Source organism: Eumetopias jubatus, unplaced genomic scaffold, assembly GCF_037043125.1.
Source record: "Eumetopias jubatus isolate StellerSeaLion01/CBP00866 unplaced genomic scaffold, mEumJub1_p1.0 scaffold_10, whole genome shotgun sequence".
Taxonomy (NCBI): domain Eukaryota; kingdom Metazoa; phylum Chordata; class Mammalia; order Carnivora; family Otariidae; genus Eumetopias; species Eumetopias jubatus.
Genome location: NW_028274816.1, coordinates 99,675,721 through 99,797,616, shown reverse-complemented (window position 1 = coordinate 99,797,616; position 121,896 = coordinate 99,675,721). Strand labels below are relative to the sequence as shown.

At 52.8% G+C, this 121,896-nt stretch overlaps 4 protein-coding genes and 1 long non-coding RNA gene across 13 annotated transcripts; 1 reads left to right on the top strand and 4 right to left on the bottom strand.

Annotated features, from left to right (window-relative positions):
* Positions 1 to 14,695: 14,695 nt before the first annotated feature.
* Positions 14,696 to 22,305, bottom strand: LOC114200605 (uncharacterized). 5 transcript variants are annotated; one of them, XR_003607483.2, is made up of 4 exons: positions 21,684 to 22,305; positions 21,066 to 21,135; positions 18,114 to 18,236; positions 14,696 to 14,856 (listed from the first exon to the last, which is right to left on the bottom strand). It is a non-coding gene; the product is annotated as an uncharacterized LOC114200605 (long non-coding RNA). The 5 variants fall into 5 exon arrangements; XR_003607484.2 differs by lacking the exon at positions 14,696 to 14,856 and adding an exon at positions 14,867 to 15,526; XR_015769325.1 differs by lacking the exon at positions 18,114 to 18,236.
* A 610-nt stretch (positions 22,306 to 22,915) lies between these two features.
* FMNL1 (formin like 1) lies at positions 22,916 to 47,654 on the top strand. Of its 4 annotated transcripts, none has more exons than XM_028092819.2 (26): positions 22,916 to 23,141; positions 31,567 to 31,650; positions 32,803 to 32,886; positions 33,834 to 33,907; positions 34,314 to 34,397; positions 34,778 to 34,915; positions 36,556 to 36,664; positions 37,291 to 37,367; positions 37,581 to 37,674; positions 38,592 to 38,666; positions 38,987 to 39,097; positions 40,182 to 40,331; positions 40,863 to 40,964; positions 41,153 to 41,411; positions 41,647 to 41,928; positions 42,112 to 42,236; positions 43,114 to 43,316; positions 43,795 to 44,029; positions 44,274 to 44,342; positions 45,167 to 45,247; positions 45,332 to 45,461; positions 45,619 to 45,782; positions 45,963 to 46,064; positions 46,204 to 46,299; positions 46,568 to 46,676; positions 46,835 to 47,173. In XM_028092819.2, exons 1-26 carry the CDS (start codon positions 23,013 to 23,015, stop codon positions 46,924 to 46,926), a joined length of 3,258 nt encoding a protein of 1,085 aa, XP_027948620.1. In that variant the 5' UTR covers positions 22,916 to 23,012; the 3' UTR covers positions 46,927 to 47,173. The 4 variants fall into 4 exon arrangements, with proteins under 4 accessions (XP_027948620.1, XP_027948618.1, XP_027948617.1 ...); XM_028092817.2 differs by having other exon boundaries at positions 32,803 to 32,916; XM_028092816.2 differs by lacking the exon at positions 46,835 to 47,173 and adding an exon at positions 47,187 to 47,654 and having other exon boundaries at positions 22,917 to 23,141; positions 32,803 to 32,916.
* Positions 47,655 to 47,714: 60 nt separating this feature from the next.
* On the bottom strand, positions 47,715 to 51,017 carry LOC114200571 (spermatogenesis-associated protein 21-like; the record flags this gene model as incomplete). Its single annotated transcript, XM_088027100.1, is given in 9 exon segments — positions 47,715 to 47,842; positions 48,160 to 48,318; positions 48,435 to 48,613; positions 48,794 to 48,914; positions 48,998 to 49,069; positions 49,436 to 49,579; positions 50,347 to 50,396; positions 50,507 to 50,731; positions 50,959 to 51,017. Coding segments are annotated over 9 exon segments (1,137 nt in total), but the record flags the coding sequence as incomplete, so codon positions are not given.
* Positions 51,018 to 52,685: 1,668 nt separating this feature from the next.
* On the bottom strand, positions 52,686 to 62,512 carry SPATA32 (spermatogenesis associated 32). Its single transcript, XM_088028233.1, has 5 exons — positions 62,320 to 62,512; positions 55,412 to 55,466; positions 54,537 to 54,585; positions 53,384 to 54,246; positions 52,686 to 52,770 (listed from the first exon to the last, which is right to left on the bottom strand). The coding sequence occupies exons 1-5, from the start codon at positions 62,330 to 62,332 to the stop codon at positions 52,686 to 52,688; spliced, it is 1,065 nt and encodes a 354-aa protein (XP_087884359.1). The 5' UTR covers positions 62,333 to 62,512.
* A 781-nt stretch (positions 62,513 to 63,293) lies between these two features.
* Positions 63,294 to 105,734, bottom strand: MAP3K14 (mitogen-activated protein kinase kinase kinase 14). 2 transcript variants are annotated; one of them, XM_028092841.2, is made up of 16 exons: positions 105,644 to 105,734; positions 82,802 to 83,077; positions 81,633 to 81,702; positions 79,640 to 79,850; positions 78,894 to 79,511; positions 77,803 to 77,940; positions 72,065 to 72,194; positions 71,698 to 71,829; positions 71,112 to 71,216; positions 69,615 to 69,778; positions 68,975 to 69,125; positions 66,907 to 67,281; positions 66,706 to 66,812; positions 66,180 to 66,324; positions 65,234 to 65,334; positions 63,294 to 64,971 (listed from the first exon to the last, which is right to left on the bottom strand). In XM_028092841.2, the coding sequence occupies exons 2-16, from the start codon at positions 83,055 to 83,057 to the stop codon at positions 64,807 to 64,809; spliced, it is 2,868 nt and encodes a 955-aa protein (XP_027948642.1). In that variant the 5' UTR covers positions 83,058 to 83,077; positions 105,644 to 105,734; the 3' UTR covers positions 63,294 to 64,806. The 2 variants fall into 2 exon arrangements, with proteins under 2 accessions (XP_027948642.1, XP_027948643.1); XM_028092842.2 differs by lacking the exon at positions 105,644 to 105,734 and adding an exon at positions 87,981 to 88,358.
* Positions 105,735 to 121,896: the final 16,162 nt, after the last annotated feature.

Sequence of the window (121,896 nt, the reverse complement as noted above, 5' to 3'; positions counted from 1 at the left end):
ACCATCTGAGCCACCCAGGCGCCCCTCCCCCCCTTATTTTTTAAAGTAGGCTCCACACCCAGTGTGGGGCTTGAACTCACAACCCAGAGATCAAGAGTCCTGTGCGGGTGTGCCTGGGTGGCTCATTCGGTTAAGCATCTGCCTTTGGCTCGGGTCATGATCCCAGGGTCCTGGGATCGAGTCCTGCATCGGGCAGGGAGCCTGCTTCTTCCTCTTCCTCTGCCTGCCGTTCCCCCTGCTTGTTCTCACTCTTTCTCTCTCTCTCACCAGCTCTCTCTCTCTGTGTCAAATAAATAAATAAAATCTAAAAAAAGTCCTGTGCGTTACACCGAGCCAGCTGGGTGATCTCCCCACCTATAGCTTCTTATTTAATTCTAACTCTTAAAAAAAAAAAAAAGATGTATTTATTTATTTATTTATTTGAGAGAGAGAGAGAGAGAGAGCAGGGGGAGGGGCAGAGGGAGAGAGAATTTCCAGCAGACTCCCAGCTGAGCATGGAGCCCCACACGGGGCTGGATCCCACCACCCTGAGATCATGACTGGAGCAGAAATCGAGTCGGACCCTTAACTGACTGAGTCACCTAGGCGCCCCTTAATTCTAACTCTTGTTCACAAAGCACTCTGGAGTGTTCAAGCCACTTCCTTTCACATGAGTTTATTTGGGCGACATCATGAGATTCCCATTTCATGGATGGGAAGACCAAGTCTTGGAGAACTGAGGTGACTTGTTCAGGGTCACACAACTAACAAGTAATAACACAGGTTAACAATCAAATTCAGCCCTCGCTGGATACCAACCAGTGTGACCTCACACACTTCATCTCATTTGATCCCCACAAACATTTTTCAGGATGAGGGAATTGAAGTAAGTTGCCAATGCCGTGAGGCTAGTAAGAGATTGTCCTGGGATTTGAACCTAGATGGTCCAGCTTCTGCTTCCATGCTCTCCGCCACCACCATATGGTTCTCTACAGTGAGACATGGCCTCATACCTTTTTTGCGCCTCTCTGCTCTCTGCCAGCAAGTCAAGCCCGATTGCTCGTGTGCCCTTCACGCCTATAGCAGAGAGCCACCTCTTTGCTCTTCATTATCTAACTCCTGTGAAGTTCCTTCTCTCTTCCCCTTCCCTCCTGTTCCCTCGCACTCTGGACAAAGTTGCTTTTTCAAATGTTTTATTTGTTACATACAATATTTAATTGAATTTATTTTTTTTGAAGATTGTATTTATTCATTTGACAGAGAGACACGGCGAGAGCAGGAACACAAGCAGGGGGAGTGGGAGAGGGAGAAGCAGGCTTCCCAAGGAACAGGGAGCCTGATGTGGGGCTCGATCCCAGGATCCCGGGATCATGACCTGAGCTGAAGGCAGACACTCAACGAACTGAGCCACCCAGGCGCCCCTACCTACAATATTTTAGACATAAAACAAACACCCATGTACCCACCACCCGGTTTAAGAAATAGCGACATTACTATTACTGTTGAAACCCTAGCGTCTTACCACTCCTCAATTGCATTCTGCCCCCTGGGGGCGTGCACCCAGGATCATAGATTGGTGACAATCATTTCCATGCATCTTTAGAAACACAGAGTTGCTTTTGACTGACAGTAAGGAATTTCTGAGCTTGATTCTTGACAAGGAAACGTACCAGGAGGTGGGGATTAAAGGTGGAGGTGTAGCTTGAACTGGGTCTCTTTTGCAAGTAAATTATGCCGAAATAATTCAGACACAGAAAGGCATATAGAATGAGAGAAGGAACCCCTGCCCTGCTCAGGAAATGCAACATTAAAAATGATCCCTAGGGGGGCGCCTGGGTGGCTCAGTCGTTAAGTGTCTGCCTTCAGCTCGGGTCATGATCCCGGGGTCCTGGGATCGAGTCCCGCATCGGGCTCCCCGCTTCAGCGGGAAGCCTGCTTCTCCCTCTCCCACTCCCCCTGCTTGTGTTCCCTCTCTCGCTGTCTCTCTCTGTTGAAAAATAAATAAAATCTTAAAAAAAAAAAAATGATCCCTAGGTTTTTCCTCCCTGATGGAATTCTTCCAGATGAAACACCCACCTGAATTTGGAGCTTATCCCTTGGAGCTGAATCTTGGGGTAGAAATCAGGGGCTAGAGTCAGCTGTGGGTGGGAAAGGACATCAGTAGCAGAGAGAACAGCAGGGCAGGGGCTCAGAGGAATGAGTTCAGGAAGTGGATGTTGGGCCTGGCTGGCAAGTTGGGGAGGAGGGTTGGGGAGCTTGGGGAGGTAGATAAGCAGCCATCCCTGCCCTCCTTGGGGACCTCCGTTTTGAATTTCCCTCTATCATTGCCCTAATCACACGGAATCCTAATTATTTGTTAGCATGACTCTGAGATCCTAAGGGTAGGGACCCTATTAATCATCTTTGCCACCCCAGCATCTGACACAATGGCTGGCACAAATTTTTTTTTTATCAAGTATTAAATTGGTTAAATGAGTGAATGAATAGCTGTTGAATTGATTTCATCCTGCCTTGTGGGGGTGGGGAGCTGCGGGTGGCAAGAAGACAGTCGGAATGGGAATGTTTTTGAAGAGAATCATCATTTTCCTACGTAAAGTGCAGGATGCCACTGCCTTCATCCATGCTGGCAAGCAGAGACCTCGCTTCTTAATGCCGATCAGTAAAGGTGAAGATCTCCTGTGTGGACAGGTGTGTGATGATGCCACGGATGACCAGATGGGCTTCTGGCAGCTTCAGCCACATCAGTGTCATTTGAAACCCTTTAAACTATTCGCTCTGGTTGGAGGGAAGTGAATAATCAGCCTCCCGTAGGATTGGACCTATTTCTCTTCCTTAAAAACAACCCTCCAAGCCTTCAAGCCCCTGCCCGTGTGCTTGCTATGCTGTTAAGTCTGCTTACTGCTACCCTGGCAGCCCATCGTTTTGCATTCCTAGAAGCCCCTCTCGGGGCTGGGCATGCTTGGGTGGGTTTTGAGTGGTGAGAAGTGCTGTTGTTGGAGGCTGCATTCCACACAGGGCCTAACAAACAGAGAGACTGCCTCTGCAATTAGTAGCATCTCTTTGCTTGCAAAGAATTCATGTGCTGAAGGCTGTTTGTTTATTCTCTTGCCCCAGCCAGATGTGCTCCACAATCCTGTTTTAACCAAACCTTACAAAGCCCCCTTTTCTGTCCCACGGAGAGGACAAGTGTGCTAATATAAAAAAAGACGAAAGCATCAAGCAATCATACAGATACGTCTTAAAAGGTTTCAGGTAAAGAGCAGGTTATGAACAGATTTTGGCAGGGTGATTCATAGAAATTTAGGCTACCGGATTCTGAATTTGCACAGCGCTGATTAATGAAGTCGTTTTGTGCCTTGCTTCTCTGTTCCCTGTAATTCAGTTCAGATACACAGAGTGCTGAGTAAGGCTGGGGGCTCCTCTGTTGCTGCCCCTCCACAGGTGCCCCCCAACTTGTGGCAGGGTGGGGAGGGGTGGGGTGGGGCGGGCCCTGGGCTTGGGATTTGGTGTGGGAAGACTTGACATGAACCCTGGTTCTGAGGCTTTTACAGGCCCAGTGACCTTCACCAAACATTTATTGAGCACCAAGGCTCACCAAGGCTGGCGCTGGAAAGACAAAGATAAATCAGACATAATTTCTTCCTTTTCCTGCTTTTTTTTTTTTAAACACTGAGGAGTATTTTTGTTTTTTATTATTTTTTATTTATTTTTTAGAGAGAGAGAGAGGGAGAGAATCCTATGTAGGTTCCACGCTCAGCGTGGAGCCCGACGCGGGGCTCGGCGTCATTACCCTGAGGTTGTGACCTGAGCTGAAATCAAGAGTTGGATGCTTAACTGACTCAGCCACCCAGGTGCCCTGAGAAGTATTTTTAACTATAAATATGTCAGGCAATCAGAAAAGTATAAAGTAATAAGAATAATAAAATGAATAGCTGTGATAAGAACCACCTGGTTTAAGAAAACTAGAAAAACATGTGATGTCCCTCGTACTTATTTCAAACCCCTCTCTCCCACTAAAATGGTACCTCTGTTCTGCATTTGGTATTTATCATCCCCCTGTATGTCTGCTCTTTGTACTCCCTAGGGATGTATGCTTAAATAATATGTAGTGGTTAAGTAGTTTTGTTTGGTAAGTTTATTTATTTATTTTTTTTAGTAACCTCTACACCCAATGTGGGGCTCGAACTCACAACCTTGAGATCAAGAGTTGCATGCTGTACAGACTGAGTCAGCCAGGCACCCCTGTAGTGGTAGGCACTTTTTAAAATTTCTGTGGGGGCACCTAGCTGGCTTAGTCGGTGGAGTGTATGACTCTTGATCTTGGGGTCGTGAATTTGAACCCCATGTTGGGCATAAGGATAACCTAAAAACATTTGTTTATTTTTTAAAAAAGGTTTTATTTGTTTATTTGAGAGAGAGAGAGAATGAGAGAGAGAGCACGAGCACTGGGGGGGGAAGGGGCAGAGGGAGAGGGAGAAGCAGACCCCTGCTGAGCAGGGGGCCCAGCTCAGGGCTCCATCCCAGGACCCTAAGATCATGACCTGAGCTGAAGGAGACACTTAACCAATTGAGACACCCAGGCACCCCCCTAAAAACATTTAAAAAGTAAATAAATAAAATTTCTATGAATCATACAACCCAAATATTTTAATCACTTGCTTTTTGTCAAAAACACTTTAAGATTTATGTGATACAAGTCATTCAATTCATTTGTCTTTTTTTACATTAGTGTAAACCTTTTATTGAAGTATAACATTTAATACAAGTGCATAAATCATAAGTGTACAGCCTAATAAATTTTTACAAAGTCGAAACATCTGTGTAACCACACCCAAGAAAGAACCAGAACACTATCAGGGCACCTGGGTGGCTCAGTTGGTTGAGCGACTGCTTTCGGCTCAGGTCATGATCCTGGGGTCCCGGGATCGAGTCCCGTGTCAGGCTCCCTGCTCAGCAGGGAGTCTGCTTCTCCCTCTGACCCTCCCCCCTCTCATGTGCTCTCTCTCTCTCTCAAATAAATAAAATCATTAAAAAAATAAAAAAAAAAAAAAGAACCAGAACACTATCAGCTTCCAGAACTCCCTAAACCTCATTTTTAATCACCAAGAGTACCCTCTATCCCGACTTCTAACATAGATCAGTTGGCTGGTTGGCACTTTGTATGAAAATAAAGGTGCTATGTGTACCTCTCTTTTGCTTGATTTCTTTCCCTCAATATTGTGTCTCTGAGGTATATCTGTGTTGTTATGAGTAGGAGTAGCTCATTATTTTCCATCGCTGTATAGTATTCCATTGCATGCATTTACTAAAGTGTATTAATTCATTCTGCTGTTGCTACTGGACATTTGGGTTGTTTCCAGTTTGGGGTTATCATGATTAGTGCTGCTATGAAAATTATTTTCCGTGTCTTTTGATGTACACATGCACAAGTTCCTCTTGGTCGTATATCTAGGAGTGAAACTGTCAGGTGGTACTGAATGCATATATTCAGCTGTAACAGGAACTGCTAAACTTTTCTACCAATTGCCTATAAGAGTTCCTTTGCTCCACATCCATCATCCATTCTGGTGGGGATGGGCTTTCTTTCTTTCTTTCTTTCTTCTTTCTTTCTTCCTTCCTTCCTTCCTTCCTTCCTTCCTTCCTTCCTTCCTTTCTTTCTTTCTTAAGGTTTATTTATTTATCATTTGACGGAGAGAGAGAGTGCAGTGGGGGGCAGAGGGAGGGGGAGAGAGAGAATCTCAAGCAGACTCCCTGCTGAGCACAGAGCCTGATGTTGGGCTCGATCCCATGACCCTGAGATCATGACCTGAGCTGAAATCAAGAGTCAGATGCTCAACCGAATGGGCCACCCATGTGCCCCAGGGCTTCTCTTTTTAAAGTTAAACCTCTACTAGGCACTTTATAGATCTCTTCTTATTTTCCCATCAGATCCCACCCATGAGGAAGGTATTGCCATTAACTCTGTTTTACAAATTAGAAAACTGATCTTGAAGAAGTTAAGAAACTTCCTCAAGGCTGCCCAGCGAAGGCTAGAGCAGGGCCCCCAGGCTTCACTGTCTCCAGCCGCTGTGGTCTGGAGTCCTGTCTGGTAGGGGTGGGGGGGACCCACAAAAACACATCCCTGGAAGCTGGTGAGGCGCATGCTATAACTACACTGTGCGAGGTACAGTGGTGGCCCCAGAGCTAAAGGAGGTCGGTCCCACTGGGTGAGTCAGAAGGAGCCACAGCGGAGCACTGCATTGAACTGGATCATTGGACAAGTCAGCTTAGACGAACAGTGCCCATCTCCAGGGGTCCTAGTGAGGATTTAAGGTGTGGCATCAGGGAAAGCTCCTGGTACCTTGCACAAAGCTGGTGTTCAGTGGAGGGTTGTTGAAGAAGTTAGTGAACATGGAGGATTGGGAGAGTTTCACACAGTTATGGTCCTTCCTGGAACCAGGGGGATGGACAAAATGACTCTGTAGGCCCCTTTCATCCTGAGTCTGGGAAGGCCAGGAGAGAACTGGAGTAAAGGGCCAGCTCCACCATCCCAGGCAGGGAAGACTCCCCCCAACCCCACCTCCCCAGCGCATCCCATTCTACTGTAGGGGGGCTGTGTGAGAGCAACTCCCTCTCTCCCTCCCTCCCTCCCTCCCTCCCTCCCTTCCTCCCTCCCTCCCTCCCTTCCTTCCTTCCTTCCTCCCTCCCTCCTTCCCTCTCTTTCTTCCTTGTTTTAAAATTTATTTTAGTAATCTCTACATCCCATGTGGGGCTCCAACTTAAGACCCTGAGATCAAGAGTCACAGTCTCCTCCAACTGAGCCAGCCAGGCAGCGGGAGAGCAACTCCTTTCTACCCAGGAAGAAAAATCACCACAGGGCCTCTCCCTACCCTCCTCAGCACCCTGTTGCCCCCTCCCTAGCTATCTCCATCCAGATTCCCCGACCTGCAGAAGGAACTGGAGTCTAGCAGCAACTACTTCTTGAGAAAGGCCCAGGCAAGCTGGGGATGGGTCAGGGAGGGGTGTGTTTGTTTTGAAAGCCTGGGGCTGCTCCAGAGTGGGAGGAGGGGGAGGAGGAAGAGGGGGAGGAGGGGGAGGAGGGGGAGGAGGAGGGGGAGGAGGGGGAGGAGGAGGGGGAGGAGGAGGGGGAGGAGGGGGAGGAGGAGGAGGGAGTGAACGGGTGGGGGAGGGGTAGAAAGAAGAAAGGATGGGGCAGAGAAGAGGGAAGATGAATTTGCTACTCAGACTCTAGGGCCAAGGACTGAAGCCTCTTCCTCCTTAGCCCCTCCCTTCCTCCACCAGGCGTCATCCTAGGGAGTCGTTTTGGGGCATCCACGGTGGCGGAGGGGGTGCGGGGAAGCTGAAGCCTGGGAGTGGGAAATTAGACCCCGGCAAGGACGAGCGAGGCTGCTTACAGACCCCGGTGGGCCGAGCTCTGGAAGACACCCCGTGGGCTCACCATCTCCGGGGCCCGGCTGAGCCTCTGCAGGGTCTGCCGGAGCTGGCTCAACAGCGGCACCTGCTGGCCGGGGCCCTCCGCGCGGGGCGGGGCTCCCCCTCCGCCCCGGGAGCCCAGCGGGTGAGTCACTCGGGCTTGGGGCCTCGGCTGCCTCAGCTGTCAGGTCAGAAAATGTCGGGGGCGAGGAATGTCCCCAAGCGGCGGCCTCGGCTCTTCCAGTCACCACCTGTGCCCCTAATTCTGCCCTGTAGACCCAGGACCCCGACCGAGGGTCTGCCCTGGGCCAATCCAGGGCCAGCGCTGGGGAAGAGCAGGATAAATGTCCCTAACTTCAGAGCGCCTGGTCTGGGTAGAGGTTTTCTTTTTCTTTTTTTTTTTTTTTGTGTGTGTGTGTGTGTGTGTGTGTGTGTTTAACTTTTTATTTGGAAAAATTTCAAGCTTACAGGAGAGTTGCAAGAACTATACAAAGATCCTCCACATACCACTTACCCAGTTGCTAAAATATACCATATACCAAAATATCCATATACCATCACCAGTTGTTAAAATTTCGTCCTATTTTCTTCCTCTGTCACTCTGTGTGTGTGTGTGTATTTTTTTTCCCTCCTGAACTGAGAGTGGCCACCATTATGCTCATTTGCTCATAAGTACTTCAGCCGCTATTTCCTAAGAACAAGGGCATTCTCTTGCACAACCACAGTAGACTTTTCAATTTTGGGAAATTTAACATTGATATATACTTGTAACTAATCTACTGTTCATATTCCAATGTGATCAATTGATTCAATAAGGGTCCCTTAGAGCATTTAGTGTAGGATCCAGACTAGGATCACATATTACATTTCTTTAAACTTCTTCAGTCTGGAGAAATTCCTTATTTTTTTTCCATCTTTCACAATTTTTCAGAGTAGAGCTCCCCCCCCCCCCCGCCGCCCCGTTTCTTTTAATTGAGTGCTCCTCAGTTTGGGTTTGTCTGGTGTTTCCTTATGTGTAGATTCAGGCCACATGTCCTTGTTGGAAATACTACATAAGCAATATTATGTTCTTGGGGATGAGGGTCTCCACCTTAAGGGGTTTATGGAACTCCTGAATCTCTAAGGACTAACCCCTGGAGTTATCTGTAAAAACTCCAATCAGATTCTCAACACAGGTTAAGAATGACACTATTAATTATATGTGTGTTTTCTTTCTGTTGATGATAGGCTTAGGCTCTGCCTCTTTTTCTCCCCTTCTCTCCCTCCTGCCTCCAAACTTCGCCTTTGAAATTCAGCAGCTCCTGTTGAAAGCATTATTCTTTTTGAAGGCCACTAGGAACATCCTACTTGTCCAACATCTTATTGTCCTTACCCTCTTGACTGCCTCACAGGGCCTGGGACTCACTCTCCTTCCTCCCTGAAACTTCCCGGAGCTGAGCTTCCTCAGTCTCCACCCAGCCTCCCTTACCAGCAAATGACAGAATGCTAGCTGGTGCCTGCTGGGTGCTCTGGGAGTCGGCTCTGCAGAAGGCAGTTTATCTGGGGAAATCTGCAGGTCCTGGTTTTTCTTGTGGCCTACTGAAACCTCAGGGGAGGCACCCTCCCAGTTGTGACCCACAGATGGGTCTCCAGACTTGTTTACCTCCGTGGGAGAGCTCAGCCTTCTTCTTCTTCTTTTTTTAAAAGTAGACTCCACACCCAGCGTGGAGGGGCTTGAACTCACGACCCTGAGATCAAGACCTGAGCTGAGATCAAGAGTCAGACGCCTAACCCACTAAGCCACCCAGGTGCCCCAGAGCTCAGCCTTCTAGTGGCTTCCACATCCATTTTTTTCTTCACCCACTTAGTAGTGCAGCCCTGAATCTCCACTCTCCTGTCTGGACTGGCCCTGTGGATGCCTTTCAGCTTCTAAGAATCCCAAATGGAACTGTTTACTTCTCTTCTAATCTATAACATTGTCCCTGTGCCCTATTGTGACTCACCTGCTCTCTGTCACCTGCGCTCCAAGCATGAGCTATTTTTCACCCTTACATCAAAGCCATATCTTTCCTCTAAAAGATATCTCCCTTCCCTCTCCTCTGCTTCTCTCTCCTGGTCTGTTGTTTTGTTTTTAAGGCTGCAACTGGTCTTCAGTTTTACCATCTCTTTCTGATGTGCCCAGCTGGTCCTGTCTCTCCGGCTCCACCTGATCCCATCAACTACCAGGCTTGAGTCTCATAACATTAGCTTGGCCCCCGCACCTTGAGAGGCTTGGCGGTGGATCCTTCCAGACTCCCATCCTCCCCCTTCCAGGTCCACGCCCTGCATTCCAGTCATACCCAATCTGTTGTGTTTCTCCCAACAGATCATTGCCACTGGACTTTTGCACATGCTTTCTCTCTCTGGATGGCCATTCACCACCCTTTTTCTATCCCCTCCCACTACTTTGGTCCAATGCTCTAATGTCACTCTCTCTGTGAAGACTTCCCTCTCTTGCTGTGTCTCTCTCTGTCAAATAAATAAATAAAATCTTTAAAAAATTATTTATTTATTTGTCAGAGAGAGAGGGAGAGCACAAGCAGGGGGAGTGGCAGGCAGAGGGAGAAGCAGGCGCCCCGCTGAGCAGGGAGCCCGATGTGGGACTCGATCCCAGGACCCTGGGTATCATGACCTGAGCCGAAGGCAGACACCCAACTGACTGAGCCACCCAGGCGTCCCAGAACTGACTTTTAAAATTTTATTTATTTTTTTTAAAGATTTTATTTCTTTATTTGACGGAGAGAGACACAGCGAGAGAGGGAACACAAGCAGGGGGAGTGGGAGAGGGAGAAGCAGGCTTCCCGCTGAGCAGAGGGGCCAGTGTGGGGCTCGATCCCAGGACCCCGGGATCATGACCTGAGCTGAAGGCAGACACTTAACAACTGAGCCACCCAGGCGCCTCTAAAATTTTATTTAATTTTAAATAATTTAAATAAAAATTTAAGTAGTTGTATGTGGCTAGAGGCTACCATTTTGAGAGAGCACAGAACTTGACCATGCCTTATGTACCTGGGGTCTTGGGGTTCCCTGCCCAGAGTGCCCCAAGCCCTGTTTGCAGGGCTTGCACAGGCTATGTCCCAGGTTTATTCTTCTAAGGGCAGACCATACAGTTGGTGTGTATAGGTGGGTAAGGGCTCTGTTTAAGGGGGTGTGGGTGGGGCTTGATATGTGGCCCTGTGGGTGCGCGTGCGCGCGCGTGACTAGCTCTTCTTCATGCAGGACAGAGCCTGGGGTGGGAAGGGAAGGGGGCACTCTCCCTGAACTGTCACGTTCCAGTGCATAGTCCTAGAATGTTTTTTTTTTTTAAAGTAGGCCCCATCCCCAACACAGGACTCGAACTCGTGACCCCTAGATCAAGAGTCGCATGCTCCACTGACTGAGCCAGCCAGGAGCCCCAGTCCTAGAATTTTTTATTTGAACCTGGGTTTTCGGGTCCTCGGGTATATTCTTCTTACTAGAGTAAGAAGATAAGATTTATTGGGGCACCTGGGTGGCTCAGTCGTTACGCATCTGCCTTCGGCTCAGGACATGGTCCCAAGGTCCTGGGATCGAGGCCCGCATCTGACTCCCTGCTCCACAGGAAGCCTGCTTCCCCCTCTCCCACTCCCCCTGCTTGTGTTCCCTCTCTCGCTGTGTCTCTCTCTCTGTCAAAATAAATAAATAAATAAATAAAATCTTAAAAAAAAAAGAAGATAAGATTTATTTATTTGTTGTGTTGGCTTGGTTTATAACTTTTAAATATTTAGATGAATTAGATAACCTGGAAGAAATGGGTGCATTCCTAGAGATGTATCAACTACCAAAATTGAACCGGGAAGAAATAGAAAACCTGAACAGACCTATAACCACTAAGGAAATTGAAGCAGTCATCAAAAATCTCCCAACAAACAAAACCCCAGGGCCAGATGGCTTCCCGGGGGAATTCTATCAGACATTTAAAGAAGAATTAATACCCATTCTCCTGAAACTGTTCCAAAAATAGAAATGGAAGGAAAACTTCCAAACTCATTTTATGAGGCCACTATTACCTTGATCCCAAAACCAGACAAAGACCCCATCAAAAAGGAGAACTACAGACGAATATCCTTGATGAACATGGATGAAAAATTCTCACCAAAATACTAGCCAATAGGGTCCAACAGTACATTAAAAGGATTATTCACCATGACCAAGTGGGATTTATCCCTGGGCTGCAAGGCTGGTTCAACATCCGCAAATCAATCAACATGATACAATACGTTAACAAAAGAAAGAGCAAGAATCATATGATCCTCTCAATAGATGCAGAAAAAGCATTTGACAAAGTACAGCATCCTTTCTTGATCAAAACTCTTCAGAGTATAGGGACAGAGGGTACATACCTCAATATCATAAAAGCCATCTATGAAAAACCTACAGCCAATATCATTCTCAATGGGGAAAAACTGAGAGCTTTTCCCCTAAGGTCAGGAACACGGCAGGGATGTCCACTATCACCACTGCTATTCAACATGGTATTAGAAGTCCTAGCCAAGGGCGCCTGGGTGGCTCAGATGGTTAAGCGTCTACCTTCGGCTCAGGTCATGATCCCAGAATCCTGGGATCGAGTCCCACATTGGGCTCCCTGCTGCTTGGGAGCCTGCTTCTCCCTCTGCCTCTCTCTGTCTCTCATGAATAAATAAATAAAATCTTAAAAAAAAAAAAAGAAGTCCTAGCCACAGCAATCAGACAACAAAAAGAAATCAAAGGCATCCAAATCGGCAAAGAGGAAGTCAAACTCTCACTCTTTGCAGATGATATGATACTTTATGTGGAAAACCCAAAAGACTCCACCCCAAAGCTGCTAGAACTCATACAGGAATTCAGTCAAGTAGCAGGATATAAAATCAATGCACAGAAATCAGTGGCATTCCTATACACCAACAACAAGACAGAAGAGAGAGAAATTAAGGAGTCTATCCCATTTACAATTGCACCCAAAACCATAAGATACCTAGGAATAAATTTAACCAAAGAGGCAAAGGATCTGTACTCAGAAAACTATAAAATACTCATGAAAGAAATTGAAGAAGACACAAAGAAATGGAAAAACGTTCCATGCTCATGGATTGGAAGAACCAACATTGTGAAGATGTCAATGCTACCTAGAGCAATCTACACATTCAATGCAATCCCCATCAAAATACCATCCACTTTTTTCAAAGAAATGGAACAAATCATCCTAAAATTTGTATGGAACCAGAAGAGACCCCGAATAGCCAGAGGAATATTGAAAAAGAAAAGCAAAGCTGGCGGCATCACAATTCCGGACTTCCAGCTCTATTACAAAGCTGTCATCATCAAGACAGTATGGTACTGGCACAAAAACAGACACATAGATCAATGGAACAGAATTGAGAGCCCAGAAATGGACCCTCAACTCTATGGTCAACTTATCTTTGACAAAGCAGGAAAGAATGTCCAGTGGAAAAAAGAAAGTCTCTTCAACAAATGGTGTTGGGAAAATTGGACAGCCACATGTAGAAGAATGAAACTGGACCATTTCCTTACACCACACACAAAAACAGACTCCAAATGGTTGAGAGACCTAAACGTGAGACAGGAGTCCATCCAAATCCTAAAGGAGAACACAGGTAGCAACCTCTTCGACCTCAGCCGCAGCAACTTCTTCCTAGAAACATCACCAAAGGCACAGGAAGCCAGGGCAAAAATGAACTATTGGGATTTCATCAAGATAAAAAGCTTTTGCACAGCAAAAGAAACAGTCCACAAAACCAAAAGACAACCGACAGAATGGGAGAAAATATTTGCAAATGACATATCAGATAAAGGGCTAGTATCCAAAACCTATAAAGAACTTATCAAACTCAACACCCAAAGAACAAATAATCCAATCAAGAAATGGGCAGAAGACATGAACAGACATTTTTCCAAAGAAGACATCCAAATGGCCAACAGACACATGAAAAAGTGCTCAACATCGCTCAGCATCAGGGAAATCCAAATCAAAACCTCCATGAGATACCACCTCACACCCGTCAGAATGGCTAAAATGAACAAGTCAGGAAACAACAGATGTTGGTGGGGATGTGGAGAAAGGGGAACCCTCCTACACTGTTGGTGGGAATGCAAGCTGGTGCAGCCACTCTGGAAAACAGTATGGAGGTTCCTCAAACAGTTGAAAATAGAGCTACCATACGATCCAGCAATTGCACTACTGGGTATTTACCCCAAAGATACAAATGTAGGGATCCGAAGGGGTACGTGCACCCCAACGTTCATAGCAGCAATGTCCACAAGAGCCAAACTGTGGAAAGAGCCAAGATGTCCATCGACAGATGAGTGGATAAAGAAGAAGTGGTATATATACACACAATGGAATATTATGCAGCCATCAAAAGGAATGAGATCTTGCCATTTGCAACGACGTGGATGGAACTGGAGGGTGTTATGCTGAGTGAAATAAGTCAATCAGAGAAAGACATGTATCATATGACCTCACTGATATGAGGAATTCTTAATCTCAGGAAACAAACTGAGTGTTGCTGAGTGGTGGGGGGTGGGAGGGATGGGGTGGCTGGGTGATAGACATTGGGGAGGGTATGTGCTATGGTGAGCGCTGTGAATTGTGCAAGACTGTTGAATCACAGATCTGTACTTCTGAAACAAATAATGCAACATATGTTAAGAAAAAAGAAAAAGAAGAAGATAGCAGGAGGGGAAGAATGAAGGGGAGTAAGTCGGAGGGGGAGACGAACCATGAGAGATGATGGACTCTGAAAAACAAACTGAGGTTTCTAGAGGGGAGGGGGGTGGGGGGATGGGTTAGCCCGGTGATGGGTATTAAGGAGGGCACGTTCTGCGTGGAGCACTGGGTGTTATGCACAAACAATGAATCATGGAACACTACATCAAGAACTAATGATGTCATGTATGGTGATTAACATAACAATAAAAAATTAAAAAAAACATTTAGATGAATTGTAAGTGGGCTCTAGTTGATTTCTGGCCCTTGACCCACAAATTTCAGGAGTGGGTTTTTTTTTTTTGTTTGTTTGTTTTTTAAGATTTATTTATTTATTGGGGCACCTGGGTGGCCCAGTTCATTAAGTGTCTGCCTTCAGCTCAGGTCATGATCTTAGGGTCCTGGGATAGAGCCCCGCATTGGGCTCCCTGCTGAGCAGGGAGTCTGCTTCTCCTTCCCCACTGCTCCTCCCCCTGCTCGTGCTCTCTCTCTTTCACATAAATGAGTAAGTAAATCTTTATTTTTTATTTTTTTAAAGATTTTATTTATTTATTTGAGAGAGAGAATGAGAAAGAGAGCACATGAGAGAGGGGAGGGTCAGAGGGAGAAGCAGACTCCCCGCCGAGCAGGGAGCCCGACGTGGGACTCGATTCCGGGACTCCAGGATCATGACCCGAGCCGAAGGCAGTCGCTTAACCAACTGAGCCACCCAGGCGCCCAATCTTTAAAAAAAAAAAAAAAAAAAGATTTATTTATTTATTTTAGAGAGAGAAAGCGTGTGCATGGGGGCGGTGGGAGGGGCAGAGTGAGAGGGAGAAGCATACTCCCGCCTGAGCAGGGAGCCTGATGCGGGACTTGTGGGCCTTAAGGAGGGGGGCCTCCATCCCACGACCTTGAGATCATGACCCTGAGATCATGAATGGAGCGGAAATCAAGAGTCGGATGCTTAACCAACTGAGCCACCCAGACGCCCCTCAGAAGTGGGTTTAAGGTTAGTTTCTTCACTAACTAACCCTCTGGCACACAGAACCTCCCCTCACGCCCCCCACTGTAGGCTGTCAGCTCTTCCCAGGCAGGCCTGGCTCTAATTCCAATGTAATCGAATTAGAGAATTCTATTCTACCAATTCTGGTGCCTGGTACACTGTTGGCCCACCATAAATCATCATTGGATAATGAGTAAAGAGATTTCGCAGCTTGCCCAAGGTCTTGGCTTTCATTACAGTGGCCGGTGGGTCAGCTGGCTGGCCAGGAGGGGGTCTTCGAGAGCTAGCTGTCTCTGCTACAGGGAAAACGGCCAGGGGAGCTAGGCCCCCAGACGTGGGGTTCCTTTCTCTGCTCTGACATTTTCTTGACCTTGGATGAGTCACTCTCTGAGCCCGGGTCTCCCCCTCTGTTAAAAAAAAAAAAAAAAAGCGTCTAATAACACCAACCACAGTGTGTTACCATGACGATCAAAGTAGAGGAGACCCTCCCACAGGCCCAATGCCTGGTATTCATCAGGTCTTCCATGAATGCCCCTTTAGTCAGCACTTACTGTGTGCCAGGTCCAGGCTCCATTCCCCATTGTAGGTGCCCCCTGATGGGCCTGGGTGCTCCCAGTGGCTCCCTCACCCCCCCTCCCCCTTAGCTCAGCAGCTCTGGGCCCTGGTGCACCACCTTCCACATGGCGGGTGGCTGGCTGGGGCCTCGTCTGCCCTAGTTTGTGCGGGCTTCAAAAACGAAAGACCACATTTTTCACTTTGGTGGGCTAGCAGAGCTGGCTGAGACAGACAGACCGCCTGACCCGTGAAGGTGACAACCGTGGTTTGTGGCCTCTCAGATCAGACAGACACTCTAAAGCTTGAGAGGGGACCCAATACCTTCTTGGCAGACCGTTCGATGTTCACCAAAAGGCTCGTCCCCACCTCCCTCCCTCAGGGGCAGCAGGAAAAGTGAGAGGGCCAACGTGGGTTTAAATCCTGGCTGTGCCACTTTCTAACTGAATGATGTGAGTTGTCCCACCGGTGGTAGCCTCAGGGGCCTCATTAGGGAAATAGGACCAGAATAATCCTTCACTCACAGGGTTGTTGTTTGTAACTCATCCTTTGGGTTTCCTCTTCCCAGACTCAGTGTTTACCTCCAAGTCCTTCAATCTTCACCCCTCCTTTGACCTCAGAACTAACTACTGCCACGTTTCTCTCATTAGACACCTCTCACTCCACATAATACTGTTGCGTCTTTATCATCATTCTCCTGCCATTTTTAGGGACCTCTGTGCCAAGGATCTTCTACATAATATTTTTGATATTCTATTCCAAATACGTCCTAATTTCAACTCATGAATTATTCAGAAGTGCATTTTGACATTTTGAAATGCACGCGGTTGTCTTTTCTTTTCGTGCTGTCTTTTGATTATTGATTTCTTTTTTTTTAAGATTTTATTTTTAAGTAATCTCTACACCCAACGTGGGGCTCAGACTCACAACCCTTGAGATCAAGAGTTGCATGCTCTTCCAACTGAGCCAGCCAGGCGCCCCTTGATTATTGATTTCTAATTTAATTATATTGCTGTCAGATAATGAGGTCTGTTTGATTGTTTTGAATTGGTCAGGACTTGCCTTGTGATCTAATATGTGGTCACTTTTGTAAATGTGTGCCTGAAAGCAAAAGTGTGTTTGCCGGTTGCTGACTGGAGAAATCAAAGTATTCAATTAAATTAAGCTTGTCAGTTGTATTGTTCAAATCTTCTACACACTTACTGATTTTTTTTAAAGATTTTATTTATTTATTTGACAGAGAGATACACAGCGGGAGAGGGAACACAAGCAGGGGGAGTGGGAGAGGGAGAAGCAGGCTTCCCGCGGAGCAGGGAGCCCGATGCGGGGCTCGATCCCAGGACCCTGGGATCATGACCTGAGCCGAAGGCAGACGCTTAACGACTGAGCCACCCAGGCGCCCTGATTTTTTTTTTTTTTTTTTTTTTTTGTCGGCTTAAACTACCAGTTCCAGAGGGAGGGGATTTAAATCTTCCTTTATATTGGTGGACTTGTCTATGTTTCCCACTATTTCTGTTTATGATTTTGAAGCTATGTTATTAGGTGCGTATAACTGTAGAATGGTTATACATTCTTGATAAATTGAGGCAGGCAAGTATCCTAGTGTCTCTCTCAGCATGGTGGGTTTATTTCTTTCATGTTTGTCCAAGGATGTTACCTTTTGGGCACCCTTAACTTCTGAGAGGGGTGGATTGTGTCTGCTCCAACCTCCGACCTTACGAGGCCCCAGCTTTTACCTTGCTCCATTTTGGATTTGTGCCTTTGGGGATTTTCTTTTCTTGCAAGCTTGGCCTTGCATTGAAAACATCACATGTGTGCGCGCACACACACACTTTATGTTTTATCTAGCATTTCTAGTTGTTTCGTACCAGAAGGTACCTATAGTCCACCGTATTGCTGGAAATGAAAGTCTCTGTTAGCTCTTAACTTGAAATTTTATTTACTATTTAAAACAATTCTATGAGGGGCGGCTGGGTGGCTCAGTTGGTTAAGCATCTGCCTTTGGCTCAGGTCATGATCCCGGGGTCCTCCCATCGACAGAGCCCCACATCAGACTTCCTGCTCCATGGGAAGCCTGCTTCTCCCCCTCCCTCTGCCCGCTACTCGCCCTGCTTGTGTGAGCTCTCTCTCTCTGTCAAATAAATCAATCAAATCTTAAAAAAATAAAATAAAACAATTCTATGAAATCCTATCACCATTTTTTCATAATGAGAAAACTGAGGCTCAGGGGTTTTAGGACTGGATTCAGATCCTAGCTCTGACATTTACCAGCTGGGCGGCCTTGGATAAATCAGTCATTTCAGAGGACACCGAGCTCGGAGGGCACGGCAATAGGGCCTGCCTTGCAGGGCTGCCATCCAGCTCCGAATGACACACAGAAAGTCCCTGCTATGGTGTCCTTGATGCTCGGAAGACATCTGGGACCATTTCACCTGTGATCACCTGGCTTCTTTCCAGTCTTTAGGCCTGGCTGTCTATAGGGCAGGGCCGAGTGTCTGGTACCAGGGGCTTGTCCTCTCTTCTCTGGGAGACGTTGACAAGGATAGTTCAGTGCTGGAGAGTTACCTGGCGGACCATAAAAGGCACATCTGCTGAGATTCTGATTCTGATGCACTCCTGGGTGTGGGCATGTGAGTCCCACGTGGGACTCTGCACGTGGGTACGGCCCGTGAAGGGTTGCCCCTCCCCCTCCCCTGGGCTGTCCTCTGGTAGGTCACCTAGACAGGACAGTAGGGTTGCTTCATCCACCACAAGGTGCCAACAAGAGGGATAGAGTGGCTCTCCTTGGTTAGCAAGCAAATTGCCTTTATTTTACCTTCACTTTCTGAATAGGGAATAAATACATATGGTTCAAAAATCAAAACAGTTTAGAAAGAAATGCATTCGAGAAATCTTGCTTCCACCTCTGCCTTGTCCACCCTGTTTCCCCACACCTTATAGGCGACTTCTTTTGTTACCTTGCTGACATAAATTCAAGCAAATACATTTATTCCTATATCCACCTCCCTTTCTTACATAAAAGGTAACATAACATATATACTGTTTTGCACAGCATTTTTGCTTCCAAATATATCCTGGAGATCTTTCCATATCAAAATCTGACAGGTTCTTTTTTGTTTTTTTACAGCTGCATATTTTTTCATTGTGGAGATGTACTATAGTTTATTTAACCTTTCAATGTCCAGTATAGTAGCCACATGTGGCTATTTACATTGAAATTAATTACAATCAAGTCAAATTTGAAATTCATTTCCTCGGTGGCACTAGCCACATTTCAAGAGCTCGGTATAGCTACCTGTGGCCAGTGGCTATCATGTTGGACAGCACCAACAGAATGGAACATTTCTATCATTGCAGAAAGTTCTATCGGATTGCTGGTTTCACGAATCCCCTAAAGCTGGACACCTGGCTCATTTCCAGTCTCAAGGCGGTTCAGTGATGATACCACCCATGGGGTATCAGGGATGCAGGGATGCAGGAGAGCTAAGTGAGAGCTGCTTTGGGAATGCTGGGCCTTCAACCTCAGATCTCAAAATGTGGGAGGCTCCTGGAAGAGAAGGTCTATTGGGTTTGGGGCAGGGGCTTGACCAGGGCCTGGAAAAGAGAGTAGCCCTAAGGACAGGCTTCCTGCTTTGCTCTAACCCTCCACCCCCTCCCTCCATCCCCGCCAAAATGCAAGCCGGTTTCCTTTCATTCACGATTTAAGTCCTGCACTGCTGATATAGGGACAGAAGAGATACAGTTTCTTCCTTGGAGAAAGAGACAGATTGTTACTTGCCTTGTGACAAAGACTTTCAAATAGGCCTCACCAAACATCAAAAGGCCTTACAATACCTTTAATATAACAGAGTGAGGAGGTGGGAAAACAGGCATCAATTTAGAGGGGTTGCAAACTTTTTGAGGGCAATTCCAAATCTATCCAAATTCCCAAAAATCTATCCCAAAGTGCATAACCTTTGACTCAGCACTGTCATATTTATTTATAAATTTGTCTTATGGATACACACATAAATACCGACAAGTTTATGTACCCAGATATTTCCTGCAGGCACCACTGTCTGTTGCAACAAAAGACTGACACAACGTAAATACCCACTAGGAGGAGAGTAGTGAAAGAGACTGTGACACATCCATATGATGGAGGACTATGTAGATTTTGTAGAGGCAGATACATTATTAAGTGAAAATAGCAAGGTGCTAAATTGTGGAACGCGTGCTACCATTTGTGTTAAACACACACACACACACACTGCTTGTATATGCGCAAAACATCTCTGGAAAGATGTATTAAAACTGTTGTTCTTTTAAACCGAGCACATGTATGTATTACCTTTAAAAAACAATTTTTTAAATTTTTTTATTTTTAAGAGGTACCCACTGAGTAATGGTGAGCAGGCAGAGGGAGGGAGATTCTTGGGGAGACCTGCTCAGTCACCTGAGCTCTGAGTGTCCCCAGTGACTGCACAATTCCTCCATACGAGGTGACAAGGCCACAACAGTCCAGAAATGTCACCCACACTGTGACTCCATCTCCATCACCTCTGGAGGCCTCGCCCTGCTTTGGCTGTCATACCGCCTGCGCCCAGCAGGGGGAAGCACAGACCCACTAAAGCATTGGTTCCAAACTTCACCAAGCATCCCTTCTAGGATTTCCTCCTCTGTGGACACTGATTGGAAAGACACTTCCTGCCAAGCCGACCAAATTTATTAGGTAATAATTGATTAAATTCTCTCCCTTATTTTGTGCCTCCCATTTCTCGTCAGGGTGCACGCGACAGAGTGTAGGCTCGCTAAGCTCGTCATTTTCCACATAAGAGGTTCTACTTAGCCCAACCTTGTTTCCACCAGGCCTTGGGTGGCGGTGGTTGGCCAGAGCATCCCCAGGGGTTGAGGGCTCAGGCTGGCAACTGCTTCATTAGGGGCTCCCCACCCTGCTCAGATTTTCAGCCGCGGGACACAACTCTCACCCTTCTCCTACCCAAAGAAGTAGTTCTGGGCGAGAGGAAGCATGAAAACCTGGCACCAGTCTGACTGGTGGCAGTCACTCCCCCAGATGTGTTTGGAGTCTGTCCCTTGCTAGGGGTGAGCAGCCTATTAATGGGGACTCTTTTCATCAGCCACAGATTCTCCAGGAGTGAGTGCAGTGCTGGGCATACAGCTGGTGTAAATTAAAGGTTTGTTGTTGTTGTTAAATGGAAAGAGACAACCATCGAGGGGACCGGGGACTAAATTCTTTAAAAAGCAAAAAAAAAAAAAAAAAGGAGGGCCTAGTTAATCTCAAGGGCAAGAACCCACTGCCCACTGACAAGACTGGACCATCTTCAGCTGAAGGGTCGTAGGCACAGAATGGATCACCTTCTTAGCATTCCCAAGGAAAATCCTGCTTTGTCTTACCTTATGGGTCCCTGGCTGGGACATGAAATCAGGAACCACATCTCTCTCACCCACCAGAGGTGCTGGTGACCTTGGCGGAAGAAATGCTTAAATCAGGTCGGTCTGGGGGAAGGGACTGTTTCATCCTAGGGCCTTCCTTAAAATTAGATAAATTTCCCAGCTCCTGCTTAACTCCTGTCAGTGGTTCTGGATGTGTGTGTGTGGGGGGGGGGCGCGCGCAGAGGGAAGAGAGGGCTCTAAGGGGAAGGGATACTTATGGCCTCTGGCCTGACCTGGAGGAAATCCAGGGCTCCTTTAGTGGGCCCTCCCTCCTCAATGTCTTAGAAGTGCAGGGAGGGGCAATTGGGGATCTCTACAAATTAAACGGGGAACAAAAGGAGCAACTGAGAGGTTGGAGATTATGTCTCAGACCTGGGGATCTACAGCCCTCCCAATACTCGCTCACCTTTCTGGACCACCCTGGATGAGGGGGGCAGTGGGGGCTCGGACAGCAGCCCCAACGCAGTGTGGATTTTGAGAGTCCTCTCTGCCCCTTATTAGTTGTGTGCCCTTGGGCAAGTCACTTAACCACAGTGAGCCTCAGTTTTCCCATCTCTAAATGAAGATATCAACACCTACCTTTCCTGGTCATTGTCGCGGGATGAATGAAAGAAGACCTCTGGAAGCATTTCTGTAATTGCTAGACTTCAGGGATTATTATTCGCCAAGGTGAGAGGCCACCCTAGGTCCCTGGAGGTGACAGCGTCAAGGAGATAATTTTTTTTTTCCTCCTCTGCGGTGCCTGCTCCTTTCTCAGCCTGGATATGCTGGCTTTAATCCTCTGTTCCCCAACCCCCGTGCTTCTCCTTGAGACCGCCTTGGTGGTCTCCAGATTCTGGCACCTTGGCCTTTTCCCATAGGCGCTCCCATTCTACGACCCTGAGGATGTCGGCATGCGCGCAGAGTTGGTCCAGGTTGGGACAGGTCGTGGGGCTCTCCGCTGGCCTGAATGTGCGCCCCCCGCCCTGCTTTGGGGTTCTCATTTGCAGATGGTTCCCTCTGGTCCTCAGCTCCTCTCTGGACTAAACAGAGGAGGACAGAAACAAGGGGTGGGGGGCCTGGAAGGGGGTTCCCACCTTCTCAGTCGGGAATCCGAGAGGGGAGCCCAGCCTTTGCGCCCCAACGCCGCACCGTCAGGGGTCTCCAAGCCGCGCTCGCAGTTGCTGGCAATCCTCGACAAGGAGGTTTCCCCCTCCCGACTCCCAGGCGGTGACACCGCCGCCCCCCCCCCCCCCCCGGCCTTCCCCACTTCCCCTCACCCAGACCCCGCCGATCCCCGGCTCCGAGCGAGAGCGGGAGCATGCGGTTTTAGGACCCGGAGGCGCCGCCGCGCGCGCCGCCGCCTCTGCCTCGCCTCCGTCGCCTCCCGCTCCGGCAGGTGAAGCGGCGCCCGCCGCCCCCTCTGCGGCAGGTGAAGCGGGTCGGCCGCCCCCTCCCCGCCGCGCCATGGCAGCGGCGGACCCCCGGCCCGCGCCCCGCGCCCGCCCTCTCCCTCCAGCCCGCCCCCCGGGGGCCGGGTGCGTAGCGGCGGCGGCGAAATGCGGTTTGCGCGCTCGGGGAGCGACAGCAGAAGTTAGAAAATCGCCGAGGGGGGAGCCCGCGCCGCAGCTTCCTGCCCCCGGCCCAGCCCTCTGGCCCCGGCGGCCTGCAGCCTGACTTCCTCCCCCCACCCCGCAGCTCGCCGCCCGGCTCCTCGGACGGGGCCGCCCCGATGGGACGCCGCGCCCCGGCCCTCGCGCGCCGCTGAGCCGAGCGCCGCCGAGCCGAGCCCGCGCCGCCGCCGCCCGCCGCTGCCCTGCTCGCCCCCCCGCCCCGCAATCCCCCCCAGGCCCGGAGCCGCGTCCCCGGTCCCCCGGAAAGCTGGATTTCCGAGGCTGGAGGCGCCTGGCCGACTGGGTGGGGACCACCATGGGCAACGCGGCCGGCAGCGCGGAGCAGCCCGCGGGCCCCGCCGCACCGGCCCCCAAGCAGCCCGCGGCGCCCAAGCAGCCGATGCCCGCGGCCCGAGAGCTGGAGGAGAGGTTTAACCGGGTTCTGGTGAGTGTGACCCGCCGCGCGCTGGGCGCGGGCGGGGGGCGCCAGGGGCTCGGCACGCGTCCCCGCCCCCGGGGGCTCAGGTACCGCTTGGAGATACCCGGCCCAGTGGCTGCCCCTACAGAGAGGGTGGGAGTGACAGTGGCTTCTTTCAGAGTGACTTAGCACTCTCCCCCCCAAAACTTTCTTCTGCAGTCGCCCAGTCTGCCTCCCCAAGACACCCCTTTCCCCGGCGCTCCTGGGTCTACAGGTCTAAACAAAAATGTCCTGCGAGGAAGTTGGGAGCCCGGCACTCAAGGGGGCCCTGGGGCATCCCCTTCCACACTGCACGCAGGCCCAGCCATGGGGCGCAGGTCTGGAGCATCTGCTTGTGTCTCAGGGCCAAAGATGGAAGGGTTACATTTTAACGTCCTGGGAGCTGGAGACCGAGTTCAGGTGTTTGGTCCTGATTCGTTCGTGCCTGGGCTGCTGGGAGCTGGGTCCTCAGACCATGCCGAGGGGGTGTCTGTGCAGGAGAGATTGCCTGTGGGTCCTTATCTTGGACATTTCCTCCAGCTCACTGAAGGGATTAAGGTTAGGAGGGGTGGGGTCAGGATGGGTTGGTCTCTCTGGCTTGGGGTGGTGCAGAATTCTGGAACCCCCCCCACTATCACCTGCTGGAGGAATTGGGGGGCTTGGAGACTAGGCCCCTGGGGAGAGAGCCATCAGCTCAGGCTGAGTCTGGAAGCAGTCAGGATGTGTTTGGGGAGGGGCTCCCGGAGCAAAATCAGGGCTCCCTAAGACCTGGTGGGAGGCAGAAGTAGGGAGGGGGAAGGGCCACTCATTCTCACTTCCCTCTTCCTACCTCAGCCCTGTCCCAGGCTTCCTTCTCTAACTAATTGCCTGGTGGCCTGTGTGCTGTCAGCTCCCTTGCTGGACTCTGAGTGACAGGCGAGTGAGGCCGTGCTTTTTCTCAGGGGCACTTTGTAGCCTAAGCAGGCAGGCCCTGCAGGTCTGAGGGAGGGGGCCCAGGGGAGGTGCAGGCAGGCGAGCAATGCTGGCCCGCGGCAGTGCTCAGTCCGGTGTCCCCTCCATCTCCTTGACATCATTTCCCCTCCCTTGGCCAGTCATTGGGCAGTACTTGCCAGATCCTCTGCATGGCCCCTCATAAAAGTTCCTAGAAATCTTGGCTGCCCCCTCCCAGAAGGAAGGCTAGGAGGGGTTTGGAGGAGCCATCGGGTGGGGTGGGTCTATCCTTGTGAAGGCACCTTGCTTGATTAGGGGAGAGGGAGGGACTCTGAGAGACGCCTCACATGGGGCCAGGCCCTGATTACTCCATCTCTCCACCTGCTTTCCTTTCCCCAAACCCATGGCCTGGTAAAGCTGAGCTGAGCTGAGCAGATGGGGGAGGGGGGGAGAATGAGGAGAGACAGTCTCTGGGGGACCATCTGGGGAGCCTGAGTTGGTGGTGGATCCTTGGACCCCTGCCAACCTGATGTGGGGGGAGGATATGGGTCTGTCTGTGTTTCCCCCCAAGTGTGTGTCTGTGGACAGGGGTGGGACAGGCCATCAGGGTGAGGTGCGGGCCCCAGTCTGCTCTCTGTTATACACACACTAGTGGGGAGGAGCGGTATGAATAACTCAGACCAGTGGGAAATCCAAAAGTCAAATGGTGAGGTTCAGATGCATGTGTAGTTCTTGATCGCCCTGCTTGTGTTTTGGCCTTAGCTCTGATTGGCTGAGACTGGCGCTAAGCGCCATGGGGAGTCCCTGAGTACCAGGGCGTGGAGGGCGGAGGCCCAGAGCCGGGTCTTAGAGGGTGTCTTGGTGGAGAAAGCAGCGGTAGCTGGGTAGGAATCTAGGGTTGGCAGCACCCACTGGGGCTCAGCTTCCCCCCCCAGCCCACAGGAACCCCAGTGTGTTTATACTTGGCCTTCTTTCTGGGGAGGGATCAGCCTGTCCCTTGTCCTGTGTGAGCAGAACACACCCCACCCAAGGTTGCTTGGCTAAGAACCTGGCTCCCCTCACTCCCCACCAACAGGGGCATGAGCCCCACCCTGGGGTGACAGCCTCGCCCCCGCCTGCAGCTGCCTGGGCTAAGTATTTGGCTAACCCCACAGGCCTGGCAAGCAATATCGCAGGGCGCGTCTCCATCAGAGCCTGCCTCCATGGCCAGAGCGGAGTCCTGTCCATAGTGAATGTCTACGTGGAGAAGAGCCTCCGACTGCTGAGAGTGATGGGCCCACCACCCGCCAGGAATCCCCGAGTCTTGATGGCAAAAGCATAGCCCCTTCGGATATGGTCACATGGCCCCAGGGGAGCTCTTCCTTTTGCTTAATAGCAGCCATTTGGTCCCTGGTGGGGGGTAGGACCCTGAGACCCCAAATCACTCCTTGGCTCCTGGCTGCGGGACCCGTCTTGTGGGTGAAGGGCGCCCCCACCAAGGCCTACCCCCAGACAGGAGATGGAGCTTGCTCTCCCTTTCCCTGCCGTGACCTTTCTCCCATGCAGGGGTGGGTGGCAGGGGGCTAATTTTCTAAGGAGGCTGTGAGAGAGAGGGGTGCCCCTGCTTAAAATGGGGGTGGGGAGAAAGAGCAGGTTGAGCCGGGGTTTCCTGCTGCTGCCTTAGCAACAGTGGAGGAGCGATGGCTGCCCAGAGACACGGGCCTGCTGTGATGGTGGGAAAACCAGCCCGCCAGACTCCACGCTCTCGCCTCTCCTGTGCCGTGCCCAAGGCTCGTGTCTTCCCAGACCTTCCCCTGGAAGGGTCGGGGTTTGGGATGACAAGGCACTCTTTCCAGGCCTTCCAGAAGTTCCATGCTTACGGCCAGGCATAGGACACCCCTGATCTGTCTGGTCAGGGAGGAGCCTGTGACCTTGGGACCAAGGGACCAAGGGAAGGTGTCCTGGATGTTGTGCTCGAGGCCGAGGGTGATGCTGATCCATCCACATGGTTCCGAGGCCGAACCATTCGGAAAGGCGTTTGCCTGCTGGGGCCTAGCCGCCTGGGCTGCCCTTAGCATGTGCCCAGGGACATAGACATTTGGGGAGGCTGTGGGGGGAGGTGAGGACAGCCTCACGCAGGGTGTGGATCCTGGAAGTCCTGCTTTCAGCTGGACCCCTTCCCCGAACAGCAGAGGTAGACTCCATTGTGTTGGCCAGAGCCCTTCTCTGGGGCGAGGCAGATGAAGTTCGGGGAGGTGTAGCTGTAGGGGTGTTTAGGCCCTGGACCTCTCATCTCTGGGGTGTCTTACATGGAGGATCCCAATGGGGCTGGGGCCGTGTGGGCAGATGATGGCCTGGACAGGTGCTGTGGGGTGAGATTCTTAGCAGGCAGGGCTGGCGCACGCTGACCCTGGAAACCCAGGGATGTGGTAGGCATGATTCACAGGGACATCTGGGGCCAGTTGGCAAAGAGCTGGGTAAGATGGGCAGGAGCAGGTGGGGTTGCTCTGGGGGCTACCTCTGCACTTTTCCTGGGAGCCTGGGGCCCTGGGAGGTGGCTCAGGCCTCCCCGCCTCTGAGGAGGACAAGGGTTACTCGCGGGAAAAGCAGACTAGCTTCCTGAGCTCTGAGGTCATTACGCTGGGGGGTTGGATTTTGTCTTTGCCACTTATTACCTGGGTGACCTTGAGCAAGTTACTTGACCTTTCTTTCTTTCTTTCTTTTTTTTTTTTTTTAAGATTTCATTCATTTGACAGAGAGACAGCGAGAGAGGGAACACAAGCAGGGGGAGTGGGAGAGGGAGAAGCAGGCCTCCCGCCGAGCAGGGAGCCCGATGCGGGGCTCGATCCCAGGACCCTGAGATCATGACCTGAGCTGAAGGCAGTCGCTTAACCAACTGAGCCACCCAGGCGCCCCCCGTTACTTGACCTTTCTGAACTTCAATTTTCCCCATGGGTAGAAAGAGAATGCTACTGGCCTAGGCTGGCCTCCTAGGATTGTTGAAAGATTAAGTAGAGTTTGCCTGACCCAGAGCAAGTGCTCCAGAAACTCTTCCCAACCATGAGGAAAGGGATGACATCGGAGCACATAGGGTCCTCTCCATATTGGAGGCCTTCTAGGCCCCTCTGGACTGTGCCTTTCCCCTCTTCCCACCTCCATTACCGAGACCCACAAAGGTTGCCAGCGTCAGCCATCACAGGCCAGGCTGCCCTCGCTGCCATCATGCAGGTCAGCCACAGCGGGGCCTAGACCGAAAACTGCCTGGTGGCCGGAAACCACGGGAGGGAGGGCCCACCTCTCGTGGAGGGTGGGGCAGTGGTGGTGTTAACGGTAGCTGTGTGCTCATGGGGAGGGGGTGGGGAGGCCTCCACTTCCCTCTGAGAGACGGTGTGCTGGGGGGGGGGTTCCCCAGTGAGTAAGAGCTCAGTGTGGGCAACAACAGGAAGCGTAGGGTGCTGGGTGGCAGGAAATGGGGCTGGCTGTTCCTGGTTCCTCAGACGGGGGACCGGGCCCAGGCTGTCTGCAGAAGACCCCTGGGGGTTCGGGACCCACATTTCTCACTGCCCTCAGTGAGAAGGAAACTGAGTCTTCTTACCAGCTTGCCAGCCAGGTCAGCTTGGGCAAGCGACTTAATCACTCTCTGCCTCAGTTTCCCATTTGTGAACTGGAGATCATCATACTATTTCCTGTGTAAGCTTCTTTTTGAGGTTTAAATGAGTCAGTAGATAGAAACCACCTGGAATGGCACTCAGCACAGAGTGGACGTTTGGGGGAATGTGTATTGTCAGTGCTGTAATTCTCCCACCGGCTTAGATCAGCTTGGGCAGCCCCTGCTGTCCTGGCTCTCTCACCTGGCTTGCCCCTTGTCCCTGCCATGGGGACGCTTTAAACCCTGATGGGAGAAGCTGTGAGCTTTTTGGGGGTTCTCAGCACCTAATCCTGGGCCAATAACTCCAGAGCCCTCCTCTAAGTCTGGGATTGCCTAGAACTGCCGCAGAAAATCTATATACTGGGACTTTAAAACGTGAACAAAATGGATTGTGTTTGGAGATGCACTGAGAGCTCTAAAACCAAGGTTGAGGCCATGGAGAGGTGGGCGGAGGGGAGATGGATGGGGAAGTGGGGGCTGGGGGGACACTTCCTGGCTTCTGGGCCCATCAGGCTGTGGAGGCCCTGTAGGGCTGGTCTGAGACTGGGCTTGGTACCCAAGTTCAAGGGCATTCTGGGACTCAAAGGGCCAGACGTCATGAGGAGAAGGTGGGCAGGTGGGTTGGGACATAGTCTGAGCTCAAGCTGAAAGTGAAACCAGAGGGTGTGTCTGTGTCCAGATGCAGACGGAGCCCGTCAGTCTCCAGGGAGACCTCTCCAGATGTCAGCACTTGGGGGAGAGTGGGTCAAGGCAGTGCTTGCAAGGGGCTGGTCTTGGGGGAGTGAGGTTGGAGGCCCCTCTTGCCCCTGGAGAGGGAGGGACGGGAGAGGGGAGAATGATCCCCACACATTCTAGCAGGAAAGTTCGGAAATCAGCTCCTTTTCTCTGCCACGCCCTCAAAGATGGATCTTTTCTCTCTCTTCCCCTGACTCAAAGCCTCAAGGGCAACAGGGAAAGGGGGGCTGGAGGGTCAGTTCACTTTTGGCCAAGCCTCAGAGACAGGTCTGTTGGCTCTGGACGTTTTCACAAACTTCTGCTCATCCCACCGGCCCTCACCTCGGGGTCTCCAGTGGACTCCTCCCACCCCCCAATCTGTGAAACGCCTCTGCACAGTGTGCATCACTGGAGAGTATTATTACATCAAAACACAGCTTCTCACTGGGCATTTCCAGGAGCTCTGGGAGCCGCGAGGCAGAAGGGAAGTGTGCCTATTTTCCGGAGGAGGAGGCTGAGGCTCAAGGAGACAGAGGAGTCATCAGGCTGGGTGGGCCCAAAAGCTGGATGTCCTTGAATCCAGCCCGGGCTCTTCCTCCCCCCACGTCCCCTCACGGGAGGCAAGTGTTTCTCCCCCCCCCCACCCCACACCTGGACTTCCCTGTCCTTTCCTGTCCCACGTGAGCGCTGTCCGCCAACCTTCGACTTGTCTCTCAGCCCCCGGCCCCGTGGTACCGCCTCCTCGCCGAGGGCCCTGGGTCTGGGGTCTGCAGCCGTTTCCCAGGAGGGTTTCACTCCACCCTGAGTGAGTGGCATCTTCTGGCTCCTCTCGCGCTCCTTAGGGTACCCGTCTCCCCGGTGGGCACAGCCGAGGAGCAGCTGCTAATTAGTGCTCAGCGCTGTCAGAGCTATTTCTGATTTCCGAGCCTAAATTTAGCCCGTCTGGCAGGCTGGCACGTAGCCCCCGGGGCTTGAGCACACCCAGGTGGGGAAGGGGCAAAGGAGTGGCCTGCCCTCCACCACTGTCGGGGCAGGTGGGCCCCACAGCAGAGGCCTCCCCCTCCCTGGGAGTAACCACTGGGCGGCCCTGGGGGAGTGGGCCAGGGCGCTGGTTCGGAGTCAGCTCTGGGCTCAAAGCCAGCCTGGCTCCCCGCTTCCTGGCTTTGTAACCTTGGGCAGGTCATTAAACTCATCAGTCCTTGCACCCGTAAGATGGGACGGGTGGTGCCGACGGTGGTGGTGAGGGTGTCCCCCCGCGGGGAGGGCTCAGAGCAGAGCATTAGTTAGCATTAGTTGCTGCCTCTAGAAGTGCCACTGGGCCCAGTCCAGGAACCAGATGGGTCCCTGGGGTGGGTGAGGGCCTGGAAAGACCCGTGTTGGGAAGCAGCTGTCCCCTGTAAGGCTCAGTGGCTGGGGCTCAGCCACCCCCCTCACTCCTCCTCACCGCCCTTCCCCGCCACCCGCTCTCTCCTCTGAGTCGGCCACAGCTCCAAGTTTCCCTGACATTGGCTGCCTCCCAGCCTCCCCCTTCCCCCTGCGCCTCGCCCCACTTTGCCCTGCCCCACCCTGGATCTCTATGGAGATCCAGGAGAGAGAGAAACAGGGATGGAGAAGGGTCTGGGGGAGGCCTTGCCCTCAGCTCCAAGGCCCTTCCTGGGCGATCGGTCAGTGGTGGCAGGAGCCGTTCTGGCTACTGGCGTCTTGGAGGAGGGCAGCAGATGAGACAGCAGCGGTTTCCTCAATCCAGGGGCTCACTTTCGCAATGGGGAGAAGCATGACGTACCCCCATCCCCAGCTGGCCTGCGGGGGGGGGCGGTGGGTAGGCCGTTTCACCTCTCAAGTGGGGCCCCCGCCGGAAAGCTTGGGCAATGGGGGCTCAGAGCAGCCAGCTTCCTGTTGTCTGGGACTGACCTAAGGCAGTGATTTTGGGGGGTGAGGTCTGGCCAGAGCCCCAGAACTAGGCCCAGCGCCCCGGAGAGGAAGCTGGCTGCAGAGCCTCGGGTGGGTGTGGCCCCCTCTGGGCTCCAGCTCTGGCCTCCTCTCAGGCCCTTGTGACTGAGGCTGTGTGGTGAGCCACCAGAGCTGGTGACAGGGGCTTTCTGACTCTGGGCTGGGGATCCCTGGGGACTCCCACATCCCCAGTGGGATGGAACTCCTTGAGGGCAAGAACTCTTTTGGGGCCTGACGCCTAGGAGACCGTCTTTTAGCCTGGGGTTTACTGAATTGGGGTAGACTGGCGTCATCTTCTGTGTCTATTAGGAAGACACGCCAAGTTCCAGGGGGCCAGGGATCCCCTGGTGCTGGCAGCACCGGGCAGGACCCTACACCCGCCCTGTAAGGGAGAAGCTAGATGGGCACGGCTGTGGCTGGGGGAGGAGGACCAGGCAGAGCACTGCTGACCTTTCTTAGCTCCTGAGGAGAGTCCCAGCCTGGGCCACCAGCACCACAGACCCAGCATGCTGGCTGCCGGCCCCAGTTCCTGTGGCTGGGTGACCTTCCCCAGGAATCCCCCCCCGCCGCCCTTCCAGCCGTGATGCGCCTGCTTGGAGTTCCCTGCGTGTCTGACAAGCTCCCTTGGCTTGTCTCGGTCTCCTCCTTCTAGAAGTGATCAGGAGGGAGGGCGCTGGAGAGGGGCGAGGAGGAGACAGCTGTTTCCACCCTGGCAAGAGGTTTCCTGGTGTTTGTGAGACATTGGTGCCCTGGGCTGGGGCCGCATGTAGTCCCCGTGGTGTGTGGTGGCACGCAGGAGTGGGGCATAGTGGGGCCTGGCTGGAGATGGATCCCGCCCAAATGCAAGAAGAGATGGTACCCTCTTATTGCACGTGGGGAAGTGAGTCCAGAAGTGCCGGAGGCCCCAAGAAGTTAGGCTGAGAACCCGTGCTCTTACCATCCCGGCCGTCGTGCGGGGAGGTGGTGTACGGACGACAGAGCCCAGGCCCTGGGGTCAGGCAGCCTCAGGGTCAAATCCCAGTGTCCCTTTCTAGCTTTGGTCCTCGGTTTTCTCATCGGCTAATCTGCTTATCTCCCGGGGAGAGAGGGTGATGGGGATTCACGAGGATGACAGATCTCCTAGGGAGCTGACCCCATGCCTTGCCCCTCACACGGGGGCCCCAGGCTCAGGGTCCTTACCTTGTCCTCCAGAACTGCATGAACTTGCCCCCGGACAAAGTGCTGCTGCTGAGCCAGTATGACAACGAGAAGAAGTGGGAGCTCATTTGTGACCAGGTGGGTCCCAGCCCCTTCCGGCATCAGGGTGCCCTGCCCTGGCCAGGCTGGGGCTGGCAGGAGGGGGGCACTGCCGCGCCCCCGCCCGGAGGGTCAAGACCCTGCCCAGAGGCCCGTGTAGCATCTGCAGAGGGTGCTGGGGGTGTCTTCAAGACTCTAGAGTCTCCTTCTCTTGGACATGGGCCTCTCCAAGGACCTTATGAGTCCCTAGCAGGGCTGGGTCTGCCCTCTGGGGAGCTGGCAGGGGCTAGTGCGGGGCGCTGGCCAATCCAGCCGGGCCACGTCACCGTCCTCCTTGCTGGGCTTCTTGGGACAGCCTCTTTTGACCCTCCAGCTCTGGGCTGGGGAGGAGAGGGTGCAGCCCCAGGGTTGGGCCTCTTTGACCCCATGGGAGGTGAGGAGGAAGGGGCAGGACCCTTGTCCTTCTTTTCCTTGGGCCCAGAGGAGCTAGTGTCAACCAAGCAACAACCCAAAGGTAACCAGTTCCCAAGTGGCAGAGCAAGAACTAGAAGCGCTGTCTCCTGGTGCTCGGTCCCGCACCTGGGTTTGCACCTTTGTGGCTCACCGGGTGCCCCTGCCTCTCCGGCTTCTAGGGCTGCTGTCTGTGGTAGCAGGGAAGACCCCTCTCGCGCTGCTGGGCCAGGGTGGGGCCTGGCTGCCGCAGTGGTTCAGTGAGGGAGGGAGGCTGGGGGTGGGGAGGTGGGGAGCAAGGAGCCTCCCCTGGGAGCCAGGGCTGGGCCTTCGGCTCCTGCTAATGGACTGGAATGGGATGAGCAGCCTGTACAGGAGTCTGGGGCGTAAGGGCTGGGCCCTGGCGGCAGGGTGAGGAGCTGCTTCCAGGGGCTTTGGGGCTGGGGTAGCGGCCCCTGCCCACCCCCCGCCACCAGGGCGGGGTGTGTAACAGTAGTGGCACCTCCAAACCCCACCTCAGGACCGCACTAGGGCTGTGGCTTGTGAGGCCAGTGTGGGAAGCGAAGGTCCGAGACTGGGGTCTTTTAAAGTGGCCTGGTGGGTGGTTTGTTTAGATCTTTAGTATTTCAGAGGGGTCTTCAGATAGCCTGGGACCTGGGGTCAGAGCTGAGGATGGGATTCTGGGACAAGAGCTGGGGTAACTCTAGCTGTTTCACTGTTCACCCCATTCCGTCTTCCCAGGAGCGGTTTCAAGTCAAGAACCCTCCCACCGCCTATATCCAGAAGCTGAAGAGCTACCTGGATACTGGTGGGGTCAGCCGCAAGGTAGCGACGGACTGGATGTCTAACCTGGGGGTATATGTCTCCCCCTTTTTCTCTGTCCCTTTCCCCGCCTGCACCTTCCAAGCTCTGGGCAGTTGGAGTAACTGTGTGAATAAACTTTTTGGTGGCCTTTGTGGGTATGTGTATGAATGTGTTTGTATACTTTTAGGGGACTGAGGGGGCCCTGGGCAGGCTCCTTTGCCTGTAGCTGCAGATGCTTACATGGGTCCACTCATGTGCACTATGCAGCGTGTGTGCTTGTATGCATGGTGTGGCCATGTGTGGACGTGTGCGTACTATGTGTGTGCTTTTGTGTCCACATATGGTTGTGAGTGTGTACCCTTGGGTCCATGTGTAGATGTGCGTGTGCGCGTGTGCGTGTACCCCAGGTGTCCATGTATGGATGTGTGTGAGCGTACGTGTACCCTTGGGTCCATGTATGGATGTGCGTGTGCATGCGCGTGTGTGCGTGTACCCCAGGTGTCCATGTATGGATGTGTGTGTGTGTGCGTGTACCCTTGGGTCCATGTACGGATGTGTGTGTGTGTGCATGTGTGTGCATGTACCCCAGGTGTCCATGTATGGATGTGCATGCGTACGTGCCCCAGGTGTCCATGTATGGATGTGTGTGCACGTGCACGCGTGTGCGTGTACACCAGGTGTCCATGTATGGATGTACGGGTGTCATGTATGTGTACCCAGGGTGCTTGTATATGGATGTGTGTGTGTGTGTGTGCGTGCATGCCGCACGTCTGTGTGTGGAGGTATGTGTGTGCACCCTCGTCTGCGTGTGGGGCTCATCGTTGTGTGGGGCTATGTGTAGCCCGAGATGCTTATTCTGCCAGGCAGGTGTGTGGAGGTGGTGGGGGAGGCGGAGCGTGAAAGGCCAGCCGTGGGGTGGGGGGGGGCTCAGGCTTCACCCACCAGACTCTCCTGTTCTTGGTCCCCAGTTTAAGAGGCGAGTTCAGGAGTCCACACAGGTGCTGCGGGAGCTGGAGATCTCCCTGAGGACAAACCACATTGGGTGAGCAAGGGCTCAGATTTCCCTCTTGGGGGCCTGGGAGAGCTCTGTCCCCAGGGAGCTCCTGGGGCTTCCCTTTGCTACTCCCCCGTCACCCCCCAACACCCCCCCACCCCCGCATAGGCCATGTCTGTGGGGCCCCTCTGGGTTGGGGTGTCCAGTACAGCTTCCCTGCCTCTTCTCCTGCCCACCCTCTGTTCACCCCTTGAGGCATGGCAGGGCCTTGGGTCCCACCTGAGCCCCCTAGCACCCTCTAGCCTCACTGGGTCTTCTGAGGTTGGGGCTGGCTGGTGTCTCAGGGGTGGGGTGGGGGATGAGCAGCCCCGGGGCCCTGGCTGTGCCTGTTCCGTGCCCAGTCCGGGCAGGACCTCCCTCCTGGCTGGAACTCAGGGAGCCCTGTGCCCTGCAGGTGGGTGGAGGAGTTCCTCAACGAGGAGAACCGTGGCCTGGATGTACTCCTCGAGTACCTGGCCTTTGCCCAGTGCTCCGTCACGTAAGCCCCCCGCCCCGGCCTCACGCTGCTTCTCAGAGCCCTGGTCTGTGCTTCCCTGTACCTCATCCACGCCTCTGGCCACGTCCATGCAGTGCCGCCCCAGCCCACCCTGGGCTCACGCACACCGCACCCGCGCGGTGGGTGATGTCCCTTCCTCAGGGCCTGCATGGACAGGGAGGGATGTGGCCTGGGGTGGCCAGCTGGGACCTGGGCGGCTTACTCTTCTGTTCCATCATTCCCTGGCCCCCTCCTCTGCCCAGCACAGCACCGAGCACAGCCCCTGATCTCCCCTGCACATACCTCTCTCCCCTCAGCGCCCCCCGCCCTGCCCTCAAGGGCCCCTGCAGGGTGGGCTTTCAGCCCCACTCTAACCCCTGCAGGTATGACATGGAGAGTGCAGACAACGGGGTCCCCAGCTCAGAGAAGAGCAAGCCCCTGGAGCAGTCCGTGGAAGATCTCAGCAAGGGGCCGCCCTCGTCCTTGCCTCCCCAGCCCAAGAGCCGCCACCTGACCATCAAGTACGTGGGTCCCCTTGCAGGGTGGCAAGGGTAATAGAAGATTCACCCCTAGACCGTTGCACCCTGCCAGCCCCGCCCCAGGCCCTTCGGGGTGGTGGGAGGGGTAGCCTGGCATTGGGGGTCACAGTAAGAGCCTCGAGCAGGGCTTGAGAGATGGGTGTGTTAAGAAGCCTTCCAGGGATGGGCACCTAGGAACTGGAATCTGGGTGGGTCTGGTTTAAGGAAGGTGTTTCTGGGTTGGTGAGACCTCCCTTGGTCCTCTCTAACCCACTCTTCTTTCCTGTGCGGCCTCCAGGTGCCCCCCCTCTCCCCGGTACGTAGCCACCTGGGGGCAGGTGCATGCCTGGTTGGCTCCCTGGGTGGGGGTGGGGTTCGGTGGGGTGTTCAGCTGACACCCCTGGGTTCACCTGCTGTGGATAGGCCACCCCAGCCCAATGCAGGACATCCTGCTGGGAGGCGGGGAGAGGGAAGAAGGCAGCCCTGGGGCCTCATGTGGCCCCCCAGCTTCCATCCTTCCAACTTTGGTCTTAGGGACCTACTTCATATTAAGCCCCAAACTCTCACAATATGTTCCTTTGTTTGCTCATTCATTCACTCATTTAACAAATATTTTTTTAGCATTTCCTATGTATCAGGCATGGTAGCAGGTGCTCAGGAGAGAGAGAGATCACCCTGCCTTTGGGAGCCCTTGGTCTAGAAGGGGACAGTGTTTGAGAGGCTATCGTGGAGGTGTGACTGGGAGCTCTGAGAGGGGAGGTGGCTACTTCCCGGGGCATCAGGAAGGTCTTCCAGAAAAGAGAGCGCTGGAACTATGTCTCGCAGATGGATACGGGCTTTACAGGCAGTGATGGGGACATTCCAGGTGGAAGGAACAGCATGAGCAAAGACTTAGGCACCTCTGAGCAATGATGGGAGAAGGACGATGTGGCAGATGGGGGGAGGGGGGAGGGCTTCCCAGTGTTGGAAACGTGATAGAATTGTCAAGAGGCACTGATGTGGAAGTCATGATGGGCAGTTCTGCAACAAGGAAAAAAAAAAATCATGTTTTTTGGCAAAGAATTATCAAGGACACTCTTGGCACTTACTATGTATCAGGCACTGTTCTAAGCTCACTTCATAGTCCCAAAAACCCTATCAGGAAGGTACTGTTATTACCATTCCTGTTTTACAAATGAGGAAACTGAGGCACGGGGTGATTAAGTAAACTTGCCTAGTAAGTGGTGGCCAGGGATTTGAACCCAGGCTGTCTGAATTCAGAGTTGGCCTTTCAAGATGGCCGATAAGCCCATGAGGCTGGGAGCGCCACCTTGTGGAGAGCATTCCCATGGTGATTTCCAAGCTTTGGCTGTCTTCCCTCTATAGGCTGTCTACCCCCACAACACAGCAACCCTTTTTGATGCCAAGTTGCTGTTAAGGGTCTTTGCCTTCCTGGAGCCCCTCCATACCCCCACATCTAGATGCAGCATGCCAGGCCCAAGGCCTCGGGACCAAGGAAGCCTTCCTGCCTTCCGCTGGCCTCTTTGGTTGGGTGGGTGGGAATCAATTGCCTAATGTTCCAGATGTGCCTTGTCGGGGGGAGGGGTTGTGGGAAGCCAGGTGTAGGACTCTGAGCCCTGCTGCCTCCCCCCTGCTCCACCCAGGCTGACCCCTGCCCACAGCAGGAAGGCCCTGCGGAATTCTCGCATCGTTAGCCAGAAGGATGACGTCCACGTGTGCATCATGTGCTTGCGCGCCATCATGAACTACCAGGTTGGTCAGCGAGCGTGAGGCACTGGGGGGCCCGGGGGAGCTGAGCCTGTTCTCACCGGGGGCTGCCTAAGCCGCTGGGGTTCAGGGACCCACTGTCCCCCCCGCCCCGACCCTGTTCCCCACTGGAGAACCCTGGGGATGGGGGCTGTTGAGGGTCTTGAGGCTGATGAGGCTTGAGGGGAAGCCCAGATTTCTGCCCCTTCCTGGTCAGGTCCCCTGGAGTACCCTGGACATGACTGGGGGCATGGACATGCCTCCTGTGGGGACCTAGGCACCCTCACCAGGGAAGGCTGAACACAGCGCCCTCAGGGACAGCTGCTCTGGGTGATTCTGTTTGGAGGAGTGGCTGGTGCGGCCAGTCCTCCTTCACTTAGCCGGCCGTTGAGGGCTCGCTGTGTCCGAGGTGCTGAATCCTGACACTGGCTTTCGAACCAAGTTATTTAAAAAGAGGGGCCAGGCTCTGGCTGCCACAGAAAAGGCTGTGGTTGGCTCTGAAGAACTTCCCAAGCCTGAGGCCAGTGGGAGACCAGGAGGCAATGGCCCTGCCAGTGCCTGAGGTGTTGGGCAGGCCAGTCTGGCAGTCCTGGGGGTCTGCCTGGAGGAGCTGACCTTTCCTCTCTCGCCAGTCTGGCTTCAGCCTCGTCATGACCCACCCAGCCTGTGTCAATGAGATTGCTCTGAGCCTCAACAACAAGAACCCCAGGTGAGGTCCGGGCCCCTCACCTTTTTCCACATCTAGATTCTCCTGCCCCTTCACCCCTGGCTACTCTGCTCTCCCATTCCCAGGACTGCTGACCAGGCTCATCCCACCCCTACTCCCCATCAGCTGCCCTCCCTGCCCTCCCCCAGCCAGGCCCACCCGCAGCCTTGCTGTGGGGCCTGCTTTCAAGGGGTAAATTGGCCCTCCTGTCCCCAGAACCAAGGCTCTGGTGCTGGAGCTGCTGGCAGCCGTGTGCCTGGTTCGAGGAGGGCATGACATCATCCTGGCGGCCTTTGACAACTTCAAGGAGGTACTGAAGCCCCCCCTCCCAACAGGTGCTTGCTCTCTGGTGCTGCTTGGAGTCCTGTGGCTTGTAGTTGTGGCCTCCGCTGGGGGCAGCTGGGAGTGTTGGGTAGGCATTTGGGGAGCACAGGGTAGGGATAATCTGGGATGGGGAAGCTTTAAAGGGCAGGTGCCAGGTCATGTGGGGCACTGCCTGGGGCGACAGGGACAACTACAGGGATCTGCTGAGCCTCTGCCCCTCAGCCTGGCCAGAGCCAAACTGGGCTTGGTCCATGCACCTCGGGGTTGCACACATACACCTCTGCCGTGACTCTGGCTGAGTGGGTGCATGAGAATGTGACGCACAAGGTGGGGTATGGTCATTCCTTCCCTTAATGACGATTTGTTGAGTGCCTACTATGTGTCAGGCACAGAGTGGGCACTTGGGATGCATCAGTGAGCAAAAGAAACAAAGAAGGCAGGGGAGGACAGATAGTAAACAGTATGCTAAGTGAGCAGATTATATAATGTGTCTGAAAACGGTGGACACTCTGCGGAACAAGAGCAGGCTGCCAGAGGGGCAGGAGGAACGGGTCGCAGGGTGGACAGGGAGGCCTCACAGAGATGGTGAAGCTTGAGCAAAGCTGTGAGGGAAGTGAGAGGCTTGGTGTGGTGGCGGTCTCGAGTAAGAGCACACTAGGCACACGGAACTGCAGGTGCAAAGGCCCTGAGGTGGGAAAGTGCCAGGACACCAGTGTGGCCAGGGCAGTAAGTGAAGGGAGGGCTGGGGGAGAGGGAGAGGGAGGGGAGGTTTTGAGCAGAAGAGTGACGTGGCCTGACTTCGATTTAGCTGGGAGGAGCCCGTAGAAGCACAAGGGTGGTGGCTGGAAATGGCTTGGGAGGTGTGTCACTGGGGCCCTCATGACAGCCATTCTCCCCACCCAGGTGTGTGGGGAGCAGCACCGCTTCGAAAAGCTGATGGAATATTTCCAGAAAGAGGACAGCAACATCGACTTCATGGTGAGCTCGGGAGCCCAGGCTGGGCCTGGCCGTCCTGGCCACCCTCGGTGTAAGGAGCAGCCCGGGGGCCGGGGTCTCCAGCTTCTGGGCTCTGCTCCTGCGAAGTATGAGGACTGAGTGGCTGGTGGGGGAGGGGTGGATGTCAGAGACAGGGAAGCTGGAGGGAGGGAACCTGGGGAAAAAATACGGGTAGGGCCAAAGCTGGGTTAGCTGAGTGAGAAATGGGGAAAAGGAGAGACTTGGGAGTAAATGGGGGACAGAAGGCACTGAGCACCCCCACCCAGAGGGTCACAGACCTGCTTGTGGGCTCTGCTTCCCAGGTGGCCTGCATGCAGTTCATCAACATCGTGGTACACTCCGTGGAGAACATGAACTTCCGTGTCTTCCTGCAATATGAGTTCACACACCTGGGCCTGGACTTGTACTTGGAGGTGAGCCCTGCGTCCCCCGCTGGGACTTAACCACTCACCAGCTGCAGAGTGTGGCTCTGTGCTTAGCAGCATGGGTGTTGAGGTCAGGCAGATCTGGTTCAAATCCCGACTCTGCCCCTTCCAAGCCCATGTGACTTTGGATAGGTTTCTTCTTCTGAGTCTCATCTGTAAAACAAGAGAATCATAAAGGTAATAATGACTCTAAATAGAATGAGGCAGAACGTTTTCTGCCACCTTATAGGCACGTGGTCCATGGAGCTGTTATCACAGGCACCGGAACAGGCTCTGGGTGGCTCTGGGTCTGTCTGGCTCTGGGAGCATCAGCCTCAGACAGCTCTGACTCAAGCGCATAATGGGGAGCACGGAGATATTGGGCCAAAGTGGGAGCTGGCTTATGTTGGATGGGTCCAGGTCCTAGAGGCATTCCTTGCCCTGGGGAAGGTAGGCAGAGGGGCTTGGCACTTCCTGGTCCAGCCTTTGCAGAGAAGCTGCAGGTTCCCCGATTCCTTTGGGAGGCTTCTTGGAGGAGCAGGGCCTTTGGGATTGGATTTCTGAAAGCCAAAAGGTGAAAAGCTGGTGGGGGTGATATATCCATACAGGGGAATATTATTCAGCCATATAAGGGAATGAAGTACTGACACATGCTACCACATGGAGGAACCTTAAAACCATTATGCTAAGTGAAAGAAGCCAGACACAAAAGCCCAAATACTGTTATGATTCCTTTATATGAATGTCCAGAAGAGATAAGTCCACAGGGGCAGAAGGTCGATGGGCAGTTGCCAGCGGTCAGGGGAGGAGTGTATAGGGACTGACTGCTAACAGGTACAGGGGTTCTTCTGGGGTGATGAAAATGTTCTGGAACTAGACAGTGGTGATGATTGCACAACCCTGTGAATATACGAAAAACTACTGAATTATATGCTTTAAAATAATGAATTTTATGGTCTGTCAATTATATCTCAATAAAAACAAAGCAGGCTAGGGCTCAGGCCCCTCCCTCTAGACCCTAGGGGTGATGGGGGGGGTCCTCAAAAGACCCCTCGCCTCGGGCCTCACCCTGCTCTTTCTGTCTGGGGGACAGAGGCTCCGGCACACGGAGAGTGACAAGCTGCTCGTGCAGATTCAAGCATACTTGGACAATGTTTTTGATGTGGGTGCGCTGCTGGAGGACACTGAGACCAAGAACGCTGTGCTGGAGCACATGGAGGAGCTGCAGGAGCAGGTGGCCCTGGTGAGAGCCGCTCCCGAACTCGGCCCAGCACATAAGAGGCCCCCAGGGCCTCACACTGGCATCAGGCATTGGTTTTAGGTGTGAGTAGCGGGTGGCTGTCTGCCTGGCCCCTGACTTGGACCTGAATCCGAATCTCGCATCCTGTGCCTTCTTTCTCAATGAGCGTTCACTGGGTTCCTACCCTGCGGGACCTCTGAGGAAGGCAGGCCGCTCCTCTCCCCGAGCTCGGAGCCCACACCCTGGCTTGGGTGGAACTGGGTGCCTGGCGCCCGTCCTGGCCCAGTCTCTCTCCACCCATCTCCCTCCTCAGGGGTGCCTTGGTTTCTCCTCCCGAGAGAACGGTAGTACCCTCAGGATCTCACCTACTTGGGTTCAAGTGCCAGGCTCAGCCCACCCGCCAGGCACCGGGCCCTACGCACGTCCGGAAGCCTCCCCCAGCCCTGCAGGCAGGCGTGCCTGCTGCCGCCCCCTCAGCGGCGGCGGCGCCAGTGCCCAGCGGCGGGTGGGGACTCACCATGAGCTGTGCCACAGCTGACAGAGAAGCTTCGGGACGCGGAGAACGAATCCATGGCCAAGATTGCCGAGCTGGAAAAGCAGCTAAGCCAGGCTCGAAAGGAGTTGGAGACCCTGCGGGTGAGGTTGGGGGCGGAGGGGGCCGGGCAAGGGGCGGGCTGGGCTCCCAAGAACTGGCCCCGTGGGGCTTCTGGGCTTGGCACTTCCTCTACCCGGGCAAGAGGGTGGGGGTTCTGTGCCAGGCCTGCTGGGAGGCACTGACCTCTCCACACCCCCCCGGCCCCCCCCCCCCCCCCCCGGGCTCACAGGAGCGCTTCAGCGAGTCGACCTCCATGGGCGCCTCCAGGCGTCCTCCTGAGCCTGAGAAAGTGCCTACCTCCGTCCCGGCGGCGCGGCCCTCGGCCCTAGAGCTGAAGGTGGAGGAGCTGGAGGAGAAGGGGTTAATCCGTATCGTACGGGGGCCCGGGGATGCTGTCTCCATCGAGATCCTTCCGGTCGCTGTGGCAACTCCGAGCGGCAGTGACGCCCCGACTCCTCCGGGAGTGCTCACCGACTCACCCAGCGCAGGTGCGCAGGAGCTTCGGGCTGGGTGGGGTGGGCGTGGGGGAACCGGGGTCTGGAAGGAGAGTGGGGAGACGTAGGTTCGGGGTTGTGGGCGTGGCTCAGGTGGTTGCGGGAGGGTAGACGGGGACCCAGTGCGCATGCGTAGGGAGGGGAGGCAGAGGCCAGAGCGCCTAGGTCCAGAACTTGATACTCCCCCTCCTTCTGCCCATCTTGGGTTCTCGGTTCTGTCTCGGCTCAGATCTCCCACCTGCGGCAGAGCCTGCTCCCGGAGCAGCACCCCCACCGTCGCCTCCACCACCCCCACTTCCCGGCCTCCCCGACCAGCAGGAAGCCCCGCCCCCGGCACCCCCACTGTCCTCACCCCTCCCTGGCAGCTCAGTGCCCCCGCCCCCACCGCCGCTGCCTGGAGACTTGCCGCCCCCACCCCCGCCCCCACCGCTGCCTCCCGGCACAGATGGACCCGTGCCTCCACCGCCTCCAGGAGGTCCCTCTGGAGGGTCCGGCCCTGAGATGGGCCCAGGTGAGTGGACCGCCCAGGGCTGGGGGGAGATACGGAGGTGCCCCCTCAGTGTCCTCCAGGACCCTGTGTTATGGGGGCCTCCCATTTCCTTCTGCCTGTCCTGTCAGGCCTCTCTGGGCCCTGGGTCCCGCCAACGACCCCACCCTCACCTCCCCAGTGCTCACCACTCTCTCCCTGTCCCAGGAGTGAAGGCCAAGAAACCCATACAGACCAAGTTCAGAATGCCACTCTTAAACTGGGTGGCCCTGAAACCCAACCAGATCACTGGCACTGTCTTCACTGAGCTCAATGACGAGAAGGTGCTGCAGGTGAGTGTGGCCCTGCCTTGCTTCCAGTGTGGGCACCAGGGGAGAGGGCACTTGCCTGGATCATGCTAGGGCATCTCCTCCACCCCATTGTACGGATGAGGGCATGGAGGCCCAGGGATGGGTGTTAAGCTACATGGATTGTTAAGATACATTTTATTAGTGTATCTGATAGGCAGTATGTCCGGACTCCCCTGGAGGCTTTCCCCTCACTCATTGTAGAGGGCACATCTAGCCTCCTGTCTGGCCTCTCTCTCCTTCTTTTAAGCTTCTTTTCCACCACCCCCACAGGCAACCAGGGTTTCAACTCTCTTTTTTTTTTTTTTTTTTTTTTAAGGGAGAGCAGGGTGAAGTGCAGGGTGGAGTGCAGGGGTGGGGCAGAGGGAGAGGGAGAGAGAGAGTCCCAAGCCGACTCCAAGCTCAGCGAGGAGCCCAGTGTGCGGTTCAGTCTCACAACCATGAGATCATGACCTGAGCCAAAATCAAGAGTCAGATGCTCAACCAACGGAGACACCCAGGCACCTCTAGCCCTTCTAATTCTACTTTTAGTTTTCCAAAAGAGATGTGTTCTCTTGCCTCCAGGCCATTGCTCATGCTGTTCCTTCTGCCTGGAATGCCCTTTCCCCTTTTTACCCCCAGCCAATTCAGCTTTGCCTTCAAGCTGTAAGGGCTTGGAGTCTGGGTCCCCAGTGTTGGGTACTGCTCTTCCTCCTCGACGCTGTCTGCACTTCCCCTGTATCCCCCATCAGGGCTTGTGGTCAAGCCAGGTTACTGGTTTCTCTCTCTGCTGGTGGTGTGGTCAGAGCTGGATAGCTGGTTCAGCCAGGAATACATCAGACCCCAGCCCGCCCAGCCCCACCTCCTCTCCCTGTGCCCTCAGGAGCTAGACATGAGTGACTTTGAGGAGCAGTTCAAGACTAAGTCCCAAGGTCCCAGCCTGGACCTCAGTGCTCTCAAGGGTAAGGCAGCCCAGAAGGCCCCCAGCAAGGCCACCCTCATCGAGGCCAACCGGGCCAAGAACCTGGCGATCACCTTGCGCAAGGGCAACCTGGGTGCTGACCGCATCTGCCAGGCCATTGAAACGTGAGTACCTCTGCCCTGCACTTGTCAGTAGCCCAGCCCTTCTACTAGGCCCAGGGTCATCAGGCATCTGGTAAAAGAGTCCCAGCTATGGGGCAGAGCCCATCAAGCTTCATGCTAACTCTGGTCAGGGAGTAGGGCTGGGAACCTTGTTCCCATTTTCAGGCCAAGAAAATGAGGCCATAGTGTGAGTCCACACCCAGACTGAGACATTCCCGTTTCCTCCCTGCCTCCTTGCCCAGCTGTGAGCACTCAGGCCCAGGCATTTACAGCTGGGCCTCTGGCACTGATGTATGTATGATAGGGACCTCTGGCTTCCCAGCTCCCAACGTCCCTGACTCCTACCTCTTGGTCCCTGAAGCTATTGGCAAAGAACAAATACTGAAGTTCATTTATTCAGTCGAGGTAGTGGGGTGGGGGGTATAGTCCTGCCCTCAAGAACTGGTGGGTATAGAGCGATAACTACTCCACCTTCCACCAGGTACGACCTACAGGCCCTTGGCCTGGACTTCCTGGAGCTGCTGACCCGCTTCCTGCCCACGGAGTACGAGCGTAGCCTGATCGCCCGCTTCGAGCAGGAGCAGCGACCCATGGAGGAGCTGTCGGAGGAGGACCGCTTCATGCTACGCTTCAGCCGCATCCCGCGCCTGCCCGAGCGCATGGCCACGCTCACCTTCCTGGGCAACTTTCCGGATACTGTCCAGCTGCTCATGCCGGTGTGGGCGGGGCAGGCAGAGCGGTGTGGGCGGGGCAGGGCGGTGTGGGCGGGGCAGGCAGAGCGGTGTGGGCGGGGCAGGGCGGTGTGGGCGGGGCAGGCAGGGCGCTGTGTTCTGGGTTGGGGATGCGAGGAGGCAGCTAGCAGCCTCCGCGGGGAGAGGGCATGTAGGAGTACTTGAGCCTCCCATGGGCTTGCCCGCCACCCTGCCCCAACTTATCTTGCCTCTCCAATTGCACCCCCAGCAACTGAATGCCGTAATTGCAGCCTCAATGTCCATCAAGTCCTCTGACAAACTCCGCCAGATCCTGGAGGTGAGAGCCCAGGGCAAGGCCTGGGAAGTGGGGCCCGCTCATGACTCCTCGCCTGTTCTGGGTCATGTGAGGGGGAGACCCTGGCCTTGCCCTGCACTCCTGGGATGCAACAGATATGTTCCCAACTCTCACATAGAAAGACAAAGCTAAGGCAGGGGTGGAGGTTATGTCTACAACAGTGCACCTTAGACTCTTCCTGAGGGCTGAGCCCCCTCTGGGGATCACTATGTGATTAGCAGAGCGCCCACACCTGCTCAGTGGAGTCTAGGGGAGGTCCCGGGAGCCGGTAGAAATGGCTGTTAGATAGACCGTGACATCACGGCCGAGGGGATGTCAGCCGCGCAGTTCTGGGTGGGAGCAGCAGAGGACAACACTGGGTATGCTAAGGGGCACCTGGCTGGCTCAGTTGATTGAGTATTATGAGACTTTCTTTTTTTTAAGTTTATAATTATTTATTTAAGAAATCCCTACACCGAATGTGGGACTCGAACTCATGACCCTAAGATCAAGAGTCACATGTTCCTCCAACTGAGCCAGCCAGGCGCCCCAAGCATGTGACTCTTGATCTCGGGGTTGTGGGTTCGAGCCCCATGTTGGGTGTGGAGATTACTTAAAAATAAAATCTTAAAGACATTGGGGAGACCAGGCACATATGTCAGCTACACATGCGTGTACATGGGTCATGGACCTGAGGGGCCCGTGCAGGAGTCAGGTGCGGGCTGAGTGTGTGGGGCTTGCTTTTCACCACATTTTCTTGTGCAGTTTATACTTGAGGGGGTTCCCTCAGCCCCAGCACCCTGCTGAGCACCCCCCTTCCCCCCCAGATTGTCCTGGCCTTTGGCAACTACATGAACAGCAGCAAGCGTGGGGCAGCCTATGGCTTCCGGCTCCAGAGCCTGGATGTGGTGAGGGGCACAAGGAGGGGGTTCCCTGGCCTGGGGGATGGGGGACAGCCGGTGGCCTGTGGCTGACAACAGGCCTGCATGCAGCTGCTGGAGATGAAGTCGACTGACCGCAAGCAGACGCTGTTGCACTACCTGGTGAAGGTCATTGCCGAGAAGTACCCACAGCTCACAGGCTTCCACAGCGACCTGCACTTCTTGGACAAGGCGGGCTCAGGTATGGGGTGCAGGTACCACCTCCTGGGCGGGGGGAGGGGCTCCGCCCTGGGGACTGATAGGGGTTGAGAAAAAAGTGAGGGGACCACAGGGTGTCATTGGATGGGAATGCCACCTCTCTGATTCCCTGCCTCTGTGCTGCCCCACTCCCCACTCAGTGTCCTTGGACAGCGTCCTAGGGGATGTGCGCTCCCTGCAGCGAGGCCTGGAGTTGACCCAGCGAGAGTTTGTGCGGCAGGACAACTGCATGGTGCTCAAGGAGTTCCTGAGGTCCAACTCGCCCACCATGGATAAGCTGCTGGCAGACAGCAAGACCGCTCAGGTGGGCCAGGGCTGGCCAGGCCCTGGAGGTGGGGAGGTGGGGAGGTGGGGGGGGGATGAAGTGGGAGAGGGGGCAGGGGGCCCACCTGCCTGGAGGAGCAGAGATGAAGTGGCCAGTGTCTTAAAGGCATATGGAGCTCCTAGGGGTCGTGCTGGTGGGGCTGACAGGCTGTGCCCACAGGAGGCCTACGAGTCCGTGGTGGAGTACTTCGGAGAGAACCCCAAGACCACGTCCCCCGCCATGTTCTTTTCCCTCTTTAGCCGCTTCATCAAGGCCTACAAGGTATGTGTGTGTGGTGGGCCGGCTGGGACCCCTGCGGGGCATTTTGGCCTCTCCACCTGGGCAGTGCAGAGGGTAGGGGACGCTTCTGTCTGGGGGTGGGATAAGACTCCCCTCACAGGGACCCACCTTGGCCCCTCAGAAAGCTGAGCAGGAGGTGGAACAGTGGAAGAAGGAGGCAGTAGCCCAGGAGGCAGGTGCTGACGCCCCTGGCAAAGAAGAAGCCCCAGCACCCAAGGTAGGCAGCTGTGCCTGAGCTTGGCACTTTGCAGGGATCCTCACCCCAAAGATCTGGTCCTCTTCCGTACCCTCATTTCTGTGAACAGACCCTGCCCAAGGTGAGGATGGTGCCCCAGCAGCCTGGGATGGGAAGGGCTTCCTCCTGCTCCAGCCTGCTGTGGGGGACTGGGCACACAGATGTTCTAGGGTTTGGTGGCCTGGGGAGAGGGGATCCTGGAGTTGGAGCTACTCACCTTCCATGCCCCACCCTCCCATCACCACCCAAGGCCCGGCGGCAGCAGATGGACCTCATCTCTGAGCTGAAGCGGAAGCAGCAGAAGGAGCCACTTATCTACGAGAGTGACCGCGACGGGGCCATTGAAGATATCATCACAGGTGAGGCTTTGGCTGGGCCTCTCCTAGCCTCTAGCCATCCTTCTAATGCTGTCCTCCCCCCTCTCCCCACCCTAGGGGTCTGGCTGCCTCACCGCTTCTTGCTACTTTTTTCTGTCTGTTTTTCCTTTCTCTCCCCCCTCCTCCCTCCCAACCCTCAGTGCTCAAGACGGTGCCCTTCACGGCCCGCACTGGCAAGCGGACGTCCAGGCTCCTCTGTGAGGCCAGCCTGGGAGAAGAGATCCCTCTCTAGCCCCCAGGTACCTGGCTAGCCTGGCCTGGGATCCCAGAAGCTGCCCATAACCCTGGGGGCCCCTCAGGGGACTGGATCATGCTGCCCTCCCTTGGGCCACGCGTGGCTGGGGCGTGCTTGAGCGGGGTCTGGTAAACATAGGTCCCTTCCCACATGCACACCACCTGGGTCCCTACAGTGGGGAGGCCTGGACCCTGGAGCTGTGGTCCTAGCCCCGGGGCCGACTTTGGAAGGTAAGTGTCTCTCCTCTTGGCTGCCAGATCTGCGGAACCAGCCCTACATCCGTGCAGACACAGGCCGAAGAAGTGCTCGTCGGCGCCCCCCGGGACCCCACATGCAGGTCACCTCGGACCTCTCGCTGTAACGGCTCTTTCTGCAGAAGGACTCAGTGGGGAATGGGGAGGGGGTGGCAAGGCGGGGCTCAGGGGCTCAAGGAAGGTGTCTTCAGCTCGGCTGGGCCGGGCAGCCCCCTCTGCTGCTGCCGCCATTCTCCGAGATGGTCCCACCTCAAGTGGTCGGGCGCGGGGGCGTGGGGGGGGCGGGAACAGCATCGCCGGCCCCTCCCCCAAATGCTGCTTGCAGCACCCCTCTCCCCCTAATAGCCATACTTAGCCTCAGCCGGAGCCTGGCCTGTAACTTATAAAGTGCAACCTCGCGCTCCACCCCCAGCTCCGGGAACTCTCCATGGACCTTATTTTTATACAAGATTAATAAAGATGTTTGCAAAAGATCCGCGTCCGCTCTGTGCCCGCCCCACCACACGCAGCCTGTTTTGCTCCGCAAACGCTTTACTTTTTCATAGCAGGTTTCTGCAAACAGGCTGGCGAAGGGGAGAAGGGCTGCTTCTGCACTAGAGTTGGGGGGGAGGGAGTCATCTTCGCGGGGCGCAGATAGTCTAGTGGCTGGCCCACGAACTCTGTGGGAGGGCAGAGGGGGCGTGCGGAGGATCAAGCTGGCAGCTCCCCTTTAGAGACTCTGGATTGGCCCCACCTCAGTCCTCCTTTCTACCCGCCCCGCCCCATTTCCGCCTCCTGTCTGGGTACCCTGCCCCTTTTTCTTAGGCTCCGTCCTAGCCTTGGTCAAGCCCCTGCATGATCCCAGACTACTTCGCCGTCCTCCCTCCCGGTTTCCTGGAGTCCGGCTCCCGCTCTTCGCCGGTCCCTCCCCGTCTGCCCCGCCCCCAGCCCCGCCCCCAGCCCCGCCCCCAGCCCCGCCCTCTCCCTCCGCTCTCACCCGGGCTGAGAGACCTCCGCGTGGGCGCGAGCTTGTGGCGGCTGGAGTGGCAGGACTTGGGAAGTCGGACGTCGGGGCGCGGGGCTCGGGGCCGCATCCGGTCTTCTGCGGGTGTCCGCCCGGCCAAGTTAGGTATCTGAGAGTAGGGGCTGTGCGCACCTGGCCCGGGGAAGCCGGGGGTGGGGAGGGGAGGAAAAGGAGAGGCTAGTCCTGACAGCAGGTCCCCAGGGAGGGTCCGCCCCCTCCGGCGGGTCCCCGCTTGGCCCGGGGCGCACCCGCTTTGTGCAGTCTGTGCAGCGAGCGCTCCAGCTCGGCGCTGGAGAGGCCGCTGAGGCGCGCGGCCTGGCAGAAGAAGGTGAGGCCGGCGTGAGTGCGCACGGTGTCACTGTGGCCGCGGGACCGGCCCCTCCAGCCGGGGTTCAGCCGCAGAGCCCGCTGCTTCTTGGTGTAGTAGCTTGAGGGGACAGGTGGGGGGCGGCCTCATCAGACACCGCCAGTCCTCTCCATCTCACAGGACAGGAAGCCACAGGAAACTGCCCCAGAATTCAGGGATCCCATCTCCCTCAGGGGACCCCTGCACAGGGCAGCATCTGCTCCCCCATCCTGGGTCCTGAAACTGGGGACATGGGCCTACCTCATCACTTCCTGCACCACCTTGTGGGACAAGAAGCCTTGGCTCATCAGCTTGAACAGCATCTCTAAGAACAGGGTTTGCAGGCCCTGGGGGTCACAGGACCGGCTGTTCCTCACCTGGCCTGGGAGCAGAGATCATGGGGGAGTGTGAGGAGGAGCCTCCCTCAGTCCTGGCCGTTCCCACCCCGCCAGCCTTGCCCCTCACCCAGGCACTGAGCCAGGCGGTGGCTGTCAGTAAGGACACCCAGGAAGTCTTTGAAGCTTACAGTTCCGTCACCTGGGAAGAGAGAGAGGAAGGGGTGCTGTGGGGGCCTCCCCTGCAGAAGGCCCACCCTGCATATGCTTTAGGGGTGTATTTGCATCTCCTTCCAGACATTAGAGAATCCAGTCCCACCTCCAGCCAAATGTCAACCCCAGTGGAATGGGGGAGAAATAGCCCTTGCCCTCGGGGATCCCCAAATCAGGGTGAGGATTAACACAGCAGAAATGTTTAGGGGTTATGGGATAGGTGTGTTGATCAGAGCAGGCTTCCTGGAAGAGGGAACTTTAAAATGGGACCAGGCCGGGGATTCTGTGGGCAAAGGAGACATCGTCTGGGGCTAGAAGTGAGGGAGGACAAGAGGCCAGGGATGGGGGCACCCACCATCCAAGTCGGCCTGCTGCAGAGCCTCACACATCTCCTGTGGGCTCAGCTGGATGCCCACATTGCGCAGGGCGGCTTTCATGCTGCACATGTCCACAGTGCCTGTCGGGCTGGAGCTGAACAGTTTGAAGATCTCCTGGAAGGCTGCGGGCAGGGAGGGAGGCAGGCAGCAAGGTGAACCACACACAGGGGCCCGGAGGTCCGCCCACTCTAGCTCAGAACGGTCCTGAAGACTTGGGTGACTCCCACTGCTGCGGCATTATAGCATTGAAAGAACACCAGTGACTACCGTGTATTGGCACTTGTCAAGTCCCCATTCAGGTTTCATGTTTGGACATGTTTGTATGAAAAGACATTCAACACTTCATGTCCAAGGTCCCACCATCAGTAGACTGAGCAGTGCTGGGCTCTGGAGCTGCAGTGCTCTGAGGCTCCCGGAGCCCTGCTGGCACCTGGTGGGGAGCAGGCCCTGAAGATTACTGGTGGTGAGTGAAATGGCTGCTTTGAGGGGCCCCTGCCAGGGGTACCGTGGCTTTGGGGCCCTCAAATATAGACCCCACAGCCCCAGATTCCAGGGGGGTTGGGGAACTCAGATTATTTTTCCCCATCCTCCCTCCCAATTTCCTTCCTCCCTTCCTCTTTCATCTTTCACGTGTTCTGTCCATCCATCCATCCATCCAACCATCCATCCATCTCTCTCTCTCACACACACACACACACACACACACACACACACACACACGCATGCGCACATATTAGTGAGCCCTGGAACTGTAAAGATTAGCCAGTTAGACTGGCATTGGGGACAGTTACAATATGATCACCAACTTCTCACAATGATCCCAGTCTCTGGGGAGGTGGCCCCGTGCTGGTCCTCTCCTCCTCCCCCGCTCCCAGCCCAGGGCCCTCACCCGCCAGCAGCCGGGCTGTCAGGGGCAGCAGGTTCTCGTCCGCAGAGCTGCTTCAGGAGGAAAAGGGTGGAAAGGACTTTGCACCTGCTGCACAGAGATGCCAGGGCCAGGCAGGCCTTACCCCAAACCCCGCACCTCAGGCCTGGTCTCTTGTTCCTGCCCTTACCTCTGAGACCCGGAGCCTGACTGCACTGAGCTGGCAGCTGCAAGGCGCTTGAACTCCCTGGGCCTGCGGGAGCCCTGCTCAGCTCCTACGGCCTTGACGGATGCTGGCTCCCTCTGGGTCAGCGGGGCAGTGGGCTGCTGAGGCCTCCCCTTCTGCATCTGGCAGCACCGCTGCTCTCCTGGGTCCTGTGTGGGCAGTCTTCCAGGCTGCGGTGGAGGCCTTGGAGGCAGGGAGAAGACAGGGCTGGGGGCCCCGCCCAGCAGAGTGCTCAGACTCTCCAGGGTGAGGGTGGGGGGCGGGGAGGCTGAGACCAGGCCCTGTGGAGGAACAGGCTCAGCTCTACCTTCTCCCAGGACCCCCCCACCAGCCTGCACGTATGGTCCCCAATCCAGGGGATTCTGCGGGCAGTAGCTTGTCCCAGCAGACCCTTCACTAGCCCTGGTTACCTGAACATCCCCTGTGCCGACGATGGGGATCTCTTGGTCTTCTGCCTTCGGCTGCCTGAAAGGCAGAGTCACAGGCTCTGAGGCTGGCTTTGGGGTGGACTTTAGCAGCTTTTGGCAGGGGGGCACTCTGTCCCTCACCACAGGCCTACTTCTCTTTGTGGGGGGCGGGGGGGGACCTGCGGCTTTACTCTTTTGAGTTTCTGCTCCCCTTAAGGCATCCGAATGTGTGACTCCACTCCAGAGGCTCACACAGGCTGGCAGAGGCCCAGGGAGAAGCAGGTCTTGGAGTCCCGAAGTCAGGGCGTGGGAAGGAGGGGTCCAGCCCAAGGTGGGGCTGTGGCCGCCCCCCCCCCCGCCTTCCCCCAGGTCCCCTGGGAGGGAAGGATCTCCTCTTCCAAACCATGCAAACTTGCAAACCACAGTTCACAAAATACTCCAGGAAGATGCATCCCGACACCCCAGCGCCTCCCCAGATACTCACCTCTGCATCTCCTCCTTCCTCTTTCCAGTCTTCTGTCCTCCATTTCCCTCTGCCAGCCCCCCCCCCCACGCCCCCGGCCCTGGCCCATTCCCAAGTGTTCACCCCTTCCTAATCCCACCCTCCTAGGCCCTGGGCACTTCCCTCCTCGGCCCCCTCTCAAGGCAGGGCAGGCTCCTGAGGACCTGCAAGGCTGGGCTTTCACCTGACGGGGAGCCTTGGTGCTGGTGGGTCTGGAAGCTGACCAGGGCCCAAGCGATGGCTCTGCCTCTCGCCTCCCTTTCTCCCCGGCTTCCCTTTTCCCCGCCCGTGTTCTTCCCACATTCCGAACTCCCTTCCCTCCTTTGCTGCGAGCTCTCCTCTTCCAGAGCTTTCCCACATTGCCCAACGTCGTGGGGAGGCTTGTGCATTCGTGTGCATGTTTAGTGCACGTGTCCGGCTTGCCCGCCTGCGTGTGGATGTGTGCTTGTGCACACGGCCCGCGTGGAGCTGTCTGTGGGTGGACGTGTGTCTGTGCATGCCTGTGTGCGGTACGAGTCAGCGGATGGTGTGTGTGCACGCGTGTGTGAGTGTGTCTGGGTTGCTCGAGGAAGTACACCATTACATACTCGCCCCTACATTTTGAGCTACTTCCAGCTCAAGGCTGTGGCCCCTGGAGGGGCAGTCCTTTGGCTTCCTTCTTCCCCTCCTTTGAGCCCCTGGACACCGTCCCTTCCCCATGCCAGGCCCTTGCTGTGGACAGAAGCGGGAAGAATTCCTTTCAGCCTTGCCTCCTCACCTGGCCAGCCCACCCCCAGGAGGTCCTCTCCTAAGAAGATCCCAACATGTCCCTGGCTTCAGGCCAAGAGGAAGCCCCACTTCGTGCCCTAAGACACCCGAAGCCTCAGAGAGGGCACCAAGGCCTCCCCGAGACGGCTCACGAGTCTCTGCCGCCGGCTGAGAGGTCTGGAAGGTGGGAGCGAAGTGGAAGGACCCCTGGGGAGCGAGGAGGGGCCAAATAGGGCTGGCAGAGCCCCCTGGGGACAGGCTGGGGCAGCTCAAAAATGGGGGTGGGTGGAAACGAATACGACACGATGTGTTAACTAACTAGAATTTAAATAAAGTCTTGAAAGAAAAAAACCATGGGGCTGACATCCCTAAAAAAGCGAGACCGGGACTCCACAGCCAGGTGAGCTCGTTGGTCCGGGAGCATTTGCACAAAAAGTCTGAGTCAGGGGCCAGCACTGGAGGCTTTACTGGTTTTGTCTAGTCATTTCTCTGGGGAGGTGGGGGACGACACCTTAAAATGGATTTTCAGCAATAATGGACTCCCTTTCCTGGTTCTCGGCACCGAGCTGCAACGCAAAAGAGAGAGTGTCACTTGGGCCCCCGTGGCAGGGACGGGGAGAGGGGTGAGCCCAGAGGCCTCTGTGGGGAGGGCTCCCCGGGGGGGGGGGAAGAGGGCCTCTTCCTGCTGCATGCTGATGGGCAGCTGGCCCTCTGTTGTGTCCATTCGTCGCCAGGAAGCAAGGGGTGCTGCTCCCTCACATTCGGCTCCATGGAAGTGTCCTGGGCCCAGGGCCATCAAATTCTCAGCGGGGCAGATGCGAGGCTGAGCTTTTCCCATGAGGGTGAGGCCATCTGCCCTCTGGGTGACCGAGCGTCCTAATGCTAGAATGGCCCTTCCCATGTCGAACCCAGGTCCTTGCCGGGGCCCGGAAGTGCTCACCCTCCATGGTCCCCAGGCCTCCTCCAGCCCTGGCCTTGGCACTGTGCCTCAGTGCACCGGAACCTTGTTTCCAGCAGCCCTTATGAGGTCACTGAGGTTGAGACATCACAGCCCACCCCATCCCCTACCCAGCCCCTCATTCCATTTCCCCACCCCTACCCAGCTGTGTGAGCAGTGGGCCTACCCACACATCCTAAGCACACCCCCTCTTCGGGAAGCTGTAGGCCAGCCTCACTTACCCTTTTACGGCTCCTTTAGGCGGAGGGGACCAGGTCTGTTGCTGGAGAAGCTTCACTTCTCCTTCAATGGTGGCCCTCTTGATCCCCGGCTTGCTGAAGCCGAGGTAAGGGTGGAAGAAGTTCTTGTCTTCCTGCTTCCGAGCTTTCTGTGACTCCTCGGCTTTAAGTGGTTTCTCTAGCAAGTCCTTAATGAGCTTTTTCTTCTCTTGCTGGTCCATGGACAGTTGGATATCGGGATCTGTAGAAGGTGCCTCGACCTTCTGAGGTGGAGCTTTGACAATATGCTCCAAGTTGGGCAAGTCCATCTTGCTGGAGGAGGCCACGGCGGCCAAGGAGGAGGCAAAGTTGACCAGATCGGCCAAGCCGATGCCTGGCGAGAGACTGGAGGAGGACGGGTGGGGGTTTGGTGGCTGCTGGGAGCTGGTGGTGGGTGGAGCTGGCTGGGCCCTGGGGTCCTGGAGCTGCTTCTTGGAGCACGTGGTGGCCTTGGGGCCGGACTGCTGGTCCTGACAGCCAGCGGTCTTACCTGCGTTCTTGCCATGCTGCATGTTGATCACCCGCTCCAGGCTGTGTTCTGAGGCCTGGATGTGTTTGTCTGCCCAGAAGAGGTGCTTAGAGGTCTGCACGCGGATAGAGCGTTGGTTGGTGGACGCCTGGTCCTCCCCTACTGAACTCAGGTAGCTAGAATTTGACCTCACACTCCACCGGCTGACGTCCTGCTGCGTGGGGGGCTGGAGGGACTCTGTCCTAGACTCCCGTTGCTCAGGGTCCTTGGGCTTGGACTCCATCTCCAGCTCCAGTTCTGGCTCTAGGTCCAGGTCCACTTTGTGTGGGGGCTCCAGTTCCAGCAATTCTTTCTTCAGCTGGAAAGTTTCAACTGACGCTGAGGAGACCCCTGGCCCCTGAGGTCCTTCTGGGACCAATTCTCCAGCCCACTTTCCTGCCTTTGTCCCCTCCCCCTGCCTCTTGGCAGAGACCTGCCTGTGGCCGGGAGGCAGTGTGCGGCGGGGGTGAGCATGGGTGTGCATGAGCATGCCAGCACTGGCCGGGTGCGGGCTCCCAGGATTGTCAAGGATTTAGGGAAGACGGACCTTAAGGAATCCTGCCCCTTACCTACCACCTCCCCCGAAGAGGTGCCCCTGCCCACTGTTACCTCGACCTCATCTTCCTCTGGTACCAGCTGGTGTTGGCTTAGGCCACTCCTACGACAGAAGGGGACAGAATGGATGACAGGCCTCCAGGGAGTGGGTGGGGTGGCCTTCGGGGGAATGGAGGTCTCTGGGGCCCTCAAGATTCCCTCCCTTGTACAGGGGCCGGCAAGACGCCCCCAGCTCATCCACTCCCCTCGCTGTCCCTGCATCCACCAAGAATTCTGGAGCAGCATTTTCAATCTTTAGTGAGTTTAGGAGGTGCCTGGAGAGCTTGCCAAGTTGCTCCCTACCCCAAAGAGGGATCCAGTTAGTTGGAGGTAAGGCCCAGGATTCTTCATTCTAATCAATGAGCCAATGCAGCTCACTTGGAGAACCAGTGCCCAGAAGTTGGCTCCCCACAGAGGGAGAAGCCCAGGGCAAAATCCCTCCTCCTGACCTGCCCAACCCCAGCTTGGCAGATCTGAAAGGCAGGGGTGTGTGTGGAGGGTCCCCTCAGTTCTTGTTGGCACTTTGCTGCCATCTGGGCCCTTACCCTCAGTGCTCAGCCACTGAGACTCCCTGTCCTTCCTCAGGCATCTGCCCCCCGCCCCCACCTCGGGTCGCTCTGTGCCAGAGCAAGGCAGCTAGAAGGGCTCAGTTCCCATTCATGTCTCTGAGTGTACCCCGCCACCCCTCAGTCCTTCACTAATGTCAGGGGCTGGAGGCAGAAGCAGAAGGCAGGTGGTAGGACTCCTCCCCGCCCCAACACCGCCCTTGGGGAGATTTTGGAAGGAAGCAAGATGGAGGGAGATCCCGGGTTGGGGGGTGTATGAGAACTTGGCAGTGGTGGCAGGTGGTAAGGGTTGGTGGTCCTGGACGATGGGGAACTGGCTCTCACTGTGTCTCCACAATGTCCACTGACTCCTTGCCACAGCAGGGAAATCCACTGGCACCTGGCAGGAAGAAGGCGGTGAGGGCAAGGGAGCTGCAGGTGGGGACATCCCTGGGGGGTTCTGGAGCCCCGGCAGGTGGTGCTGCTCCAGCTACCTCCCTCCTTCCTCCCTGTCCTGCATCTCAGCTCATCCATCCTCCCCTCCCCCGTCCTGCCCCTCGGCTCCCTCCTCTCTCCAGTGTCACCAGGTCTGCGCTCCATATCTGCTTCCCTCCATGCTCGAATTTGCCTTTCCTTTGGCTCTCCCCAATCCATCACCATCCTCCACGAGGATGGATGTTAACAGGCTTCACTGCAATTTACTGAGTGCTACTAGGCTAGGCATCGTATTGGGTGCTTTCTGTGCTTTATCTCATTGATTCAACACAAAAAAATGAGAAAAGGTTCATTGGCCCAAGGTCCCTCAGCTGGTGGTTGCCGACATCAGGAACCGAATGCAGGTTTGACTAAAGAAAAACCCTTAACTCCCCTGTCCTGCATGCTATCCTACCTAGGGGTCTGTAACTGTGTCGGGACACCTAGAGAACCTTCCATTCCTGCTCCTCTGCCGCCTTTCTCCACTCTTCTCTGGCCAGGCTTCAGATCTGGCACTTACCCTAATCCTGGCCCCTCCTGCCCTGAAGCCCCTCCTCTCCTCCAGGCTTCTCACTCCCTCACGTCCGGGGTCACCCACCCAGGCATTTGATCTGCGGGGATGCTGACAGCAGAGTTCCCATCACCTTCTGCAGAAGGGCCTGAGCAATGCCTTGGGGAAGATTTCCCCGCCCCAGTCACCTCCCTGGAAGCTTGTATCTTTTACTGAAGAAGCCTCTTTTTCATCCTCTGGGCGGTAGGGGCACCAGACTGTCCCATTCTCTGCTCCCCAGGGTGGTAGATGGGGATTGATGGTGGAGCCGTCATGGCAGTGGGAAAGCCAGATCCCCCTGAACCTAGAGTGTGGCAGGAAATAATGGCCTTGGCTCTGGCTAAGAATTGCTCCCAGGATTATATCCAAAGGATCGGAGTGTGCCATGGCCTCTTTCTAGAGATGTAGAGGCTGTTTCTGCATTTGGGATTTGGGCACATCCATGTTCCTCTTGGGCCTGGGCATCTTGGATCAGCCACATGGCCGGGCTAGGAGTGCGCTACCAGGGACAGGCTCCCAAGAGCTAGCTCGGTGGTCTCTGGAATCTTCCACCAACTTCACTGCCATGTTCCGTTGGCTTCCTTCATGTCTCTCTTCATTTGCAACTCCAGCTACTCCCAGTGCTGCTTTTATCCAGGCCCCTTGCCTCAGAGCCTTCCTTTGCACGCTTTGCAAAATTTCCCTAGACAATCTAATCAACACCCATAGCCTAAACCCTTCCATGAACAGCAACAGTGTGTGGATGGGAAGAGAAAGTGTTATGGTGTGAACCTCATAGCGGCACTGGGGGTTGGAAGCAAAAGTCTGAGGTTGACTCAACTTGGGACCTCTGTGCCCAACTTGGGAATGTTCTAGTAGGGATTCAGGTGACATTCTATAATATGTGAAATAATTACAATTTCCAGCCGCTGGTTGCTAGTGTATAGAAATGTATGTCCTGTAACCATCCTAAAATCCTATCAATTCTAGTTTTTTGTTTTGTTTTGTTTTGTTTGTAGATTCCGTAAGGTTCTCTACATAAACAACGATGGTGTGACTAGGGGCGCCTGGATGACTCAATCGGTAGAGCACGAGACTCTTGATCTCGGGGTTGTGGGGTTCAAGTCCCATGCTGGGTGTAGAGCTTACTTACAGTATTTTAAAAAAGTATGTGTGTGACTCAAGACAGTTTTACTTCTTCCTTATCAAACTGGATGTCTCTTATTTCCTTTTTCTGCTTTACTGAGAACAATGTTTAATACAATGCTGAATAGAATTGAGACATCCTTGCTTTGTTCCTGACCTTAGGGAGGAAGCATTCAGTATTTCACCATTAAGTATGATGTTAGCTGTAGTTTTTCCTCATAGATGACCTTTATCACGTTGAGCAAAGTTACCTTCTATTTCTAGTTCACTCAGTTTTTACAGATTATTTTTTAGAGAGAGAGCACATGTATGTGCAAAAGATGGGGGAGGGACAGGAGGGAGAGAATCCTAAGCCGACTCCACGCTCAGTGCGGAGCCCAATATGGTGCTCGATCCCACAACCCTGAGATCATAACCGGAGCTGAAATCGAGTCAGAAACTTAACCAACTGAGCCACCCAGGTGCCCCTCAGTTCACTTAGTTTTTAGTTAGGAAGAGATGTTAGATTCTGTCTGATGCTTTTTCTGCATTTGTTGAGATGATTATATGGTTTTTCTTTTGTATTCTTTTGTGTTTTAGTAATCTCTACACCCAACGTGGGGCTACAACTCATGACCCTGAGATCAAGAGTCATATGTTCTTCTGACTGAGCCAGCCAGGTGCCCTTGTTTTTCTTTTATATTCTGTTAATATATTGTATGTTATGTATAACATGAACAATGTTATATATTATTCTGTTAACAATTCTCTTATATTCTGTTTATGGTGAAATAAATTAATTTTTGAATGTTAAAAATCAATCTTACATCCCTGAGATAAATCTCATCTGGTCATAATGTATTATCATTTTACACATTGTTGAATTTGATTTGCTAACTTTTTGAAAGAAATCTCACATGAGGTTCATAAAGTATATTGGTGTATAATTTTCTTACATTGTCTTCATCAGGTTTTGATATTAGAATAATGTTGGCCTCATAGAATGAGTTGGGAAGTATTCTCTCTTCAGTTTCCTGAGTTTGCATAAAATTGGCATAATTTCTTCCTTATGTTTGGCAGAATTCACAGGTGAAGTGTGTGAACCTCAGCCTGTAGTTTCCTTGTCCATTTTATCTAAGTTGGCAAATTTATTGGCATAAGGTGTTCATAATATTCTTTATTATCCTTTTCATATCTGTAGATTCTGTAGTGATGCCACCTCTTCCATTTCTCATATTGGTAATTTTTGTCTTCTTTTTGTCCTGTTCAGTTTGGCTAGAGATTTGTCAATTTTGTTCATCTTCTTGAACCAGACAGAGATATGTCTGTTTCCTGCCTCATCATCCTAAAGTGACATCTGCCAGGGAATCAGTCCTGCAGTCACAGATTCCCAGTCAGCTTTTTATGATTTCACTCTTGAACATGAATAGCCTAGCATGACTAGACATTTGAGGAAACTACCCACCTGCAGTTTACAGACCAAGAGAAAAGATGACTCTAGAATACCAGAGGTTATTTGGGAAACAGAAAGGAGCTTTAAAAATACTCTAAAATCTTGAGATTCTGAGATGTAGATATTCAACTATATATTGCATCCAAAAAGCAAGAACAGGATGCTTTTTGAAAAATTAAGAAAAGAAAGAACTTTTGGCAAAAAGGCTTGGAAAATAAAAGAAAATCTTCCCAGAAAGTAGAACCAAAATATCAAGACAATGTGAGAGAAAATGATCAAAAGGCAGTCCAGTTCTGGGTTACAGAAAGGGGATCTAGAAAGAATAGAGAACATGGAAAAGGAACGAGAACAGTTTTCATGAGCTGAATGATGATGTCATTGGCTTAAAAGTGTTCACCGAAAGCCCCGCACTATAGATGTCAAAATATCCTTGCTGTAAAAGTTCACTGCACCAGGAACAAAGAATTCTTAAATGCTTCTAAAGTGGAAAAACCAGTCACCTACAAGGGGAGGGGAATTGATTATACTGGCAGCAGTGTTAGCAACAATGGCTGCCTTTAAAATTCTGAGGAAAATTTTTTTAACCTGTAGGTTTATATCCAGCCAAACTATCATTTCAGACATGGAAGGACTCAGGAAATTTACTTCCTCTTTTTTGAAGGAAGTTATTTGAGGATGTTCTAAAACAAAATAAAGGTGTAAAACAAGAGAGCCAGAAAGGAAAGAGTGGTCCACCTCAGGAAAGCAGCTAAGTCCCAGGATTTTAACTGTGTAGAGGCAAGAAGATGAAGGGTTCTGGACAGTGGATTTCTGAAATAAAGAAAATCTGATAGGATAGTTGATTAGATGTAGAGGTTGATGAAAACTAAGACTATGATAAAACCAAAGAATATAAGGGAAAGGCAACTAGAAACTCCGGGAAAAACAAAAAGCTCTATGAGAAAGAAAAGGTAACTGTGGTACATTTCTTGGTTCTGCAGTGAACAGTAGTTATGAATCACAATAATGTTAAGTCCAGTTTTCAACTTTCAGAATCAACATATAAATAAAAATTGGAAAATATATTTGTTGTTATAGGACAATGTGAATGTTACCAACCTTGATATTTAAAAAATAAAAATACAAGTTAGCATTGTTGGGAGGTGGGAGGGAGGGAAGAAAGCTGAAGGGAAGAGTAGGGGCACTAAAAACTTCATCTTACTATGTGTGGTATCAAAAGATATTATCTAAAGTGATGAAAAATAAAGACATAAATATATTAAACTTACAAAGGCATCAGCAGATCTAAAAATGATGTTGGGAGGATGGCTCCATTAGAGCAGGAAGGTGATAATGTCTAAAACTGATAAACCAAGAAAGAGTCCGTGGGCTTGTAGAAAGATAAGAAGGTAATTAGGCAGAAAAATAGTTCTAATGGAACAATGTGGCTGCTCTGAGGAGTGAGACTGGGGGTGTTCTATGGGAGACACTTGCTTTTCATCACTGAATCAGCTCGTCAGAGCTATTTAATCATATGCATATATTTCTTTGATAAAATTAAATGTTGAACCCCTAAGGGCCAGGCATTGTTCTAGGGGACACAGTGACGAACACACGGTTTCTGCCTTCTTGGGGTTTCCAAGCCTGTGGCTGGGACCACAGAAGATCCTCTAATCTCTATTTCTTATTCCCACTTCTCCTGAGGTCTAGACTCAAACTCCAGTCACTGATTGCCCATTTCTCCCTAAGGGGATCTCTCCCTTGTCAGAGCCTTTGATGTCTCCTATCTCTGAAATGTCCTTGTTTTCTATTGTGATGATGCTCAGTGCTCACTTCTTCCTGGAGATCTTCGGGATTCTACCCTGTGGCATCTCCTCCAGTTGCCCCAGCCCAGTCCCTGCAGACCTCTGAGCACAGGACTCTTGCTGACCCTTAATGCAAGGTGGGCAGACTGTGTGGGCTTCCCACTTTGAATCTCTGATCCCCTGCACACAGAGTCTGCAAGGTGGATGCTCAGCAAAAGTCTGCGCAAAGAAATGAACACCCCACCAAACCACACGGCTCGTCCTCCATCTTTCACCTCAAGTTCACACCCTCCATGTCTAGACTCTAGTGTAGCCAACAGAGTTTGCATGTCTGATCCATCGTCCTTCCTAATCACTCATGTCTTGATCACCCCCTCTGCCCTGGAATCTCCCCCTCTCTGATAATCCTCCATTCTATCACCCAAATTGAAACCTGGGTTACTTGTGACCCCTTCTCAGTTCCCCAGCTTCTGACCTCCCTACCTCTGATGTTGACCTTGTGCAGGTCCCTTTCTCCACCCCCACTACTTCTCATCTCCCAACACCAAAATCAGTACAAACCTAGGACTGATCACCTGCCGGCACTCCACGCTGAGTGCTTCCCATTACATCCTCTTCACCACCCAATGCCCAAGTGGTCATGACTCTGCTCTCACAGACGAGGAAACTGCACAGGTCACACATCCGTTAAGAGAAGTGCCATGACTGGAACCCAGGACTGACTGGCTCCAAACCCCAAGATGCTAACTGCTGGGTTGTTTGAAATCTCTTTAGGCATCTAGCTGGACCACTACAACCAAATTTCCCTCCAACTTGGGCTACGTAATGACCCCAGAGTGAGCCTGTTGCATCACACCCGCCTCTGGTCACATCCAGACTGGAGAGTGGCTTCTGCTCTCTTGTTGCATCTCCTGGTATCTAGCTCCCTCCTTGCTCCAAGCAAGGTCTGACCTCTGCCCTCTTGTTGCATCTCCTGGTATCTAGCTCCCTCTTTGCTCCAAGCCCAAGCTCCCCCGGAGCACAGGAGGCCCTTTTGTGCCTCAGTCCCTTTGCACTTGCTATTTCAGATACCCAGGCAGTCTTTCTTCCGGCAAAATCCTACTCATCCCTGATAGGCCAGCCCACCTCTCCAGTGTCATCTTCTCTGTGACACACTTAGCTGTCCTATCCACATTTTAATTTTTTGTTAACTCATTAGACTCAGGGCCTAGCACAAGAGTTAAGAGCTGAAGGGGGTACAACAAAGGTCACAGGAGTGATTTAAGGTATCTGCATCAGTTTGTTACCCCACGAGTTTCGGAAAGGGAAAAGCTGTTCTCTGGTTGTTGGTTCTTGGCATATTTTTAATGCTGGCCCACGTCCTCCTGGGAGAGAAGATCCCGAGAAGAAAGCCCCTATTTCAGTGGAAACCTAAGGGGCAAACAGCTTTGCCCATTGCTACAGAGCAGAGGGCAAAGGACAAAGGAGGCGCTCAGGCAGTATTTGTGGAAGCCGACCGCTTCTCTCTGCAAAGGCTCTAATCATCAACCAGGAATAACTGAAGGGGATTTTGGGGTTATTAGCAGTTCGGGACAATTCATGAGTCGTTTCCTGAGCACAAGGCCGCTGTTCCTTCCGTGTGCCCAGAACCCCTCCAAGAGTCGGCTGACTCTGCAGCCTTTACTCCAAGGTGTGCATGTGGGCCCGTGCACACAAGCTTGTGCACCGCGCAGGGCCCAGGCTGGGCGCGGTGGTCTCGGGTAGAGGGCTCGGTCGGCTGGGGTCGACCTTCCTTCCAGGCGCCCCGGTCTCCGGGAGCAGGGGGAGGGGCCCCGGGCTGATTCCCCGCCCCGCCCGGCCCCGCCCATTCCTCGGCGCCCCGCCCCACCGCGCGCCAGCCCGCTCCCACCTGTCACCCCCATGCTGACCGAAGCTCTGTCGGGGAGGCGGGGAGCGGGCTGGTCGCTGCTGCCCCTCCGCCTCCAGTGCGCTCTTTGGTTGGGCGCTGTGGGGGGCGCTGGAGATGCTGGGGGCGCCTGCGCCTGTGATGTCGCCGCCTCTGTGACATCCCTGCCCGGACCCCACGGACGGAGGCGGAAAAACGCTCAGGATTCCCGGCGCGTGGGCGGGGCGGCCGTTGGGGGGTGTCCTCCGAAGACTGTGCCACCCTGAGCACTCTTCCCCGCAGGCCCAGAGGGAGCCACCTCCGGTAAGCTTGGATGGCCTTTGCACCTGCCCCTTTCTGGGGTGCAGGACCCCTCTTGGAAGCTGCTGAACCTGCGTCCTGTACCCCAAAGTCTGCATGTGTGCCCATGCACACACACATAGCTACTTGAGCAAGGCTTCAGGGGGTGTGGAGCCAGATGGGACAAGGCCCCCCGCCCCCTGTGTGTCAGTGGCATCCATTTTCAGGTGGGCCCCTGTCCTGGAAAGGCCCAGGAGCCCACTCCTGCAAAGTCATCTCTGCTCACTCAGTCCTGCTCCCAGTTCTGTTCCCTGGAAGCCAGGCCTCAGGGACAGGAGAGGGTAGGGCAGTCTTTGTTTGGGGCTCCTGGTGCGCCCTCACCTCTCCACGTCAGGCCACTGCTTGGGGTGTGTTGACCTCTCCTCCTCAGCCCGCAGTGTTTGGCCAGGGACTTCGCTATGGCCACTGGATGGGGCATCTTTCCTAACTGGTCTGAATGGATAGGCCAAAAGTAGGACTGGAAGCGCCCACTGGGGGGGGGGTGGGAAAAGTGACCTCACTCAAGGGGTGGAAACATTCTTCGTCCAAAATCAATGGCAGCTGTGAGAAAACCCCAAGAAGGCAAAGGGAGGCAGCTGTTAGGATCTGAGGTTCTGTAAGCAGGCAGGCGAGAGTGGGGACAGCCATGGCCTAACACATTTGTCATCACCCCACACTTTATTGCTTACAAAGAGTACCACCCGAACTCTGCAGTACAAGGCTGCAGCTCTTCACGTGCTGGGGGCCGGGGGGGGGGTCTCTCCCTGGGGAGCAGAATGGCTCGATGTGGATAGCTGGACAGAGGCCACCTTGGCAAGACACCGGGATGAGCTTCTCCCGAGGAGGACTCTCAGGGGGACACCCCTCACCTCCAGGAGAGGAGGCTAGCAGGCCCCCACACAAGGATTCACAGTTGATTAATGCTACATGGGCCCTGATCAGCCCCCCCATTGAAGAAGAAGGGGCAATGGGGTATGGTTGGGGGGGGCTCATCTTAAAGAAATGCGGAGGTTTGAGGGGTCATGCGCGTGGAGACAGGTCAAGACTTGAATGCCTTCACACCCCATCTCCTGGCCTGCTTATGCGCATGCAGAGCCACTGACCTGCCCTCCTGGAGGGCAGCCATGAAAGTGCTTTGAGGTCATCAGAGTGCAAAGTGCGGTTGGCAGTGCCCCCTGAGGCGAGGGGCTGGGCAGGGCCCGTGTGAGTGTGAGGCCTGGGCTGTGTCTCAGGAAGCTGGTGCGCCTGATGTCTAAAGCCGTGGCCGGGGGAGACAGGAGCGCCGGCACCCGCTGCTTTTTTGCACACGGATCACAGCCCATCCGCAAACTGCTTGGGTTGGGCCAGCTCCCGCCACCCTTCCCTTCCACAGACGAGAGGGCTGATGGCCAGTGAGTCATGGGCCGTTCTGGGTCTGCAGCCGCGGCTCGGGGCCTGCTGCTCTGGGGAAGACTGGTGGCCAGCAGCAAAGGGACACGTGCTTGGGGACTGAGAACCATTTCACTTAGACACCTGTGGTCCTTGGCGGAAGCTGAGTCCAGCTCCGGACCCGTTTTGCTATGCCCTGACGGTGTGCCCTGGTCTCCCAGGGAGACTTCCCAGCGTCAGGCGTGGCTCCCTCCCTGACTCTGTCAGGAAAGTTCCTAGATTGAAAAGGGGCTTCAGTGGCCACGCAAGGGGGTCAGAGGGCGCCCCGCACCCGAGGGTGGGTACAGCTGCTGCCCTGCTCCTGTACTGGACCTGGGTGTGGGTCCTCAGACACTCGACACCCTTCCACCTGCTCAGAGGCCGAGGGACTCGCCCACCCCTCCCTGACCCAGGCCAGAAGCTACGCTCCCGCCGGCCAGCAAGGGGCCACTGATGCAAACAGGTCAGGCCAGCTCACGGGGACCAGGGCAGAGAAGACCCTTTTCGTTCGTTCCCCATGGACGGGAAGAGGCCTCCTGCCTTCCTCCTCCTCCTCCTCCTCATGTGGGCACAGGGTGCTCTCCCGGCGGGGTCAGGCGGGACATGGGACGTCCTGGGAGGCATTCTGCCTGCCCCTAGTCGCATCGCTGAGCCAGGGGGTGGCAGACCCCTGGGAGCAGGCTGAGCCTGGGTGCCAGGGGCGGCACCGAGCACCAAGAAGGCAGGCCACCTCTGGCAGAGTGGAGTCAGTGGTGGAAGGCTGGCTCAGGGCCTGTTCTCCAGCTGGCCATGCTTGACCCTCCAGCTCCAGGCAAAGCTGCCGTCAGGGGCCAGGGTGCACTGCAGGTCGATGCCCGAGTCCGGCACCTCCATGTCATAGCGCACGGGCTGCCCATCCTTGGTCACCAAGCTGAAGGCTGCGGCCGGGATCTGGGGGCAGAGCAAACCAGCAGGCCTGAGACTGTGGCACGGGGCTCAGAGGCTGCCGAGAAGTGCCAAGCTGAGGTCTCCCCCCAGCCAAGCAGGCAGTCCTGAAGGCCTACTCTTGCCTTGAGTCCTGCAGGACTCGGAGAGTCTCACCTGGCCCAACGGTCGGTCCTGAGGAAGGAAAAGCCTTCCTCCTGGAGGGCTGGGCCAGGTACACTGGTTTCCGGGACTCTGCCTCTAAGTAAGTGCATACCTGCCCCCTTACCTGGCTGCTGATGCCAGTTGCGATGTCCCCCACCTTGACTCGGTGAAACTCCCGGATGTGCAGGTGTTCGCCATTGAGAGACTGTATCTGGATTTTCACACCTAGAAGGCAGGTGGGAACTGTCAGTGGAGTGGCCGCTGGGTCCCTAAGGAGCCCCATGCAGAGGGACGCGGGACAGCCGTGAGGATTCTGACATGACGCTTAGGCTGGAGTGGCCCTAATGGCAAACACCTGCTGGCTCTTCCTGGTAATTTTCGGTCAACCCCTAGAATTCAGCTTACACGACGCAAAGAGCTAAGGTTGGCTCTTTTGGGGAACTAGTATTCCAGTTTGCACACAAAGCAGAATGGAAGTGGAAACGGAGACTCTTAAATTAGCTTGTGGACAACTCAGGCTGTCATGTTCTCTGAGTTGGAGCAGCCCGTCGGCCAGGCCATGGGCGCTTGAGGCCACGTGTCACACTGGTGCTGGGAAGAGCCAGGGAACAGTAAGCCGATGAAACCCTTGATCAAAATTACAATGCAACCTATACAGCCATGCTTGAAAACATCGCATCTTAGGACTTGAAATCCCAGAGGAGGATCCCAGCAAACTTGCTGCTGAGTTCTTATCTTGTTCCTCCTTTTCCCTGCCGGAGACATTATTTCTTGACTCCAGGCCAGGAGAGACTGCTCTGTGCCCCAAGTGAGCGGCCTCCTGGAACTCCATCAGAAGCCCATGAGGGGCAATGGTCCTTCATTGCCCCACCAGGGAAGGCTCTTGGGCAATCAGGGCCTCTGCTCTAAACCGACTTAATGGCCAGGTAGCTCCAGTCTGGGCACCAGGTGCCTCCCCCCGACCCCAGGCCCCCACCAGGGGAAGGGGGACCTAAACTGCCTCAGGCTCCCTAATCCCAGGCGGATCAAGTTCTGTGGGGACCGCTGAGCAGGCAAGTGCTGGGCTGTACCATTGAAATAGCTCGGTGTGTCGGTGGGCCGCCCCCGGGCCAGCACCATGTTCCAGCTGGAGCTGTGAGCCTCTGCCTGGCTGCCCCACGAATGCACGCCGGAACTCAGGGTGTCCCGTGAGCTCTGAGAGGCCTTTGACGGGTTCTGAAACGAGAGTGGGTGCGACTCAGGCCCCTGGGCTCAGGGGACCATCTCTGGCCTTGGCTGGATTTGGGGCACAGGGCCCTCCCCTGGGGTGAGGCACTGCTCCCGTCCTGGGCTGGAGTGTGGCTCTCCTGGGCACTTTTGGGGCTAAGCAGGGAGCTGAGGTGAGGAGTATTTCTAGGGGGATCCAAGCCCACATCTTCTTCCCACTATCCCTAGTAGCCAAACCCTTCCCCAATTCCCAGGTGTGCTGACGACAGATGGCCTCCTCCTGAGAAGCTACCGCCCCCTGCCCTGGTGGGGAGCCCTTCCGAAAGGAAGGGGTGACTCCCATCAGCCCGCCTTTACCACCACTTGCACTCAGCCCGCTCACCAGCTTACCTTCTCACTGTCGTCCGACAGAGAGAGGCTGTCGATGCTGAGGCATGAGAGAATCTGCTCCTGCTCCTCCAGCGAGAAGGGCTGGGACAGGCTGTTCAGAAACAGTTCTGCAGAGAAGAGGCAGAGGACGGCCGTGGAAGAGTGGGAGCGGCCGGGCCGCGTGCCCAGGGCCCCAGGAGCCCCGGCTGGGGCTGTCCGTACCTATTTCCAGCTGCTGCAGCTCCTGCTCAGGGACGGTTGCCTTCCGCTCGGCCGAGCCGGGATTCTTGGCAGGGGCCGCGTCCAGAGAGGACAGAGGCAATGGCTCCCATGGCCCACACTCCTCCTTGCCCCAGTTCAGGCTCGGAGACTTGTTCCGCTCTGGGGGCTCGGGGGGTAGTGGAGGTTGGAGCTGAGGGGCCCCGCCTGTTGTGTCCACAGCTGGCTGGGGCCCTGGGGCCCCAGGAGAGAGCTCCCTCGGCTGGACAGGCAGGGTCCGGTGAGAGTGGCCCTGGCTGGCCGGTGCCTGGGCTGGGTGTGGCGGCGGCTGTCTTGGCTCTTTGTACGCTCCCCTCCAGGGGCTCCGCAGACCGCCCACTACAAAACAGAGCACGCTCGGTGAGGGGGAGCAGGCCCCAGGCTCTGGGCCAGGCCACGTGGTCCTTCCTGAGCAGAGGGCTGGGAGCAAGCAGTGAGGGAGGACTCTTGTCCCACTAAGGGACCCAATTTAGGAGGGCGCCAGGTGGTCTTGGAGGAGGCCTCTTCCAGAAGATGGCCCTCTACAATGGGAACACGACGGTCTATCTGTTTATTCCATCTTCCTTCTAGGTAACAATCGCAAATTTAAAAATGACAGAAATGGCTCCAGTGAAGGATTCTGTCACTAGTAAAGAGAAGATTTAAAAACAGCCCTGAGGTCACAGCAACTTCGAGTTCCCAAGTAAACTGGCCTCCTTGACCTTCCCCTCCCGCCCCGCCATCTCTCTTACCCCCGCCCCATCCCGCCGCCCCCCCCCCCCGCCCCCGGCCCACTCAGTGCTTCCCGAGGGCGCCATTGCTCTGGAGTGTGGGGTCAGTTCATCTGTGTTTGTGGGGGGGGCATGCAAGGTCTCTCTCCTGTTTTATTTATTCCCCTCTGACTCCCATAACCACTGCCTTTCCCCTGCCCACCTCCCGGTGATGTTCTAGTGTTTGATGTGGCACTTGGGGTTCATTCATATTTTTGCAAAGTGTGTGCTGTTTTGTTTTTTTTTCTTAAAGATTTTATTTATTTATTTGACAGAGAGAGCCACAGTGAGAGAGGGAACACAAGCAGAGGGAGTGGGAGAGGGAGAAGCAGGCTTCCCGCTGAGCAGGGAGCCCGATGGGGGCTCAATCCCAGGACCCTGGGATCATGACCTGAGCCGAAGGCAGACGCTTAACGACTGAGCCACCCAGGCGCCCCTGTGCTGTTTTTATTTATCAGTATTCAATTTACAAATAAGGCATCGTTTTCTAGGCCTTGCTCTGTCCATTTACCCGGCACTATGGTTTGAAAATCCGGCTGGGCTGCTTTGTGAACACTGACTTGCTTTCACTGCCGTCTGGTGCTCCATGGGACACAGCCAGCGCCACCCCTGCCTTTGGCCCCTCCACTCTTCCGGGAAGAGACGCGCCACTGTACCCTACGCCCCTCCCACAGGTGTGCAGATGTCTGCGGGTGCTGCGAGGTGCCCTCCGGCAGAGCTAAGGGCCACTGCCCCACATCCTTCCACCACTTAGTGTTACTAACTTTCTACTTTTTCTCACTTAGTGGCCGGTAAGTGCTACCTGGCTTTATGTCACATTCGCTGATTACTAATGAGCTTGAGCCCCCCTTTATTTACTTATTTATTTATTTTCGATTTTATTTATTTATTTGACAGAGAGACACAGTGAGATAGGAAACACAAGCAGGGGTAGGGTCAGAGGGAGAAGCAGGCTTCCCGCCGAGCAGGGAGCCGGATGTGGGGCTCGATCCCAGGACCCTGGGACCATGACCTGAGCCGAAGGCAGGCGCTTAATGACTGAGCCACCCCGGCGCCCCTTGAGCCCCCCTTTAATGTTGTAGTCCCTGTCCCCCATCGACTGAGCTTCGAGGCACAGTACAAAGCATCTCTCACACCACCGGTCTTCTAACAAGCCCACGGCGGGTTTCATCGCCATGCTCTAGATGGGGACACCAAGGCTCTGAGAGGTCGAGTACCTTGCCCTTGACCACTGCACCACGCTGTCGCCTCTCCAGCCCCTGCGGCCCGTGGGGGGCTCTTACCGTGCTGCAGAGCCAGGCTGACCTTTCCCCCCAGCTCCACCGCAGACGCACGGCGGCCGGGCTCTTTCCTCAGCCCCTCCTGGATGGCCTGGGCGGTGAGCGGGGCACAGGAGGGTGGGATCTCCCTCACAGGTGGAGGCTCGCTGGCGATCTGTGGGTCAGAAGGTGACACGTGTGGCCTGTCCCCCCTCATTCCCCAGCACCAACTTTCTGTTCTTGCTCTTCTCCCCACTTTCCCCTGCCCTGCGATGCTGGGGTCGGCCACAAAGACCGGAGAGGGATGGGACTTTTCCAAGGAAAGGGAAGAAAGGGGCCAGGCAGACACTGGGCAAGGTGGCAAGGTGCACCCAGGACCTCCAGGCTCAACCTGTCAGGAGGCAGGCGGAGGTGGCCCAGGGCACGAGTGGAAGAGAGCCCTGACCTGCCGTGAGCTCAGGGAGATCCCTCCCTTAGGATCTCCCCTGGGGCCTGTAGATTTGGTGGCGAGTATTTTAGTCATGATCCCACATTTATGATGAGGCCTCTTCCCGTTCCATCTGCCACCGAAGAGCAGCCAAAACGGGGGTCACTTCAAGCCTGCAGCCTGGGCCCCGAGGCCCTGCTGGCTCCCCTCCGAGCCATCCCAGGCGCTGTCACTGACCTTGAGGCAGAGTGGCCCCCTGAAGTACTGGGTCCAAGGGTGGCAGCCGTTGAGCATGTGGAGCATCATGCAACAGCTGCTCCAGATGTCCACCTTGGCATCACAGGGCTTGCCCATCACCACCTCTGGGGCCATGTGGGTCTCTGTGCCGGGGATGTAGTCCCCTGAGAAGGTGGCGTGAGACCGAAAAGCCAACTGTGAACTCTGACGGGCAAGAGCCTTGGCAATAACCCCCACCCCCAGCCCCCAGTCGATTCCTGAAATACCTGGAATTTGTCTCTGTTAAAGTACCTCGAATAGAGAGGAAGCTTCCAGATCAAACTTGCTGGGGACGAGCTAAATCAGGGGCTCTGCTGGGAACTAGTATAAAGAATGTATCACCCAAAATAGGGGCTCGGCCCTTTGGACCCAATCCTTAGAATACTTTTTAAAAATGGGGAGGGGCCTGAACATTGAAAAGTAGGTTGTAGGAGACTAATTAATGGTTTGATGTTTCTGAAATTTTGGTGAGTGAAGAAAAAAAAAAAACCCACAAACTTCAATGCATAGAAGACTAGAAGGATCAATACCAGATGTGAAGATCCCCACCCCCTCTGCCCTGGTGACTTGTGTTTTTTTATTTCTGCTCAGTTCTACTTTCTCCAAAAGATTTTAGAAATTATTCTTGTAATAAGAAAAAAACCCAGTAGTTATTTTAAAGTGACGGGCAGGTGTCCGTCTTCAGTTTACATCTTCAGAATTACCAACACAGTCTTTAGTAACAGAATCACTTCTAAAAGACTGTTTTTCTTTTGGTCAAGAAGAAATAATTTAATGCTTAATGCTATAAATGAAAAAAGCAGGGCACAAAATTGGGTTATATCCGCCTTAACTGCGTACAGGGTTAAAAAAAAAACACAAAGAAAAGACGATGTGGAAGGAATTACTTAAAACGTTCATGATTGTCTCTCTGGGCAAGAGGAGCGGGGAGGGTCCTTTTCCCTTCTAAACCACGTAACTCTGTAGTTGCCAAATATTTTACAATGGATGTGGATTATTTTAATAATCAAAAAACTGTTAAGTTAAAAACAAACATTTCTCCAGCTACAGAGCCTAGGCCCCTCGGTCAGCCCTCCCGTTGTGCTTCCAGAAACTGCTCAGAGGCCCGGGAGGGCTGAGGCCACAGGCTGGGAGCACAGTTATCCAGAAAAGGCCGCACAAGAGGGTTGGAGCCGTGGGAGCTCCGCGGCAGAAGACCTGGGACAAGGCAGCCAGCCTTTCTGTTCCCTCTTCTGTGTAGCAGGAATCTCAGAAACGTGAGCATCCGATCCTTGCTCCTATGTTTAAGCATAAGAGAAGCTTTCTAGAGTCGTTGAGGGGCTGAAATATAATGGTGGACAAAAAGTGCTCACGTCTCGGACTGCTGTTATGGAAAGCCCGGGAGAAGACATGGGGCTAATGCTGAGTCAAGGCTGGGGATGATCATTCTGGGGAGGGCGGTGGGGGGGCGGGGCTTACCCGTGACCAGTGACTTGCCCAGGCCATCGGGTTGAAGGCACACAGCATGGCCGAAGTCACAGAGGGCTGCACGGCTCCCATCGCTGGACAGGAGCACATTGTCAGCTGCCGGGCCACCCCAGAGAAGAAGAGGAACAGGTGAGTCACTTCAGGCCGCAGCCCCGTCTGGGCCTCCAGTGAGGCAGTTTCTGGCTGACCCTACGTGGGTTTCATTAGTCATGAGGAAGGCGAGAGCCTTATCGGTTCAGGCTAGAGGCAGGCAGCAGGCCGATCTTGGAGGTACAGTAGGGACAGAGTTTCCTCCTGGGACGCTGCCACTCAGCTCTGCTGTCCCCACCCTCCCCCAGTGGTCGTCGGTGTGTAGACGCTGTGTGGGCAGCACTGCCCACTGGCAACTATGGTGTCAAGCTGAGGGCTTGGGAAACACACCCCCCCCCCTTCCCACTGGCACAGCCTAGTCAGCCTGACTCAGGCCCTGCCACGGGGGATGGCCAGGCAGGCCCAGAAGGATCTGGGAGGAAAGCAGGCAGGATGAGGTAAGGAAGGAGCCCACTGGGGACCAGGGCTGTTGGGGCGTGAGCCTCACCTTTGATATCTCCGTGCAGAATCCTTCGGGTGTGGAGGTATTCCAGTCCTTCCAGAGCCTGGCCTAGGTAGTAAAGGGCCCGGTCCTCTGGCAGACAGCCCTTCTGCTTTATGAGCTGGCCTAGCGAGCCACCTAGGAGACCAATGGCCAGTCTTTACATGGGGCATTTCCAGGCCTGCAGGCAGGCCAAGGGCAAAGGCCTTCAGACAGTAGGTGGTTGGAAAGTAGGCCTTTCCTGCCAGTGTCACAGGGTCAAGAGGTTAAAATGGAATAACTGGGGACCAAGGTCAAGCTGGGAAAGACTCGGGCAAACCCCAAGTCTTGGCTCTGATCCGTGAAGGGGAAAGAGTGGCACCTGGCTCCTTACCTTCCAGCAGTTCCATGAAGATGTTGACCCAAGGACCCTCCTTCACAGCTCCATACAAAGGGACGATCCTGGGTGAGGTCAGTCCCGCACATGCCATCAACTCTTCTGCCCGAAACACTTCGATGCGCACCTGGCAGGGCCCACGTGAGTCAGGGTGAGGGCCCAGGCTGCTTCCCTGGCATCCTGGCAGGACCCTCGATGCTCCCTGCATGGAGACTGCTGATGCTCCCCATGTCCATTCTGAGGCCAGGCAGGGCCGTGATGGGCCTACTGGACCCTCAGAGACTAAACTGTGTACCCTGGGGGGGGTAGGTCACGTTCAACTTATCGTACTTGCTTAAAGTTCTGTACTGCCGATGTGTGTGGAAACACTTAGAATCACACAGAAACTACTACCCTTATCCAGGCCCCTGGCATGCTGCCCACCCTCAAATCTGCCAAACACAGAACTTTTTCTCCCCCCCCCCCGGGCCCAAATGGCTGGGCCACTTCTAGGACGTGGGACCTTTTGTTTATCAACATCCACATCTATTCCCCGGAGGCTGGGTTTCCATCTTATCTGCAGCCAGGGCCGATGCAGCCAAGATCCTGGCTCTGTCAGCACCCTTCTCAGCACTTTTCTCAACTCGGAATTATTTGTCTTTTCCCCTGAGGATGAAAATGTCCATGTAGACGGAGCAATGCTTGTTTATTCTGTTTGCGGCTGTTTCCCCAGGATCTGGGCCTAAGAGAGGCTTCTCAGGGGGAGTGGCTTAGCCAAGGCCCCTTCCCGAAGGGACCACACACTCCCTTGTGTGGGGACCAGCATAGCACGGTGGGAAGAAATAGGCCAGGGATACAAACATCCTAGACCAAGACTCTGGCTTGGCCATTTCCAAAGGTAGAGGACTTTCCCTAAGCTCTGTTTCCATATGCAAATAAACGGTGGTGACGGGACTTGGAGGGATGATAATCAGCACCAGGCCTGGCAACTTGTGGGTGCTTGGGAAATGTTAGGTGCCCACTTCCTCCAGCTCAAGCAAGAGCTGCTTATTAAACACTTAGAATTCCTAACAGAGACATGTCGTCCTTTCTGGCCGCAGCTGGTTCTCGTGTTAGCCTTGAGAGGTACCACCAGGGGGCGCCAGTGGCAACCAAACCAGCCTGGACGACATCAGTCAGGACCTGGCAGAGCTTTGCTCGGAGACACGCTGACTTGGCAGGAGCTCTGCCGATGTGGGGCTGTTGGGCTTTTGGACTTTTGCCTATCAGTGGAAAATGTCTTCTGGTTACAGAATATCTGGTTTGGTTAATCAACTCGCATAAGCTTTGACTCTGTCAGTGTTTCCAGCTCTGAACCTGGGCTGGAAGGAATTCGCCGACAGGACTTGGACTAGCCAATTTCTCTCTCTCTCTGGCTCCTGGGCTGAGCTGCAGCCGAAGCACTCTGGGATGCCCCAGAGCACTCAGCGGGGCGCTGCAGGTGTTGGCGTTGGAGGGAAGCAGTGATCTGTGGAACATCACGCAAACTACTAGCTCCAGAGAGTTCAGTTTCAGCATTAGCTCGTGCTCCAGTCTTTCCACAGATCTTTATGGAGCTAGGTTTCTGGAGGCGGCTGTGACAGAAGTATTTTAGGGGGGATAATGTGGAGCAGAAAAGGAAGGTGAGGGTGTCCAGTCGGATTTCAAAATTTGAGAATTGTGCAGTGCCCAACGAGGCATACATCCCATTAGTAATTATGGTTAAGAACAGAGGAAAAATTTTCTTTCCACTTATGCGCATTGTTATTCAAATGATCACCACGTTGTTAGGCTAAACACTATTGTGTGGCCTAATTTACTCAGTAAACAGAACATTTAGGTACTTGTTCTGGCCTGGGGTGCCATGAAAAATTACTGACACTAAGGGCTGCGAAGAACACTTGAGAACCTCTGCTTTAACTATGAAGAAATCCCTAAAACAATGTTAAAAACCTTCTCACCCAGGGGTGCCAGGCTGGCCCAGTGGGTAGAGCGTGTGACTCTTAATCTCAGGGTTGTAAGTTCGAGCCCTACATTGGGTATAGAGATTACTTAAAAATGGAAATTTTTAAAAAAAATGTAAAAAAACATTCTCACCCAGACACACGGGGGTCAGAGGGGACGCTTCCAAACACAAGGTGCATTCAAAGTCTGTGCCAGCCCCAGGGAGAGCAAGCAGAAAGGGCAGTCCCGACGGAGCTGGGCGGGGAGAACGCACATGGCCTTCCTCCCCAGGGCAGCAGCTGGCCCACCACTCCTCCCTGGACTTCAGTGTCCTCAGCAGGGTCGTGGGATCGAGCCCCGAGCTCCGTGCTCAGTGGGAAGTCTGCTTGGGTTTCTCTCGCCCTCTCCTCCTGCCCACCCCCTCACACGTGCATGCGTGCGTGCGCACACTCTCTAAAATAAATTTAAAAAGCCCCCCAAACTAGTATTTACTGCTTGCTTAAAACACACCGGCACGGTTCTAAGTGCTTTGTAAGCGTTGGTATTTGCATCTTACAGGGGCCTGTGGGGCCGCACTCTCATTGTCCTCATCCAGCGGGCCAAGGAAGCTGAAGTCTGGGCAAGTAACTTACCCAAGGTCACTGGCAGTATCAGCTGGGATTTTGGTTGGGGAAGGCTGACTCGAGAGCTGCCAGCTACCCTGCTTCACTGAAGGCCTTTCCAGGAGTCTGAGCTTTTATATCCAGACCGTTTCCGCCCCCCCCCCCCACATCCATTCAGGAGCGAGCATACCCCCGGGGGGAAGTGTGGTCAGCCATCCCCTAACTGCCAAATCCACAAGCCACCTCCCTCGGCTTAACTGCCGGCATGCTGACACTGGGCATTGATTTTTCCTTCTTGAGACTCTCCTCTCTTGTTTAGTATCTGTATCCATTTTACTTCATCCATCAAAAAAGGGATAGTCACAATTTTGTATATTCTTTTAAAGATCTCAGGAACATAAAATATGTGGAAGTAACTAACACAGTACTGGGCACATAGTAGTCCAATGAACAGAGGGCACCCCCTTATTTCCTCTTTACCATGGCCATATGCTCCCCTCAGTCCCAGTTCTGCTTCCTCAACACATGGCCAGGCTGCCCTCACTCAGGTACCTGGCTAATGGCTGCTTCTACGTAAATGTCCACCCCCCCCTTACAACCTGAGCTCCTTTGGGGCAGGCGTGTGGATTCTGCAACTCTGTCTCCAGCCCCTGGCACAGTGTGCTTGGTAACAGCTGGCCAAGGCCACACCAACCCAGATCAGTGGCAGAGTCAAAAGGAGGCTCCCAGAACTCCATGCTCGAGCCAGATGTTCTTAAATAAATGGTTCTTAATCCTCTTTGGGCCACAGGGCCCTCTGAGAATCTGACACATGATACAGACTTCCCAACCAAAATGTGTGTGTACATACACACCACATACAACCACACCACAGAATAAAGTTTCAGGAGTTCCTGCAATCTATAAAATTCATCCACTGACTAGGATATGAACTTCTACATTGGCTGATAAAAAGCACTAGAGAGATGTATATGTACCAATAAGGAAATGTGTCCATGATCTACTATTACATGAAAAACCGGGCACAGCTTCTAGAATACAATCTCAGTAAAAGAAACTACATGTTTATGGGGCACCTGGGTGGCTCAGTCAGGCGTCTGCCTTCAGCTCAGGTCGTGATCCCAGGGTCCCGGGATCGAGCCCCGTGTTGGGCTCCCTGGGTCTGCTTCTCTCACTCTCACTGCCCCTCCCCCTGCTTGTGCTCTCTCTCAAATAAAATCTTTTAAAAAGAAACTACATGTTTATATATATATATATATATATAAAACAAGTCTAAAAAGTCAAAGGGCAGGTACTCTGAGAATGGACTGGGGAACAAGGAGACTTTTGTATTTTGGGGTATCCTCTGAATTCTTTTAATGAGCCTGTGTTTATTTGCAGTTAAAAGATCAAACAAAACCTTAAAAAACAAAACCCCCTACATTAAACCCTGGACTCAGGGCCGATCAGCATCTGACCCGAGGCCGCTGATGTTCTAGAAGGAGGACCGAGGAAGTGCTGCTGTACCGCGTGCTGGGTCCTCCTCAGGGAACAGGGGAGGGTGCTCAGACTTGCTCCGACCCCCTGTGCAGCCTGACCTGCGATCCCTGCTCCCTCCCCCAACCCTACCCTTTTAGCCAGGAACCGTTTTTCAGATCTTCCGGCTGAAAATCCTAAAGGGCGCCTATGCCTGCGCGACTCCCCCTGACCGCCTTGTTGGCAGCTGTGTGGGCCGCCAACGAGCCATCCCACTTGAAGTCTTGGCGGGGGGCGGGGGGGGGGGGAGCGGCCAGCTCCAGCAGGCCTAGGCAGCAGCTCCGGCGCTTGGAAGCCCATTCGTCGTGGTTGGAGCTTTTCTGCCTGCCTTGGGGAGGTGAGAAATGGAGTTATCTGTCCTGTTCTACTATATCAGGGTTGTTTACCTTGTTGCCTGGGACTCCGAGAACCTCAGCAGGGCAACAGCTGAGCAGCCCAGTGACTAAGCTCTCCCCAGCACTGGGCATGGGTTTCCAGGACACTTCACACTCTCACTCTCCTCCCAGCCACCCCTCAGGAGGGACAGCTGAGCCTTCTCTGATGGCCTGCGGGGGGACCTGCGGCTAAGGAGGTTAGGCACGGAGCCTTGGCCTCCAGCGGAGGAGAATGAGCCACGCGGGCAAGAGCTCAGCATTGCCAGCACGGGCTCAGGCCAGGGGCAGGCGGCAGGGGTGGAGCCTGCTTGTTTGACATAGTCTGTCTGAAGTTTGGGGTAATACCTACGGATAGTCCCCTCTCGGCCTGTCACCTGGTGGCCCAAACTCTCAGACTTGAGCATCCCAGGCCACATACGAGCCAAGGAAGCCAGGTGATTCACGTCCAATGTGTGTCCTTACCGCTGAGAGCCACAACTCTGCATGGGGCCCGAGCTGGCTATTTGGCCCTCTTTCCTTTTGGGGATCAGAGTGTCCCTGACAAAACCCGCTTGAAAACAAGATCCATCACTGAACTAGCTTATTTCCCTTCATCGTGGGCCAAGAACGTGGCCCATGGAAATGTGTCTCATTTCTGCCTCCTGTGGCCCTGGGCACTATAGCTCCGAGGCTGAGTTTGGGCGGGGAACAAGGTGGCTTCCAGTCAAGGTGAGCTGGGAGTGTCTCCAGCCGAACTCTGGAGACAGACAAGCCTGGGTCTCTTGCTGTAAGTCGCATTTCCTCATAATGTCCACTTCCCAGGATCTCTTATTCCTGCCAACAGGAGGCAGAACCTGCACCTAACTCAGATCTGACTCCTCAGGGCCCAGCCTCATCCAAGAGGCACCTGTTAGGTACAGGCTACTGTTCCGGTTATTACCTTCTGGCCCAGGTGTGAGCACTCCCACTGTATGGGGTTTAGGGGTTTTAGCTCAACATGATGAGCCAACTGCCTTCCAGGTTTGGACTTGCCCCTAAGGCCCTGGCATCAGGAGTGACCCAGGACGCGTGCACACTTGCACACTCCGACATACACGCATACCAAATGCAGCTCCCAGGCTGGGACATGTGACTGACACTGCTCCCTTCTGGTTCCAGCTGACCCCAGGGTGCCCAGCGACAGCCAGGCTCCATTAACAAGTCAGACCCACGGCTGCCCTGGGATTGCCCTTGAAAGAAAGCAGAGGGAATACACCAGGGACACCTGCCTGGCTTCCCTCTGCAGCCCCCAGAGCCTGGGCATACCTCTTCCTTTTTGGCGTACCTTTTTGACGGCACACTGGAAGCCAGTCTGCTTGTCCTCCATCCTGTGCACCTCCCCGAAGGAGCCTCTGCCCAGACAGGGCTGGTGCGTGGCCCAGTGGACCTCCTCTCGGTACTCATAATCCACCGGCTTGAGTTTCTGGGGTTGGCAGGAGAGAGGCCCGTTTCAGTGGCCAGGGCAGCAGAGGGACAAAAGGTTACCGTGAGGAAGGCGCTCTGGGCGGCAGTCTTTGTCCGCCTGCTCGGGTGGAGCCCTTATCACCAAAGACCCCAGCGGGTCTGAGGCAGGGCTCTGGAGGGGCAGGACCAGAGCGGGTTACAGGAATAAGTGAAGGCAAAGGAGAGCTTCGCGGGTGGCCCAAGTCTAGTTGATCCTTGTGATGAAAGATCCTTCTCCCCGGGCTTTGTGGTTGTGGGACAGAAACGGAACTGTCAACAACCTTGACAATGAAAAAATACAGCTCAGGAGCTATAAGGTAAAAGAAAGGGAAGGGACTGCAGAGAGGGGTAGGGGGCAAGGGATCGTGTCCAAGATGGATGGAATAAGCCCCAGAACCTTAAGTCTGGTGAAATGACTTAAGAGTCACAAAGCTCTCCAGTAGAGAACTGGGGTGGGGGGAAGAAGGCAGGGCAGGGGGTAGCGCGGATGGGCAAAATCCTGGTCTTTCACAGCGGGGGTGGGGAGTGGGCATCTGTGGTTGATACTGCCAATTCCTGTTTCTCAGAATACGTATCATTCATCACACACACATGCACAACAGCCATAAGCAATAATGAGCTAACCAACCAGAAGAACTCAAAAATAGAAGTCTCTAAAGAGCCTGAAGAGTGACCTGGAGGCGGAGTGGGGGGTACTGCCTCTCGCCAAAGCTACGCACTTTCCTACTCTCTGACGGGTTCTCATGCACACGAGTGACTTCCATAAAGAGCGAAGACCACCGCCCCCAAGGGCAGAAGTGGAGAGTGGGTGTGGCAGGTTTCCAGTGATGCTGCCCAACCCCCCCTCCCTCAGCAGGTCCCACCTGACTGCCAGCTGCCGATCTCGGCCCCAGAGTGGGTGGCACCTGTGCAGGTGTGTGGGGGCTCGCTTACCTCCGTAAGCAGGACCCCCTCGCTGTCCTCAGTCTCGGGGCTGGGCTTTCGGGGCTTCGAACCCCCTGCCGACCAGGTCTTGGCCAGGCTGGCCAGGCTGTGGGCCTGGCCGGAGCTCACGCTGCCCTGCAGGGCGTGTACCAGGTACTCCTCCACAGAAAACTTCTCCCGTGGGCCACGGGATGGGCAGCCGGGCTCCAGGTGGGGGCCAGGCACCGGCTTCTGACTGTCCACGCAGGCCAGTTTGCTCAGGTAAGGGCCAGCCAGGGGCTGCTGGCTCTCTATGCCAGTCAGTTTGTCTAGGAAGAAGGACTCTAAAGGGTGAGGTTTCCAGGGCTGGAGAGGATGGAATGGGAAGGGATGGGGCAGCCTGCTGTAAGGGAAGGGGTGCACGGGCTGGGGCAGGGGGCCGAGGGCCTGCGGGTGGTGGAGTTTCCACACATGATTTAGACATTGCAAGGGGCTGATCAGTTTGTGGAGTTCCGAGCGAGGCAGGGCCGGCCGCAGGTCCTCCTCGAGTTTCTTGAAACACAGTCGGCCAAGGCCTGGCTCCTTTGGAGGCTTGGTGAACTGGAGGGCATTTCTAACATACGTGGGGCCTAGTGGAGATTCATCCTCCTGTGCGGGAGAACGCCAGGTGTTAGGACCCGGGCCCAGGGCCAAGGCCCCGGCAGCATCCTGAAGGCCCAGGCAGCATCCCGACGGCCCCAGGAGCCTGGGGTCTGGGCTGTGGTGGTGACTCTTACCTGCACGGGGACTGTGCAGCTCTCCTGCTCTGGGGTCCTGGGGAGGGGTTTGGCCAAGGCCACTCCGGCCTGCGCCAGGGACTTCGAGCTCTTCTTCTTGCGCTTCTTCTGGGCTTTGCTGCGGCGCTTCCCTTTCCAACACACACGGGCCATTTTGCCCTCTGTTGCGTGGGCCACATTGTTGGGGATCTGATCAAGGCTCTCGGACTGGCTGTTGAAAGGGACAGATCCGCAGGTTGAGTGTGAGGCAGTGGGGCAGCGGGGGGACGGCTCAGGAACTGCGGTTAGAGTCGTAGAGACCCCCGAGGTCAGATCCTAGCTTGGTGAGTGCTTGTGTAAACGTGGGAAGGGTCCTCAACCCCGAGGAACCTCAGTTGTCTCATTTATAAAATGGGCGTAGGACTTCCTGCCATGCAGACGAAGGTGGGGTTTAAAGGATACCGCTCATTTCAAAAGCCTACCTCAGTGCCTGATCCCAAAGCAAGCTTCCGACAGACAGCGGTTATTACTACCATGATGGGGCGCACGCTGTTCTTTAGGGGGGGATGGGCAGATGCAAGATTCCCACACTGCTCTCCAGGGTGGGCTGTCCCTGGAGAGGTCCCCGGGTGCGGGGGGGGCATATGACTCGGAGGGCCACACTCCGCAGCGGGCACTCTCAGCTCTGACAAGAGTCTGTTTCTGTTGCCTCTGGATGAGGGACAGTTGAGTCTGGGCACCTCCACCCCCACTGGTTCCTGGAGATCCCTGGTTTCCGGGAATGTAAGTTGCTGCATAAACACAGACGCCATTGGGGCGCCTGGGTGGCTCAGTTGGTTAAGCACCTGCCTTCGGCTCAGGTCACGATCCCGGGGTGGGGGCGGGGGGGGGTCCCTGCTCAGTGGGGAGTCTGCTTCTCCCTCTGCCCCCACGCCCCCCCCCCATGCTTGTGCCCTCTCTCTCTGAAATAAAAAAATAAAATCTTTAAAAAACAAATAAACAAAAAGTCTCGGCTGATGCCTGGTACCAGGGAGCCTTCCATTGTCCGCCAGCCTAGAGGCTCACTACCACTGTGGATCCAAGCTGGCTCTTGGTGTTATGGCACCGGCCACAGAAGAGTGTCTGAAAAAGCCACTGCCAAATAGCTGTGCAGCAGACCACAGCCTCAGCTGCCCCCCAGTGGCCTCACCTTCTTCTCCCCAACAAAGGAAGCAGATTCACAGCAGTCCTAGGGGCTGCTAAAGGCCTATGGGCTTCTCTCAGGCAGCTGAAAGAAATGGGCCCTGAGAAACCCCCTACCCTGGGCCCTGGGGGCAGCGTAAGGCATGTGATCTGACCCAGCATTTCTTGGTTCAAGGGCAGCAGCCCTCCCCCAGCCTTTTTCATCACTAGCACTTTGCAAATCCCAATGATAAAAAAGTCAGCCTGTTGGTAGAGGAGGGAACTGTCTCCGGGTTCAACTTGCAGTTAGCCAAAAAATCATCTTTGGGGATGGGGAGCCTGGGAGCAGACCGAGCCTCACTCTGGCTTCCTTTCCGTGGGGCCACCCAGCTGCGAATCTGTCTGTCGGTCCCCTCCGGTGTCCAAACCCTCATCCCTCCTTGGGCGTGTCTCGCAGGAGAAAAGACACCAGCGGGTTTCTCCCACAGTTACAGCGGCCCCTCGGCACCTGCGTTCCCGGTCACGCACCACTGGGAAAGTGACTCCTGTTCCCAGCACCCTCCCTACTGATGGGAAACGAGAGGGGAGCAGCAAGGACTCTGAGGAGAATAAAAATAAAATGTCAAGCTGACGGGACCCAGAGGCAGTCATCCACACTCCGTGAAAAGCTTTTGAAAAGCTTCTTTGGCTGACAGAGCAGTTCAGCCAGGAAAACCTGGGCGGGTTCCAAGAGCTGAACCACAGGTGCTGGAGGAGGGAGCCAGGGGTCACTGGGGAGCGGCCGGGGCAAGCAGCCGGGGGAGGGAGGACTCGGTTTCAGGTCCCTGGGACCCACGCGAGCTGGCCTCCTTACCTGTAGTGTTTGGACCCAGCAATGAAGATCCGCTCTGAAAAGGTGGGGCTGAACTCTTGGCTGTTTTCACCTTGTGAGTAAAGGAAAAGAGGTTGGACGAGCGGAAAGGAGGAGAGGAAGAACAAGACCTGGGCACTGAGGACAGAGACATCTTAGAGACACCCTCTCGGGCCGCTGCCCCCTCACCCCACCCTCCCGCTCAACAAGAGCAGAGGGCAATGCCAACAACGGGGGCAGAAGGGTGCCCACCTCCCTTCACTAACGTGACTAGGTGACGTCATAGAACACACCCAAAGCAGCGGCTGGCACATAGTAACAGCTCAATAAACACCAGCTGTCGTGTACTTCTACGTGACTGTGTATGCGCCTACTAGGACCATCATGTCACCCACTGTTTTACTTTGTATTCTCTCATCTCTCCTCAAAAGCCAGCCAGAGGGAGTGGAAGACAGGGGAAGGATGTGTACATGTCGGAAATGCCACCTGTCTCCCCAGGCTGTATCCCAAGAAATCTTAGAGGGTAGGGGGTACAGAGGAGGACTTCTGGCCTCAGCCAGGCACCCAGGAGTTTCTCAGGCTCTGGTGGCAGCCACCATGCCGAGTCATTTGGAAGTATCGTGAGTGCAAGCAGAGAGGACCAGACAGGCCTCACCCTGCATTGGCCTATGTCCCCTTGACTGGCCCAGCAGGCCAAAGAGCAGGTGTTCATTCTCTGGGGTGGAGCCACCTCAACGTAGAAGGTGGGGAAGGGCCTAGAGGCCCCAGAGGGGCTTTCCAAGAGACCTGGCCTTTCCTGTCTGGGGCCTCTCCAGAGATGCTCAGGCTGCCCAAGGTCACAGCACAAGCTGATGGCCTGCTTGACGATCCTGCCAAGAGCCCCAGGACCTGTGAAGCCTCCCAGCTCTCCTCTCCTGCTCCGCTCATGATAGACAAAAGCCCCTACACACCACTCCTCCCTTCTGTGTTCCAGCCCCCGGCACGGTGACAGCTCCCACTTCAACTCATTCTTGGCTTACCGCCCACCCCCCCAGTTGTGTCTTGTGAAAATCTCCGATCGTGGTCAACTCTGACCTTCCTCCCCCGTGCCCTGCCACACTGGCACGAGGACTGTGCCCACCTGCAGGCCCGCCCGCCTGCCCTCTGTCACCAGCCCCGGTCTGGGCCCTTACATTCGGCCTGGGCAATGATGGAGATGGCGGCCAGTCCTCCCTCGGAGCCTTCCTTGGCGGTGCCTTTGGTGATCACGTCGTTCAGGATGTCCCACTTCCCGCAGAACACGGGGCTCTTCTCCACAGCCTCGAGCTTGTTGACGGGGCCTTGCTTCTTCCCCATTGCCTGTGTCTTCTCCTTGGCTTTGGCGAGCTCCTTCTGCTGCCCGGCTGCCGAACCAGGGGCGCCTGGGCAGGCCATTTCCATCACTGCCATCTCCCAGGCTCACACTCACCCTGAGGGACCAGACGCAGAACAGGCTGGGTTAGAGGAGAAAAGTGGGGGTGAGGCTTTTGACCTCTTTCTGCCTCATATATTTATCTTCCAAACACCCCAATGGCAAAGGAGTCATCCCTTCTTGTTCCATGTGGCATGAACCTTCACCCTGGCTCCTGCTAGCGCACCCCCACAAGCAGACTCCTTCCATTCTGCCCAGCGAGGAGGATTCCAGCCCACTCCTCCAGCATGGCCAGGGCGCAAACAACTGGGTTTGTCCTTTCTTGCTTTTATAAATAATGGCCGAATCTCCTTCTGTTTTTTTTTTTTTTTTTTTAAATGCTGAATTTTGCTCTCCCAGAACGTGGTGGTAGATTCCATACTCTAAAACCACCAGTCACCTCAGTGACTCTGCACAAACCTTGCCTTCTCAGAGGACATGTCTACACTGGCCACAGTGGCTTTTCTCCAAATGGGGAAAATCAAATTTTTGTTCCCTAGCAGGAGGTAGATACATATATGTGTGCATGCATAGATTTACGTGTGGATATATACATTACACACGCGCGCGCACACACACACACACACACACCATTTTACAAAGTCTACAAATCAGCATGCAAATGGCAGCGCCAGCACTTGGCTCTTTTCCCAGGACGCATCTGTCTGTGGCCTTCCAGAAGGAACTGACATGCTTCTTTCTGTAATGTCCGTACTCATTGCTGAAAACCTCTCCTAGGTATCAGTTTTCTTTCAGGCAACATTAGTAGTGGAATATTTGTATTAGCACCCCCAACACCGATCTATACCTCTAGGACTCCCAAGATAAAGCGCAGGGCTTCGTGTCTCACTGGGTTCTATCTCCAGCAGTCCTGTGCGTTCCCCGGAAGCCCCAAGGGAGAGTGAGCCCAGTGTTGAGACAATCTTGTGCAAACAGCACGTAGACTAGAACTGTCATGAAAGTGATCTGCACTGATCTGGGATAGCGACCCTATGGGAACCTTTTGAAAGACTGGGCCTGTGAGCTCCCAAAGCGCAGGTCCCTCCAAGTCGGGACTTGCTTTCCACCGAGCCTGAGAAGGCACCGCATTCAGACTTTTTTTTTTTTTTTAAGATTTTATTTATTTATTTAAGAGAGAGAATGAGATAGAGCATGAGAGGGGGAAGGGTCAGAGGGTGAAGCAGACTCCCCACTGAGCAGGGAGCTTGACGCGGGACTCGATCCCGGGACTCCAGGATCATGACTTGAGCCGAAGGCAGTCGCTTAACCAACTGAGCCACCCAGGCGCCCCAGACAGGTTTTTAGTAAGTGCTCCCTGCTGGCAGGCTGGTCTAAAGCTGCAGTCTCCCCTGGTGGCAGTCCACTCATCCTGGAACACAGTTCCATTCGCTCTTCGGGCAGAAAGGCGGGCCATGTGAAGGCAAACCTCTCCACCGCTGGTCTTTTGTCCTGTGAGGCTAGAAGCTGACCTGGGATGGTGGGGGCCTGGGCATCTCTAGGCTGAAGCTCTCTTCCTACCGAGTCGGCCTCACTGCAACAGCCACGAAGCACGGAACCAGCTCGACTCAGGACGGGGTGGGGGGAGGGTGAGATGGGCTTGTTGGTCACTACAAATTTGATCCTTCCATTTCTGCCTTCAAGGGTCTGCTGACTCCGAACTCAGAGCGGCTCCAGCTTTCAGTTCAGATGCCTGGGCTTGGCCCTGAATGCCGGACGCTGGGGAGGGGCACGGGTGGCCTCATTGTTACCTGTTGACCTTGAAAAGTCTAAGGGGTGTTCTGACTTCCAAGTGCCCACCTGTCTCAGCCTCCTATTTTTTTTTAAGATTTATTTATTTATTTGAGAGAGAGAGAGAGAGAGGTGGAGGGGCACAGGGAGAGAGAGAATCCTCAAGCAGACTCCCCGCTGAGCACGGAACCAGACATGGGGCTTGATCCCAGGACCCTGAGATCAGGACCCAAGCTGAAATCAAGACTTGGCTGCGTAACCAACTGCGCCACCCAGGTGCCCTGTCTCAGCCTCTTTGCCAGAGGAAAAGGGGTCTTAAAAACAAACTGCAAGCCCTAGGAACCTAACACTATTAAAGATGCGCCAAAAGGGACGTCAGTAGTGCTTTAATCTCATTTTCATTTGAAGAAACTGATGCTAATTAGGCGGAGACTTGCCCAAGGTCACCCAGCCTTGTGTGGCACCACAGGCCCAGGACCTAGAACCCCTAGCTCCAGGCTGTGCCACCCCCTCCCCGAGTCTCCTGGGCTCCAGGCAAACACAAGGGGGAAACTCATGGCCCTGTTTGGTCAGAAGGTTCCTGAGGGTGGGGGTGGTGCCCTGAGCGGAGGAGATGATCGATGCTGGCTGAATGGGGGTATCAGAGGGTGACCTTCAGAGACAGGATGATCCCGAGCACCAGGGATGAAGAGAAAGTCCCATCTGGAGTGAGAGAAATGAGGCCAAGGTTGTTGCAAGGGCACCCAGCTGTTTGAGATCTAGCTGTGCTTCGGTTCACAGGGCCGGTCTCTGTCGGACATGGCTCATCCTGAGCTACAGCCCTCCAGAGAGGCTGGGGGGCTGCCCCTCGCCCCCAGGAGCCATCCTGTTGCCTTGGTAGTGAGATGGGCCACTGGCCAGGGGTCCTGATCCCCCCTCCAGGAGCATGCCGGACTCCCCCGTGCCAGGGAAGCTGAGTCTGAGGCAGCAGGGCTAAGGGCCCCCTCTGCAGTTCTCTGATGACTCATCCAATAGCCTGGCAGGCAGAGAGAGGAACAAGCAGCCCGTTGAGAGGTTAACCCAGAAGTTGGCAGCTGAACCTGTGAAGGGCACGGGAAAACAGGCTGACCCTCACCTCCCAGGGGCACAAAATCACAGCCTGGGAGCTGTACAGCTTCTCCGGTGCCACATGACCATGACTCAGACCCTCACTGATAGCCTCCAAGTTCAAGAAGCTATTCTCAGGATACTCTGGCCTGAGAGTAGCTCTCCTACACATTCACACATGTTTGCTCCCTCTCTCCTTCCCCACTTCTACAAGGGTTCTGGCCTACAAAAAACAGGGCTCTGCATTAAGCCTGGGACTGCTGGCCAGGTGGCCTTCCTAGCCCTGAGCTTTGCCCCTGGCTTGCTGCCTCAGACCACTGCCCTGCAGCTTTGCCCCTTCTTTCTCCTGTAGCTTGTGGGGAGTGAAGACTGAGCCTATTAGGTCTCTGCCTTTGAAGGCAAGTCAAAATCCTGATCCATTACTCAGTCTGGACGCTCTCCCCAGCTCCACTCTGGCCTCAAATGTATGCTGCTCCTCTCTCACTGTCAGGGCCGAAGATGTGGGCACGGGTAATAGCCAAACCCGCTGAGCTCACCTACAAGGCCACAGAAACCAGAGGGGAAAGAAAAGGTGTGTTATTTTTTCAGTATTCTTTTAGGGCCTGGTGCCCGTGCACTGCTTGTCTGTCTTCTATGGGGCCTCGATGACCACCGCCCCCGGAGAAGTCTGGTGGTCGCCGTGACTGGGACGGCACCAGAGCAACCCTTGGGCGTATCTGTAGGACATGCCTGTTGTGGGCAAGGCTCCTGGGCCCTGAGACAAACTTGGCTCCCTCACCAGCTAGTAAAACTCTTCTGTCCAAGTTGGGGAATTCTTTTTTTTTTTTTTTTTAAGTAGGCTCCATGCCCAGTGTGGAGCCCAATGTGGGGCTTGAATTCACAACCCTGAGATCAAGACCTGAGCCAAGGTCAAGAGTCAGATGCTTAACTGACTGAGCTACCCAGGCGCCCCCAAATTAGGGAGTTCTTAATGTGGGTTCAAGGATAGCCTCAGGATGGTCTGTGAGCCACAGAAACCATATACAATTTGTATTTTTACAGGGAAGAGCTCCACAGCTTCCATCATATTTTCCAAGGGTCTGACATTCCCCAGAAGGTTGCTGTAGTCTCTTTAGAAGATCAAGGCCATGATTCTGACACCGCTCTTTCATGACAAAGAAGAGCTCAATAATGTAGCAGTTTCCTACCTGACTGCAAGTTAGAATAACCAGATGAGTTCTAAAATGCACTTGCCCTAGACCTACTGAAACACTTCCGGGCATTAGGCCCAGAATCTGTATTTTTGACAAATTCTCTGGGTGATTCTGATGCCAAGGGGTCAGAGACTACCATCTGACCCCTGGTCTATACTGTAAGGCTGTCCTGTCCAATATGGCACCACTAGCCACATGTGGCTATTTACATTTAAGTCAATTAAAATTAAATAAAATTTAAAAATCAGTCCCTCAGTTACACTAGTTACCATATTGGACAGTGCAGATACAGAATGTTTCCATCACTGCAGGAAGTTCAATCAGACAGTTCTTGTTTACAACTATGATAGCAATGTTTTCTCTGACAGCAAAATCTCTGCTCCTAGGATTCTGCGACAGGACTGGAATCTAGGCTAAATGAATTGCCGATTAACTGGAAGGTACAAAAATATGTTTTATTTTGATCTTCAGTGATGATTACCTTCACATTTCAGTTCCCTTTTTTAGTAAGTGCAGTAAAAACACCAGACTAGGAACCAGAAGAGAGGGGTTCTAGCCTTGGCAACTTTTTAAAAAAAAGCCAGTGGGACCATTTTTGTCAAATGAACTCATAGCTCAACGCCCAGTATATAAAAGAGCTGGAAGCACGCAAATGATATGGAACTCATATGAGAAACAGCTGTTCTGCTAGAGAAGGTGGGCAGGGGCCTCATGCGCTCAACTTCCCTTCATCCACCAAGGATTTCTGTGGAATCCTACGTCTTCTCTTCTGAGGAAGAGAGCTTGAAAACCAGTGGCCTAGGAAATCTTGTGAGGTTCCTTCTAGTTCCCCAAGTGTAACTGATCTGTCAGGATCATCTGAGGGCAGGATGACCAATTCAGAATGATCACTGTCGATATTCACTAAGCACCTACCATTTATTGACCTCATTTGCAGATGTGAAGACTGAGGCTCTGAGAAGGCCTGGGGCCTGCCAGACCAGCAACACAGTTACAGGTTGCAGAGGTGGGGCTGGACCCACGCGACTGTCCCCAAGACTGTCTCCAAGCCCGCATGCTCAAGCTCGAGCAGGCCACTGAGATTCTTCTCTCAGCTGCTTCTGACTTGTGGGGACCAAATGAGGCAGTCGGTCGGCCTGGTCCGCAGAAGATGCTGAATGAAAGCTCATCCTCTTGCCCTTCACCTGCCTCACGAATGCCATCACCAAGACAATGGGACTTCTCGGTGTTAGCACGACAGAGACAAGGTGTTCAGCTGTAGCGAAGGCATTTAACATGCTGAGCCTCAGGTCTCTGCATACAAAAGGCAAATAAAAATCTGTTTTACAGGGTCATCCTGGAAATGTCCACTGAGGGACCAGGGCAGACCAGGGCAAATCCCTCTCATGACTATTTCATCTGGAAGTAAAAACTTGTCCTCCTCTGAATGCCCAGAGGGGACAAATAGCAGAAGTAGAATGACTCAACTTCCTTAATAAGATATTAGTTGAAAACCCAATCTTATTCTGATGCTTCCTCTTTTAAGCCTTCAGCTTGCCTGGCCACTAGGCCACACTGGGCTGGCTTCTGCCTCTCAAGAATGAGGGGCTGTGAAGGAAGGGGAACCAAGGTCAAGTGCCAGGCAGAGTGAGCTGGCCTGGCAAAAACAGCCATCTGGCCCGGCAGATCCAGAGATCCTCATACCCGCTCAGTCCTGGCTCCCCTTTCTGCCCTGCCTGCTCTCCCTAAACTTCCCTCCCCACACCCCCGCCTCTGTTCTGGCCAGTCTGCTCCTCTCACTTCCCTGAGCACAGCAGCAATGGGTAAGCCTCGGATTCTTTTCCTTTGTTCACCCTGTTGCCCTGGTAGAGAATGCCTTCTTCCTTTATCAATATCTACCTTTTATAACCTATCCCCTCAACGAAGCTCCTGCATCCATGGCACAAGTGTTCAGTGAGTGTCCCCCAAGTGCCAGGGCCTGTACTGACCGGGATCATTCATTCAATGTCTTCTGTGCATTGGGCACGTGCAAGGTGCTTTATCCACTTCAATGAATCTCACAGAAACCTTGCAAGGTGGGTGGTATTATTCCCATTTTATAGATGAAGAAACTAAGGCTCTAGGAGATAAGTTGCCTGCAGAAACAAATGAGGCCCAATTTACACAACTAGAGCATCTACCATGGGATTAGAGCTAAAGCTTCCTGGCCCTTTCCCCAGGGACCCAAGGATTCCCAGTTCCATTCTAGAATAAAAGTTTACTGGCAGAGGCCCCTGGAACATCAAGGACCTGAGCAGTATTACTACCCATGTGGTTATTACTGCTCCCATTTTAAAAGCCCATAGGATCTGCCCACTGTTCGTATTAATTGCTTAGTCTGTGTAGGCAGGAAGCACAAGAACCAAAAATGAGGGGTCTCCGGTAAAAGCCGAATCAGCGATAAATTGGTCAGACTTCTAGGTGGGTTACACCACCACATGTTCCTGGGATGTTAGAATGTTTAACTTGATTAGTTTTAACAGGTCATTCCATTTTCTTAAAACAACAACAACCCCCTCACTTATAAGGCGCACACACAGAAACATGAATTCCAGGAAAGATGACACTACCTTCGCTGGGAGAGTCACTGAAGGATGATGTGCTTTGGCAAGCAGAAAAGTAAGCCAGAGAAGAAGCAGGATGCAAGAAACAATGGAAGGCCCAGGCATCCATAGGATATGTGGGTCAATTTAATTAACCATTGGGCGTAAAAAAAAAAATAGTTTAAGCCACTTTAAAACATTAAGTTCTAGAAACATTAGCAAGGAAGGAAGGTGGAGGGGGGTTGTTCAATGGGTAATGAGTAATAAGAGCCTTGCCTTTTGGTGAAATTTACATGTAAAAGTGTTTACACTTCATTACAAAAAAATTATAGTTTAGTATGTACGTTAAAATCTAAGAGTAACTAACTATAAGGATAGAAATGCAGGGGTGCCTGGGTGGCTTGGCTGGATGAGCGTCCAACTCTTGGTTTTGGCTCAGGTCATGATCTCAGGGGTGCGGGGTCGAGCCCTGCTTTGGGGCCTCTGTGCTTGGCGCAGAGTCTGCTTGAGATGCTTTCCCTCTCCCTCTGCCCCTCCCTCTGCTCACCCGTGCACTCGCACACTCTCTCTCTCTCAAATAAATAAAATGTTAGAAAAAAGAATACAGATACAATTCAGAGTTTCTAAACCAGAAGGGCAAAAAAAGAAAAACAGAAAACTTGATCACTCTAACAAAAGGCAAGGAAAAAAGGGAAAAAATAGCAAAGGAAAAGGACACTAAGTATAAAATGAAAACAGAAATGAAGGTGGCAGAAGTCAGTCGAAGTATTAATGCAGCATTAATCACAAATAGATAAAGCCCACCCATTAAAAGATAGATAGGATTTTAAAAGATCCAGGTAGATGCTTACTAAAAGAGACAAAATAAAATTATATAGAAAGACTGAAAATAAAGGATGAAAAGAGATATGCCAGACCCATACTAACCAAAGACATGTAATATTCATATCAGACAAAACATTTAAGATGAAAGGATATAACTTATATGCACCTAATAAAGCGCCTCAAAATCCAAAGGCTGGTGGCAAAGTTGAGGCTTTATGGATGAGTGAGGTCTCTGCTTTGGAGTGTTCCGTCAAACAGAACTGCAGGGTCTTATAACACAGCCATCTTTGAACATGGGTTGGGTCTGCTGGGAGTTGGGCTCTGTGCTGAGTGTTGGGTGTACACTGAGGAAGAAGACCCAGCCCCTCGAGGAGCTCATAGTCTACTAAGGGAAAGAAACAAGTAGTCAGAAAATTACAATCCAGTAGGGTCACACAGCAACAGACACAGAAACACAGCAGACGCAATGGGAACACTTGGAGGGACACCTAGCTCAGCCTGGTGGGTATCAGGAAAGGTTTCTTGGGCTAAGTCTCAAGGGGTGAGCAAAAACAGCCCAAGAAAAAGAAGGTATTCTAGGTGGAGGGAATGGCAAAAGTTAAGGCACAGAGGTGAGTCTAGGAAGAGTCCCAAACAGCTCAAAGTTGCAGGCGGGCAAAGCTTAGGTCATGCAGGGGTTAAATTCTTAGCAAGAGGGGTAGAATTCAGAGGCAGAGTTCCAGAGGGAAGAACCTACAGGGTAGGGGCAGATGGTGGATGTGGGTATTGACATGTAAACTGTGCCCTTCGGATAGAACTCTCACCCCACCTCCCCAGCCTGGGCTGACAACACCCTAAGCTACAGGCCTCTGGGAGCCTTGCTTAATTTTTTCCCCCAGGTGGAGAGGCTAAGTGGGCACTGGGACCTGGAGACACACTCGAGGAAGGAGGAAGGAGCATTCTGAGTGAGTGGAGGCTGGAGGAATCTCAACCTGCCTGGTATGCCAGCTTGAGGCCTGCTTCCCAGGAGAGCAATTTCTGCCTCAGCATTTTACATTAAGGAGGATAGGAAATTCAAATGCACCTCAATCATTAAAATCTTACAGATCAATTTTAAAATAAAAACCTGTCATGCCCACAAAAACTCAGTCTCGCCAATTCCACAGGTCAAACTGCTAGGTAAATGAAACATATGGAACAAAATTTCTTTTTTTTTTTTTTTTAAAGATTTTTAATTTATTTATTCATGAGAGACAGACAGACAGACAGAGAGAGAGAGAGAGAGAGAGAGAGGCAGAGGGAGAAGCAGGCTCCCAAGGAGCAGGGAGCCCGATGCGGGACTCCATCCCAGGACTCTGAGCTGAGGCAGACGCTTAACCATCTGAGCCACCCAGGTGCCCCGGAACAAAATTTCTGACTGTCCTCCAGCCCCCACCACACGCCCGTCAAGGCTGGCTAGCCCCACACGTGCAGAGACCCTGCTGTCTACAGGCCCCCTCAAATGTTCAAGGCAATCACCTCATGTCTATTCTATTAGCACAGGCCTCACCCACTTCCAGCTTCTCCCTGATCCCCTCCCACCCCAAGTTAATCTTAAAACATCATGTCCTTAAGATAACCTCAGGTTCAAAGACATCTGCTGGCTCTGCACTACTTATGGGCCCAGGATCAATTCTGTGGTCCATAATCTGTCTAACCACTATTTCCCCAAAAACACAGGGTTTGGCTGTGGCCAGTCTGATCTCTCCATGCCCAACTGACTCGCTGCTCAAATCTACAGGTCTGTGTGCGCCATGTCTTGTGGGGGCCACCCTGCACAACCTACTTGCCCTTCACCAGCCAAGCTCGGACTTAGCCTCCGGGAAGTCCCTCCTAATGGCTTCATCGCACTGTCGCCTCCTTTTCTGACCGCCTATGGGACTGGTTCTCCTCACTCTCCTCACCCTCACCCTGGCCCTTAATCATACCATCACCCCCCTTACTCCTCAAATGAAATAACACAGATGAAAGAACTCTGGAAATAAGAAAGCATTATACCAAGAGGAGACAGCCATTTCTTGTGTGTACAACTCAGAGAACTGTGTCTAGGTAATGCAGCAAACAGAGTTATGGAAAAAGATGCCTCATCAGAGATGCTTAGTATATTCTGCAATAGTAAAAGCTGGAACAAAAATGTCTAATTATGGGGGAGGATAATTATTAGATAAATCATGGTACGTCCATTAACAATGTTTACAAAATGATTTTTAACTATATGGAAAAATGCTGATGGGACACAATATTAACAGAGAAAAGATTCAGATTTATATCTAAAGTATGATCCTACCTAGCCTGTGTCTGTATACTACATCAACCTTTATAAAAATGTACCCAGGGGGTACCTGGGTGGCTCAGTCGGTCAAGCTTCTGACTCTTGGTTTTAGCTGGGGTCATGATCTCAGGGTCGTGGGATGGAGCCCAACATCAGGCTCAGTGCTCAGCACGAGTCTGCTTGTCCCTCTCCCTCCTCCTCTGTCCGCCCCCACCCTGTGTGCATGCTCTCTAAATAAGTGAAATATTTTAAAAGGGGCACCAGGGTGGCTCAGTCGGGTAAGCATCTGCCTTCAGCTCAGGTCATGATCTTAAGGTTTGGGGATCGAGTCCCACGTTGGGCTCCCCACTCAGCGGGGAGTCTGCCTCTCTCTCTCTCCCTCTGTCCCTCCCCCCTCCCTGCTCGTTCTCCCTCTCTCTCAAATAAATGAAATCTTTTTTTTTAATTACGATTTTTTATTTATTTGACAGAGACACAGCGAGAGAGGGAACACAAGCAGGGGGAGTGGGAGAGGGAGAAGCAGGCTTCCCGCGGGGCAGGGAGCCTGACGCGGGGCTTGATCCCAGGATCCTGGGATCATGACCTGAGCCGAAGGCAGACGCTTAACCGACTGAGCCACCCAGGCGCCCCCCAGTTACCGGTTTCTTGTATATCCCCCCCAGAGATGTTCTCTGGGGAGTATTACTTTCATAACGAAAACAAGTGATCACTAGAAAAGGGTCTCATGGTATGGGATAAGAATTGAAGAGGCATCTGGTTCACATTTTGTGAGTGGGGCTTAATAAATACGTGATAATAAATACCCCCAACCCACACCACCTGCACTGGCAGCCTCATCAGAATCTCTGTGGCTGGTCAGCAAATGCTACCGAAACAGGGGGCTGGAGGTGGACAAGCCCGTCCCTCCTGGTTTTGGTTTTCATTTCTGTCTCTTTCTTGTTTCCCACTGGGGGCTGTGGGTTTTATCAGTTATGACTCAAGAAGTAGGAAGGTGCTCAAAGATGGCCCTGTCAGCCGTCCTCAACTCTGAAAGCCACGGCTTCCTTGCTTTTATTTATAGTCACCAAGGCCAAGTGTGAGCAATAGTGAAGGCCAGTGCTAGTGCGGGATGTAAGAAACACTTGAGGGCACAAGTGGACCCATAGAGAGTGGGACACACAGCACAACTGGCCCTGAAACAAAGCCACCAGCCCCTCCTTGCCTGCTTATGCCACGGGTGGGACCCAAGGGTTGGTCTGAATCTGGGAAACCTGAAGGAAGCAAGCTGTTCTAGTGAATCTCTCCTACCTTCTTTACATAATTATCTGACCCCCTATTTTTTTTAATCTGTATTTTGTTTTCAACTACAAACGTAATACTTGTTCACTGTAAAAATTTCAACCATACAAAGTGCTTAGAGAAAAAGAAAGAAAGAAGGAATTTTGCCCCATTTCCTCCTCCCTACAATGTAAGAAACCCTTAAATTTGGTGTAAATCCTTCTATCTCCATGCCCAACTGACTCGCTGGATTTGTGCACAGGGCTCTTACGTCAAAGTACATATTCCTAACCATAACACTCTATTTTCATGTGATCTAAATTAGCATACATATATAAAGTTTGGGACTATTTTTAAAAGAAACATGGCCTTATAGATATCTAATATTCTACCAGTTATATCTTTCACTTAACAATAGATTATGGTCGGTGCCTGGGTGGCTCAGTCAGTTAAGCGTCCAACTGTTGATTTCAGTTCAGGTGGTGATCTCAGGATTGTGAGATCGAGCCCCAAGTCGGGCTCCATGCTGGGCATGGAGTCTGCTGAAGATTCTCTTCCCCTCTTCCTCTGCCCCAGCCCTCCACTCCCTCTCTAAAAACAAAATTAAAAAGACCTAAAAAAACAACAAAAAACCCACAATAGATTATGGACACTGTCCCACTTCAATGTATGTAGCTCTCTCGCATTTTTTTAAATGGCTCCATAAGATTCCATGGTATAAATGTACTATCATTTCTTCACCTATTCTTCTATGGATATTCTTGCAAATTGTTCCCAATTTTTCACTCTTATAAGTATTACTGCAAAAACAAAACAAAACCCAAAAAACCCTTTATTCACTTCTTTGTGCACTTGTATAGGTAAATTCTAGGTAAATACCTGGACCCGGAATTTGAGGGTGACCCTCTGCATGGTCACTCTTTTCTTGTTTCTATGTGTCAGGAAAGTAGGCAGCATTGATCAGTCCGGGACAGGTGGTTCCCAAACATTATATTAGTTATTTGCTAGAAAGATGCTACCCTTGCTTTCAAGGTGCTTGTAATCTAGTTGGGGAGAATGGCCGGCTGGATAAATAAAGGAATCACAAAATGATCTTGGGATCAAAAGGGCCTTTGGGGGTCACTTATTCCAACATATCACTTATTAATCCTGAGGATGGCCTCCCAGCTACATAATAGGATGGCCCTGGAGTCCAAAGGTCTGAGTTCGAGTTCGAACTGTAGTCTCTAACACTCGGGTGGGTGACCAGGTGCAGATCACTTACTCTGAAACACAGATGTCTCATCTGTAAAACAGGGATGCTCAAACTGAAACAACAGGATTTTACAGGGCAACTAGATGCAAGAAGCAGTCTTTAAAGGCCCAATACTGTGTCTGGAACACAGTGGGTGCTCTGGTAAACGTTAGCAAAACCTCCAATGAGAAGGAAGCTGATACGAGATGAGTGGTCCTTTCCGGGACTGGAAGTACCAATTGTTTGAAAGTCCTTGCCTCTGCAGAGCTGAAATCCACCTCGCAAAGCCTCTAGCCAGCAGCCCTAGTGTCAAGAGGAAGGTCTGGAACAGAAGCTGTCAAAGGAGGAAGGGAGAATCCCAAGACCAGAAGGGTATAAGCAGTCAGCAAGGCAAGGCCAGCCTATGAGGGGGATGTTCTTTGAAGTGCATTCTGCACGTGCTGCCCAGCCTCTCCCTCTGCTGGCAGTGCCCAGCTCCGAATGGACTGAGGAACGAGCTGCTGGCGCCTGAGGAACCAGGACCCAGAATTCCTTGATAGCTCAGGTTGCAATTAGCTGTCCTGTGGACATCTTTGGGTGTTTTCAACAATCTGCTGCTACGTGTGTACACGTTAATTACATGCCGGTGTCAATAACAATAAAAATAATGGCAGCTATTATTGCCTGCTACATATTAGGTAATGCACGCATTATTTCCTGGACCCTCCCAGGAACTCTGTGAGCAGGGCACTAATAGTGTTCCCTTTATACGGAGGAAGAAACTGAGGCTCAGGAGCTCAAGTAATTAGTCTGATGCTACTCTGCAAGGAAGCGGCAGAAGCTGGATTTGTGCACAGGGCTCTTACGTCAAAGTACATATTCCTAACCATAACACTCTATTTTCATGTGATCTAAAGCTTAAAGAATTGAGACCCAAATGCAGAAGCTGCCACAAGCTAAAGGTTTGTTAGTGAGGAACCCAGGGACTGACCCAGGAGGAGGCATCTCAATTAGGGAGCATAAACACGGCCAGCCTATGTTCTGGAGAAAAGCAACTTTAAAATGGCAATGGGAAGCAAAGACTCCAAGCTGGACACGTGGCAGGCCCATGTTCCTTAGTCTACCCATGCCCAGCATGGGTATCAGGTCATGCATACTTGGGCCCATTGCAAGGACCGATTCTATGACAAACTTCAAATGTGCCATGCATTTTAGAAGGTCTGGCTCCAGGCTATTTTACTGTGGTTTTTGTTGTTGTTTGTTTTGAGCATCAGCTAGCATCCTCACAAATATGGTCGGTACTTTGTCTCCAGGCCCCTGATAAAGGGCATTGTGTAAGCTTTAAAAGAAAAGTGTTACAACGGCATTTTCAATTCAACTTTTGAATCCTTTGCATGAGGAGAGCCAACAGCATACTGGGGCATCATTGATCCACATGGACAATTATGGAATTGGTGTGCAGGAGAATGGGGGCGGGGCGGTACGGAGGGAAAAAAAACCAAAACAACCATACGCATGCCTCATTTTATACAATAACCAGCAGGGAATTTTTAACGTATGTTATGTCAAAAAAAATTTCAAGTGTGTTTCGTGGGGTATTTTGTGTCATTAAACATCTTGATTAAGCGGGGCTGCAGTGTATACCGTTTGGTAATGATCGATTTCCAAAGATTACAGTGCCATAAATTGCCCCGGACACTAAAATCATGCCAAACACAATCAGCTTTCTTTTGATGAGTCAAAATGCACTTCTGACTCTTGTCAAGCCTTGAGGTCATCATGACAAGCAACATTTGGTTGTGAAAAACAGTTCTCCTTCTTTAACCTTCTGAACTGGATTCTGAGCAAGAAGTTCCCTGGGCTATGGTTAATCCCACTGAACTACAACCACTGCCCTCCTCTTGGTTGGTAACTCTGTTTTCCCAGGTGGGACTGGCTTCAAGCAGGGTCGACCTGTATGCAGAGCAGATGGAGAAAGACAGGTTCAGCCTCCCTGTGAGGGAGGAGGCTTCAAGTTCATTGTAGTCACTGGTGACTGGTTTTGAAATTGAGGAACTAGTTTGAGGAACTTCAGATAAACAAGAAACCCAAACAACTCGGTTTTCCACAGAAGACTTCCAATGCACAGAAGTAAATGGAAGGAAGCACACGGTCCAGCTCTGCTTTTTGGCAGTGGAACCCTGACCACGGCCTCATTTCAGACGCTGCCCTACACACCCTTTGACAGACTGGCCTGAGTGACAACTTGAGGACTTGAGCAGCAAAGGTGACTTTGACATGTCCCTTTATATTACAGGGTCACACTCTTGTCCTCCTTCAGGAAGGGAAGAAAGTCATGGGGCCTGTGTATAACGGAATATTCAGAGGCTCTCGGAATATTCAGAGGCTCTCAGAATATTCCTTGGTCAAGGAGGGGAAACCATGCATAGCCTGTGGCTTTTTCAGCCTCTTTCAGACCAGCAGGGCCCAGAAGGACGAATGTGGATGTCAGTCTTGTACTTTCACTGGACCATGAATCCTTAGCCAGGGATTCCCATGCTCCAGGTGCTGTGCTGGCCAGCAGATGCCATGGGGACCAAGACAGACAAGGTCCTTGCCCTCACAAGGCTGTCACCATTGCAACCCTGGAAAGGCTTTTCTGGAATGCTGGACTTAATTACGAAGAAGCACTGTCACGGGTCAGCCTTTGAATCATTTGCCTACAAACCTGTGTCAGAGTGGCGCCAAGCACATGGGATTTGTCATTGTGTCACTGCCTTCCCTGTTCCAGCCTGGAAGGCTAGGCTAAGTCAGCCATACCTTTAATAGCTGGCTACTTGTCTGCTTCTGCTCTGAACTATGTGTGAGCACACACTTCTCCTGACAGTGCCTTCGCCTCTGCAACTGCGTTCCTTTCCTCCCAGACTGCCGAAGTTTCCAGATTGTTCTCAAGCTCCTTTTCCAAGCTGACAGATCCCACCCAGGTACCTGCAGAATGGGAGGTGGGGCTCCTCTCCTCTGAGGAAGTCTGCGTGTGACAGTGCTGGGTCAAGCTGGACAAGGCAAACCACACTGGCTGCGATGCCTTTCTGGCTCCCCGCCAGCCCCCACAGTCGGGGATCACAATTTAGCACCTGCAATGTCTGTCTTCCCCCCTGCCACATAAGCTCCTTGAGGGGAGTATCTCCATTATCCTCGTTTTCATATTCTCGCACCTGCCAGAGCCTGCCGTATGTGACATTCCTGGCAAAGGCTCACTGAAAGGATGACTGATACACTCCTGAAGAATATACTAGTGTCCTGGCTCTAAAAGCCTGGCAGGTCTGGCATCTGTGTCCAGACTGTCCATTCACCTGGCGAGCAGGAGTGGGCAAAGCCTGGTGACCAGGGGTGGCTGTATTCTGACTGCACCCTAGCAAGAAGGTGTCATGCAAACTGGCTACTGAGCCACCCTTGTCCCCTTTCTTAAATGCTGACCTTGAGACCCAATTATTTCCAATTCTTTGAGAAGACCCTTCTGTGCCGGACAATATCTGTCTGGGCTCCAAAGTGCACATATATGCTCAACGGGAGGTGGTACACAAATCTCTGCCTTTTACATTTATCTCTAGAAAGCTATTCCTGCCTCTCAAAGTATGTCGTCTGCCAATAGTACAGTCCCAACAGTAAGCTGGGACTACTGAGCAGAGGCTCAAGAGCCTGGTTCATCCAACTAACTTCTTGTGCCAAAGGAGTCCGTTTCTAATCTTAATTGGTGATAGCATCCTCATTTGAGGTTGGTTAAGGCCCCCTTTCCTCCTAAACCTCCCAGTCATCCCTAGTATTGACCAGTAGACCAATATTGACTAATTCTGGCCCAGTGAAAGGCAATGTCAATGAAAGCAGAAGGCGGGTGGTGATTTCAGATACAACAGCTCTTTGAACTTACAGGGGTCACCATCCAGATATGACATCATGCTCTGCCCACAGGGAAGAGCTTCTTCACAGAGAGTTACTGGATGAATCCAGTTGGAATGACCCCTGACTACTCTGGCTTTTCCGGTCACCTGCGTGCCATGGGCAACATGTCTCTTCTTCACAGTGGGAAGATGCAGAAGAGTTTCTTGGTGCCCAGTGGGTCTGTACCCTCACGGTCGATCATTAATAGAATCTGAATGCCCACTCTGGGTAAGACACTGCTTGGGGAGGTAGGAAGGTGCCCTAAAGGTGCAGGCAACCTTTGAGACTTCCAGGTAACCCTGCCCAGAATTGTATTCTCTTATCAACTTTGACCTCCTTTTGGTTACACAAACTCATGGTATAAGAGAGTGTCAAGTGAATAGCCTTCTGTTTACTTTTTCTTAGGCCCGGAGCAGCTGCTCTGGCCCCACCCTTCCCAGGTCTGGCAGAGCTTGCTGAAAGACTGACAGGTCAAGGTGGGGGAATAAAGGAGGAACTAGTTAAAAAATCCAATTCCTACTCCAGGAGTATACTGTTCCTTTGTTCAGGGAAAGGAGGCTGGACTTTAGTTCAGATTCTGCCATTAACTAGCCATGTGGCCTTGGGCAACTCACTCAGCTTCCTTGGGCCACCATTTTCTCTTCTGTAAAATAGGGGAGAATGTGAACGGTAATGGTCATTTCCAGGCTGTAATTCTAAGAGCTCTTTCTTGACAGAGTGGTTGAGGCCTAAAGGTCACTTAGCCATGCTTGCCTAAAATGATGGTTGGCTAGTTCAGATTGATTGGGTGTGCCTATGGGGCTGAGGGGGAGCCTGTGACCACTTGCAAGGCAATGCTAGTTCTTCTCCTGAGGCTTCAATAAAGTCAAGCCCTCTTTGTGGGTAACCCTGGACATTGCCTACAGATGTCCCTGACCATTAGCTGTCAAGCTCAACACCAACTCCACGGGTCTAGAACAGAGAGTTTTGAACAGACTCTTTGTCTTGGTGGATGCCTGGTCATGGCCTTAGTGGGAAGAGGGTGAGCAGAAGCCATAGCAACCAGAAACTGGGGGGCAGGAATGGCTCAGGACTTTCCTCTGCTGCTTATTTCTGAGTCCAAACACCAGCCCTGGCTGTGTAGACAACTGAAGTAGTGGCAGGCTTGGAATGACAGTAAAATGACAGTTTCCTGACGTCCAGGGTTTAATCTAGCCTTTTCAATCATAGGCACTCTTCGGAACTTCCAACTCAGGTGGCAAAAAGAAAGACAGGTAGGAAAGGGTTCCCCAAAAGGTCTTTCACACCAAAGCATGGTTTGCTCTCTCTGCTCTTTGCCAAGGGGTTTCCCAGCTCCCCGGAGCCAAAGCTCCCCTCCTGCTTCTTTGCTGACTGTCACTGGAAGCAGGCCATTTTCCACCCTCAAGGTGGCTGGACTCAGGAGTACAGTGACACCACTGATCTGGGCTCTGTGCCTTGTTCACATGACCCCCCCCCACCCCCCCCCCGGGGATCCATCTCTCTGTTGGTTGGCAAACCTTGGGAGCCTCCCATTTGTTTCCTTATCCCTGCCTCCAAAGCCCTTCAGCTGAAATAAAAGTGATCTTTGGCAGAGGGCTTTTTTTTGTTGTTGTTTATTTATTATTATTATTTTTTTAGTAATCTCTAAGCCCACCATGGGGCTCGAACTCATGACCCCCAGATCCAGAGTCACATGCTCTTCTGACTGAGCCAGCCAGGTGCCCCGTGGCAGAGGGCTTCTTGACAAGGTCTGCTCAAGACTTCCTTTGCCATTGTGCTGGGGAATAAGTTGCCTGTCACCTACACCCCTGCACGGGTGACTCACCTTCTAGAGAAAGTGCTCTGCTCACCTAAGCAAAGCTGCCTGGAAAATGACTAAGGCACCTATCAAATGCACTCTGTGAGGCTGACCAGTTAGTGAGCCGGGTCCAGACACTCTGCCTCTCACCTCCAGCCTGAAGTCAAGTGTGGAGCTGCCACTCCAGGCCTGCTGGTTTCATTTTCATCTGAACCGAGCTCCACATGAGGCTTGACATCCGGTGATCTATTTTTTCTAAAAACTAGGTTCACTTTAGAAATGACTCTTTGGCCATGAAGACAGCTTCCCCAAGAGAAAACAAAATGTTATTTAAAGGGAACGTCAGCCTGGTGGGAGCCTATATTTTTGTTTTGTATTAAGAAGAGGAAAAAGCAATTTAAAATGTAGCAGGAAACTTTTTTTCCTTGGGTGATTAAAGGAGGATCTGCAAGCCCCTGACTACAGATCCAGGACCCCCAGATATGGTAGTGGCAATAAGCTGACAAAAATGTATTTATAAGGGGTCAAGGATGGTGGTGAGAACCTTACCCCACGGAACCAAAATCTCCCTCTGAGTCCCTCAAACAAAGAACAAGTCCTTGCTGACTTATATTCTATACAGTATTTTCCCATTTTTCATCTCCAGAGCTAAAGCTGGGACCCCCCTTCACCACATGGGGGTGGTGGTGCACAGAAGGGAGTCCTAGCAAGGCCCAGCCCAGCTTCTGGCTCAGAGTCCTGGGGGGTGCCGAGGGTGCCCTGGGTTTAGGATCATCAGCTCTGATCGGGCACAGCCTGGGCCTCTGTTGGCTCCTTTGGAGGGTGGTGAGGGTAGTATTTAGTACACGACAGGAAGAAGGTGACAGCGAAACCCCTACACAGAAGAAACACCCCCCCGGAGGTCCTCCTGAGAAAATGACTCTGCCCTGTCAGGCAGCCTGACCCTTCCTGACATCATCTTACAGAAAAAAGGCAACGAGGACCACAGCTATTACTACCACGACCACCACCATCACCATTTATAGGCGTCATGTTCTGTGGCTTATTATGTGCCAGGCACTGAGCTCAGCACTTTATATATATTCTCTCATTTTCTACTCGAAACAACCCCATGAAGTATTTCTGATCCCATTTACAGATGAGGCACCCGATGCCCAGGGAGGTGAAGTGATTTGCCTGAGTCACACAGGCAGACAGTGGCAGAGCTGGACCTGACCCAGGTCTGTCTGACTTGACAGCCTAAACCCCCACATTTGATATTGGAGACACCGCAGACTTGCTCTATTGCTCTGGCCAAAACACTTGACCACTCTGCCTTAATTTCTGCATCTGTAAAACAAAGATAAGCAGATTCATCCAGAGGATGTGCTCTTCATCTTTCAGCCTTTTATTAATAAGTAATTATGAATAACCAATACCAGTTAATAATCGTTAGCAATACTTGTTAGCATAAATAGATAAATAAAGCAACCAGCCTGGTTTAGTTACATTCAAAACTGGCATGTTTTGGGGGGGGGCCCAATTTAACCTTTCATGAGTAGGTTAGTAGACAAAGCAGTGAACTAGAGGTCCAGAAATGTGGGCTTAGATTCTGGGCATGACAATGACGTCCTGAGTAATCTCATCCACTTTACTCCTCCTTACGAGTCTTCCTTTTCCTGACCTTTGGTCCTGCCTTTCTTTACACTAGTGTTGTAAAAAAATAGCAAAAAAAAAAAAAAAAAAAAAAAGGCTACAAAGTACCATTACTCTTGAAGTCATATAATTTTAAGGGATTTCTATCAGGAGGATAAGGGGTTAAATGACGTAAAACAGCAAGTCAGGAAGAGGATCTTTTAAACTCATACAAAGAAGGGCACACAGGCCACTCAGGAAAAATGACTTTTCTCTGTAGTATCACTCGGGTAAATAAGACAAGCCAAGAACTAAAGGCTCCATACCCAACATACTTCAATGTCTCACTCAGCTCAACTGAAATGTTCTACTACCCAATTTGCCCTAAGTTTAGCTTTCTATTTCTAATCTGCTTTCAACATTTCAGTCAGCATCACCAAGTACATGCAAAGCCTTCACACGTGCATCACTTCAAACGCTCATCCCACCCCTTGAGGATGCTCAGCCCCCACTCCTTTCCCTTCCTCCCATCGTGTGCCGAGGCAGAGGGCTTGGCTTATCCTTACAGTTCCCCAAATCCACTGACATGGAATTGTTTCCCTTCCTGCCAATTTCACACCGGTGCCATCAAAAGTGCCCATAATGCTCAGATGTTTCCAGTTTAACTGAAATACTAAAATGGGGCAAACAGGAAGCATCAGACACAACTGCGGTAGTGACTTATTAATCACGAAAGCAGAATTTTAGTTGCATTTTAACCTTTTGCCAGGAAAAAAAAAAAACAGCTTTGAGATGATGGAAGCCATTGGTACAAATATGCTGCCTATATGAGTATCAAGCTGACTTATACTTTTAATTTAGGACTGAGTTTGGTTCTACACTTTTCTTAACTATCCTCCCAGAAAGAGCATCTGTCAGGCCAACCAAATATGAATCTGTCAGCTCTTCATCAAGGCAGGCAGACCTGTTAGAAACGTTCATGTGCTATCCACTGAGACAGGAAAAAAAATAGGAAATTCAAAGTGACTTCTCGGGCCAAAATGATAGAACGCTCTTAAGAGGGTGCCAACAACAAAGAAAACAAGCCTGGATGAAGCTTTGCCTTTCCCATCTCTACAGAGATCTCTCACCAGACCTTGGCCAGGATGAATTGTTACCATGAACCAAAAAAAAAATCACAACAGTTGCCTGGAGTTGGACAACCAATCAGGGCAAGCCTGCTTCTCAACATTAAATGATATACAAACACTCCAAGCAGATCACAAAGGAGTCAGTGTTCAACAGGAGAACCAAAATGAGGAACCAAACCTCCATCTGTTGAGGCGAAACGGCCAACCAGACATTTTTGTTTAATAGATGAAGGCTCATTTGGCAGGGTCTCTGTCTGTGGTGCCGCTCCCACAAACCCTAACAGAGAATACCAGGGCCAAAAAACCCCCTTTAGAACTGCTCCTTACAATCTGAAAACAGGCAGAAGGTGACCTAAAGCTTGGCAGCATACTGCTGTCTGATTTTACAAAAGGGCTGGAACATACACCTGGGTACGTATTTCAAAAATTAAAGTCAGAGACTCTAACTTTTATTTTTGAGACCTTCTGAGAAGTTCACCACACCCTTCAAAATAAAGGAGGATGTTTTAAAGATGTCAGAGGTCTGGCATCACTGCACCCAAAGAACTGACTTTGACATCGCTTAAAAAACACCCAAGAGTAAATCCAAATACATCATAAGCACAAGCACCTGTCCTCTCATGGTGAGAGCAAAAATACCACACCAAACTTCTCCCTTCTTCTTCCAACTAAGTCCCATCGTGTGGTCCTGGTCCAGGGAAAGGAACCTGGGTAAGACACCAGTGGCCCAGGCTCCTCACCCTGAGTTCTAGCTATGATGAATACTAACCCCCCCACCTGCCTCAGGTACCTCACCTTTAAAAGAGGACAACACAGTCTTACGTCTTCACCCAGATGTCTGAAGGAAAAAGGAGGTTACAGGTATGAAGATACAGAGTAAAAAAAAAAAACACATCACTAATGTTAAGATACTATCTGCCTCTAATCTTTCAGACAGACCATGTTTCTAGTCAAGGGGTTTTCAACATTTTTCCTGGAATGAACTTCAGACTGCTATTTTGTACTGGGCCCCACTTCTCATCATTTAATTTCACCTGGGCTTTTAGATTCCTTAATCAAGTCACTCATGTTCACTATCTCCAGTGAACAAAAATAATTCTGCCACTTACGCCACTGATTTCTGTACGTTTTCTCCATTCATCCTCTTCTCCCCACACTACTTCCCCCGTTCACCTTTTAAGACCGAAGGCAACATTTAAAACTCCAATTTGGAAGGAAACGCTTTTTCTGAAGTTACCCATCACCAAGAAGGCTTCTGGGCAGGTGGGAGTCTGCACTGTACAAGAGGCCTCTTTCTGCCTGGTGCCCCGTGGGCTTCCCAGATGGGAATATTACACCGGAGCCCACAGATCAAGTCCTGAGTGAGCGGACAGAAGGGTTACAGAAGGGTCAGGGTAGGAAAGAGGATGCTGAGAGTGGCCAGCACTGCCCCGCTGGGTGCCAAGGGCAGGCTCTGCGCCTTCTCCCCGCCTCCGGGTGTGACCAGAGAACTTCCCAAGGGAAGGCCGAGGGTTTCACTGCCAGGGCAGGTGGGAGGGCGCACAGACCCGGAGCGCTTGTGCATCGGCCACCTTTCGTCCCGAGCGGAGGCGAGTTCCCACCCTGGGGGCACCCAGGGAGAGGAGCAGGACGGGCGGGCTTGGCGGCGGGGCAGGTGAGCGCCGGGGAGACGGGGTGCTGGGGAAGGGGAAGCAGGGCGCCCCTTCGCGCGCTCTGGGCGCGTGTGCGGCCTGCGGGGGTGCGAGGCGAGCACTGCGTGCGACCTTGGCCCTGGCAGCGTGGTGTGAAGCGAGCGTTCGCGGCCCGCCGCCGAGGGCCCCCACGCGAGTGGATCTGACCGGCCGCGCCGCCGACCCCCACCATTCCGGGCGGCGGGCCAGGCCGCGGCCCGGCCCCGGAATGAGAGGCGACTCATCCCCGCCGCTCCCTCGGCGCCCCGCTCCGGTCCCCGCGGTCCCGCCCAGTCACCTACCGGCTGAGCGCCGATCTCCCCAACCAGCGAGTGTCGCGCTCCCCTCGCCCGCTCTCTCCCGCCGCCGGCCGCCGACCGCTGGGCTCCGGGACTACGGTCGCCCCGCCCCGGCCTCGAGCCCCGCCCCCTCACCGCCTTCCCGGCCGCCCCCGGGGCCACGCCTCCCCCAGCGGCTGCAGATTTGCCCCGCTTCGCGCCTCCTTGCTCTGGCCGCACCTCGACCCTTGGCCCCGCCCACTCCTCCAGTCTAACCAATGAGCCGGCGCGTCCCCGCTGGTCCCGTCGTACAGCCCCTAGCAGAGATTGGCTAGGAGGGCCTCGTTTCCAGAAATGGGCACTATTTCCGGACAGTGTTTATAGAGCCGAGATTGCTAGGCGGACAGATTGACAGAAGGCGGAGGCGGCCAGGGTGTTGGTGTAACCACACATGCGCATTGGGCTTCTGGCAGTCTTTTTTTTTTTTTTTTTTTTTTTTTTACGGGTTGCGTGCTTCTGGAGGTTACGGGAAGGAAGGTCAAGTGTGCGCATGCGTGGGCACCCCAGCCTTGGACTCAGGTTACCTTGGAGACGGCGAGGCGCTCTCCCTCCTAGGTCTGGTTCTGCTTCCTCTTTGCACTTAGCCCTGGCGGCTGAGGAAGGTGTGGAGCGGGGAGGGGGGCGGGCGGGGGGCTTAGAAGCACTTTTATTGAGCACTTACTGTGTGCCCGGCGCTGTAGAATTCCCGAGGACGAGTAAGACAGGTTCTGGTGCCTTCCCTTGAGAAACTTGGGGAGCCTAGGGCCTAATGGGTCAGACCTGTATGTTGAAACCCAGGTCTCATGAGAGAGCTTGTGGATGGTTTGGTGCAACACCTTTGTACAGCCAGAGAAGCAACGTGGTGGGAGCGCTGCACGAAGCATCTCCCAGCTGGGTTTACAGGTCACAGGGCCAGGGAGAAGACTCGAACTTTACCTATGCGAGAAAAGGAACCTGGAATCTGAACATGCTCCAAGGTGTCACCAGTGCTTCTTTCTGACTGGGGGAAGGGGGAGTGGTTAGGGAGGTCGGGGTATTTTTTCTTTTCTAACTTTTGCGTATCTGTATTTTCCAGTGTGTCCACAGTGAGCTTATCTTTTATTTGTAATAAAAAATTACAAACTTTTAAGAACAGTTTGCAGAGTAAGAGGTCCCCCCCCCCCCCGACCGGGGCACCACACCCCCTTCAGCGGTCTATGGCAGGCAGGTCTGGTAAGGCCCCATCCTAGGTTGTCTTGGGAAGTAAGGATCATCTCATCTCTGGAGGTGTTAGAGCAAAGACCTGCTCAGGAGCTCTCATTTTCAGACAGTCGGTGGTAGCTCAAAGCCTATTTTTGGAGATCTCTGTTGGGGGGGTAGGGAAGACCATTTATTTAGTCAGGGGTCGAAAACTCACAACCTAAGGGCCTCACCCACACACTCAGGCCACAGATATGTTTTGTTTGGCTGGCCGAATGTTGTGTTTTTTTTTTTTTTTTTTTTTTTTGAATGCCTTAGAGCAGAGCCTGCAGTTCCTCCCAGCCTCTGCATGTGTTATCTTATATCCAACCACTTAGCTATGTCATCTGTCTGGCCCCCGAAGCATTTGAAGTTGTGGTCCTCATAATGCCCGTGCTTTGGAGCTGGATAGTCTCTCGTGCATAACCAGCTCTGCCACTGACCCGGAGATGGTGGACAAGAAGGAAGCTGGGGTTGCCTAAAACTCCTGCCCACCCCAGGGTTTTTCATGTCAGTCACTCTGCGGGAGGTGGAGCTTGGCGAGATGGTGGTTTTCAGGTTGGTATCAGTAAGCCTGGATCCTCGGCTTGCCTCTCCCACCACCTGTTCTGCCTCTGGGCACACCACTTCTCAGGAAAGACGTGGGCATGGGCCCAGAGTCTGCAGACGCTCCCTGGCTTGCCATCATTCCTTTAAGACACCCAATGCCCACGTACTTTACCCAGCTTCCCTTGACACTTCTTTGGGTTTGGGTCCCCTGCATGCATTCACCACCCCATCCTGATGATCTGACTTTAAATCTATCCACTAACACTAATGTGAATCAGTGGGAGAGAGTGACGTGTTGACCCAGAGCTGCAACTCCCAAGAAAGAATTTCGCATCAGGTTGCGGCAGAGGGACAAACCCCTACAGACCAGTGAGGAGGACCCTGAGGACAAGCGGGACTTCCTGGTTTCAACTACCTTTCTCTGGCCTCTCCAAGCCCTACTGTGTGTGGGATGAGGTGAAACAACACAATTCCCACTCCCGGTGAGCACCTTGGAATCTCTAAAACTTGAGATGCTTGCACCTCCTGGAAGGACAGCTTCAGGGCAAAATCTCTTCCTCCCAGTCCAGCCAGTTAAGTCACGGTAACCTGGAAAGGCTTCTAGCCTTGAGTCACTTGTGCAGCCCCGGCTCTGCTTTAAATAAAAGAAATTGACATTTACAGAGTGACTCACACCTGGAGCAGTGAGCCAGTTTCTCAGCACTCAAGGATTTCCATATCCTGCCCCAATGGTTCAGGTCTGGAAAAGGGGTAAACTGTGCTCTTCCTAAAAAGAACAGCAGCTTCTGTTTTTTGAGAACTTGCAAAAGTGTAACCGGACACTTCTAAGTGTTTCGTGTGAGTGTGGCCTCCCTGAATATTCACTCTAGTATGGGCTTCCTCAACCTGGCACTATGGAGGTTTGGGGTTGGATAATTTGTTGTGGAGGGCTGTCATATGCATTGTAGGATGTTAAAGAGCACCGCTGCTCACTGGCCACCAGTAACACTACCCCTACAGCCAGTTGTGACAACAAAAAATGTCTCCAGACATTGCCAAATGTCGCCAAGGAAGCAAAATTGCCCCCCCAATTGAGAACACTTACAGTCTAACCCCATAGAGTAGGTACTATTATTATTGCCCCCATTTCACAGATGAGCAAACTGAGGCTCAGAGAGATGTGACTTGCATAAGGTCACTTTGCTGTAACAGTTAAGCGGGGGCCGCCTGGGTGGCTCAGTTGGTTAAGCATCTGACTTGCTTTTAGCTCAGGTTGTGATCTAGGGGTTATGAGATCAAACCCCGTTTTGGGGCTCCATGCTCAGTGGGGAGTCTGCTTGAGATTCTTTCCCTCTGCTCCTCCCTACCCCCCGCTCGTGTGCATGCTCTCTCTCTCCCTAAAATAAATAAATCTTTGAAAAAAAAGAGAGAGAGCTGGGATTCCAACCAGGTGTGGCCCCAGGGCCCCTGGCCCCCTCTGCATGCAGGACTCTGCAAGGAGCCTTTGGGCTTCAAGGAGCCATTTGCCCATCAGTTCTGTAGAAGAGTGAGTGCCTTTCGTGCCTCAATGAGACAATGCTTGGAACTCCTTTGATCATTTTTCCTCTTCTGTTTGCTTTGGAAAAAAGGAAATTATATTCGGGGTTTTATTGCCTTAGTCAGCGCAGTTCACGGTGTCCAGCCATGTCTAGTGAGAAGTGGCTAGTGAATCATCTGAGTATCTGTGGGTCTCGGGCCCCAAATTCCTGTGAGGTCCTGACGCTATACTTGAGAAGAACTCAGATGTGAGGCTGAGATCAGAGATGACTGGGGGCTGAGGGTGGATGTTCCTGGGGGAGAGGAGGTTTTACTTTGGCTGTCTCCCACCAATTCCTCCCCACATGGGAGATGGAAGGGGGCATGGCGAACCATAGAGTTATTGGAGAAGAGGAGGGGCCATGGTGATGTGGGTAAGAACAGGTGCCCATCTCCACAAAGGATGGAAGGAAGGTTGGGGGTCTCTGTGGGGCACTGGGCAAAGATGACCTTACCAAGAGCAGGTCCCGGGCATCCTTTCTGATACCTCTCCCAACTTGGGGGCCCTCTTAGGGAGCCCTGGGTTAAGGCTTGACGCAAATTCTTCTTACTTCCTAATTGGTTATCCCCTCCTAGCTCCCCTCCCTGCCTCCACTCTCCCCTCCATACCACCCTCAACCCTTATGGTGGCTTTAATCCTCCTAGGAGACCACTGTGATCATGTGCTCCACCCACCGTGTCCCAGCTTCTCCCGCCCTTGACCTCCTCCCCTTTAGCTTCTTCCTCTCAACCTCCAAATGTGATCAAGTCTCCCCAGCCAAAAAAACAGACAAATAATAATTGAAAAACCCTCTGTCCTGGCTTTCCCCTACACTGTTGGCCCAACCTTCTTTCCCCTCCCAACTCCCAAACTTCTTGGCACTCTGGGTGTCTGCTTCAGCTCCCACTTGCCTGTACCCCTTGCTGTCTGGTTCCTGGCTCACCACCCCTGGTCTCCATGGACCCCCACTAATCGCCCACTGGTCGGAGGACCTCGTCCCAGCTCGCATCTGGGACCACACAAATGTGGTGCTCTGTGCCCCTACTGTGTCAGGTCCTGGGGGTGCAGAACCTCCTGACCTCTCCCTGCCCTTAGGGAGCTTCCAGTCTAGTGGGTGGACAGACTTTGACCAAGTGACTCCAGATGAGGACTTGAGTCATTCCAGGTGATGAAGGCAACGAGAGGGAGGACAGAATAGAGTGTATCCAGCAGGGTCCTACTGGGGAGGGAGAAGTCTGAGTTTGTAAACATGCAAGGAATTAATGCCAAGAGTTGGTTACAAAAAGGATGGAATTGCTGAGAGGCCCAGGAGGAGATGGCAAGGTAATCAGGAATCCACTGCTACTCCTGGGCTGGAGGTTCTTGAGGGGGAAGCAGTGTAATCCATGGCTGGGGGCCAGGGTCTCTTGGAAGAAGTTGGAGCCAGAGAGGAGACACAACTCCTTCCGTAGACATTACTCAAGACCAAGAGGGACGAAGAGTCTCCTTTCCTTAACCTGGGAGGCTGCAGAGATCGGTCATCAGTGCAGAGAAGAGAAGGTAAGGACCAGATGGGGGGGCACACGGCCCAGGACCAGAACAGGTATGGGATGGGAGAGGATGAAGAGGTGGGGGGGGGGGGTACTGACAGAGTAGAGAGACTCAGAGAAAGCTTCCTTGAGGAACTAAGCTGGGACCTGGAAAGTGGAGAGGGGAAAATATTCCCAGTTATCACTGGAATTTTTTTAAAAAAGACAACTTAAAAAAAAGATTTTATTTATTTATTTGAGAGAGAGGGAGAGAGAGAGAGAGAGAGGATGCATGCGCATTATGGGGGTGGGAGGGCGGGGGTGGGTGTGGGGCAGAAGGAGAGGGAGAAGCAGGCTTCCCGCTGAGGGGCTCCATCCCAGGACCCCAGGACCACGACCTGAGCTGAAGGCCAATGCTTAACCGACTGAGTCACCCAGGCGCCCCCAAAAAACTTAACTTTTTTAAAAAAGATTTTATTTATTTGACATAGAGCAAGAAAGTGGCAGAGGGAGAGGGAGAAGCAGGCTCCCGAAACCAGGACCCTGAGACCATGACCTGAGCCAAAGGCAGACACTTAACTGACTGAGCCACCCAGGCGCCCCCAAGACTTAACATTTTTAAGAGCTGTTTTGGGTTCACAGCAAGATTAAGCAGAAGGTGCAGGGATTTTCCTCATGCACAGCCTCCCACAGTATCAACATCCCCCCCCCAGAGTGGCATTTTTTAAACAACCAAGGAACCTACATTGACCCATAATCATCCAAAGTCCGTAGTTTACATTAGGGTTCACTCTTGTGGCTGTATATTCTATGGATTTGAAAAGTGCGTAATGACAAGTATCTATCACTATGGTCTAGACCATACAGAGTATTTTCACTGCCCTAAAAATCCACTGCATTCTGTCTATTCATTCCTTCCTTCTGTCTCAACCCCTGGCAACCACTGATCTTTGTACGGTCTCCATAGTAATAAATAAATAAATTGTGATATATCCAGACAATGAAATATTATTCAGCACTAAAAAGAAATGAGCTATCAAGCCATGAAAAGACATGCAGGAAACTTAAATGCTCATTACTAAGTGAGGGAAGCCAATCTGAAAAGGCTACATACTATATGATTCCAACTATATGTCGTTCTGGAGAAGGCAAAATGATGGAGACAGTAAAGAGATAACTGGTGTTTCTGGCCAATTATCTTCCTGAGGCTTTGGAGATACTGCACTTTATCTTTTTCCTTCTCCCACCCCCCCCCCCTTTTATTACAGAGGGAGAGACAGAGGGTGGGGAGGGGCCGAGGGAGAAGGAGAGAGAGAATCCCAAGCAGGCTCCATTTGGTGCTTGATCTCACGACCCTGAGATCATGACCTGAGCCAAAATCAAGAGTTGGACACTCAACTGACTGAGCCACCCAGGCACCCCTCCTTCTCCCACTCTTTTTTTTTTTTTTAAGATTTTATTTATTTGAGAGAGAGAGTGAGCAAGAGAGAGAGCACGAGCGGAGGGAGGAGCAGAGGCAGAGGGAGAAGCAGACTTCCTGTTGAGCAGGGAGCCCTACGCTGGGCTTGATCCTGGAACTCCGGGATCATGACCTGAGCCTAAGGCAGGTGCTTAACCGACTGAGCCACCCAGGCGCCCCTCCTTCTCTTACTTTTTTTTTTAAGATTTTATTTATTTGAGAGAGAGTGGGAAAGAGAGAGAGAAAGCATGAGTGGGGAGGGGCTGAGCGAGTGCAGAGCCAAATGTGGGGCTCAGGGCTCAATCCCGGGACTCCCAGGATCATGACCTGAGCTGAAGGCAGACACTTAACCGACTGAGCCACCCAGGGGCCCCTCCTTCTCCCACTCTTAAAGACTGAGGCACTCCCCAGGTTTCAGTCCTCTCAACTTTCTCGCTGGGAGTTCTCTTCCACTCCTGACTTCATTTAATCATTCAACAAATATTAATTGAATACCTGTTATGTGCCAGGCCCTTGATTAGGCCCTGGTGACAGAGAGAGTTGAATAAGTCATGAAGCCTGCACTAGAGGAGTGATAAGGTTGCCATACAATGTAGAGGTTAGAAGGAAGCCCTGGGTAATACGACAAGAACACAGAGAAGAGATCAAAGAAGGCTTCCTTGGGGCGCCTGGGTGGCTCAGTCGGTTGAGCGTCTGCCTTCGGCTCAGGTCGTGATCCCGGTGCCCTGGGATCGAGTCCCGCATCAGGCTCCTTGCTCAGCAGGGAGCCTGCTTCTCCCTCTGCCTACAGCTCCCCCTGCTTGTGCCCTTGCTCACTCTCTCTCTCGCCCACACTCTCTCTCTCTCTCCAACAAATAAATAAAATCTTAAAAAACCAAAAAACAAGGCTTCCTGGAGGAGGTGATGCTTGAACCTATTGCTGCCAAGTATATGGGCAGTAAGCCAGGTGAGTGATGTAGGAAGAGCATTCTGGCAGGAGGAATAAGGCATGGAGACAAGGGACACGTCAAGACACATTGAAGGATTGCGTGCAGGATGCAAGGACGAGCAGCGAGATCCTCAGTCTGGTCCTGCTGCCTGTGATCTGGATTGCACAGGGCCTTGTAGGCCAGATTTAGTAGTCTGGGCCCGGGGAGAGACAAAGAACATTTCCAGAACAGAACTGTAGAGACATCTCTCCGTCTGCAGTGTGAGAGGTTGGGGGATGGGGTATAGGCTGCAGATTCGAGGCCAGTTGGAGGGCCTTGCAGTAGACCAGGTGAGAGATGATGGGGGCTGGACAAAGGCAGTGCGAGGGGATGGGGACCCGGGAGAGATTAGCAAAATACAGAAAGACTCAGAATTGAGAAAATAAATCAGATGCTCGGGCGTGGTGGAGGATGGGAGGGCCAAGTCTGGGATGCCCCAGCTGGTCAGGAGCCATAGGAGGAGAGAGGTTCTGGGAAGAAGAGGTGTGTCAGCTTTAGACATAATGTATCTGAGGTGCCTCTGGCTCTCTCAGTTGTCCTTGGTTGTTGACTTCCAAATTAACACCTTCATCTCTGACCTCGATCTTGAGCTCCCAACTGGAATTTCCAGGGGCCTGTGAAGCATTTCTACTTCTAGCCACCTGGCAACTCCAGCTCTATTTATACAGTGCCCCAAACCTGCTCCTCGCCCATCTCTCTCTGTTAACGACATCACCTCATGCCCCAGGAGCCTCCGTCGCCTCCTCTTGGTGACTCCCCCCAAGCCATGTTGACTCTCTCCATAATGCCCTTTGTGTCTGTGGCCTCCCTCTGTCTCCCCTTTCTGCCAGTGCCCTGATGTCTCACTGCTTCCTCTTGCTTCTTATTGCCGTTCGATCCTTCCTCCTCTGTGCTGTCACTCCCTTGCTCAAAACCCTCAGGGGCTCCCCATTGCCTACTGGTAAAACACAAGCTTGCTGTCTGGCTCTCGAGGTCCCCACAGTCCAGCCCCACCTTACTTTTTTGACACTTCCTTTTCGCAACTTGCCTGCAGACCCCCTTCTCTCCTGCTCACCGTTGTCCCAAACCGCCCCGTGGGTGGTGCACCTGGACTACAGGCTGTCCCCACGGACTGAAACGTACCCCTCTGGTTCTGCCTATCAAATCACACCCATCCCTCAAGGCCCTGATGAAATGCTTCCTCTGCAAGTATCACATTTCCCAGTTGATTGCTTGCCTCATCTCCTTAACAGACAGTGAATGCCTCGAGGCCGCTTATAATCACCACTTGGTGAGTTGGTATTCAGTAAATGTGTATTGAGCTGAATTGGCTCAAAACCATTCCTCAGATCAGGAACCTGCTGTGGCTCCTTATTGTCAACCACTTCAGAAGCCTGTTTCTAGAGGCTTCCCAGGTTCCATTTTAGGTACCTAACCTCGCTCTGCCACCCTTTCTCCCCCAGATATGTCCCACATTCCATCTCAACTCTATGCTCAAAGTGTGAAAGATAAAAAAAAAAAAAAAAAAAAGGAATAAAATCTTCCTGTCTGCCTTCCCTTATCTACCAGGGTGGCTAAGCTCTGCATACTTTGTTAATATAATAGTAGTTTTATTTTTTTTAAAGATTTATTTATTTATTTTTGAGAGAGAATGAGAGAGAGAGAAAGAGTACGTGAGAGTGGGGAGGGTTAGAGGGAGAAGCAGGCCCCTCGCCAAGCAGGGAACCCGATGTGGGGCTCGATCCCCGGACCCTGGCATCATGACCTGAGCCGAAGGCAGATGCTTAATGACTGAGCCACCCAGGCACCCCCTGCCTCTCCTTTTTTAAGATTGGAATTCTGGGGTGCCTGGGCGTCTCTGTCGGTTAAACCTCCGACTCTTGATTTTTGGCTCAGGTCAGGATCCCGGGGGTCGTGGGATCGAGCCCCAGGTCCAACTCCTTGCTCAGCTCAGGAGTCTGCTTGAGGATTCTCTCTCTCCCACTCCCTCTGCCCCTCCCCCTGCTTGTGTCCTCTAAATAAATAAATAAATAAATAAATAAAATCTTAAAAAAAGGATTGGAATTCTAATTTTGCTCATAGTGGTGACCTCAGTTTTAAAAGTCCCCTTGCGGCTAGGGGGTCATGTGACACGATTCTGGCCAGTGAGATGTACCTGTGAGTCTCTGGGTGGGGCTTCTGGGAAAACTTGCTAAAAAGGGCCAACCCAGCGGGCACATGCCCTTTTGTCTTTTGGCATAATTCATTATCCTTCTTCAGTCTGGAATATGGACCCACTGCCAGGAGATGGAGCACCCAGAGCTTGACCATAAGAATGAAAACCTCATTCTCGGATGGCAGAGCAGAAAGGGAGATGGGCTGAATCCCTCATGGCCTTGAGGAACCATGGTACAACCCGGGACTGCCCACCTCCTAGGGACTGCTGTCGTCTAGCTCCTGCAACAGGGGGAAGCCACTGCAGTTGAGCTTCTGTTACATGCCATACTGACTTGTATGCTGAGATTTGTGGAATTAGCCATCTTGAGAATTCCCAACCATGAAAAATGGCCCAGGAATGAAATCACAGTGTCAAAAGCCCTCCTATGTGATAAGCTTGTGTTCGTGGGGGATTGTGTAACACGTGGACACAGTACAGAAAACGGGTCTGTAACCCAGAGCAGTTGAGAGGGCCACTCCTATTTTCTGAGAAAGGGAACCTCTCCGGCAAAAGCTAGGGAAGGAGATAAGTAACTTGATGGGCTAAGAGGGAGAGAATGCCAGAAATTTCAGTCGAGGACCATGTGATTCTGCTGCTAATGGGCCAGTCGGGACCCCCAGTGGTGCACGGGACCCTGTGTGGTGGGTCGGAGCCCTAAGTAACACTGATGTCATGCTGAGAAAGTCGGTCTCTTTCCAATTCTTTTTTTTTTTTTTTTGAGATTTTATTTATTTATGTGTTTGTCAGAGAGAGAGAGAGAGAGCACAAGCAGGGGGAGCGGCAGGCAGAGGGAAAAGCAGGCTCCCCACTGAGCACGGAGCCCGACGCGGGACTCTATCCCAGGACCCTGGGATAGAGGCCTGGGCTGAAGGCAGATGCTTAAGCAGCTGAGCCACCCAGGCAACCAATTCTTTTTTTTTTTTTTTTTGATTTGTCTATTCCTTAAATAGTTGATGTATGATGTATGCACTTTGTACACATTTCAGAAGAGTATGCTTCTCCCATCTCTGGCCACAGGTTCTCCTTTTTCGAAATGACCATTCTTACCAATGTCTTGTGTATTTATGTTTTATGCATCTATAAGCACATAAATTCATAGAGCCTCTTTTTTTAAGATTTTTATTTATTCATTTGAGAGAGAGAGAGAGAGAGAGAGAGAGAGCACGTAAGAGCAAGCAGGGAGAGGAGCAGGGGAGAGGGACGAGCAGACTCCACGCTGAGCTCAGAGCCTGATTCGGGGCTCAATCCCATGACCCCAAGATCACGACCGAAATCTTGGGGAGCCGAAATCAAGTGCCAGACGCTTGACCGACTGAGCCACGCAGGCGCCCCCATATAGCCTCTTTTAAAAAAACAAATGGAAGCATGCTATATACACGACTGCTCTGTTCCTTGCTTATTTCACTGTATATATCAATGAGTTCCATGTAGGACATATAGAGCTGCCTTGTTCTTTTTAAAGACTGCATCCTATACCATCCTATACCATTGTGTGACTAGTATGTAATTGGTCCCCTACTGATGGGCTTACCTGTTTCCAACCATTTCCTATGACAAGAATTGTTGCCTTGTACCTATTTCATTTTGCATATTAACTAATCCATGTATTAAGCGAATATTTACTGATGACATATTCTACACCAGGCCAGCTTTAGGCACTGGGGGTAGAACCATGAACACAAAGACCCCTGTCCTTGCATCATGGAGTTGCCATTCCATAGTGGAGAATAGACATAGGCTTATATCCCCAGAAGTGGGTCACATTGACTTTGTGTCAATCCTTCTAATTAAGTCAAGAAGAAGATCTCACTTTGGTGCCAATATGTCTTTAATGCCTTTTTCTAACACTTGCTAATCTTTTTGAGACAGACTATTGGTCTAAGGATTAGAGTTTTTGGCAGACCACAGAGATTGGCTAGAGTTTAATAACCATGTTTGGTTTTTATTGGATTTATTTTACATAGCAAACGATACTGATTTTCGTCTACAGTCAAAAGATGAAGGTTCCTTTCAAAGTATCCAGGTTCCTGGGGCGCCTGGGTGGCTCAATCAGTTAAGCAGCTGCCTTCAGCTCAGGTCATGATCCCAGGGTCCTGGGATCGAGCCCCACATCGGGCTCCCTGCTCGGCGGGAACCCTGCTTCTCCCTCTCCGACTCCCCCTGCTTGTGTTCCCTCTCTCGCTGTATCTTTCTCTGTCAAATAAATAAATAAAATATTTTTAAAAAAGTATCCAGGTTCCTTTCAAAAGAATCTAAGTTTATTTTTAAAAAATTTTTATTGTTATGTTAATCACCATACATTACATCATTAGTTCTTGATGTAGTGTCCCATGATTCACTGTTTGTGCATGTCACCCAGTGCTCCACGCAGAATGTGCCCTCTTTAATACCCATCACCAGGCTAACCCATCCCTCCACCCCCCTCCCCTCTAGAACCCTCAGTTTGTTTTTCAGAGTCCATCATCTCTCATGGTTCGTCTCCCCCTCCGACTTACTCCCCTTCATTCTTCCCCTCCTGCTATCTTCTTCTTTTTCTTTTTTCTTAACATATGTTGCATTATTTGTTTCAGAAGTACAGATCTGTGATTCAACAGCCTTGCACAATTCACAGCGCTCACCATAGCACATACCCTCCCCAATGTCTGTCACCCAGCCACCCCATCCCTCCCACCCCCCACCACTCCAGCAACACTCAGTTTGTTTCCTGAGATTAAGAATTCCTCATATCAGTGAGATTATACGATACATGTCTTTCTCTGATTGACTTATTTCACTCAGCATAACACCCTCCAGTTCCATCCACGTTGTTGCAAATGGCAAGATCTCATTCCTTCAAAAGAATCTAAGTTTAAAAAGAAAGATGAGTCAACTTTGAGAAGAATGTTGAGTAAATATTAATAACATAGGTGGAATTCAGAGATAACCCCATGAAGGTGATATTCAAATGACCAGTGTGAGGAAATCACTGATGTAAACAGAACATGGAGAGAAGATAAGGCTCTTTATGCTGTATTTGATGTTGATTTTTGTATCTTCACTCATCTTTGGTGTTGAAATGGTCCTGCCTCTGTATTTCTTCCTAGGCAGCTTATTTATTTATCATTTATTATTTGCTTCGATTTCACTGAGTTTCTGGTCACAAAGGTTTGTGTTTGTTTGTGTGTGTACATGTGTTTTAATAAACTGCTAGCAATTTGCATTCCCTCCAAAAATCTCTTTCATTTGAATTCCCCAGATGCCTGGGGGCCTCTTTGCCATTGGGGGCTCTGGAGATATTTGGAGACGCCCCTGCTAGGGATGCTCATGCACTACACTTAGTCAGATACTCATAATCTGGCTGAGACTTGCTCAATCAATCTCTTAAAATATACTTTGATGAAATAACCCAACCCAAGTAGGCCTTTGAGGAGATTTCGAAGCCAGAACCTTCTGAACAATGCCCCAACCACAACTGGGTCTGCAATCACCCACAAGCTTGTTAGCTCAAGACGCAATTAGCTTGGTGGTTGCAAATGTAAACAAAAGCGCATTTCACAAATGTGCCCTTTATGCCAAGTAGGTGATAGTAAGTCTCTACCAGTGGTTGTCAGCTGTGGTCAGAGGGTGGGCGGTACCTCAAGGCCCTGTGGCAGGGAACCTCTGTGGTGGGAGATAAGAGGGGCCAAGGTTAATGGAGGGGTGAGTGGGGGGGGCAAGCAGAGCTATAGGCAATGAAGGGGCATCTGGGACCTTGGAAAATGAGAAACAACAAAAAGTAAGGCCATCTGTTAATGGTTAAGTCCTTGAGCTTTGAAATCTTGTGGAGATTGATTGCTAATAATTGATTACTGAGGACCTACCATGGTGGAGGCACTGATTGAAACATTTTCTAAGTGCTAACAAAGTCGTTCTCAAACTTTCTGGCTCACTCTTAAATATTTTTGAGGACCCCCGAAGAGCTTTGGTTTCTGTGGATTATATCTGGTGGTATGACGTTGAACAACTGGTTCTCTGGGGGAAAAAAATCCTGATTGGTAGCATATGCCAATTCCCATGGTGTAAAGACTTCCACTGTGGTCAATTTCAAGATTCCAGCTTAACATAACAGAACATGAAATGGGAAGACACGTGCACGATAACGCTCCCAAGTCAGGCGGGCTGACTCAGCACACTGCTGGAACATTTATCACTACTTAAGGTGTTAGAAATTAAAACTGAGGAAATTTTAAAATATGCAATTCATTAAAAATATGAATAACAAACCCATTACATGTAAATATAAATAACACTCTTTGTGAAAAAACTGGATGTTCCCAAATAAAAAAAATCTTATTGAGAAAAGTGAGCTTGCTTTTTTATATTTTTGCAATTCCCTTTAATGTCTAGTTTAATCAAAGGCTCCTGGATTCATACATCTTCTGCATTCAATCTGTTATGATGTCAGACATCGTATGGTCTCTGGAAAACATTGCAGAGCAATAAAAGTAAATAATGTCTCACTATTGCTATGAAAATAGTTTTGGTCTGCTGGACCCCCCTGCAACAAAGGGTCTCGGGGCCTTCCAGGGGTCCTGGGATCACACTTTGAGAACCGCTGTCCTAATGCATTTAATTTCTCCAAACATCCCAACGAGGCAGGTTTCTTATTATCCTGACCTTACAGATCAGGAAACTGAGGCACAGAGGAGTGAAGTAACTTACGGTGGGGGGGGGCACTTAGTGAGAAAGTGGCAAAGTCAGGATTCAAACAAAGTCAGTTCCTAGAGATGGGATTGAGTTGGTGACTGTCACTTAACTAGATGTGTGTGTGATCTTGGGGAAAACGAGCCTCTCTGAGCCTGAGGTGTTGTCATAACACCCATAACCCATTGTCATCCCCAATTTGGGTTAGACTTCACTTTCCCTCACTCTCAGGTCTTACTCGTGGGTCCCTCATCTGTGCTTACTTAGCATTCTCTTTTTCTGTCCACATGACGCTTTATCCCACATGACTATGGCATTGTTTAGTTGCCCCCATTGGATTGTACTCTCCATGAGGGCAGACACGAGGTCTACCTTGTCTCATCAGGATCTGGAACAGGTGCTTGAAAATCTGCTCAAGGAAGAAATGAGTAAATAAATATGCATTGAGACTTCGCATGAAGGCAGGCTACAGTCGGTCCTACCCAGAGTTCTGCCCTGTGGCTCCAGGGAGAGAGGGAAGGAGGAGTGGGGAGGGGGCTGTAGTGCACTTATATACCCAAGCTTCTGGCATCATCATAATCACAGGTCAGACCACAGGCTAAGAAAAGCTACCTCCTGAATTCTCCAAAGCAGTTCAGATCACCCACTTTCTGCCTGGACTCACTTCTTACTCAATCTTTCCATCACTCAGCACTCAGACACTCAGCTGAGTAGTCCCTCCAGATGGTCTTCATCCTTCTAGAAAATTCAGCATCTCTGCCCTATTCTACTGGGGTTGGGAAGGGGGAACTCTCTGCCTTTTCCCTTCATAGCCTGGGTTTTGTACGTTATCAGGAACCCCCCCCCACCCTTTTCTAGAACAATTAAACCTTTTTATTTCATCACCTCTGGGAAGGGTCAGTCACACAAGAGTGAAGTTGTCTTGTTCCCGTGCCCCACACACGCCACTGGCGCCTGATTAATGGCTGCACTTCTGGAGGCTGGGGACCTGAGGAGATATAGCCCAGCAGGTGGGGCCAGTTAGATGGAGGCCATCTCCCTGGGCTTGGAGCTGGTCAGCTTCCTCTTTCACTATCTATAACGGTCCTTTCCAGCAGTGACCTTCTAGGATTCTCAGAAGCCGCTGAGAAGTGTAATTGTGGGGGAAGGGTGCAGGCAGCTCAGAGACAATCAACCCGGATTCTGCCTGGAAGGTCATGGGACTGAGCCCTGGCACCGGAGACCTTTAAGAAGCAAAAAGGAACTGAGAAAACAGCCAGGAGTTCGCCTAGCCTGGTGTTCCTGGAATTCTGCTTTGTGTGTGAGCTTCCGGCGGCAGCCAAGGCCCCTCTGACTAACAGGAGATGGGGATGGGAGGCAAGAGGGTGGGCGGGGAGGTGGCTTGGCCTGACAGCTCGCCTGGGCACTGCCAGCTCCGGGGATGGGCTCCAGGTGTCCTCCAGGGGCCAACCTGGGTCTCCAGAGAACCTCACCCGTGAAGGTGGTGGCTGCCCAAGAGCTGTGCGGGTCAAGTCTACAGGTTGGGTTCTCTTTCCACCCTGGACAAGCTCTCTGCCCACCTGCTCTGGAGCAGGCAAACAAACAGGCTGTTATCTCTAGAAGGCTGGCGTTAAAACCTGACCCTTGGGGCGCCTGGGTGGCTCAGTCGTTAAGCGTCTGCCTTCGGCTCAGGTCGTGATCCCAGGGTCCTGGGATCGATCCCTGCATCGGGCTCCCTGCTCGGTGGGAAGCCTGCTTCTCCCTCTCCCACTCCCCCTGCTTGTGTTCCCTCTCTTGCTGTGTCTCTCTCTGTCAAATGAATAAAATCTTAAAAATAAATAAATAAATAAAACCTGACCCTTATCCAGGAAGGAACGGCTGACTCCACCACCACTTTTATGATTCAGTAGTTGTCATCCTGAAAGGCACTGTGAGCCTGGCTGGGGCCACAGGACTGATGGATTTTGGCTGGACAGGGAGGAGGAGGGAGTGGGAGGAGCAGTGAGGTTGGGGTGTAGGTGTGGGTTCTTAGGAAAAGGTACAATTGGGATCAGAGCCACCCCTGAGGGTGCGGACAAACCTAAGGATCCATTTCCTCCCTCCACTCAACATTAGAGCGAGTGAAGCCTTGCTAAAATAAAAACCAAGGGTAGCTTTGGTGTAGCATTGCATCCTCGTACTGCAT

Excerpts from the sequence above, each read along its gene's own strand:
- SPATA32 (XM_088028233.1), bottom strand. Across the intron at positions 54,247-54,536 it reads CAGAGGAAGATGAGGTCGAG|CTGAAGAAAGAATTGCTGGA; the intron begins GTAACAGTGGGC and ends GAAACTTTCCAG. Across the intron at positions 52,771-53,383 it reads CCTAAAGGAGCCGTAAAAGG|CTCGGTGCCGAGAACCAGGA; the intron begins GTAAGTGAGGCT and ends TTTGCGTTGCAG.
- FMNL1 (XM_028092816.2), top strand. The coding sequence starts at position 23,013 with ATGGGCAACGCGGCCGGCAGCGCGGAGCAGCCCGCGGGCCCCGCCGCA. Across the intron at positions 34,916-36,555 it reads AGCCGCCACCTGACCATCAA|GCTGACCCCTGCCCACAGCA; the intron begins GTACGTGGGTCC and ends TGCTCCACCCAG. Across the intron at positions 41,412-41,646 it reads CACCGACTCACCCAGCGCAG|ATCTCCCACCTGCGGCAGAG; the intron begins GTGCGCAGGAGC and ends GTCTCGGCTCAG.
- MAP3K14 (XM_028092841.2), bottom strand. The coding sequence starts at position 83,057 with ATGGCAGTGATGGAAATGGCCTGCCCAGGCGCCCCTGGTTCGGCAGCC. Across the intron at positions 79,851-81,632 it reads GCTGGGTCCAAACACTACAG|CCAGTCCGAGAGCCTTGATC; the intron begins GTAAGGAGGCCA and ends CCCTTTCAACAG. Across the intron at positions 71,830-72,064 it reads CTTCATGGAACTGCTGGAAG|GTGGCTCGCTAGGCCAGCTC; the intron begins GTAAGGAGCCAG and ends TTGGTCTCCTAG.